The 121,896-nt window shown below is 41.4% G+C and overlaps 3 protein-coding genes, 1 long non-coding RNA gene and 1 pseudogene across 5 annotated transcripts; all 5 read left to right on the top strand.

The window, feature by feature from the left end:
- Nucleotides 1–298: 298 nt before the first annotated feature.
- LOC134644115 (interferon-inducible GTPase 5-like) lies at nt 299–13,662 on the top strand. Its single transcript, XM_063496844.1, has 3 exons — nt 299–367; nt 12,104–12,648; nt 13,040–13,662. The coding sequence occupies exons 2-3, from the start codon at nt 12,111–12,113 to the stop codon at nt 13,660–13,662; spliced, it is 1,161 nt and encodes a 386-aa protein (XP_063352914.1). The 5' UTR covers nt 299–367; nt 12,104–12,110.
- Nucleotides 13,663–20,074: 6,412 nt separating this feature from the next.
- Nucleotides 20,075–117,636, top strand: LOC134644112 (interferon-inducible GTPase 5-like). 2 transcript variants are annotated; one of them, XM_063496841.1, is made up of 3 exons: nt 20,075–20,191; nt 93,120–93,667; nt 116,616–117,636. In XM_063496841.1, exons 2-3 carry the CDS (start codon nt 93,127–93,129, stop codon nt 117,254–117,256), a joined length of 1,182 nt encoding a protein of 393 aa, XP_063352911.1. In that variant the 5' UTR covers nt 20,075–20,191; nt 93,120–93,126; the 3' UTR covers nt 117,257–117,636. The 2 variants fall into 2 exon arrangements, with proteins under 2 accessions (XP_063352911.1, XP_063352910.1); XM_063496840.1 differs by lacking the exon at nt 20,075–20,191 and adding an exon at nt 87,475–87,550.
- LOC134644104 (interferon-inducible GTPase 5-like) lies at nt 23,978–51,852 on the top strand. The gene is made up of 5 exons (XM_063496826.1): nt 23,978–24,024; nt 43,341–43,905; nt 47,583–47,773; nt 48,388–48,958; nt 50,663–51,852. Exons 2-5 carry the CDS (start codon nt 43,356–43,358, stop codon nt 51,283–51,285), a joined length of 1,935 nt encoding a protein of 644 aa, XP_063352896.1. The 5' UTR covers nt 23,978–24,024; nt 43,341–43,355; the 3' UTR covers nt 51,286–51,852.
- Nucleotides 71,161–73,376, top strand: LOC134644750 (ladderlectin-like; annotated as a pseudogene).
- LOC134644132 (uncharacterized) lies at nt 100,783–102,261 on the top strand. Its single transcript, XR_010096460.1, has 3 exons — nt 100,783–100,814; nt 101,708–101,791; nt 101,915–102,261. It is a non-coding gene; the product is annotated as an uncharacterized LOC134644132 (long non-coding RNA).
- Nucleotides 117,637–121,896: the final 4,260 nt, after the last annotated feature.

Raw genomic sequence — 121,896 nt, 5'->3', positions numbered from 1 at the left:
ATCTAAAATATGAAAAGCATCTAAACTGTCTTCATACATCAGGCTGTAGAAACAGGATGTGAGGATTTCATGTAGCTCCTGTAGCACCTCAAACTCACAAGACAATTACTCGTATAGTTCCACTGTTGAGGGGAAACTCCTGTAAACTGATGGCTTTTACAAAAATCAAATGGCTGAACGCCAGTCTGCTAGTTTTATGTCACCAGTTAAAACAGTTTCTCTTGCTGTTTTCAGGGGGAGGGGCTAAAGACATCAAACATTTAAAGAAAGTTTGAGCCAGTACAACAAGGCTCTAGTCTGCGCAGACCGCATCATCAGAATTACTGCTGAATACAGTATTTATCATCTTTCCAGCACCAACACGCAGGTAAACTTCCATGAAATGAAATAATCTATGTCCTGTTTCTTCTTATTTGTTCTTAATCTCAAGAGTACCGAGGAAGTGGGTAGATTTGTCTGTGCGTGTCAATAAAGCAGCTCGAGCAGCAGTAGTTACAACAAAAAGGAAACGGGAAGGGAGAAGCACACGGAAGGGGCGGGGGGGGGGGGGGGGGGTACGTCAGTAGAGGAAAAACAACATCGAAATAAGAGAGAGAGAGAGAAACGATTATTGTTTTGCACTGCAAAATGTAACCGGCCGTCACTGAAGCTAATAGAATCACTTCCTTACATTCAGTTACTGCACTTTCAGAGATCTACCTATCTTACCTTTTTTTTTTTTTTTTTGCTGGGAGTTGGCAACCCTATTAGTTAGGTTGTTTAATATATCTACTAAGTACTGTTTAGAATACCAGAATAGGGAGGATGTGGTAAGTTTAAGTTTATTAGATTGATACATCTACAACAAGACAGTGCACATCACTGTCACAACAGTGTTTCTTTTCATTCAAAGGCTTTATGGTTTTTCCTGTAATACCTGGTGGGCTGGTCTCTAGGCCGATTTATTTGTCCAAGTCCAGCCATGATGTAGATTTAAGTTTATCAGATTCATCAGTTTTGCTGAACTATGAAATATTTTGGGTGCTGTGTATTTTTTGCATACAGGTATAACAGAATAGCTTTAGTGTTTTGTTTTTTTAAAACTTGAGTATCAACTTCTACAAAATGCAGCACGATATTAAAAAAACAAACAGTTTTACTGATTATAAAATACACTATATTGGAGTCATATCAGTATCGGCAGATTTTCAAATTTATGATATCGGTCATATCGGACATAAAGTGGTATCGTGCTCCCACACAGGTGGTTGGTTGTTACACTCTGAATGTGGTGAGTGTCATTAACCCTCTGTGTGCTGCACCTGAAAATCAAATGGCAGACTTTATGATGATGTAACAACAAGCTGCAGCCACGCTGAGTCTCTGCTTCAACTTCTGTTGAAAGTTTGGACTTCACTATATGCTAGTTAAATTTTATTGATAGGCAACTAAAAATAGATTGGAGATTATGTATTGGAATTTAAGGAGCAGGACCACGCCTCCAAACACATTCCTTCCTGGTTGTCGTATATATAGCTTCCCCCCAGTTCTGCAAGCTGTTCATTCTCATTTACGTGCCCCACCTTTCTTCCCTCCTTGTTTTCATTTCTTTAACTTCTTCATTTCTATTTAGTACACGGGGATCTGCCAGGCCCGGGAGCCATCACCTGTCCCCTTCGAGGCCTTCCCCAAACCGCAGCTCAATTCAAGTCAAAGCATTCACCCTTACCTACTAAACGCTGTCAAACCTAAAATGAGGAGGTGGGCCGAGCTAGTGAAATTATGATTAAAACGTTTCGTCACCCGTCCAAGTGACTTCTTCAGTCTCAGCCGACTGCAGGTTTCCCCAATCTTATAAACAGCACATTTGCATAATGACTAAAATCAGCCCACTGGAGGAACAATGGGCTGGGAGGTCATTCTTCTTCCTTCTTCCTCCACTTCCGTACCATTGATTCATTAATGTTGAATTCTGTTACAGCTGCTCTATTCCCATGTTGTTGCAGTATGTTAATGACTAACTTCGTATTGTGGATGGATTATCTCAGTTGTTCTCCTGACTGAAGTTTGGTCCGTTTACAGCATCCTGCCATGAGATTGCATTTGTCTCTAACCATCGGGAACCCTCCTGTTAACGTACCAGCTAGCCCAACTTCAGTAACCCTACAAACATCACTGCTGTTTAGTTTTCTGTCTTCTTTTATGTTGGAAGAGATAGCAGAGCTGTATGTTTTATTTTTTTCAGAAATCTCTCAGTCAGAACATGCTATATCATGTTTAGGTGGAAACTAGCGAGCTAACTTCCTGCTAACTTCTAACTCTGTTAAATTTCATAAATTCTGTTTTCATGGATACCTGGATGTAGCAGCCCTTGGCATCAAGAAGGACAGAAGAGTCTCTAATGGGTGCAGCCATTTATTTCCTCACCAAACACGGCTCATTCTCTGGACATCATTGAGCCCTGTGAAAGCTATAAAATAAGACAAAACTGACACCCGTTCAGTCCCTTTTGTTACCGCGCCAGATTCGCGGCTCCGAACCGTAGTAAGGAAACCTCTGGCAGTTACTTGAAGGTTTCGTAACTGGCTAACTGACTCCGCTAGTAAAAAGATCGAAGGAGGTGTAGGAAAACTGCTTCACCGAACTTTATTTCTTCTCTAAGGCACGAACACCGTGTACAGCGAGCTGAAACAATTTACTCACAGCGAACATCGCCGACACAACTCTGGCTGCCGAGGGCGTTATTATATTCCTTTTACTAATTTCCTTCCCGTCTCTTCTGTCGCTAACCATTACTCTTTTCTTCTTCTCTCTCTCTTTTCACTCTCACACACACACAGGGCAGTCCCGCTACACACATCCCGCATACATTTCCCATCAGGCTTCACCCTTAAAGGGCCATGCCGGTAACACTTTGAACCTTAACAATAAACAATAACAACAAATGAGCTTAAATTAAATCAAGTAAATTCAAAAAACAATTCCGAGATTTACAGTAACTGATTAAATAAAACAAAACAGGCAGTTTTAAACTGTGTCCAGGTTCTCTACAGTTCAATTGAATAAAATCTAAAAACAGACACATGACATCACATACCTCGCTCTGCTTGCCAAGGGTGCAAACTCCTGTGAATACCAGCGCAGTAACATACTTTAGGTTAGAAACAACTTAACACTGAAATTCATCAAAGTATTATTGCAACTTACACAGACTTTATGCAGCTTATTCCTGTGCATGACAGACTGCTCTATACAGGTTACAGAGCACGCCTTTGAGCACATCCGTCATTAATGCTACTGCGCACAGAGCTCCAACCACTCCTGTAATGATAATTTATGGTACAGACCAGCGGTTCAGTACACTGGATGTCAAACTTAATTGTTACACCAGGTAAAGCAGCAACACTGTTTATTTTATTAAAGATGAAAGAATTTACAGTTTTTAAATCCTAGTGATGCTGCAGTGTTCGTTTGACTTTGAGACCTGAAGCGGACGTATCACCTATCACCTCATCACAAACCTTTCTAACATCTTGAGTTATCGGTTTGACCTCAAGAGAATTAAGAAAAGATAACAGTATGTACTTTGATTTGCATAACTCACTGTAAAGAAAAAAAAGAGCAAAAGTTGGATATTATTTTAGGGTTATCAGCAACAATACAATTTCTATTACGTTTTTGAATTGAGTTCAGTTTCCCATGATGATTTTCTAAGCTTTGTTCCTCCAAGTTTTGTTCCCCTTCTTCCATCCATCCTTTCCTGCACCTTACAAAGGCGCCTTTTGCTTTATTTAAATAAAAATATGTGACTTGAGTTTGTTTTAGAACTTAGATTTTATGCTATTTAGGGCTGCCACGATTAGTCGACTAGTCACGATTACGTCGACTATCAAAATCGTCGACGACTGATTTAATAGTCGACGCTTCGTTTGAAGCTTTGTAAGACCACAAAAGATGCAGGAATAAGTAGCAGGATTTAAGAGTGTAATAACGGACTGAAACAGAAGATGGCAGCACTGCATGTACAAGGATGCCAGCTGCCGTTAAACCCCGAAGAAGAAGAAGTAGCTCTGTCCCAGAATTCATAGCGCGGCCCAGCTCAGTTTCCAACAATGGCGGCAGCTAGTTAGTTTTAATATTACTCTTATTATTCTTTCTGGGTCACAAAATAAACGTTTAATATATTTTCAGGCGAGAATGTAGCTGTGTAAACCTCAAGTATCTGCTCAGTTTATCAAGACACCACATATTTTCAAAAGCGCTCCGACGTTTTCGGAGACGTCTGTTACCCACTAGCTCGATAGCTAGCCGGGGTTCAAGGGTCACTAGAGCCGCTGAGAACACCGGACTCCCGGCAAATCGTTTTCAAACCCACCGCCGTCTTTCGCTACTCAGGTTAAACATATATAAGTCACTTAGATAACTTAAAAATATCATTGTTTGGCTTTTTTTTTTGTATTTTATTTGTTCCTGAGTAAATCGGTTTGGCTGAGATTAAAGTTATAGTTTTTACACAGCTGAATAAACGTCAAGCAGACAACTGATTATCAGAAGTGTGAGATGCTCGAGAATATACTCCGGTGTCCTGTTATATTTTAGATAGCAAGGAGCAGACGGCTGAGTTTATTAAACTCCATGGAAACAATCTGCAAATTTCATTAAAATTTAATAAACTATCATCTTGTCTTTATTTTTAGTTAGCACATACCTTAAACACTTAAAGCTGGAAGCTAATGATAGTTATATAAGAGCAGATGCTGCTGGTGCAATAAGCTGTACGTTTTACGTCCAATGGATGATGATCTGATTAGTCGACTAATCGCAAAAAATAATCGGTGACTAGTCGACTATCAAAATAATCGTTTGTGGCAGCCCTAATGCTATTTATGCCTTTTTTTTGCTGCTCTTTTTAAAACTCATTCTTTTAAACTGTATTTATTCTCTTTAAACTGTATTGCTTATTGCACTGTAGAGGCTGGCGAGAAACAGTATTTCGTTTCAGTAACACCATACAAAATGATAATAAACTTCTTGCGCTGAAGTTGTTTAGTCTGTCTTCTTCTGACATCTCTGACAATTTTCTTTGAGGCAAGCTTTTTATTTTGAATATTACCTTCTCCTCTTCCATGCTGCGATTTTTAGTTGAGATACTACCAAAGGTTCTCAGGTACAAGCCAACCTCAAATCCAAGTACTTCCCAGTTGTTGCCAATGATCCCTTATAGTTTCGCTATAAGGGATTCCAAAACTGTTCCAAAACTCCTTGGCTGTATTCTAGACACCACTATACATCAACAAGTGGGCGTGTTCTAAAGAGCTTAGAAAGAAAAGTGTCTGGACTTCTTTAAGTGGCTTGAAGACGTTTCACCTCTCATCCGAGAAGCTTCTTCAGTTCTAAGGTCAAATGGTGGAGAGTCCCAGATTTAAGCCCTGTGGAAGTATCCCCCCCCCAAGAGGGACAAAGGACCCCCTGATGATCCTCTACCTAATCACACGATCCAAGGTGTGAAAGCGGGTGTGGGACCTAATCAGCCAGGGTTTCGGGTGAGCTCATTGTGAAACCTGGCCCCACCTTGTCGTGTGAATTCCTGAGGTCAGATGGCCCAGGATGTGAGTGGGTATTAAGGCGTCTGGGAAGGATCTCAGAACTGGATTATAGATGGCAGACAGTTGGTGTCGTAAACCACCGCCTCTGTTCAAAGATGGTCGCTCACAGTGGACATAGATGGCCTCTTTCACTCCTCTTTCAAACCATCTGTCCAAAATGTGAACATTGGCATCCTCGAAAGAGTGACCTTTGACCTTTAGATGCAGATGGACTGCTGAGTCTTGTCCTGTGGAGGTGGCTCTTCTATGTTGTGCCATGCGCTTGTGAAGTGGCTGTTTGGTCTCTCCAATGTAGAGGTCTGGGCATTCCTCGCTGCACTGTACAGCATACACCACGTTGTTAAGTCTGTGTTTTGGAGTTTTGTCTTTCGGGTGAACCAGTTTCTGTCTGAGTGTGTTGCTGGGTCTGAAGTACACTGGGATGTCGTGCTTGGAGAAAACTCTCCTGAGTTTCTCTGATACACCGGCTACATAGGGGATGACAACGTTGTTGCATCTGTCTTTCTTATCCTCCCTCGCTGGTGTCTGATCTTCTTTATGTGCATCTTTGCTGACTTGATGAAAGCCCAGTTAGGATAACCGCATGTTTTAAGAGCTTCCTTTACATGTGTGTGTTCCTTCTTTTTCCCTTCAGGCTTAGAGGGAAAATGTTCTGCCCGGTGTTTCAGTTTCAGTTTTATTTGTCATATGCAAGGGTCAACATTGCAATGAAATGTGTTTGACGAGCAGCAGTCACTCAGCAGCATGGTACAGTAGAAGAAAATATAATAAAATAAAATAAAAAAACAAAATAAATAGAAAAATAGTAAAGAGCAAAATATTAGAGAGACGTGGTAAAAGAGAAAAGATGACAAAATATATATGTATCTATAAATATAAATATATGTACACTAGTGATTAAAAAAGAAAATCTTGAAAAGAAATATGACGGGGGGGGGCAGATGGGATATTGCACAGGAATGAGCAGCAGAAAATTACAGTATTGCACTTTTTAAAAATAAATATCAATAAAGTGGAGTAACCAGTGCAGATTAAACAGACTACTTGTGAAGCTGCAGGGTAGCTTCTGAGTGCGTCCTGTGGACTGTGTTGTGTGTGTTTAAGTGTTGTGGTTGAGGTGTCGTATGGCTTGGTGGTAAAAACTGTTTTTAAGTCTTGTAGTCCGAGCAGACAGACTCCTGTAACGTCTGCCAGATAGTAATAAGGAGAACAGCTGATGTGCTGGGTGGCTGTGGTCCTTGATGATGCTGTGTGCTTTACGGAGGCATCGCTGAAGATAAATGTCCTGAATGGCAGGAAGCCTCGTGCCAGTGATGTGCTCTGCTGCCTTCACCACCCTCTGTAGTGATTTACGGCTGCTGGCAGAGCAGCTTCTGTACCAAACTGTAATGCAGCTCGTCAGCAAGCTCTCAACTGCACACCTGTAGAAATTTGAGGTGATGTTGGCGTTCATGCCAAACTTCCTCAGCCTCCTCAGGAAGTAAAGCTGCTGGCGAGCTTTCCTGATAGCAGTGTCTGTGTGAAGGGTCCAGGAGAAGTCCTCGGTTATGTTGACTCCAAGGAATTTGAAGCTGCTGACCCTTTCGACCTTGACAGCGTTGATGTTAATGGGCTGGTGTTCACTGACTGGTCGCTTCCGCTAGTCCACTATCATTTCTCTGGTTTTGCTGATGTTGAGAGACAGGTTATTTTCCAGACACCACTCGTACAGCGCCATCACCTCCTCTCTATAGGCCGTCTCATCATTGTCTGTGATGAGGCCTATGATGGTTGTGTCATCCGCAAACTTGATGATGATGTTGGACTCATGTTTAGCAACACAGTTGTGTGTGAACAGGGAATATAGAAGGGGGCTAAGCACACAACCCTGTGGCGTACCTGTGTTTAGGATGAGTGATGAGGAGGTGTGCTTACCAACTCTCACCACCTGGGGCCTGTTTGTGAGGAAGTTTAGAATCCATCTGCAGATTGGTGTTCCAAGCCCCGACGAGCTTCGAGGCAAGTTTTGAGGGGATGATGGTGTTAAAAGCCGAGCTGTAGTCGATGAAGAGCATCCTTGCATATGTATTCCCTTTTTCCAGGTGAGTGAGGGTGGTGTGCGTTGCCAGGGCGATGGCATCCTCTGTGGCTCTGTTTGTTCGATAGGCGAACTGAAGAGGGTCCAGTGTGTCAGGGAGGGAGGAGCAGATGTGACCTCTGACCAGCCGCTCCAGGCACTTCATGATGATGGATGTCAGTGCAACAGGACGGTAGTCATTCAGACAGGAGGCCACTGATTTTTTGGGAACAGGAATGATGGTGGATGCTTTGAGGGACGTGGGGACCACTGACTGCCTCAGGGAGAGGTTGAAGATGTTGGTGAACACCTCTGCCAGCTCGTCTGCACACACTCTGAGTAGCCGGCCTGGGATGCCGTCCGGTCCTGGAGCTTTGTGAGGATTGACCTTTTTAAAGGTCCATCTCACAGCTTCTGTTTCCAGAGTTAAAGTTGCAGCCTCACTGTCCTCCTGAGGGTAGAGGATCTGCTCTTTGTTGTCTGCGTCAAAACGAGCATAGAAGTTGTTAAGCTCGTCTGCGAGAGATACAGTGGGCTGAACACTGACAGTGTTGTCCTTCTTGTAGTCAGTGATGCAGCGCAGTCCATTCCACAGTCGCCTGGTGTCAAAGCTGTGGTAGCTGGACTCCATTTTGTCCCTGTAGTCCTTTCTGGCCTTTTTTATGGACTTTCGGAGGTCGTACCTGCTGCTTTATATGCATCAGCATCCCCGGAGTTAAAGACAGAGGTCCGCACTTTTAGCTTGGCGCGAACGTCTTTATTTACCCAGGATTTCTGATTTGGATATATGCGGACAGTGGTTTTTGTGATGATATCATCCATGCACTTTCCAATATATCAAATGACAGAGTCTGTGAGTTCATTGATGTTGCCATCAGCTGCATCCACAAATATCTGCCAGTCAGTTGTGTCAAAGCAGTCCTGCAGGACCTCCTCAGCCTCACTGTCCCATTTGTAGATGACCCTGGAAGCTGGTTTTTCCTGTTTTAGTCTTTGTCTGTACGCAGGCAGCAGCAGAATGGAACAATGGTCTGCCTTACCAAAAGCTGGGCAGGGGAGGGGTTTGTAGCACTCTTTGAATGGAGTGTACCAGTGTTTGATCACCTCTTGTGGGGAAGGAGATGTGCTGATAGTATTTGGGGAGAACCTTCTTCATGTTGGCTCTGTTGAAGTCTCCCAGCACAATAAAGGCAGCTTCTGGATTTTTGTTCTCGTGTCCAGTAATGATGTCATACAGTTCGTCCATAGCCGTAGCTTTATCAACGTGTGGAGGAATGTAAACAGCTGAGAGGAGAACTGAGCTGAACTCCCTTGGGAGGTAAAAAGGCCTGACTTTAATGGTCAGCAGCTCGAGGCTCTGAGAGCAGTAAGTTTTTAAGATACACACATCTCTAGCCCACAAAGAGTTAACCATAAAGCACACCCCTCCTCCCCTTTTCTTGCCTGAGTCCTTAGTTCGGTCTCCCCGGTAAACAGTGAATCCATCCGGCGTGATGGCGCAGTCGGGGACACTGGGCTCCAGCCATGTCTCTGTGAAGGCCAGAATGCAGCAGTTCCTGATGTCTTGTTGGTGTTTAATCCGTGCACGCAGCTCGTCAAGTTTGTTGTCCAGAGACTGGAGATTCGCAAGCAGGATGCTGGGGAGAGGTGGCTTGCTGTTTCTCTGTCGCGTTCGGCACAAAACTCCGGCGCGTTTCCCCCTCTTTGTTTTCCCTCGACGTCGCGCAAGTTTGTCTGTCATACCGAGTGTATGATCGCGCTGAAAGCAGTACAAAATAAATAATAACATTTTTACTGAGATGACTGGGAGCTCTCATCGGTGCAGCCATCTTACGGCGCAACCGTCCAGCAGAGACTGGTGTAGGGTCCTAATTACTAGGGGTGCAACAATACATGTATCGGTATTGAACCATTCGATACAGTGTCTTCGGTTCGGTACGCATACCGAGCTCAGTGGATCTGCGTTTGACTACTCCACCTACTGCTGCATTGTCGAGCGCAGATCCACTGAGCACAGCGCAAGCTAGCAAGACAGAAGCTAAGCTCGCTGCAACATGGCAACTGCCTCAACGCTACCTGAAACTGAACCTCCCCCACCCTCATTCAGATCTTGCGTTTGGAACTATTTTGGTCTTCATGTGAAGTATGACCCTGAAGGTAAGCGCGTCTTGGACAAAAGTAAAACAGTATGATGTGCCACGCAATGCTCAATTACATTGGTGGGAACTACTGCGTTAGCGCAGTTTGCTCGTTAACATGTTGACGCCGTCCAGCCCCACGCACGGGGCGATCCGCGGTAACTCGTTAACGGAGATTTGCGGCGTTATGGCGTTAACGTCATTTTAACGAGATTAATGCTGACAGCACTAGTGGGAACACAATGAATATTTACGCCGACATCATCCTAGTGCAAAGACAAGTGGAAGCAGACAAAAACAACAAGCACGCATGCTACAAACTTTACCCGAGTCATTTAGACAGCCGTTAGCACATGATTCTCCTTATGGAGACCTGATATGTTTAATATGTTGCTGAGAGTATACCCCAGAAGAAGCTATAGTATAGCTTTTATTTTGGAAAGAGCCATTTCTCTGTAATAAACTCTCTTTTCCAAAGATGAGGGATTTCTCGATCAGATAGATTTATTTTTTTAATTATTTTGTTGTTTCAGCATTAAATTTAAAAACTGTACTTTTGAATTAAAATATATATTTATAATTTTAATAAATGACAAATAAAAAAGGCATGAACATTTTTTTGTATCGAAAAAAGATCGAACCGTGACACCAAAGTATCGAACCGAACCGAACCGTGAATTTTGTGTATCGTTGCACCCCTACTAATTACTCCAAGTTTGTGTTCCAGAGGATGGTGGGAGTCAAAGAGGAGGTACTGGTCCGTCCGTGTGTGTGGGCTTCCGGTTAACTTCAATGTTGAGGATTCCATTTCCTTCAATATGCACGACACAGTCCAGAAAAGGAAAACGGTTATCCTTTGTGTCTTCCCTGAACTTGATGTTTTTATCCACGGTGTTGATGTGCGCAGTGAAGGATTCCACTTCTTGTGTTTTGATTTTGACCCAGGTGTCATCTACATATCTGTACCAGTGGCTGGGTACTCTCCCTTTAAAAGAGCCAAGAGACTTTCTTTCCACTTCCTCCATGTAAAGGTTGGCTACAATAGGTGACACGGGGGAGCCCATGGCACAGCCATGTTTTTGTCTGTAGAAGCCTTCGTTGTATTTGAAATATGTGGTGGTGAGGCAGAGGTCTAACAGTGTGCAGATCTGATCGGGTGTGAAGTTGGATCCAGATGGAATTACAGGATCGACAGCAGGAGCCCAATACCACCCCTGTGGTCATCTTGCACAGGGGCGGACTGCTCACTAGCATTGCCAGGTCAGCTTGCAATGTTAGCAGTGACCACCCCGTTCCCGTTGGATTGCCCAATTGCTCTCCAGCAGGGGACCTTTTGTCTATGATCTTCTTAATGATCATAAACTTGACTTTCTATGTCTAACGGAGACCTGGCAGCATCCAAATGATTTAGTCGAACTCAATTCGACCACTCCACCTGGATTTGTTTACACCTGCCAGCCCCGTGTGTCAGGATATAGGGGTGGCCTTGCAATCCTACACAACAACAGGTATAAGGTATGCCTCAGGTTCCATAGATGACCTGGTATCTCACTATAACAACAGACTTATCAACCTTGGCTCCCCAGAACACTCAAACAGTTTCCTTCTCTCGCTCTGCCCTGTGGTATTCATTTGAACTTCACCAACTTAAAGCTACTGGAGGCCGCCTGGAACGTCTCTTCAGGAAAACAGGACTTAATATTCATAAGGACATGTATCTCAGTCATAAAAAAAGTTATAAAGAAGCTATTTATCATGCTAAATCTGCTTGCTGCACTTATATTATTGAGTCAGCTGAAGGAAACACTCGTACTTTGTTTTCTAGTTTATATAATATTCTTAAACCTTTGCCATTCATACACACTCTGCTGCAGTCTGTAGCAAATTTATGGACTTTTTTTTATACAAAAATTGTTCTTCATCAACTGTTGCCCTCTTCTTGTGATATGGTCAACTGTCCTACTTGCATTTTTTCCCCTCCTACTCAACTGTCATCTTCTTTATCCACTTTTGAACTTCCTACAATAATTCAAATATTTTCTATAATTACTAAGTTAAAGTCGTCTTTGTGTAAACTTGATCCACTGCCCACTAATCTTGTTACACTTTCACTCCCCTCTCCTGGCTTGTTGATCACTAATACCGTACACTCCTCTCTTATATCTGGTTCTGTTCCATCCTCTCTTTAAACTGCTATGATAACTCTAATACTGAAGACATCTGGTTAGTCATTGGCAATATGACTAACCAGATGTCTGCATATTAAGTATTTCCAAATAATGCAGCAGTGATTTTTACACCTTTTTATTTTTCTTCTGTTTCAGGATCAACATGGAGGATCTAATTGCTGGAGTTAAAGAAGCACTGCAGAATAACGACACTGCAGCAGCAGCTGCAAAGATCCAAGAATATTTAGAAGAACAAGAAAATATTCCACTAAATATCGCCATCACAGGAGAATGTGGCTCAGGCAAATCCACCTTTGTTAATGCCTTCAGAGGGATAGATGACAAAGATGAGGGAGCTGCTCCTACTGGTGTTGTAGAAACCACCTCAGAGGGTACACCATATCCCCATCCAAACTATCCCAATGTTACTTTGTGGGATCTTCCTGGAATCGGCACCACCAAGTTTCCAGCTGATAAGTACCTGGAGCTTGTTGGATTTGACAAGTTTGACTTCTTCATCATCATCTCAGACACTCGCTTCAGAGAAAATGATGTGAAACTCGCTCAGGAGATCCAGAGGATGAAGAAAAAGTTCTACTTTGTTCGCTCAAAGATTGACAACGATATAAATGCTGAGAGAAGAAAGAGAGACTTCAGTGCAGAGAGGACTCTGACAAAAATCAGAGACGACTGCATTCAAGGTGAGATTTTTCTTTTACTGTGAAAAATGCAGCTGATTTATATTTTTACTGTTGGAAAATTAATAAAATATATGTATATGCATTTATTTATAATTTTATATTTTTGCATATAACTACAGATTCTGTCTTCTTTATGAGTCAGGTTTTATTGAGCTGCAGAGGAAATTGAGACTGGAAGATCCTCTTTATGTAAAACAGAATAAATAAATAATTAATTTTAATAATAATTAATAAATAATTTTAAAGTCAGTGTTTTTTTTCCTTCTTTCTTTCAAAGTTTACAGTCACATATTTTTCACTGATCTCTTTGCTTTACCAGTGCAAACAGGTGTTATCATTCATCATAATAAAGTTCAACTGTGAATCATGTTTTATCTCTTTTATAACTCAGGTCTTCAGAGACAAGGCGTCGTGTCCCCACAGGTCTTCCTGGTGTCCAGCTTTGAGCTCCACCTGTACGACTTCTCTCTCTTACATCCGACCTTAGAGAGAGAACTTCCTGCACACAAGAGAGATGCTCTGCTGTTCGTCATGCCCAACATCAACCTGGAGATCATCAACAAGAAGAAAAAAGCGTTTCAGTCTAAAATAAAATACTACTCTATTCTGTCTGCAGCTGTAGCAGGGGTTCCAGTTCCTGGACTTTCTGTTGCTGTTGATCTCGGCTTGATGGTTGCAGTTGTTTCAAAATATGTAGCTGGGTTTGGTCTTGATAAGTCATCTCTGGAGAGACTTGCTGCCAGCTCAGGTGTTCCATACACTGATCTGAGTGCTGTCATTAAATCAAAACTGTCTGCAGAGAAAACAACCAAAGATCTCATCCTGAAGTTGTTGGTCTCAGCTGCAAGCATAGTTGCATCAATGGCAGCAGAGGAAGCAGCCAGATTGATTCCAGTATTTGGGATTGTAGCATCAATGAGCCTCTCATTCATCACAACCTACAAAGCTCTGAATTATTTCCTCAGTGAGCTCGCTGCTGATGCTCAGAACGTGTTTAACAAGGCTCTGGGATGAACATGTCAGAGTTCAACTATGACAAACTTCGGTAGAGTTCCTGTAAATCCATGATCCTGTGAAGAAACGCGGGTCCTTCCAGGGATGGAGAATGTTTTTAAACACTGTCTATTGGGTATTTAGCGTTAGCATGTTGAGGGCTTTGCTGTGTGCCAACCTGACAGTTGGTGATACACTCACCTTTTGTATGAACAAGCTTGCAACACTATCTTACTGTGGTATTGAGCATTCTGATTGGCCATGAAAGAAAATTTATCTTTCGACCTCACAAATTTTAGACCCAAGTCAACACCATTAAGCAGAAGTTTGTCTTGAAAATAAAAAATCACTATGTATCGGCGCTATTAACTTACAGTTTGGATGCCCACACCGGGGGTATTTCAATAAATGTGCGTCGCTCTATCGACGTCTGAGTGTAGGGCACGGTGAACACATCCAGATCTGTTTTCAGATATTCTCCTGACTGACTATGGATCAGAGCCAGAGCTCAGAATATGATTTTTGATGAAACCCTGGAACGTCTCTCTCTTGTCCTGCGCTCGTTAGCGGCTGTATTCGTCTGACAGCACTTGTCGCATTGCCTGCATTTTTGACAGACGTTTTACGTTTCTTAGTGGCGCTCATGTGACACGCGTACCCTGGAGGCGGTCTTTTTGCCGTCTGGCAGTGTACACCTTCAGGCTGCTGCCTTCTTGCTTTCCAGTATTACTGTTTCTCAAAATATTTGAAACTACATCACTCACAATGCCCGTGCCAGCGGATTTCAGATGAGGCTTAGCGATGTTAAATTAACAACGGGGGGGGGGGTCTCCTCGCTGATGACACAGGACCAAACCAATAAACTACCCACTAAACTCCATTACAGGTCTATAAACTCAGGGGAGTCACTGAATCAGCTGAATGAGAAAACTAAGTTTCAGAATATTTTATCATTTACATCTAACAGTCACACTGTGTACTCCGTCTTCGACACAGGACTGAAAGATTTATGCATCGAGTCCAACTTTGATCTCCACCTGTACGACTTCTCTCTCTTACGTTAGACCTTAGAGAGCTTCTGCTGTTTTCTGGTTCTGAGTTCTTGGATATTCAGTCTGTGAGTCTTCCACTTCCACTCTTCTCTGTTGCTGATGTGCTGTTGTCTGACTGCACTCATACATAAGCTATATGTGCTACATAAGCACTTGTTTTACTTTATTTTTAATTTTCTGTGCTCAGTTAATTCTTTAATTTACTTTGTATTAGTTGTGTGAAGGGAACTTGCAAAGTAAGAATTTCACTGCTCTGGGTAACACTTGTATTCTGTGGTGTATACGACAATAAACTTGTTAGTTCTTGAATCTGTTGACAGTTGTGCTTTCCCTTTGCCTGGGTGACCTGTTCATTCTCACATTTGCAGATGTTTTATCTTCAGCATCCTTAATGTCACCAAACAAAGGATCTGCAGCTACTTTTGGTTGTCCGTTTATGAATCTGACCAGATCTGAGAACTTTGACATTCAAGAAACAAGTGGAAGGAGAGCAAAGGCAGAAACTCTCCACATTTCTCTCATTTTATATGGCAGTTTAGAGACAATAACTAATAAGTGGGGTTCTCCATTTCTTGCAGTTGACTGATGTCTTGCATTGCATCGTTACAACCTGTGAGAAACGGTGAATAGCTATGAAGAGCCTTCATCACCTGTTTTAATTTGTGGCCAATCGGATGCTCTGCTCATGTAGGCAGTTGCAATTCTCAGTTCATTACCATCATGACAAAACACCAACTTCCTGCCTCATTGTAGCCTTGTTGAGGACTCATGTGCTGACAACTTCTTACTGAATGTCTGGGTTCAGCTCTGGTGAACTGTTCAAGGTAATATAACCTGTCACTGTCAGTCTTGTCATGAATAGTATGGTCAAAAGCTCTTATAAATGGTATAAACATGTCACCTTTCTTAAGACCAAAACACTCTCGTTGTCTTATATTGTAAGAAGTTGAAAAATAATAAAATAAAACCTGAAATAACTATAAATGGCACTTACATTCTTTAAATGATAGGATCACACTGAATCATTTACAGCCTACAGACTCATATTTGGACCATCCTCACGTCACAGAAAAAAGTGTGTGTGAAGAACAACATTTACCGACGTACTTTGGACTGATCAGTGCAGACTCCTGCATCGCTCTTCAGCGTTGTTTGGGTCACCAGGTAACCTCACATGTTCGTGTTTTTCTAAAACAAAGTGTCAGCAGATGTGTTAAAAACAACAAGAGCAGAAATCCATCTTTAAAGACCCAATAATGATTTTGTGGTTTGTCAGTAGCAGCGGCTAAAAAGTAAGTTCATGACTCATTTGAAACGCCAGATAATCTGAAACACCAAATAATCTGAAACACCGGGGGTCAGAGTAAATAAGTTGAAGCTCAGCTGCTGTGTACTGAGTTACTGGGTGGAAGATGGAAACCAGTTGAATCCAGGTGAACAAGCCCCACAGGAACGCTGCAATTCTCATCATAGAGACGTTTCCAGTTCAGGAAGGCAGAACAACAGCAACAGAGAGAAGGCGGACAAAACAAAACTCCGGTAGGCAATGATGGAGTGTAAGTATTTTCTGTTTCTTTTCACTCCGGGACCGTGTGTACGTAATTTTGTTCCACCTCTTATAAACATGTGATGTGAATGACAACAAAGCTCCTTGAATCCTTTAATAACAACCACTGCTAAGTAGACAAAGAGATGCTAAGCTGAGTAATAACTAATAAAAATAAGTCTGCAAAGAATTAAAATAATTACACTAAGAGCAGTGGAGCCAGTGTCCACTGAGCCAGAAGGTTTGTACACTACACAGTTTATACACATATGATGACATTCATATAATGATGTGTTAAAATCTGAGGAACCTGAATTCACTGTCAAGTAAATTATTCCTCGTGCACCTGTGGTGCTCTGTGTATCCTGACCTTTGAACTACAGGAGCTCGTCTGTTGGATCAGACAACAGGACCAGCCTTTGCTCCTCATGTACATCAGTGAGCCCTGACTGCCCATCACCCTGTCACTGGCTCACAGCTGTTCCTTCCTGGACCACCTCTGATAGATACTGACCACTGCAGACTGACAAAGACCCACAGGTGCTGCACTTTTAAAGACGCTTTAACAAAAACACTGATGGCGAGGTGACTGGGTCAAACCCGCTCAAATCATCACACTCACCTATTTTTCCTGCGTAGCTGAACTGTTCTGTCTCCTTCAGCAGAGCCCTCCTCTGTACCTGGTTGGACTGAAACATTTTTAACACTGTTCATAGGAGAGCATCTCTGGGATTTCAGCTGCTTTGTTGAAATCACAATAAGAATCATTTGTCCATAAATAACTTGTGTAGGCAGGATGCATTATGTGCTCACTTTGAGGCTGGATGTTTTATTGACAGGCTATAAAGAGCGTGTTCAGAGTCAGAGCTGTCATTGCAGACTTATCCACACCTGCATCCTGCTCCATCATTCAAACACACGAGGACGCCTTCTCCTCCTGCACGACTTCTATCAGATGCTTTTGATTCCCCACAGAGGACAATAATCCAAAGATGTTAGACTGATATAGAATTTTATTCTCCACATGCACGGATCAAATGAACATGTCACAGGGAGTAATTTGATATTTTCAACAAATGGAGACATTTTTGTGACGGCTTCTGTTACATTTCATAAACATTAGGTCAGAAAATCATCTTATTGTTATAAATAACAATGCCAACAACTTTCATTAGTAATATTTTATCAATAACTGGAATGCTGAAAAACAATAATATAATGTTACAGTTCATGTCTGTATTGTAGTTCCTCATTGTGACCACTGGAGGGCAGTGAACACTCATCACAGTCAACAGCACACAAACACCACAGAGCAAGGGTTTAAAACATGTTAAAGTATTTATTATGCTGAAAGATAAAATGTTCAACCTCTATAATAACTCTGCGTAACAATGATATTAATGATTTCTTTTAATCAAATGTATATTTATTCATTAAAAGGTTTTGTATATTTATCAGAAATCTCATTTAAATGTAATATAAAAACAAAACAACAAATGTAATCACAGTTTATTAGAACACTGAAAAGGCAATATTATAAGTTCAGTAATAATAACTGCTGATGCTAATAACAATGCTATTAATAGCTGCCTTAAGATTACATATTAGCGTGTGATGCTGGGAGAAGTTACTCTGCTGTTTCTGCTCTGATCAGAGGAGATGAGACCTGCTGAGGCCTCGGACACACTGATCAGCTGTGAGGATGCAGTGAGATTATGAATTTTATTATTTTGAAACAAACACTGTCTAATTAGATCAAATTAAAAGCTTGTTTGTAGATCTACGCTAGTTTCAAAAGTGTCACTACTTGACATGTTCAGGCCAGAACTCTTTGAAAGACCCTCTGAGCATCATCAGCCAGTTCTCTGAGGATAGCTTTCTCCATTACCCGATAACATCTGCCCCTTGGGATTGAGCCCCAAAGCGCTTCAACGAAGTTTATCATGCTCAATGCAAAACGTAATTCAGATGTTTCTCCAAGCTGGTTCAACACCTTCAGCAGGAGCGTCTCAGTTATTTTGGCTGCAGCCAGGGGTGACTTGATAACGGCACACAAATCGCTGTATGACAGACCTGTGCTGACAGCAAGTTTCCTCAGAGATGGGATGTCAAGACCAAACTCATGTACCACCATTGCAATAATGCCGTGCAGCCAAGGTAGATTAACAGAAACAGTTAGACCAGGGACAGAAACATTTGGTCTAAAATAACAGGCCACATTAGGAAATCGTAGATCCATAGCTTGTTTCTTCTTCTTGATGATCTCCAGGCTGATGTTGGGCATGGCCAGCACAAAAGCATTCCTCTTGAGCTTAGGAAGTTGTCTCTCTAAGGTCTCGTGTAGGAGAGAGAAATCGTACTTTCGAGGCTTAAAGCTGGACACCAGGAAGACCTTTGAACACTTGATGCCATGTTCCTGAAGACCTGTAATACAGAAGAAATCCATGTGACAGATTATTAAGACAGAGTTTATTAATTTAATTTGCGATGCGAGTAAGAGAATCGGAGATTTAAAGGCATTTGTCTGTCGTAAGTTATTAGTGCACAGCCACCTGATGAGCATGAAACCAAAACAATAAGGAGTACTATGCCAAGGCGCAGACAAGGACGGCCTGCCATACACACCGGCGCCATCTTGAGTCACTGAATTGATATGATTGATAGACGAACACATTGCTGATTTCACTCCGTTAGTAATTAATTACTTTTAGAATCTTGTAACTCAGTTACTAACTCAGTTACTTTTTTGAAGAAGTAACTAGTAACTATAATTAATTACTTCTTCAAAGTAACTTGCCCAGCACTGGTCACAGACTTACTGTTCTGTAAAACACTCAGTAATCTGATGTGACAGTAATCATGGACAGAGTTGGACTCAACCTGAATCGATATCCAGTAAAAGATTTTGTCATGAATTCTTCTAATAATTAGAACGTAATACAAGGAAGTGCTGTTAACTTTATCAAACTTCTACTGGCCTGTATCATTAGGTGCCACAACCGTAATGTCCAAAATAAACGCGCATTCATATTCAAGGTGCTGCCAGCTTGATCGTGTCGTTACAGATGAGGACTTGCATTGAGCTTTTTTTTTTCACTTTTATGAGGCTGCTGATGAAGCTGTGGCTCTGAATTGTCATTAATTTGCTGCTACAGAAACAGGAGGGAACTCTTCTTCCATCTCTGCTCACTTCACTCTCACGTTTTTGTGAAACATTTCCAAGAACATGCACCATCTGCAAGAGAGAGACTTCTTTGCAAAGAGCATCCTCAGGAACAGTTTCTCACCACTGCAGGATCAGCATGGATCAAATAATCCAGTCAGTGAGTCTTCTTATAGACCACAGCAATATCTGTAAAACAGCTGATTTACAAGAAATCCCATGCTCAGAGGTGAGCTGAATATGTTCACTGACAAACAGCACCACCTGCAGGAGAGAGGCGAATTTGCACAGAGCGTGTTCAGTAACCGTTTCTCACAACTGCAGCACAGGAGAGACTTTGTGCTCGTTCATCCTCCTGATGTTCTGTGTAAAGATGCTTCCCTCCTGCAGGTGGTGCAGTTTATCCGTGAACATAATCAGCTCACCTCTGAGCATGGGATTTCTTGTAAATCAGCTGTTTTACAGATATTGCTGTGGTTCATAAAAAGCATCTGGCATATTCTGCTAACATGCAACATGTTTTTATTTTTCAACATTAAAGTAATTCAGACATAACAGCATGAATGAATTGTTTTCACGCTCTGATCATCTCAGCAGCTGCATCACTCACACATTCAGCATTTTAACCAGTTTCACTTTTAATTCTTTCAGGGGGCGGAGCTATAAGACAAATATAGGCGGGGTGACGGAGTCCGAAACAGGAGCAGCAGCTACAAGACTCGACTGTGTGCAGACCAACCTCCTCCTGTCATCACTCCATCACAGCACGCAGATAAACTCCATCATTTGGTGAGTCTTTCCAGTTTCTGTCTCTGTGCAAAACTCAATTTCCTCAAATTCAGTTTCATTCATTTAATTTGGTTACAGTCTCCATCTGTTCTTAATCTGAACACATGGATATTAAGTGGGAAGATTTTTCTTTATATGAACACGCGTTAGACATGTTTATGGACATCTTTCAGAAAAAAGTCAGAGTAAAGCGACAGATTGCAGGCAGGAGCAGAGCAGATGGAAGAGCTTCTCACATGACTCAGCACATGAGTCAGAATTCAGCTGCTTCACTGCTTTATCTACAGTCACATGAGAAATAACAATAATAAAAAACAAAAAAGCTCACCGGTATGTGCTGCAAGCCCTCGAAGACACTTCAAGCCTGTGGCACATTAATTATTGTGGTGCATTAATTCAGGGCATTACATTACAGTCCAGTGCAGGTTCAATAAAGTTAACACTACATCCTCCCTAATATTACTCATACTGTACGCTAACATCAAATTACTGTGTTTTAGAGTAAAAAGTCTCTAATCTAAACAATTTTGATTATTATATTATTGTTTTGAATTGTCATTGGAGAAAATCCTAAATAGGAATAGGTTCTTAATTTCACATGGAAAAATAACAGTGAGATTTTAGCTTGTCAATCACTCTCACACACGTACACACGCAGACAAATAGACAATAAAACACAAAAGCTGGACACAATTAGAAGCTAGGGATTAAAGATGTGATACAGGAGAAAACTGCTCTCTCTTTCTAGCCCCTGTCAGCACTCTTGCTACAGAATTTTGGATTTACTGAAGGCTTTTCTTCTTCTTAAACTTAGTTACAGCACTTTCAGAAAGACATCTACTGTGTTGAAGTTTACTCCCCACTGCTGTGTAATCAGTTATTGTAAATGTAAATGTTATCAGGAAATGATCAGACAGCAGAGGGTTTTCAGGAAACTGTTAAATGTTCAGTTTCTATGCCATATGTTAAAACAGAACGCTTGAACCCTGCTAGCGTAATGGACAGGTTTTTGACGGGGCTCCCACACAAACCCAAAGCACAGGTTGAAGCGTCGCCAAATATGCTTCCAAACCAACTTCCTTCCAAGCCAAAGACTAGACCATATGATGGTGATGAAGCATATCTTGCCTGTGGCTTCACCTGCACAACAGCTGTCGTGCCAAGGTAGGTATCCCCGACAGAATTTGTTTCCCCCGCGTCGGGAGCACACGCTAGGCTGTTCAAATCACGGACAAACAGTGTCCCACATTCTTGATTTTTAGTTCACAAACACTTCTTATAATGACTAAATACTTCTGAAACTTTGGAGGTTTTAGCTCTTTATAGAGTAAAGTTACAGGAGGATAAAAATAATTATCAGGCAAAATATCCTTTGTTTGTTAAAATAATCCTGTCCGATACCACGTGAGAACAATAAATACATAATTTTCTGTTGTAACCCTCAAACTGAACGGTAATGTAACCACACTCATTTTTCACTTTTTCACAAAACTTAAACATCACTACTTCCACGTCTAATTGTCTGTAATGGAGGCGGAGTAAACTGGATCCGCACTCCGTGCCCAGCGAATGCTCGCGATGCAGGGGGAATACATTTTGTCGGTGATACCAAACTTGGCACAACACTGATCCTGCCACAGTTTGTTCCCCCGGTTCAAATCATGAAAAAACAATATCCCACAGCTGTTTGTTTTTAAACCTATTCTGCACAGAGAGACAACAGTAAAAACCAAAAGCAAACAAACAAATATATAAATAAATATATATATATGTAAAATAATTACACCCTAAAGATGTTTTTTATCTGTTATTTAAAAGAGGTAGCGGCTTATTAAATAGCACCCTGTAATTTATTGCAGTTTACTTTTATTTGTTTAATTGTTTACAAAAGGTTTGATGGATGTCTGGCTGGAGGACCTGTGTGTGTGTGTGTGTGTGTGTGTGTGTGTGTGTGTGTGTGTGTGTGTGTGTGTGTGTGTGTGTGTGTGATTTTTTATTATTATTATTATTAAAACAAAGGGGGGTCAAGCCAAAACAGTTCGGGTAACGACTGTGTTAAAACAAGATCTAGAGTGTGATTAAAGTGGTGGGTGGGTTCTTTTACATTTTGACAGAAGCCAATTGAGTCTAATAACAGATTAAATGCCATGTTGAGGCTGTCATTTTTAGCATCTACATGGATGTTAAAATCACCCACAATAATTATTTTATCTGAGCTGAGCACTGAATCAGATAAAAAGTCTGAGAAATCAGAGAGAAACTCTGTGTAAGGCCCAGGTGGACGATAGATGATAACAAGTAAGACTGGTTTCTGAGTTTTACAGCTGGGGTGGACGAGGCTAAGCATCAGGCTTTCAAATGAATTAAAAGTCTGTCTGGGTCTTTGGTTGATTAATAGGCTGGTGTGAAAAATTGCTGCCACACCGCCCCCTCGGCCTGTGCTTCGAGGTTTCTGGTAGTTAGAATGACTCGGGGGTGTTGATTCATTTAAACTAACATAATCATCCTGCTGCAACCAGGTTTCTGTAAGGCAGAGTAAATCGATTTGTTGGTCAATTATTAAGTCATGTACTAACAGAGACTTGGAGGAGAGAGACCTAATATTTAATAATCCACATTTCACTGTTTTACTCTTTGGTTCAGATGTGGATACTGTTTTGTTCTTTCTTTGTGATTTTTTATGTTTAAGTTGTTTGTTGCTGGTTTTTAGTTTGTTCTTTGTCTGTTTGGGAGCTGACACCGTCTCAATGGAGATGGGTTTTTGGGGGGGTAGCAGGAGGAGAGAAGCTGCAGAGAGGCGTGTAAGACTGCAACTCTGCTTCCTGGTCCCAACTCTGGATAGTCATATTTTGGGGGGTTTAATAAATTGGTCCATATTTCTAGAAATGAGAGCTGCTCCATCCAAAGTGGGATGGATGCCGTCTCTCCTAACAAGACCAGGTTTCCTCCAGAAGGTTTGCCAATTATCTATGAAGCCCACATCGTTTCTGGGACACCACTCAGACAGCCAGCAATTTAAGGAGAACATGCGGCTAAACATGTCACTCCTGGTCTGATTGGGGAGGGGACCAGAGAAAACTACAGAGTCCCACAAAGTTACACACCGATTCAATATTGACTTTAGTGACCTCCGATTGGCGTAACCGGGTATCATTACTGCTGACGTGAATTATAATTTGACTGAATTTACGTTTACCCTTAGCCAGCAGTTTTACATTTCCTTCAATGTCGCCTGCTCTGGCCCCTGGAAGACAATTGACTATGGTTGCCGGTGTCTCTAGCTTCACATGTCTGAGAACAGAATCACCAATTACCAGAGTTTGACCCACCTACTATGAAAGAAGAAGAAGATATCTAAAAGTTTTTCATTAAATTGCTATGCAGAAAAACTACACAAAAACACCACTGTGTGTTGGAACCGAAACAGGAAGTGATACTCTACCGCAGAGAGAGCAAACATCAAGTGACCCCACAAACTTGATGTTGTCTGCATGCTTTCCTGCCTCTCCATGTATGAGGAGCGGAGCGTGTTCTGTCTTCCTGGACCTCCTGCAATCCACAATGACTTCTTGGTCTTGCTGGTGTTCAGGACGAGATTGTAAGCGCCTCTGTATAAGCTGTTGGATCTCCTCTCATTGTTAAATATGAAACCCACCACTGTGGTATTGTAAGGTAGTAGCATGAATACATCACAGTGTGTCACTGTTGAGCTGCATATACACTGTAAATTTGAACCATTTCAGGCATTTGTCCTCTACAGGACACCGTAGTTCAAGTTTCTCATTTGCACGAGCACCATCTCGACTCAGTGTTTACTGTGATTGCTTTGCAAGGTAAGCACTGCATCCCGCATGGGTTTCGTTTAAAAATAAGTAAATTTGTAAACTGTCGATTGTCAGGTCCCACTGCGCACCATTTCTGCATAGCGTGTGGTGCATGCACTGTTTCAGGTCATCTCCCGAGTCGGTATCCTGAAAGAGATTCTGACTGCCCAGGGCACGTCAGTCATGTCTCGCACACTAAAAGAATTGTTTGAATTATGTGTATTAAATCTGTTCAGACCAGCATTTACCACCTTCAGACTGAAGGGTTGGTGGAGCGGCTGAATAAGACTTTAAAGTCCATGATTCATAAGTTCATTCACGAGGATGAACACAGTTAGGATCACTGATTAGACCCTCTGTTGTTTCCAGTGCGGGAGGTGCCCCAGGCCTCCATGGGATTTTCTCCCTCTGAGTTACTGTTCAGCAAGAAGCCGCAGTGGGCGTCAGACCTCATTAAAGAAAACTGGGGGGGTTCAAGCCTGGTGAAAGACGAAATTCATTACATCTTGGACCTGAAAGCAATGCTGCACAAGCTGAGGAGGTTGTGACAAGAACATTTGCTCCAGGCCAGGAATGTACAACAGAGGGGCTAGACTCAGGCAAGTGAGTGAGTGGGGGACGTTGACTATGAAGTAGTATCTAGTATTTAAGTAGTGAGGTCAGACAAGGGAGTCACACAGATAATATCACCTCGACCTCCTTAAAGCATGGAGTGAAACTGAAACCTCTTCTCTGGTGAGCCTGGTCAAGGAAAGAGATGAGTTGGGGCTGGAGGTGCAAAATTCCACCATTAACTCCTCCCTCCATTGTGATGACCATCTCACACAAAGAGTGAATGTTGCTGCATTGTAAGAGAGTTTTGCAGATGTGTTCTCCACCCTGCCCAGCTGGATGTCCAGGATGCCTCTCATAATGTGCTCCTGGTTGTCAGCAGGCAAGAACACAGTTCTGTAAAGTTCACAAAATTTAGTCTAAGTAGATACAAGAGGACTGAGAACTCTTAACTACTTCATGGTTCCTTAGCTGAGAAGTTTGGTAGTTTTCTGAGGATCTGGGTGTCTGTTAGGTCTAAGGAGGTTTTATAAGCTTTAACAGACTGTAGCCATATTAATTAGCTCCAGTGAATCTGAAGGGGATTGGGATAGAGCCCTGGCAGACTGAGGGGGCCAGGTGCCGAGATGGATTGATCTGTTTTGTCTGTGAAGGTTCTCAGTCATCCAGGTCATCGTAGTCTAAGGATGACCAGACGCTTTTCTTTCCAAGCTCCTTAGATTGATCTGTTTTCCTGTTAGGTAGACTTGGCACATATGGAGTAGAGGAAGCCTGAGGAAAAGGGTGAGTAACCTGGGCAGCTGGTACTTTTGGGACTGGTCTTTTGTGTTGAACCCACTGCTCCAAAATATTCCTCTGGAGGTCCAAAGATTCATGCAGGCATTGCTGGAGCATATCCACCTCTGCTTGTAGACTTTTCACCTTATGCCCAAGGTCTGCAGTATTGTGTCTGGTAGTATTTTGGTTTGGAAGTAACCTAAACTCTATATCATTACACATATCAGTCAAGTCAGGATGAGAAGTCATAATACACACTTATCAGAACCTAAATCTGTATAATGTAACAGTTATGTTGAAATCAACTTCAGTTCTGGTCACACAAAAATTATCTAAGGAACGTGAGTTCTTAATTTTAGCAGTGAATGTTTTATATCACTTTGAAACTTGGAGGTAGAAGAAGTAAACACCCTGAACCAAAAGTGTTTAGCTGCCAAATAGATGTGAACTTATGAGTAACTTTGCACGAGTAGCACTTTTTCAAGACTAATGCACTTAAAATAGCTTCCTAATGAGAACCATCAAGCCAGTGAAAATCAATAATGAAGTAGTTTGAAATATCCTTTCTTTTCTTTTTGTTTTTTTTAAATCACACTTTATGAATATCTTCCCCTTATTTTGTTGTTATATCAACCCATTCAATCAGAAGCTAAGACTTTTTACATATATATATACAGTGTTGGGGAGTAACGGAGTACATGTACCGCCGTTACGTATTTAGAATACAAAATATGAGTAACTGTATTCCGTTACAGTTACCGTTTAAAAAGGTGGTATTCAGAATACAGTTACTTTGTTGAAATAAATGGATTACACGGCGGTACTTTCCTGTTTCATATTGTCGCGGGTCAGGATTGTTTGGGTTTGTTTGACAGCTACGTTGTTGTTCCAGGCGGCAGCGTTACGGTTGCCATGGTTACAGGGTGACGCTCTCTCTCTGCGTGTTTCCTGGGTGAGAGAGCGCTTTTTTGTTGTTGTTGTTGTGCTAAGCTAAAAGGCAGAATGCTACAGGCATGGCCCTAAAGAATGTAGCCTCATGGGCAGTGTAGTCCGTGCTGCAGCGAGAATGGACTGCCATACACGTTATGTGTCTGTGAGCGAGGGAGGGAGAGAAAGGAAAAGTACGAGCTGTCACGGAGCAAAAACGGGAGCTGGAAGCATGTAAATATAATAATAACCACTGCAGCCAAGAAGAGTGCCTGACGAGCCCATTTGTAAGTAAGCTATTGAGACTCAACTGTACACTGTGTTCGTGTTTTCCTCTGAAACAATAAGTTCCGTTGGAGCAGCCTTTCAACGCCTCTCTCTGTCTCTCGCTAGCAAAGTTGACCCAGACAACAAAGTAAAGCTAGTTTTCAGCTATGAGCCCGACACGAACCCGACGTATTAGCCAGAGGTCCCTTTACTACGGTTCGGAGCCGCGGACCTTCAGTAACAGTAATAAATCACAGCAATAGTACATTCACGTAGTTGTAAACAGCATGATAATATATTAAGTAATCCAAAGTATTCAGAATACGTTACCCTCATTGAGTAACGTAACGGAATACGTTACAGAATACATTTTGGGGCATGTATTCGGTATTCTGTAATGGAATACATTTTAAAAGTAACCTTCCCCACACTGTATATATATATATATATATATATGTATATATATATATATATATATATATATACACTCACAACTTCAATTTGTTTTTTTCTGGTAAACTTCAAACTCGTGTCCTGTGATAAAAGTTCCCACTTGCAGAGATTGTACGGATGAAGAAAAATCCATCATTAGCTGCTTGAAGATACTGCACACGAAGATCCAAGAGAAGTCTTCTCATATATGAAGCAAGCAGTGTTCATTCAACCTGTAAGGTTACTTTGCGTTAGGGAGGTAAAGATAGGAGGTCCATCTCAGTCCATACGTCCATGTGCAAGCACACTTCTCCCACGCTCTACAGAGGGCAGTGGCACATACTTGTGACATCACTAAACATTAACTTAGGCTGTCTTAAAGAGACACCACACAATTGCTACTGTTACAAGTTGTTTCCTTTTTCCATTGAGCTCTGTTGATTTCATTTCATTTAAACTGCTTGATTTTCTGGCACAGAAAACATAGTACAATTTTTTAATAGAGTTGAGAGCATGTTTAAAAGACCAAGACAGAATTTGAATTCATTATGAAAGCCTGATGCTTAGCCTTGTTCACCTTACCTGGGTCATCATCAATCAGGGCCTTACATAGTTTCTGTCTGATTTATCAGAGTCTTTATTTAAAGTAGTGTGCAACTCAGAAATAATTATTGTGGATCATTTTAACATCTATTTAGATACTAAAAATTACAGCCTTAACATGGCTACATAGTGTGTTGTTAGACTCAATTGGCTTACCAAAGTCTCAGAGTGACGCTGAAAAACTAGTTCATGCATTTATTACTTCCAGGCTGGACGACTGTAATTCATTATTATCAGGAAGTCCTAAAAACTCCCTGAAAAGCCTTCAGTTAATCCAAAATGCTGCAGCAAGAGTCCTGACAGGGACTAGAAAGAGAGAGCAGATTTCTCCTGTATTGGCTTCCCTTCATTGGCTTCCTGTTAAATCCAGAATTCAAAATCCTGCTCCTCACATACAAGGTCTTAAATAATCAGGCCCCATCTTATCTTAATGACCTTGTAGTACCATATCACCCTATTAGAGCACTTCGCTCTCACACTGCAGGCCTACTTGTTGTTCCTAGAGTATTTAAAAGTAGAATGGGAGGCAGAGGCTTCAGTTTTCAGGCCCCTCTTCTGTGGAACCAGCTTCCAGTTTGGATTCAGGAGACAGACACTATCTCTACTTTTAAGATTAGGCTTCAAACTTTCCTTTTTGCTAAAGCATATAGTTAGGGCTGGACCAGGTGACCCTGAATCCTCCCTTAGTTATGCTGCAATATTAAATTGCAAGTGGAAAAAGGATTTTGAAATGCAGTTTTCGGAGGATGCAGCCGACGTTTTGGGACACAGCTAGAGGCTGTATCCCAATTCAAGGTCTGCAGCCTTAAAGGCCGCATTTTAAGGCCGATTACGCCACAGCGACGCGATGAAGGCTGTCCCAATTCGTCGACTCCTTCAAATGCGGCCGACAAATGCGTCCTTCATTTCCCCGAATCTGAAGGATGGGTCGGGTGTGTCCTTCGTGGCCCACCATATCCCAGAATTCATACCGCGGCCCAGCCAAATTTCAGCTGCCAACAATGGTGGCCGCTGCTAAGTTTTAAAATTACTCTTATTAATCTTTCTGGGTCACAAAATAAACTTTTAACAGCTCTTTCAGCTCCGAACCGGCTCTTCAGGTTGTTTTGTTGCTTTAATTAATTTATTATTAACAAAAATATAAAATTATGCACAAAAGGAATTACTAATGTAAAAAAAATGTTTATATATAAATATATACGGTGGCCCCTAGAGACAAAACACATACAAACTCCAAAGCACATTTCTAGCGTTAACTGAACTTCCAAAACAGAGCTACCTAGAGCACTTAAATTACACAATTGAAAGTTTGTGTATTTATACACAAGCACTCATATATATTCAAATAATTAAAAAAATGTTCATTTACCTGTTATTACCACACACCAAATCTGGTCGTTGGTACTTCCTGGCTTGTGTAGCCTCCTGGAGCACTTCTGTTGTGTTTTGTACATGTTTTGGAGTTTTTACGTGTTTTGGAGTTTGTACATGCTTTGGGGTTTGTACGTGATTTGTCTCTAGGGGCCACCGTAAATATACTTTTATTTATTCACTCCACATAAAATGTAATAAATAAATCATATAATACAAAAACCAACTATTCACATTTCAACTTTTAACTATTTAAATTTTCAGCTGTTTCCTTTTAAACAAATTTAGAGTGAAACAACACAGAACACTGCAAACCACAACACAATTAAATATAAATTAAAATATGAAAACAAAAAGAAGATGCACATTCTCTGTCATATGGGCCTGCATGAATAAACTTTCTGAATCCTTTATCATCTGCAACTGAAAATAGTTGTGGATGATTACTATACCTTTCTAATGTGACGTTGTTGTCCCTGGCTCTCTTTCTCTCTCTCTCTCCCTCCCGCTCTGTTCCTGTGCTACTGCCAGTGTAACTACCGCCCCTCCCCCCTCTGCCCAGCGCAAAGCACAACGCTCGCGTGCGGAGTGAAGCAGAAAAAAGTGCGAGGGAGAGAGAGAGGGTGAGAGAAAGAAAAAAAACAACAACAACCCACGGCTCTCAATAAGGAGCCGGCTCGCGTTGTTCACTTCAAAGACCCGGCTCTAAGAGCCATTTCGTTCGTGACCGACACATCACTAGTTGCTAAGGGGGTCTGAAAACTCGCTAAATATAGCGGCAAAGTCGCTAATGCTGGGCTTACACTGTGCGATTTTTGGCTCATTTTGAGCCAATTTTTCAGTCGTGCGACCGTTATAGGGATCGGCCCGAGTTTCGCCTTCATCGCTTCGTATACATGGGGTAACGAGAAGCGATTAACACCTCACTACCAGCTCCCGATCATCAATCGTTTGGTCGTAAGAAAATCAAACCTGTTTGAAATCCTGCCGGCCGTCGTTAGGGTGTCACTGCAGCCTCTCACATTGCGCACGCACAAACACAGAAATGAAAGTGAAAAGATGGAGCAGCACGGCAATGCAGCGTGTGATCTGGACACAAGCGATGGAGGCATTGCTGCTCAATCTCAGCTGCCCGGTCAAAGTTCCCTTTCAGTCGATTCACTCGGTACAACACATAAGTATGGGATATCACGCCCTCGCGTGTCTTGGCTGAAGAAACCTTTATTCACGCCTTTAAGGCAGATGACGTGTGATGACATGCGCACAGCCCCGCCTGCACATATAGCCGCTGTCATCACCGTCATCCCTCAGTTCTTACGCTCTTCACCTCGCTGAGAACACCTCTGCTGAGTTGGGCTAACTAGCTGTTGCTAGTTAGCTCCGTTGTCTGCCGACTTGAACTTAGCTTAACTGCCCCTGTTGGTGTTAGCCTCCACCGCGCTGTTGGTGTGTAGGCTGCCCGCGGAGCGCTAATTTCAAGTTTTCCCGTGCAGCGTTTTGCTTCGCGTTTTGGAATGGACTCCAAACCGAAGCGAGCAAAGCAGAAATCTTCTGTTCGCCCCTGTCCTCAGGGATGCGGTTTCTCTTTGCACGACAGCGACCAGCACGATGCCTGCCCTGTCTGCCTGGGGATCGTCCACGCTAGGAGACCGTTGACGGAGCCCGAAGCCTGTGCGTTTTGTCGCCAGCTCCGGCGCTCGACCCTGGAAAGACGGGTGACGTTTGTGGAAAAAGTGCTGGGACGCTCGGCTGTCGCACGGCATGACCCTCTCCTTTCCGAGTCTGGAGCCCCGGCTTCGTCCGACTCCGAAGACGAGGATTTTCCGGTCGATGTCCCCGCAATTAGCTGGGCTGACCACATGGAATATGTTGACGGGTTAGCCGATGACGAGCCGGAACCATGCAGGAGCGCTGACAGGCTTCAGCCTGGGTTGAAGCCCGCCAGCACTCCCCAGGAAGACGATGACGTGCTGGTCATCGGCCTGGACATCCATGGTTTGTCGGAGGATGAGCAGGAGAGCTCATTGTCGGGCCAATGTGCTGCCGCTGCTGCGCCGGTCGGCCACGATGACACCTCTCTTTTCTCCCTGTTTCGCCGTGCTGCTGAGAAGCTGCAGGTGGACTGGCCCTCTCCTCCGCCAGCTCAGAAGCCGTCGCGGTTCGCGGGTTTTTTCCTCCCACCGGAGCCCGCAACGGCCAAAAACTGCCTTCCCATGTTCCCAGACTTTGTCTGCGAGCTAACAACATCATGGGACAAACCTCTGTCTACCCGCGTCACTGTGCCCGGCTATGGACAGTACATGGAATTGGACGGCGCCGAGGGGGCTGGCTTAGCTAACCCACCCCCTATGGAGCCGTCTCTGGCTGCTTATCTGGCCCCGTCCAATAACCATGGTGTCGGCGGCCCCGCAACTCTGGCGTCCAGGCACTGCAGATTCTCTGCTTCGCAGCTAGAGAAGATTTATCGGGCTCAGGCCGGCACTGCTCGCGCCATGAGCTCCGTCACCATGCTCCAGACGTACCTCCGTGCGTCTCGCTGTGCAGCGCTCTCCCTGGGCAGAGGGATGGCTTCGACAGTAGCGGCGCAGAGGCACCTGTGGCTGACCCTCTCTGACGTCCCGGATAGGGACAGAGCTGTATATCTGGAAGCACCAGTGTCTGCGGCTGGGTTATTCGGACATTCACTTGAAGCCATTCAGGCTAGATTCGATCTGAGGAAGAAGCAGACAGAAGCTCTGCGCGACATCATCCCCAGACGTCAGCCGAAACCCAAGCCCACAGCTAGCTCTCACAGGCCCGCCGTTCCTCTGCCGACTGGCAAGAGACCGGCGCCCACTGCTGAAGTGGGTGTGCCGCCAGCGAGAGCACATCCTCCGGCCCGAGCTCCACGCCAGTCGGCCTGGAGCAAAGGCCCACCCTCGGGCCCCCGGCGGGCCCAGGAGGAAGAAGCCTCAGCCCTCCTAGCTGTGGTTTCGAGTGGAGAAGGGGTCCAGCAGCAGGGAGACGCTGTTTTTACCCCTCTGTTGCCGCACAAGAGGTGCCGCTTAAGTTCTGTTCAGGTTGTCAGCCCCAGAAGGCGCTGCACTTTCCTAACACTGTCTCCCAAGCACAAAACCCCTGCAAACAAAATGCCTCAGGTAACTCCCTATTAAGGTGTGTTAAATGTTCAGGTGACCACATCGAGTGTTCCCGCTGTTTTTCATTGTTGTGCCCCAGAAAAGGTGCCTCCAACAAAATGTATGAATGTACATGTTTCCATGTTACAATCAATAAAGAGTGTTGTTTATTCTCAAACAATCACAAATGCTCAGCCTGCGGGCAGAATGAGGCAGGTCAGGCAGGTGATGCAGTTCCCTGCAGACACACTTGGGGGCGACAACGCCCCGCCGACGGTGCTGCAGGTCAGCCGGCTGGCTGCTCACTTCCCTCAGTGGCGCGCTTGCGCCCCCTCTCCGTGGGTGCTGCGAACCATTGCCATGGGTTACCGGTTGCAGTTCCGGGTCAAGCCGCCTCGTTTCCAAAGAGTCGTAAACACGACTGTCAACACCGAGGCGGCCATGATACTCAGAGAGGAAATAAAGGCGCTATTGCAGAAAAGAGCAATACGAGTGGTCCCCGCTTCGGAGACAAACAAAGGTTGGTACAGCCGCTATTTTGTTGTTCCGAAAAGAGGGGGAGGGCTTCGTCCCATCCTCGACCTGCGGGTCTTGAACACGTATCTACGAACGTACAGGTTCAAGATGCTAACACTCAGACAGCTCTTGAATGCAGTCGGCCCGGGAGATTGGTTTGCAACAATCGATCTAACAGATGCTTATTTTCATGTGGCTATACACCCGAAACACAGGCAGTTTCTGAGGTTTGCATTCGAGGGCATAGCCTACGAATACCTAGTGCTGCCGTTCGGGCTGTCGCTCGCTCCTCGCACCTTTACGAAATGTGCCGAGGCAGCGCTAGCGCCCCTCAGAGAGAGAGGCATCCGCATCTTAGCCTACCTGCACGACTGGGCTCTCACAGCTTGCTCCAGAGAGCAGGCGGAGACACAGCTGTCTGTCACACTTTCAGACACTGGGGTTCTCTGTGAACTTTCAAAAGAGCTCGCTAATCCCGAGTCAGCAGATTTCTTTCCTCGGTTTGGAAATATGCTCTCTTTCCAGCCGCACACGTTTGTCGGAGCACAGAGTGGCCGCGTTTCTTCGCTGCCTCGCTCAGTTTCAGCTGGGACCCAGACTGCGTTTCCAGACGATATTAAGCTTGTTGGGTATGATGGCATCTATGATCGCCGTAGTGCCACTTGGACTGTTAAAAATGAGAGCGTTTCAACGCTGGACTCTCTCTCACCGTTTGTGTGCATCGCGTCACCTCTGGAGGAGGCTGCCAGTAACCGCGTCTTGCATGCTAGCTCTCCGTCCTTGGAGGGAGCCCAGGCTGCTGCATCAGGGCTCTCGGATTGGGAGGGTGTTGTTTCGCAAGGTGGTGTCCACAGATGTTTCCCTAAGAGGGTGGGGAGCGCTGTGCGAGGGTGCATCAGTGAGAGGGATCTGGTCCGCAGCCCAGCGCCAGCTGCACATTAACCACTTAGAGCTGTTAGCAGTGTTCTTAGCTCTAAAGCATTTCCGTCCAGTCCTGGAGGGCCAGCATGTCTTAGTCAGGACGGACAATTCAACAGTGGTGTCTTACATAAACAGGCAGGGAGGAACACGCTCTCTTCCCCTGTTGCAGCTGTCTCGCTCTCTGCTGTTATGGTGCAGTGTTCATTTTCTGTCTCTGAGAGCCACCCATGTCCCGGGCCACCTGAACCTGGGGCCGGACCTTCTCTCCAGGGGGGGTCCTCTGGTGAGAGAATGGAGGTTACACCCTTTAATAGTGGCTCAGATTTGGGATCTGTTTGGCGAGGCACAAATAGATCTTTTTGCTTCCAGGGTAAATACTCACTGCCCCCTGTTCTTCTCCATGATCGACCATGATGCACCCTTGGGCTTGGACGCGCTAGCGCACCAATGGCCAGACGTGCTCCTGTATGCATTTCCCCCAGTGGAAATGATATCTCCAGTTCTAGAGCGAGTGCGTCGGCATTCCCTCTCTCTGATTCTAGTGGCCCCTTGGTGGCCCACAAGGTCATGGTATGCAGAGATAATCAGCCTGCTAGCAGCGAGTCCTTGGCAGCTTCCTCTCCGCAGGGATCTCCTCTCTCAGGCGGGAGGAGAAGTGTTTCATCCGCGCCCAGATCTGTGGCGCCTTCATGCTTACCTGCTGAGAGGTTAAACTTGATTGCTAGGGGTCTGCCACCTAGTGTGATAGCGACAATTAAGGTTTATTTAGCAGCTATATCTGCTTGTCATATTGGCTTTGACGGGGTGACACCAGGTGCACATCCCCTCGCCATACGTTTTCTGAAAGGAGTTCGCCGGCTGAGACCCGTGCTTAAGTCCAGTGTCCCTGCTTGGGACTTGTCTTTGGTGCTGGAGGCCCTTTGTAGCCCCCCGTTTGAACCCATTGAGTCTGTGGATATGAAATTTCTTTCATATAGGACTGCATTACTTCTCGCTTTGGCTTCGGCAAAGCGACTGGGTGACCTTCATGCGCTGTCTGTGCATCCCTCCTGCACACAGTTCTCTCCTGATGCCCAAAGGTCGTATTGCGTCCAAATGCTGCCTATTTTCCCAAGATCATGCCTGCATTTTTTAGCTCAATGGAGTTGAGTTGCGGAGCTTTTGCTCCCCTCCTTTTGCATCTGAGGAGCAGAGGAGGATGCATTCTCTTTGTCCAGTGCGTGTGCTACGCACCTACATTGAGCGCACTCAGAATGTGCGTTTATGTGACCAGCTGTTTGTCTGCTTCGCCAATCCGAATAGAGGTAGAGCTCTGTCCAAACAGAGGCTGTCCCACTGGATTATAGAAGCTATCTCACTGGCATACGGCACCAGAGGTCTTGCTTTGCCCCAGGGGGTGAGAGCTCATTCCACCAGGGGGATGGCAACCTCATGGGCTCTTTTTAAAGGTGTGCCTGTAGCTGATATTTGTGCGGCAGCTAGTTGGGCATCGCCGCACACTTTTGTGCAGTTTTATCGGTTGGACGTTACAGCCGCTTCGGTGGCTCATACTGTCCTTTCTGCTGGGTCTACCGCTCACTAAGGAAGTGGTGGTCCGATTCCGGTTCGGTGGCTGCTCTGCGGGGCGTGTATATATGTCCAGGGCTCTAGACTAACTTTTTGACATGGGCGCACCGGTACGCCTAACTTAAAAAATTTAGGCGTACCGGCACAAAAGTTAGGCGTACCGGCACAAAGGTTAGGCGTACCGGCACAAAAGTTAGGCGCACTCAAATTTTTCAACCGCTTCGCTTAACACCGCAGTTTTACATGTGCACCTTCTTTGGGGGGAAGTCCATACAGACAATATTCATTTCTAAATTATTAACTAACAATCGTGTGCTTAAAGTGCTTTGTCAATATTGTAGAAAATGTTAAACTTAATCATCATCTTGGTTCCTCTGACGACCTGTTTGCTGTTGCCTGCTGCTGAAAGGCAGTGGGGAGAGGGGACACGTGGGCAGTGCATTTATTGCAGCATAAAGTGTGTTTTCTGGATACACTGCTGCTTTTTCAGCATTCAAAGATTGATGGCACCATGTCAGAGCTGGCTATGAATTTCAGACGGATCAGGCCTTAACACAAAAGTTATCAACAGTTCTTTTCATCTTTTCTTATTACCCACACCTACATCCACTTCTCTCAGGCCTAGGCTGCTCACTAGGGCTGGATATCATCACTGATTTCTATAATCCATTCGATTCCGGTTCTCAAAGTCCTGATTCGATTCAATTTAGAAATATTATAATTCTGATCATTTATCAGCACTGATACATGTGAGACTTCATCAGAATTGTGAACATCACAGCAGATGCCTTTGTGTCATAGTAACTGAGAATAAAACACAGAAAAACATGAAGGAGATTTTCCTGGTCTGGCTTTTTATAGCAGATAACCTTAAAAATATTCTGCAATATTCTGCAATTTTGCATAATTTTAAGGAGTTTAAATTTCTTCAGTATTAAACAGCAGAAATTAGGCTTTCTTGTCGGACGTCATTTACATGAAAAAAGAAAAGACAGCGCTGTAAACAACGGTAGACTGGTGGGTAATAAGCGAATGAATAATCCAGAAAACAGAGATGGGAAACTGTTCTTGAAGTACACACAGGGAGCTGTGTAGGAAGTGTAATTTTTATCGTGGTGGAAGCAAAACAGCAAAAGTCAGAGGGAATTCATGGCTCGGCGAATTTTGGTTGGAGAGACAAAACCTGCAGCTCAGAATCAGCGCAAAAAGACGGAAACACAGCGCGGACCCGACGCATCAGAATCGCTAAGCTCCGACAGCGTGTCCGTCTGCGGGCCGTCCGGTGAGAAAGCCGAGAAAGACAAAGCTGATTCTGATACGTCGGGTCGCTCTGTGTTTACGTCTTTGTGTGGAATCCGTTAATGAATTGATATCGCCTTATTAAAGCTACTCACCTCCCTCTTCTACCTGCACTTTCCACTGGACCACGGCCAATCAGAGAGGTCCCGCCCCTGACTATCTCTGATTGGTTTAGTCCACGATAGGGGCATAATGTGTGTCTGTTGTTGACCACATGGAGAGTTGCAGAGATTTTTTTTTTGTTACCCAAACAGGTGCGACCAAGTGTTGGTAACAGTTGGTCGCACCAAATGTTTTTTTTTAGTCGCACCACGGAAAAATTTGGTCGCATTTGCGACCAAATTGGTCGCACTCTAGAGCCCTGATGTCCCATACTTATGTGTTGTACCGAGTGAATCGACTGAAAGGGAACGAATAGTTATGTCTATAACTTCTGTTCCCTGAAGGAGAGGAACGAGGTACAAAACAAGGTGGCCCCACTGAGCAGTTTGGCTCGGTGAAGAGCGGCTATCGAACTGAGGGATGACTGTGATGACAGCGGCTATATGTGCAGGCGGGGCCATGCGCGTGTCATCACACGTCATCTGCCTTAAAGGCGTGAATAAAGGTTTCTTCAGCCAGGACACGCGAGGGCGTGATATCCCATACTTATGTGTTGTACCGCGTTCCTCTCCTTCAGGGAACAGAAGTTATAGACATAACTATTCGTTTTTCATTAGCAGTTTAGCAAAGTTGATGGTGGTGATGTGTGTGAGTGAAAGACAGAGAGAGAGAGAGGGACAGATTGTGTATGATAAGCTTCATGTTATGGACGCACAGTGTGAGCACTCAGGTCGCATTAGAGCATCTGGCCGTATAGTGTGAGACCCTGCATTCTGACCTATGAATTTCTAACCCCTGAGAGTCAATCGTACAGTTTGAGCAGAAGCTGAATAACGCGACTGAAAAAAATCGCAAAGTGTATGCCCAGCTTAAGTTGGCAACACTGCTGCTTTGAGCTCAGCTCTCTGTACACTGTTATAAATGTGCCGGAAAACCAACCAATCACAGACTTGGAGGCAAAAATTCTGATGGGCTGTTTTGGTCTCCAATCAGCTCGCTAGCTACTGTAGCGAAACCCAGGCTACAGTTAAACCTGTAGTTAAACCTTTACTTAAAAAGCATCTCTAGACCCAGCTGTCTTAGCTAATTATAGGCCAATCTCCAACCTTCCTTTCATATCAAACATCCTTGAAAGAGTAGTTGTCAAACAACTAACAGATCATCTGCAGAGGAATGGCTTATTTGAAGAGTTTCAGTCAGGTTTCAGAGCTCATCACAGCACAGAAACAGCTTTAGTGAAGGTTACAAATGATCTTCTTATGGCCTCTGACAGTGGACTCATCTCTGCGCTTGTCCTGCTAGACCTCAGTGCAGCGTTTGATACTGTCGACCATAATATCCTATTAGAGCGATTAGAGCACGCTGTAGGTATTACAGGTACTGCACTGCAGTGGTTTGTATCATATCTATCTAATAGACTCCAATTTGTACATGTAAATCACACTGCTTTGGCTCTGTGAAACCTTTATAGAGGTGGGTTTTGATTATTGATTTATTGATTAAAATCGATTCTAGCTCGGATAACATGATATTGATTCATTAAAATCCTGAATCGATTTTTTAATATAAATTTATTTTGCCTGAAACGCCAGAATCTCAGGTTAAACCTCACAACATTTCAACAACCACCAAACAGCTAAGACAGTAAATGAGAGCAGGAACACGGATTCTGCACAAAGACATAAACACAAAGCGCGGAGCCGCCGAAACATCAGAATCAGTGAGATGTCGCCTTTCTCACCGACGGCACGGACACGGTCGGGGCTGAAAGCCGACAGCTCGCTGATTCTGATGTTTCGGCGCGTCCGCGCTTTGTGTTTACGTCCTTTTTGCTCTGATTCAGAAGCTGCAGGTTTTATCTCTCTCCAAACAATAATGACTGAACCTGCAGCAAAAGAAGATCCAAACTACGCTTCACATAAACATCGTCATGAATTCACTCTGAGCTTTGCTGTTTTGCTTCCACCACGATAAAATCACACTTCATGCACAGCTCTCTCTCTCTCTCTCTCTCTCTCTCTCTCTCTGTACTTCAAGAACAGTTTCCCATTTAAAAATCTGTTTTCTTCATTATTCGCTTGCTTGTTACGCACCAGTCTACCGGTCTTTACAGCGCTGTCGGCCGCTGTTTTTTCCTTTTACTTACTTCCGAAATGAAAGCCTCGTTTTTGCTGTTCGATACTGAACAAATTTAAACTTTTTAAAATTATGCAAAATTGCAAAACGCTTGGCTGTGTCTCTAATAAAACCGCTGTAACTTTGCTCTGCTTCACTTCAGCAGCATCAGGTAATGTTCAGATGTTAATGGTTTTCTTTCGTTTTTGATCTACTGTAAAATATTTTTATAAAATCACAGGCCAGGAAAATCACCTTCATATTTTTCTGTTTTATCCTCAGCTACTTTGACACAAAGGCATCTGCTGTGATGCTCACACCTTTGATAAAGTCTCACAAGTGTCAGCTTTCTTTTTATAGATATAAAAATATGGAAATGTACTGATGCATGATCTGAATTATAATATTTCTGACTGTCTGAGGCAAAATTTCCCCGATTCAAATCGAATCAAATCGTAGATTGAATCGATTCTAGAAATCAGTGACGATACCCAGCCCTAAACCTTTGTGTGTGAAGAGAAGTCACCCTGTGGCCTCTGGGAAGTTTTCTAGGAAATTATTAGTGTGCCATATTGACTGTGTGATGTTAAACTCCTTTGTTTCCTTCATAGCTCCTCGGTAGAGCTGGAGGATATAAGATTTTTTCATATCACAATATGTTTTTTTCATTTCAGGCGATAACGATATATATCACGAGATATGCCAAATAACTATGTTTGTAAGATTTAAATGTGCCGTTGCCCACAAGTAAAATGTGAAATAATCAGCAGCTTGTTTTGATTTAAATATTTATTTCCCATAATAGGTTCAACAGGGCAGATGTACTTAAGGAACATGAGACTTTAGTTTCAGCTAAATAAAGGCAAATATTGCAAACTACACAAAAGGCAGCCCATATGACAAAAAAACTAAAAGACATAGAGATTCCAGTCTTGGTCGATATAGTGGGCAGTAAGGCTCAGGTAAGTTTCTGACGTGCGACTTGACCACCTGGGCTTTACACAGAGTTTCTCTCTGATTTCTCAGACTTTTTATCTGATTTAGTGCTCAACTCAGATAAAATAATTATTGTGGGTGATTTTAACATCCATGTAGATGCTAAAAATGACAGCCTCAAAATTGCATTTAATCTGTTATTAGACTCAATTGGCTTCTCTCAAAATGTAAAAGAACCCACCCACCACTTTAATCACACTCTAGATCTTGTTTTAACATATGGCATAGAAACTGAACATTTAACAGTGTTTCCTGAAAACCCTCTGCTGTCTGATCATTTCCTGATAACATTTACATTTACAATAATTGATTACACAGCAGTGGAGAGTAGACTTTATCAAACTAGATGTCTTTCTGATAGTGCTGTAACTAAGTTTAAGAATATAATCCACCCACTGTTATCATCTTCAATGCCCTGTACCAACATAGAGCAGGGCAGCTATCTGAACGCTACTCCAACAGAGGTCGATTATCTTGTTAATAATTTTACCTCCTCACTACGTACGACTCTGGATACTGTAGCTCCAGTGAAAACTAAGGTCTCAAATCAGAAGTACCTGACTCCGTGGTATAATTCTCAAACACGTAGCCTAAAGCAGATAACTCGTAAGCTGGAGAGGAAATGGCGTGTCACAAATTTAGAGGATCATCATTTAGCCTGGAGAAATAGTTTGTTGCTTTATAAGAAAGCCCTCCTCAAAGCCAGAACATCTTACTATTCGTCACTGATTGAAGAAAATAAGAACAACCCCAGGTTTCTCTTCAGCACTGTAGCCAGGCTGACAAAAAGTCAGAGCTCTACTGAGCCAACAATCCCTTTAACGTTAACTAGTAATGACTTCATGAACTTCTTCAGAAATAAAATTTTTATCATTAGAGAAAAAATTACCAATAATCATCCCACAGATGTAATATCGTCTACAGCTACTTTTAGTACCATTGATGTTAAGTTAGACTCTTTTTCTCCAATCGATCTTTCTGAGTTAACTTCAATAATTACTTCCTCCAAACCATCAACGTGTCTTTTAGACCCCATTCCTACAAAACTGCTCAAAGAAGTCCTGCCATTAATTAATTCTTCAATCTTAAATATGATCAATCTATCTCTAATAATTGGCTATGTACCACAGGCCTTCAAGGTGGCTGTAGTTAAACCCTTACTTAAAAAGCAATCTCTAGACCCAGCTGTCTTAGCTAATTATAGGCCAATCTCCAACCTTCCTTTCATATCAAAAATCCTTGAAAGAGTAGTTGTCAAACAGCTAACAGATCATCTGCAGAGGAATGGCTTATTTGAAGAGTTTCAGTCAGGTTTCAGAGCTCATCACAGCACAGAAACAGCTTTAGTGAAGGTTACAAATGATCTTCTTATGGCCTCTGACAGTGGACTCATCTCTGTGCTTGTCCTGCTAGACCTCAGTGCAGCGTTTGATACTGTCGACCATAATATCCTATTAGAGCGATTAGAACATGCTGTAGGTATTACAGGTACTGCACTGCAGTGGTTTGTATCATATCTATCTAATAGACTCCAATTTGTTCAAGTAAATGGAGAGTCTTCTTCACATGCTGAGGTTAATTATGGAGTTCCACAGGGTTCAGTGCTAGGACCAATTCTATTTACATTATACATGCTTCCCCTAGGTAGCATCATTAGAAGACATAGCATAAATTTTCACTGCTATGCAGATGATACGCAGCTCTATCTATCCATGAAGCCAGGTAACACACACCAATTAGTTAAACTGCAGGAATGTCTTAAAGACATAAAGACCTGGATGGCTGCTAACTTCCTGCTTCTTAATTCAGATAAAACTGAGGTTATTGTACTCGGCCCTGAAAATCTTAGAAATATGGTATCTAAGCAGATCCTTACTCTGGATGGCATTACCTTGGCCTCCAGTAATGCTGTGAGGAACCTTGGAGTCATTTTTGACCAGGACATGTCCTTCAAGGCACATATTAAACAAATATGTAAGACTGCTTTCTTCCATTTGCGCAACATCTCTAAAATTAGAAATATCCTGTCTCAGAGTGACGCTGAAAAACTAGTTCATGCCTTCATTACTTCCAGGCTGGACTACTGTAACTCATTATTATCAGGATGTCCTAAAAACTCCCTGAAAAGTCTTCAGTTAATCCAAAATGCTGCAGCAAGAGTACTGACAGGGACTAGAAAGAGAGAGCATATTTCTCCTGTTTTGGCTTCCCTTCATTGGCTTCCTGTTAAATCCAGAATTGAATTCAAAATCCTGCTCCTCACATACAAGGTCTTAAATAATCAGGCCCCATCTTATCTTAATGACCTTGTAGTACCATATCACCCTATTAGAGCACTTCGCTCTCGCTCTGCAGGCTTACTTGTTGTTCCTAGAGTATTTAAAAGTAGAATGGGAGGGAGAGCCTTCAGTTTTCAGGCCCCTCTTCTGTGGAACCAGCTTCCAGTTTGGATTCAGGAGACAGACACTATCTCTACTTTCAAGGTTAGGCTTAAAACTTTCCTTTTTGCTAAAGCATATAGTTAGGGCTGGACCAGGTGACCCTGAATCCTCCCTTAGTTATGCTGCAATAGACGTAGGCTGCCGGGGATTCCCATGATGCATTGAGTTTTTCCTCTCCAGTCACTTTCTCACTCACTATGTGTTAATAGACCTCTCTGCATCGAATCATATCTGTTATTAATCTCTGTCTCTCTTCCACAGCATGTCTTTCATCCTGTTTTCCTTCTTTCACCCCAACCGGTCGCAGCAGATGGCCGCCCCTCCCTGAGCCTGGTTCTGCCGGAGGTTTCTTCCTGTTAAAAGGGAGTTTTTCCTTCCCACTGTCGCCAAAGTGCTTGCTCATAGGGGGTCATATGATATGATTGTTGGGTTTTTCTCTGTATTTATTATTGTGCTATCTACTGTACAATATAAAGCGCCTTGAGGCGACTTTTGTTGTGATTTGGCGCTATATAAATAAAATTGAATTGAATTGAATAGATGTAGTAGCGAAGAACGACACAGTTTGTAGCTCCTTCTCAACAGCCTCATGGTGCTCTCTATATAGCTTTGGAAGCGCTGTCTGAGAGAAATGTTTATGTCCAGGGAGTTGGTAACGAGGATCCATTACCTTAATTAGCTGCTTGAATCCTTCATTTTCGACTGTGTTTATTGGTAGCACGTCTTTAGTAAGACAGTAAGCTATGGCATTCGTTATGTCGCTATGTCTCTTAGCTTTTTTGTCATATGGTAAGACGCTGGAGAAAGCCGACTCAAATGACTGTTGCTGCTTCGCAGGGATTCCCCTGGTTGTTTTCGATGACGAATTAGCGCTTTCAGTCAGAGATTGAGCGTGCTCTAGTGGGTGGCACTGCTTCAGGTGATAAAAAAGGTTTGTTGTATTTCCAGACTTCGTGGGAACATGCTTTCGGCACAATTTACAGTGCACGCTACTCTGTTTTTTGTCAGACTTCAAATAGCCAAAATACCTCCACACTATGCAACTTCTCTGGCCTTCCTTTCCGGCGGCTAGTTTAATTTTTCTATCGAGAAAATGTTATTTCGCAATACATATCGTTATCGTTCTATCGCCCAGCTCTACTCCTCGGATATTATGGCAGTAGACCTGCAAGGAAATTTTAAGAACTTTAAATTTTCTTTTAAGACCATTTCAATACACTGAAATGGTCTTGACATCATACAGTTTTGTATGTTAACTGAAAAAAAAATAGGTATTATTATTTTTCTAATTGTGTAAAAACTTTCAACATCTCTCTTACTGCAGTTATCGAGGATCAGGATGGCTGTTCAAACTGACTGTAAATCAGTTACAAAAGAAATTAAAGCTCTACAACTCCATCACAAACCATCAGCTGTTGGAATGGTCAAGGAGCCACTGGGGATGGATGACATCACACTGAATATCGCCATCACTGGGGAAACTGGTTCTGGCAAATCCACCTTTGTTAATGCCTTCAGAGGAGTGATTGATGATGATGAGGGAGCTGCTCCTACTGGTGTTACAGAATGCACCATGGAGGTTAAAGAGTACTTCCATCCAAACTATCCCAATGTTAAATTCTGGGATCTTCCTGGAGTTGGTACCCCAAATTTTCCAGCTGACACGTACCTGGAACGTGTTGGATTTGAGAAGTTTGACTTCTTCATCATCATCACGGCTGTTCGGTTCAAAGAGAATGATGTGAAACTCGCTCAGGAGATTCAGAGGATGAAGAAAAAGTTCTACTTTGTTCGCTCAAAGATTGATGACGATATAGATGCTGAGAAAAGAAAGAGTGACTTCAGTGAAGAGGAGGCATTGACAAAAATCAGAGACGACTGCGTTCAAGGTGAGTGACCTCATTCAGATGCAAAATAACACAGGTCTAAAAAAAATTTCAGCTGCATGAGATGTCTTTGTTAAATGTTATGTTTTTTATGATGCTGAATCCAAAAATGATCTCCATGTCCCTCCATCACGTACAGTTTCTTTGCAAAACATGAGGAGCTTACATTAAAAAAAGCACAACAGCGATGAAAAAAATCAATGTTTTATTACAATTAACCATGCATAGTTGTTCTGAGATTCATTACCTTTGGCTGTGAACAAAATAAACCTGTTGGGACATGATCATCTGATTTCTTTATACCGCCAAACACAAGAACACCCCCCCCCACCCCCCCACCCCCTAATTTCTATTTGCATTTTGCATTAATTAATGTATGAAATTATTATTGGATATGTTTTTTTGACTCAGGTATAGGATACCAGATTTCAGTTTAAAAAGGGAAATTTTTATGTTTAATAAAAACTAAAAGCATTTTGCAAGAAAACCTGATAAGATGGATTTTTTAAAATATTTTTCCCGGTTTCAGTCAGTAAAATTCTATAAGAAACAACCAAAATTTCTCTTTAGTTTTTTGGTTGTACACCTGTGTGATTTGCACCTGAGGTCAGTTTCTGGATTTAATGATGGTGTTAGTTTCAGCTGCAACTGGACAATAAAATAATTTAAATCTGCTTTGAGGAAGTTTTATTATACTGAACACTAACTGTGTGGCTGGAGGATGTACTGCTTCTGTACCTTGCAGTGTGATATCAAAATTTGTTTACATCACTCAACACAAGCAGAACTGCATTACTGCATGAAGAAGACACATCTCTGTATAGTGACAGTTCTTATGATTTAAACAGGCAAATGTTCAGCATTCAAACTACAGGTGAACAATAGTCAAAGACAGATGTTTCCCCGTTATGTCGATATCAGTACACACCTACACAGCATGTCAACAAACCGTGAAAAAAAGCCACAGGATATTAAAAAATACATGAATGATTACAGGTAAGGGTCTCTATATGTTAGTATTCACAAAGGGTATGTTGTGACTTATCTTTACAATTACAGTGGTCCCTCGCCATAACGCCGTTCACCTTTTGCAGCTTCGCTGTTTCGTGGATTCTTTTAGTGCAATTTTTCATGCTTTTTTTTATTTTTGCCTGTCCCGTTTGGTTCTTTTGCCATCAGAATTATTGTCTAAAGGCGAAGAAAGATGCCCAACGGATTTACTTTACCAAATGGACCATCCCAGCCTTGCCGTAATGGTCTATTTGATTCACCTTTGCTTTTTTTGTTTATTTTATTTTCATTTGCTGAACACGGGATAGACTTGACTGGGGAAAAGAAAAGGGAGAAAGAAAGAGGGAAAGAAAAACAGTGGGGAAGAAGGACGGTGATAAAGGGCAAAAAACAAAAACTAACAAAACAAACAGACAAAAAAATACATATATCAATCACCTGGATCACCTGCTGAGAAAGAATAAAGAGAAAACAAGCAAAGAAAACGAGAGTAATATAATAAACAACATCATCGCAATGATCTATGTGAATATAACAGTAAATACTAAATGTTAAACATTATTGTGCAGCACGTAAGATCGACAGCGCACAGTGTGCTTTGAGGTAGGAGCCAAAAAGGGTGTAGTTTGTGTGTGTGAGCACCTGTGTGTACACCTGTGAGCATGGACGCGCTTGTTTTTGAAAGGTTCCTTCATGTAATGATCTGCTAGAGGGTGTGGGGGGGCCACAGCCCCGTCCTCCAGGGCATGAAGCAGGTATGGAGGAGATCAAAACTCCAGACATCCAGAGGCCCTCAGAACACAAGAGACCAAGGAAGACCAACAGAGGGGCAGCCGCGCCGCTATCCCAGAAAGAGCTGAGGAGAGTCCCAGATGAGGGATCACTCAGCAGCCGCGGAGCAGAAGCCAGGGGGGGTTGCAGTGACGTGCCCGTGAGCTCTGCCGGCAGCCAGCTGTGCCTGAGTGACCGAGCCCCAGGCCGAGAGGCCGAGGGCTCCCCACCCCCGAAGGGGCCCAAGCGAGCCCCAGGCTCCAGGCCCCGACAAGCAGCCACCAGGAGTGAGCCGGTGGGTACCTGGACGCCCATCCCCGGACACAAAGAACCACCAACGCACCGATGTCTGAGGGCGTCTGCCACCGGCAGGGGAAGTGGTGGGGGGAGATAGGCCTCCAAACCTTGGAGGGCCTGAGATGTCCCCAGAGAGGTGGCGTCTGATACCCAACCTGACATATAGACACAGACAAACAGGCACACACAGATACAAACATCCATTCCCACCCTCATGCTCTCATAAGCAATTACTCAACACTCAACCAACGTGGAGACAGACATAAAGAGACGCTGTACACACAATCACACTCCCCAAGCGTACTCTAAGAACCGGGTCTAGGTACCCTTGTGCCCAGACCCAGGTGGTGTTACCCTTTTCCCTGCGGTGGAGAGAAGCAGACTGCCCCGACTCCGCAGCAGCAGGGAGGCCCCACATTCCAGACCCCAATTGGACGGCCAACTCCTCCTCCCAGCCCCCCCGCCCCAACAGGCTGCAGAGAACGGGGGTGTGTGAAGACTCCAAACCTCCCTCCACCCGCTCATATGTAGTGTTGATGCATGTGTGTTCTAAGGTGCATTTAAAACCCAGGAGCGCATGGAGCTACCTGCCAGAGAGCAGCAGGTAAGCGCATAGCCCTCCTGATAGCCCTCAATGTCTACGTGTATTTAAAATTGAGAGGTGGGCAATGACGCCAGGGGTGAGGTTGTACACCCTGATGGTCTTCTGGATGACGTGTAGCGTGCCCACCCCCAAGGTCCTATATGTATGTGTTATTTTATTTTATTTTTTTTACAAAGGTTTGAACTTTGAGAGTTTAAACAAGAGAGAAAAGTGTGAAACTGTTCATGCCTGTCTGAGAAAAGTGTATAAAGTGTGTAGTGATGGGTTTTACAGCCTTAAACCATCTAAAATAATTGTAAAAAAAATAAATAAAGCTGGCTACTTTGCAGATTTCACCTGTCGCTGGTTATTTTTATTTACATAACAGCTGCGATAAATGAGGGACCGCTGTATACAAATACTGAGAAATTTCAATCCTTTCTCGCTTTTGCTCTGAGGCGTGAGGGAAAAATATTGACAAGTCAATGAACATCATCTACAGATATACTCGGTAAATGCCCAAGACATCTTGAGAAATGTAAATCGCCGCTTGATTCGTCGATTTGGTTGACTTTTTTGGAAAACCCGACCGTAAACAAGACAAGAATATCACACCGGAAACGAAGCGCCCTGCAGGAGTTTTCCCACCGGAAGTAGCAAATGCTAAGGTGCACATAGTCTATTAAGGTTCTTCTGCACTGACGTCATCTTTGAGTTCATATATTACTGTTGTCAGACCCCCTCTATTCCCTCAGTCTCCCCTGAAAAATCACACACTCAGCCTTCGTGGGATTGTATATTTTTTCTTGTTGCCTGAAATAAGCTGTTTTGGGGCCTTCCCTTTTAAGGCCACTTCCAACCTCTTTGCTCTGATTGGCTGCCCCTCGTTAACAGAATGTTGGAACAGCAGGTGGGAGCTGAATCAACTGATAATTCTTTGTAACTAATAATAAGAACAGCTAGCGTTTTATATTTTCTATTTATGATCGTCACAACATGTTTTCCTTCTGTGACACAGGAGTCAGAGGACTGGGCATCGAGTCTCCACAGGTCTTCCTGGTGTCCAGCTTTGAGCTCCACCTGTACGACTTCTCGCTCTTACAAGAGACCTTAGAGAGAGAGCTCCCTGAACTCAAGAGAGATGCTCTGCTGTTTGCTACACCCAGTGTCAACCTGGAGATCATCAGCAAGAAGAAAGAAGCTTTCAAGGTAAGATTGTATTGCTGCTGTGTTTAGGATCATTGTCCTGTTGATCAGTTTGCAGTACCTGGCTGCTGCTTACCTTAGTAAATCCTGAGGAAGGAGAACTGAGAAAATGTTTTTCTCATGACTGTAACTGTGGCCTGTGTGAAAACACACTGATCAGATCATTGGCTGCTGCTTTAAATCCAAACTGTGACAGGCATCATAGTTTTAGGTTTCAAACATTTCCTGTAACTTCACACAGCATCTCAACTCAGACTGTTTTTACACACTGTGTGCTGGTCTGAGCTGGGATCATTTTCTTTCCAGCCTAATAAACATTTTGTTTTTTAACTTTTCAATTCAGAGATGAAAATGTCAACCACAGATTTATTTTAAGCCCATTTCAATCCAATACAAATATTTCAGTCCTCTGAGACAGAAAAAAACTAAATATTAAGAAATTAATTGTGAATCTCCATAATTTGGCTCCAGCTTGTATTTAAGATATTTTATTTTTTTGTGTAATTATTTAATTGTTGAATTTTAGGCCAGTTGTATGTATAATGTTAGATTGTGATAGTTGCATCTCATGCCTCTCAAATTACAAAAATAAATTTTGTCCTCTTTTGCTGTTTCAGACTTTAAGTACAAGCACAGACGACCAGTTTGGATTTGCATTAGTTAAAGAAGAAATTAATGAAGCTCTGCTGAAGAATGACACTGCTGCAGCAGCTGCAAAGATCACTGAGTTAATGATGAAGGAGAAAAACATCAGACTAAATATCGCCATCACAGGAGAATCTGGTTCTGGTAAATCCACCTTTGTTAACGCCCTCAGAGGACTATGTGATGATGACGAGGGAGCTGCTCCTACTGGTGTTACAGAAACCACCTCAGAGGTCACACCGTACCCCCATCCAAACTATCCCAATGTTATGTTATGGGATCTTCCTGGAATCGGCACCACCAAGTTTCCAGCTGATAAGTACCTGGAGCTTGTTGGATTTGACAAGTTTGACTTCTTCATCATCATCTCAGCTGATCGCTTCAGAGAAAATGACGTGAAACTCGCTCAGGAGATTCAGAAGATGAAGAAAAAGTTCTACTTTGTTCGTTCAAAGATCGACAACAATATACGAGCTGAGAGAAGAAAGAGAGACTTCAGTGCAGAGAGGACTCTGACAGAGATCAGAGACGACTGTGTTAAAGGTGAGTGTTCAGTGATCATTTATCCCAGTGTGAGATGAATTTCTGGATGTGTTCTTTAAAAATGTTCACTTTGAGGCTGTGTGTGAATGGAATTAACTTTATTTTCTGTTGTTTGCATCATCGCATACTCAGAAAAATTACAAATTAATTTGATTATCAGTAATCACTGAAAGGAAGCCGTATGAACTTTATTTGATGTTTCAAGTGTATAAAGTTATTTAGATCTGTCCTCCTGCAGCTGCTGGAGAGGTCAGGCTTTTATTGGACAGTTGAACTTTATTAGTGATTTTAAATTTGATTCTTTTTAATGAATCGAGTTTGAATGAGTCACTCACCAAAGTGAATCGGGTTTTTTGAGTCATTTGAGTCACTGAGTCAGTTGACCAGAGAGTGCAAAAAATACATTTTCACTCAAACTTAATTTGTTTCTCTTTTCATGTAAATCCTACTGCTAAGATGAGTTATAGAAAAATAAAAACAACTATTTTTATAGAGCTAAAAAGAGCAAAAGAAAAAGATTTCTAAAGGGAACATTTATTTTAATTTTATTTTATTAGTATTTTCCTCAAATGTGTCAAATATGTATTTTCTCATCTAAATGTCCACTGAGCCGTGAGCCAGGGGGCGGTAATGCTCCTTAACATTGGTTGCCAACCAAGAAGAAGAAGAAGAAGCTGTGAGCCAGGAGGGAGGGGGTGAGTGAGTGAGTGAGTGAGTGAGTGAGTGAGTGATTCGCTTACGCTATGATTCAGCACAGGGAGGGAGGGGGTGAGTAACTCAAATGTGCTGTTAGCATGTTAGCAGAGCGATGCTACTGTGAACCGAGGAGCTATTGTTGTGAGCTTCTACTCAGGGTTTTTTCTTCCAGTTCAGAGCAGAAATGTTTTTGTTAAGAAACTAGCTGTTGTTTATTTCCCCACAATTTTAATATATTTGTACTAATGAAATTAGTTTGCTAACAGCAACAGGGATGAGTCAGTGAGTCAGTTGGGCTTGTGAATCATGATTCATGAGTCAGTAAAGTGATTCTCGAGTATTGAACGATTCGTTCATGATTCGTGCATCACTAAACACTACACTGAACACTCATTAAATGCACTGCTCCTGTCTCTTTCAGTCTGACACCAAAATTTAGGATGACAACAGATTTTTAATTTAGTTATTCATTTTTGACTGACAAGGTAAAATTATCAGTCCAATCAAATTCATTTGTTGGGTCAACAATGTATACATATATAAGTCAGTTTTATCTCCAGTTTTTGTCTCCATCAACAAACATTATACTTTAGTTGTTTGATGTTTCTTGAAGAACAGCTGCCTGCTGCTGTTAATCTCTAACTCGATGTTTGTTTGGTATTGTTCAGACTCTCTGGGCTGCAGTTTCTCTTCATATTAATCTTACATTAAAACACACTCTAATCATTCCCATGACAAACAGCAGCAGATCGGATCCAAGATTGTTCTATGGAAATGGCTTTTACACATACAATAATAACAATAATAAACAGTAAGTGCAAATTACATGGCTAATGCAATGTAAGTATCCCAAAAATAATATTCTTTGACCTACACAACTAAACTATAATCCTTCATAACTCTGTAGAGTCAGAGGAGTTAATGAATCCACTGATAGGAAAGCCTAGTTTTAGATGATTTATTATTTCATACTTAATCTTCACACTGTGTGTTTCTTCTGTGACACAGGTCTTCAGAGACAAGGCGTCGAGTCTCCACAGGTCTTCCTGGTGTCCAGCTTTGAGCTCCACCTGTACGACTTCTCTCTCTTACATCAGACCTTAGACAGAGACCTTCCTGCACACAAGAGAGATGCTCTGCTGCGAGCCATGCCCAACTTCAACCCAGAGATCATCAGGAAGAAGAAACAAGCTCTGAAATCCAGAATAAAATATTATGCCCTTGGATCTGCATCTGGAGCAGCTGTTCCAGTTCCTGGTCTTTCTATTCTTGTTGATGCTGCTTTGCTGGTTGGTGCTGTCACAGAATATGTTCATGCGTTTGGTCTCGATATCCCATCTCTGAAGAGACTTTCTGCCAGAACAGGTGTGTCATACGCTGATCTGCGTGCCGTCATCATTTCACCACTGGCTGCAGCAGAAATACGTATACAGCTCTTCCTGAAGGTGATAGTCCAACTTGGGTCCGTGGCTGCATTAATTGTAGCAGAGGAAGTGTCCAGATTTATTCCATTTATTGGAATTCCAGCAGCAGCGGGTCTCTCTTTCACCACAACCTACAGAATTCTGAAACTGATCCTTGATAAGCTCGCTGAAGATGCTCTGAGGGTGTTTGAAAGAGCTTTAGTCTGAACACATCAGTGTGAATTTGAAAGTAAAAGATGAATGAAACTTAAAAGAGTTCAAATTAAATTAGTTTAAATCATTAAATATAAATATACTGAAACCAAATCATGTTGCAGCTGCACATTTGAGCCATTATCCTACTATAGCTGATAAATGTATCAGAGGCCTCAGCAGGTCTCATTTCTTCTCATCACATCAATACAGGAACAAATGTGATGTTATTATCCAGATATAACCTGCTTAGAAGAGCTTTGTTCTAATCCTTTGTCTGATTTGGTGACATCATCACTATCAGGTGATGTGATAGTTACTCCTGAAACATCAGCATCTCAACTTCTTTTGTTTGATTTACTTTGTGATGAAACTCTTTTATTATTATATCATCGCTTACAACTTAATAAATACTTTTAATGCAGAGTGTTTGAGCAGAGGTGTGTAGAGCTGAAACTGCTCTGTGGTGTTTTTGTCCTGTTGACTGTAGATTCTGCTGAGAGTTCACTGCCCTCCAGTGGTCACAGTCAGGAACTACCACACAAATAATACAGATATGAATCCAAATGTTTATCAGTGTTATTCCTGCTTTTCATTAATAAATTATTCTTGATAAACATTTTTACCATTTATGTCTCTATTTAAGAAGTGTTTTAAATGAAATATATTTTAACATAGAGAGATAATCAGCTCTCTCAGCTGCAGGGGCGGATCTAGAAGGGTGGCATGGGGTGGCAAGTGCCACCCTAAAATGATCCCTTGCCACCCCAAGTGCCACCCCAGTTTTGCATATGACAGTGTTGTTTATTAAAATAAGATAGCATTAACAGTTTGAGCGTAGTTACAGTTAGTAGTGAATATAAATGCTAAAACTGAATATATTGTATAGTGTTCCCCCCTCCACCATTAACAAATGGTTCAGCCCAAAGCAGGACCGGCTATTTTCTTGTTTTCAGTCGTAAGCGATGCTTATGATTGTGCCAGAGCACATTTTGAACAACACCATGGGAATTACGGATTTTACACAGGTGTTTGGATGTTACACTCTGGAAATGGAAGGAAGGTGAGTGTTATTAACCCTCTGTGGTCCACGGACACGCTGCACCTCCAAATCACATGACTGATGTAAGCTGACATAGCAACAAGCTGCAGCCACGCCGAGTCTGTATAGTCGTTGTCTTGTTTTGTGTGTCAGTGAGGGCACTAATGAATGTCACAAAGGCACATTTGCAACGTAAACACTGTCACTAAGTAGAAAACCAGCGGAGTGATACACCTCCTGTTGTCAGGCCTGCAGGTTGATCCCTGTGCTGTTCTGTCTTTTGGTGGACAAACGTTTTTTTTACTGGCACACATCATTTGTGGGGCATCTTATTGCAACACCTGATTGTTCTCTCATTTTAGTTTTAGTAATATTTTTAAATGGTTGTACAAAATGAAAAAAACGGCAGGTGTGTTGGCTGCATTTTTAGATAAATAGTTGTATATGTTTACAAAATGTACAATTTATATTTACTCAACATGTCTGTGGGTTTTTTTTACAGTAATAAATACTACTAAGATTTTAAGTTCTTTGTGTGATTTCAGATCAGTAATACTAATGCAGTATGTCAGTGAAAAAAACAACTAAAGTCAGTTGAGCTGAAAAGAATGATACCAAACAAGGCAAGGGGAAAATAAAATGAAACAATCTGAGCGTGAAATACAAACGTAAACTCAAAAGGAGTCAAAAATGGTCGGTTGTATTTCAGACCTCAGTGGGTTAATCCAACAAATCATGAAAAATGAGGTTTAAATTTTTGTTCATGACAGTGCAGATTTCTGACATTTTGTGTAATTTAAGCTGTAACAATGTGATTGTTTTCTAACAAAAAACAGTGTGAAACTTAAGTTAGACTTGTGTTTGTAAATGAACCGCCCGTTGTTGTGTAGTTTTCTGGAGTTTATACTTATTGGGCTACATATTTATTTATTATACAGGCTGTACAGTACATAGAATCAAAACTCACATGTTTTATGTAACTAAAGTGTGTAATTATGTGGGCTACAGACAATAATTAAGTTATAGACTATATTTATATGAAAAACGTGCATACTTACTGCATTTGAATTATTTTAACAATATGTAACCACCTGCATGTGTTAAAAAAATGGCTTTGATTTTGCCACCCCATATGATTTCTTTGCCCCCTTCATGTCACCCTCAGAGCAAACACACAAAACAAGACGGGAAGAAATTTTAGACGCTGGAAACACAAAGAGCACAAGAAGCACAATCTGGTGAAACGTGGATGATGGTGTAGCAGTAGAATAAAATGGATAAAATAAAATAAAATCCAGTTGGTGGTCTGAAATGATGAGAAACTGTGACTGCAGTTTTTAACAATTAGTCTAACAATTAGTTGTGATGCTGTGTGTATTAATAATAGGAAACTGTATGAGGACAATAGATAGAAGAACAATTTACAGGAAAATGAAACATTCCTCATGTTTTCATCTAGTTTTAAAAGTCTGATCTTAAACATCAAGAACCCTGAACAGTTTTTATTCTCCTTCTACAAATTTGGAGGATGTTTTTCATTCTTGTAACACAGTGGTGACAATTACTGAATAGATTATATTAATGGACTAACAGGTTTGATTACAGGAGCACAGTGGTGTGTTTAAATGAGACACAGAGACAGGGATGCAAATTTAAAGAACAAGCCGGCTTTAGTGAACCGAACCACAGATTTGACAACCACAGGTTTATGCTACAACACACAATTATGAAAAAAAAAATACAAAAACATATTAATACATAAAACTACCAACATAAAGACTTGGCCACGTGTTAGTCCTCAGGTCTCAATATCAGGTGCACCCTGATAACCTGACTTTGAAACGATTCTAGAAAAGTCAGATTACACAAGTTGAATTTCCATGAAAATCCCAAACAGCATTCACACGAGGAGAACATCCTACACAGCAGCTTATTGTGCACAGACCCAAATAAAAACTTATCTGAAGGGTAGAGCCAAACATTTCTGGGTTATAAAAGAAAATAAAAATGCAAAAATGTGAGTCAGTGGTTTAAAGCATCACCAGCTGTGTGTGAAAGTGTGGATGAGACAGTGGAAAAGAAGGGAATCAGTGTCTCTGTCTCTGTAAGTAAGGTGGGAAGACTCACCATCTAAATCACAGGAGGAATCCACCTCAGGACCAGAGGAGCTGTCAACAGACAGGGTCAGAGGAATAATACAGATATTAATTATGCTGTTCGAGCTAAAATCCACAACTTAGGTCTTTGCAGGCATCATATTTCACATCAATTTGTAGGTAAAATATTACAATTTGCAAAAATAAACATTTCTCTTGTACAAACTATCCATTACTGCAATATATTTCTGAAATACTTTTTTTGTAAATTGGAAAACAAACACTTTCCAAACACAGTGTTGGAGCCATGTGGACTTTGTGGTGATAAAGTGTTGTGTGTGTGGTGTTGCTTGTCTATTCCAGGGATTACGGTTAGCCTGTGTGTCACGTGGGAGGTGTTCAATGAACGAGTGGGAAATACATTCACCTGGTTACCGGTCGGGCAGCCTGGAGAATGGGTGAGTAGGGACAGTGTGGTTTTTGTTGACAGTGTTCGTTTGTGCGTGTCAGTCGTCTTGTCTTGTCTCGAGCCTTCAAGTAGTTTGCACGTGCTCGGGTTTGACTGTGATGTGGATGAATTGCTGAAACATTTGATAAATGCTCAGTGGAAACTGTTTGGAAAGAACAACAAAGCAGCATTCCCTACTTCATCCTTGGAGAGGATTCATTGTTATCAAGTCACTTCATCTTTTGTGGAAAAAAAGAGAGACACATTGAAATACTGCAGTTATTTGCTTTTCTGGATTTCAAGAGGTCATTGAGAAATGGAATCACTTCAGTGTGAACAGACTCACGCTGCACTGAAACTGTGCAATTGTACACACAGAATCTCAGCTGTGGAAACATAAAGCCAGACATGCAATAAGCGGCTGTGTGTGGAAGAAAAGGCTGATTGCAGCAGTTATTTGTGACGTGTCCACTGGTGAAAAGTCTGCTGAGCTGTTTCTGATGCATTGAAGACGTGTAACATGTTGTGTTCATTATGAATTTGAAATGACTGATTTGTCAAACTGTGGCTTGAATCATCTGTTCTTTGTCTGTGTCTGCTGTAATACATAAGCTGAGCCAGGGATTTTTCTAAAGTCAGAATGAGATAAGCAAATGGAAAAACTTGAAGCGTTTGAGGCTCTGGCTGCAAAACACAATGTCAAACTCACTGCAGAGTCTTTGGGAAATAAAATTGAAAGGTTGCAAAAGGAGCATAAAATAAATGTGAACAAAATTAGAAATCTGATTCCTTCAATGAAGGTCTTGATGCATGCTCAGTCATCCAGGTAAGTAAATCCCAAAAGGTTCACGTTCAGATGAACAGAATCAACCTTTATTTCTGCAGCATTCATCTTTTGTCTTTTTTTGTTGCTGCAGTTCTTTAAAGATTTTTAATCACTGTTTTATTGTCATTTAATGATGTTTCTCATTGGAGGAGGCAGCACTCGAATCATTTCATGCAGAAGTAAATGATTGTAGATTAGACACAGGAGGGGGAGGAGACGCAGGTGAAAGTAATTAACAACAATCAAATCAACAAATCTGAAACAGGAGAATAATAAACACAGAGATAAGAGAACTCACACTACATTCAGCCAAACAGCGAGTCTGATGTTCAGACGTGTGGCGTGTAAGACTGTTTGTGAATGAAGACATTTGACTCAATGAGAAATGAATTTAACTGAAATATTATTTTCATTTAACTAAAATTATATCAGTGCTCTACTTAATATTGTTCTTTTTTCTTTTTTAAATTTTGTATCTGCAGAATTTCACTTCAGTATAGATCAAATGTAATTAAGCTTTGTTTTTCATTTCATTTTTATTAACTTAATTGTGACACATTAAGCAGTTTGCTAAGTTTTAAAATTTTATGATATTCACAGGAATATCATAAAATTTGTTGTGAGTATGCTCACAAGAACAAAGATAAATGTTATCCTCTGTTCCAGTTATCAAAGACAGTTACAGAAGAAATTACAGATGTTCTAAAACTAACAATAACCACTGGCTGCTGCAAATATCAAAGAGTTACCGGACAAGGACAACATAACACCTCTAAATATCACCATCACAGGGGAAACTGATTCTGGTAAATCCACCTTCATTAATGCCTTCAGAGGTGTGAGTGACGATGACGAGGGAGCTGCTCCTACTAGTGTTAGAAACCATCTCAGAGGCCACACCGTACCCCCATCCAAGCTCTTCCAACGTTATATTCTGGTGTCTTCCTGGAATCGTTTCCAGCTGAGACACTTGTTGAATTTGAAAAGTTTGACTTCTTCATCATCATCTCAGCTGATTGCTTCACAGAGAATGATGTGAAACTCTCTCAGGAGATTCAGAGGATGAAGAAAAAGTTCGTTCGCTCAAAGATTGACAACAATATACAAGCTGAGAAAAGAAAGAGAGACTTAAGCAAAGTGGAGACTTCCTATAGGAAGGGGAGTTTCCTATGTGATCATTTATTTCAGCGTGAGACAAATTTTGGGATGTTTTCTGGGACGTGTCCCCCTGGAGGAAAGTTGCCCTCTTCCTAATGATGTCGATGCAGCTTCTTTTTTTCCTCTCTGTGGTTTTTACACTCAACACAAATTAAAATTATTGGTTTGGCTCCTCTTAGCTTGCTGCTCCTTTCTTGATCCTTTCTTGATATATTTTAGGCTGATAACAGCTGATTTTCTTTTTTTTTAATGTATTAAAGTAGCCTTGCATCAGCTTTAGACAAACATTACTGTTTGTTAGACTCCCTCGGTGTCCTTTCTTTAAAGGGTCATTAATGATTCTGTAACCTGATTTCTTGTTACTACTGTTCAGACTCTGGGCTGTGGGTGAAGGCTGAGCTACTAAAACTAACTTTCCATAATAACACCAACACAGCAGACCTCAGCTTTGCTACCTCTGCTCGTCCATGTACCCTAACCTACTCTGATATGGTGAGCTGTATTAAGCGAGTTGTGAGAAGGTGGATGCTCTGAGAACAAGACTGACACACTGTTTAAACCGTATGTCAAAACATTTTTGAAATTCAAGCAGCAGGCATCTGGTTACCCAAGAAATGTGAAAGCAGCTGAGAAACAGCAGAAGTTTGAAGACAAAGGACATCAGACCCCACTAAGATTTGTGTTTAAAGAAAACAAAAAACAATCAGCAGTTGTAATAAACTGCTTCTGAACTCTGCACGGTTCTGCATGCGAGCAAACATGCCATCTTGTGAGCTGATTACAGACCCTGACAGATGATTAGTGATGTTTAGTGACCACTATGACATCAGCTTTGTTTCATCTCTGATGATGTAGCTATGCTCCAATGGTGTCACGCTGATGGTAGAGGGTCGCCGGTGAAGGATGTGAATTTCTTTGTCAGTGCGATGACAACAGCTTATGCAAAGCTCGTGTTGTATGACTTGTTACAGATTCAGTTGTCTTCACCTCTCATCCTGGTGAGTGGGTGCTTCCATTAGGCCCGTATCTCGGCAGGCTGACTGATGAGCTCAGTGATGGCGGGTCTGGAGAGGAGGATGATCACTGTACAGAGTTTGTCTCCGGTGGTCCAAAATCCTATGCTTTAGCAGAAAATAGGGTAAGACTCGGGTTAAGTGTAAAGGTGTAACACTCAATGCTGTTAACTCTAAAGTCGTTACCCCTGAATCATTGAAAGGCTTAGTCCGGGCATTTGTGGCCAACAAGGGATGCACTTGTAGTTGCTGTGTCTGACACCATCAAACGCAATAAAGAGGTTTGACCTTAGGATTGAAACAGCTGTAAAGAAAGGTCAGGTGGTCTATAACAAGGGAAGGTGCTGCCTGATTATACAACGCTCCCTCATGGATACTGAGCAGAATCAAGCCTTTGATGGAACGCTTCAGCATCTGTTTAGTCTGTCTTTAGCAGTGATGGGAATAACGGCGTTACAAGTAACGGCGTTACTAACGGCGTTACTTTTTTCAGTAACGAGTAATCTAACTAATTACTATTCCTATCGTTACAACGCCGTTACAGTTACTAACAAGGAAACGTGGTCCGTTACTGTTTTTCAACAAACAGACGGTTGAAGCTGTGTTCAGCATCTTATATCAGTTGCAGGAAGTAGCTGTAAGTAATCTGGACGCTACAGCTTTAAGCAGCTGCGCGCTCCCGCGGACGGTAATCACGATCACTGTCTAGCACAGTGGTTCCCAAACTTTTTTTGCTGCCCCCCCCCCCGCGCGCGCACGCACGCACACACACATCCTCCAACCACACACTCCCATATTTTGCTCCAGTGCGGTTTATTTCACACCTCAAACATTTAGTAAACAATTAAGCAAATACGAGTAATCTGCAATAAATTACAGGTAGTAATAAAATAAACTCACTCTTTCACGCTGCGTCCACACCTACACGGGGATTTTTGGAAACGCAGCTGTTTCGTCCACGTAAACGGTGTTTCAAATCACCGAAAACTGAGAATTTTTTAAACTCCTTTTTTGCGTTTACGTGTGGACGAGGAATACAGAGTTCATCACGCAACGTCAAAGGTATGTGGCTTTTTTCACGTCACGCTGTGCGCCACATTATTGTTTACATGAGATAAATTGCAGAATGGCAGATAGAGACACAATACTGTTAATCTGACTATCTGCAGGTTTTACACGCTTACATATACACGCAGTTACTGTCCCTCCATTTACAAAGGCAGAGGCGTCACGGTGTGATTATTTTACGTGTAGTTGTTTTTTCCCGGTGTAATAATATTCAACATTGCTATCAATACATTTTTCAAAAAATGTCTCTCTGTGCAAAATGGGTTCAAAAACATAAACAGCTGTGGGATACTGTTTGTCCCTGATTTGAAGAGCCCAGCGCTGCTCCCGACACAGGGGAAACCAATTCTGCAGGGGAGACCTACCTCAGCACTTGTGCAGGTGAAGCCAAAGGGAAGATATGCTTCACCATATTTTCTAGTCTTTGGCTTAGAATGAGGTTCGTTTGGAAACATATTCAGCGATGCTTCATCTCCTGCTTTGCGTTTCTGTGGCCGCCCCGTGCTAGCAGTGTCCAAGCGTTTTGTTTCCCCCCCCTCTTTCATGCCGCGCCCCCCCTGCAATGGCTCTGCGCCCCCCCTAGGGGCGGGCCCCACACTTTGGGAAGGTCTGGTCTAGCACAACACCTGGAGCTAAGGGGCAAAACAATCGCATGAGTGCTGCTGTTTGACTGAGGAAGAATAAAGTAGTCGTGGTAAGTCAATCACATGACCACTTAAAGACAAAGCAACAAGGTGATATATACCAGTTTATAATTGTGTTGATGGGCCACGTAAAACCAGAGTCATGATAAACAATATGTACGTGGCGTTTTTTCCTCAATAGTTCGCCACGTTAGCGCTAGCAAGCACTCTCTGCTTATGAGCAAACCCCCCCCCCACAAAGGACGTTTTAGGAGTGACAGAGAGAGAGAGAGAGAGAGAGAGAGCAGAAAGAGAGAGAGAGAGAGAGCAGAAAGAGAGAGAGAGAGAGAGCAGAAAGAGAGAGAGAGAGAGAGCAGAAAGAGAGAGAGAGAGAGAGCAGAAAGAGAGAGAGAGAGAGCGAGTTTTGAGATGTGAGAGATTTGTGACGTTTAGCGTGTTTGGAGTGTGTACTTAATGTGTTGTCTTGTGTAGTTAGTGTGTAGTGTTGTGGATAGTTTTGTGTTGTGTGTCAGAACAATAAGGCGACTGCTGTCTCCAGGTAGAAACAGGAGTGATACACCTGCTGCTGTCAGACCTGCAGGTATCAGGCTGTGATGTTCTCCTTTATAGTGGACAGAAATTATTTTTTTGGAGTGGCACAAATAATTTGTGCGGCATCTTATTGAAGAACAGCTGATTGTTCTGTAAATAGTTTGAAATGGTTTTTTAAAAAAGGGTAAAAGGTAAATGGATGCAAATAACTTTGTTTGCAAAACTTGTTCATAGGATTTTAAAATTAATAATTAATATTTGCATTTAAAGTTATGAAATATGATTCATTAAACATGTTTGTGGTTGTTACAGTAAAAATAACTTTTTCTACTCTGATTTTATGGTTTTTGTCTGATTTTAGATCAATTGTGTTAATACAGTATGTCAACATGAAAACATGACTGTAAATTCAGACACGTGAGGTTGTGCTGAAAACAATGATACCAAACAAGGCAAAGTAAATAGTTTTTAAAGGTAAAATGTGGAGGGAAAATCAAAAGTAGTTAAAAATGGCCAATTATACCCTGGACCCCAGAGGGTTAAACTTTTTTTTGTTTTTTTGTTTTAAAGTAATGCAATAGTTACTTTTCAAGTAATTAATTACTTTTAGAATATTGTAACTCAGTTACTAACTCAGTTACTTTTTTGAAAAAGTAACTATAATTGAATTACTTTTTCAAAGTAACTTGCCCAACACTGGTCTTTAGTTATTAGTGGGCTGAGTAATTGTAGAAAGACTTTCTTTGTCAAAAGCGTCATTGAAAATGCATCCAGCATTATTTCAACCAAAACTGATAATATTGTTTACATCTCCTCCTGCTGGCAGCCTTTAAACAATCAGCTTCTTCAGATAAGAAAAATCACCTTTGTGACTGGTGTACCAGAATCTCTGCATGACGATGACCTTTTACCTCCAGATAAGAGCAACTTGCTCATCATCAGCGATGTTACAGCTTCTAACAGTGTAGAAGTTCAAAACATGTTCACACAATATGTTCATCAGAGGAATTTGGGCTGCATGTGTTTAGTTCAGAATTGGTTTATGCAGGAAAATCCAGTAGAACAATTTCACTGAACACTAGTTATTTAATTCTATTTAATAACCCTAGAGATCAATACCAAATCTTAATTTTAGGTAGACAGATGTTTCCACGTAGTACAAAATACTACTTAGAAGCTTTTAATGATGACACATCTACCTCATACAGGTATCTTCTAATAGATTATAGATCGAGAATGACTGACTATTTAAGACTTGGAACCAATTTGTTATCAGAGCGTCAAGTTGTTAAAGAGGTAAAAAAGGATGTCGTCTTCACGGATGTGGAGAAACTTTGCACTGCTGGAGGGGTTGTATAAATCCCTGCCTAGTGTATGGAGGAATATTATTAGTAATGCCTAACATGGATTTTATTAATGGGCTGTGTGAGATGGCTCTCAGTGTTTTGAAGGGTAACATCCTGCTGACTGACCAACAGCAGACAGCAAAAAAAAAAGGAGGGGGGGATCAGGCTGGTTGCAGACAAAAAGGACAATTGAAAAAGATGAGATCCATCAACCAATCTGGAGGATTTTTGTTGCCGTTATTAGGAGCTGCCATACCCTTCATCACCAGTCTTACAGCAAATAGGTGAAAATGGAGCACACACACAGAAAATGTTTTTGGTTCCACAGCAGCAGTTGGACATGTTAAACCATCAGCAGCAAAATGCAGCTTCCATCAGACATGTAGTGCAAAATGAGCTCAACAAAGCTATGGCTGAAGTGCTGCAGCTATCAGATTTGGAAGTATATGAGAAGGCTGAAAAGTATTCTGGTATTCTTCAGAGATGCCTTTCACTTGTGAGACAGGGCAAGAGTGGAAAAAATGTACTGACTCTCTTTGCCCGCTGAAGCTAGTCAGGATGTGTCTGAGGTTTTATCATATATGCCAAAAATGCAGAGCTTATTTTAACAGCCCTCACCCGTGCATCGGGTGTTTCGTGAAATAATGGGGCGAGATTATTATTGACAAACAAGTAATCAGAGGTTCTCTTTCATAGCATTAGTTTCGTGTCTCACTATGGGAACGCCTCCTGTGTGACCTCATCAGAAGCTCAAATACCATTACGCCAGCCCTTACAGGCTGACTAAGTGATGCCCATGTCAGGAGGGCTAGTGCTTCCCTATATTGTTAATCCAATAATCACACAACTGGTATGATAACTCCAACTTTAATCGTCGCCTTCTTTCGTTCATCCACACAAGAACAAAACTCCCCGTCCCAGAAACCTCTGCGTCCCCTTCCCGCCCGCGCGTAGCCATGCCCCCCTTCACTGGACACTTGCGCAGTGGGACAGATACATCTTAACAATCTCCCCTTTTTCTTTTAAGGAAAGGAAAACAGATTAGAACATTTTTTTTCCTTTTTGAACAATATAACAGCTAAACATAATATAACACTCCAAACTAGTGTTTAAAAGAAACATTTTTATGAGTGTTAATTTTTATTTTTTTTTGTCATTAGTCCTTTCAGTTTTCCAGCTGCCATTCCCCTTCTCTCAGGGCTCTTAGCAGTCCAAGTGCTGATGTTCCTACTTTTGTCAGGCAGTTAGCAAGCTGCTCTTTGGTAGATGTCCATATGATGTGCTGAATAGTCCCTGTGTGCATAAGTTCTTTGATGCTACTGATGTCGAGCCGAAGCCTCTTCTCAGTTACAGATTTTGTGGACTTGACAGCATCAAGAAGGGAATGGTTGTCTGTTACACAGACGATTGGCAAGATGTTGTGTGTACCATCACCAGTGGTGAGCTCAGAATAGAGTGCAGCCAGAAAAACAGCACTGTAGATCCCATCTGCAAGGGCCAAAGTCTCTCCTGCTAGTGTACTCCGTACCACCCTCCTGATCCGTTTCGACTGCCAACATATGGGCGAAAACTTTCCTCCTTCTCCCATCAACATGATAAAATGTCCACCTTGTGTGCCTCCGTCTGAGAGGTTGCCCATGGAGGAATCACTAAACACCACTAATTTGAGGGGTTTGCTTTCACCCAAGAACTGAAACCTCAGCGTAACCTCCTCTGATTGAAGTTTTCTGATCAGTTTGTTTGTGCAGTGCATTGTCTAAATGGTAGCATGTTTTGTGCTTGATGCCAGGATGGAAATGTCACACATGATGTCGGGTCTGCTCTGTCTTGCTACCCGCAGTATCTGTCCAATCTTGGATTTTAACATGTCCATCTCTGTATCTGTTAAAGGAGCCTCCCGCTGTGGTGCCCTGGTGGGATCAATAGGAACAGGCTGTAGGTTTTTTTTATGTACGTATCTTGTTGTAGTTGTATTTCATTCTGAAGAGAGTGAACCTCCATCCCAATGTAGTTGAAGCTGTTATGTTCTTCTCGTCCAACTTGAAAAGCAGCTTTCAGTTTGGGGATGACTACTGTGGAGAACATGTCAGAACCACCCCACATAAAGTCATCTACATGACTTGCAAGTACTCCTGTCACTTTACAGAGATCGTCTAGCCAGTAGAAGACAGCCGGATCAACTTTTGACACTGTGCCCCCCCAGCTTCTGCATGGTTTCTTTCACCTTGTTGTACCAGAATAATGAAGCATCTGCCAGGCCATAAATACATTTGTTCAACTTCCATATAGATCCTTTGCTCCGTGCTTCTTCAGGTGGTCGGATGTACACGTCTCGGGTTAAATCTTTACCTTGCAGAAAAGCTGCTTTAATGTCCATAGAGTTCAGTTTCCATTGATTTTGACATATGACTGCTATGACCATCTTCAGGGACTCGGAGGAACATGTTGGTGAGTCTTTGGAAAGTTCTTGCGTGTTTATTTCTTCATAGTCTCTTGCAACCAGTCTAGCTTTGGGTAAAATGCCCCCTGGTGTTTCCTTGAGTGTGCACACCCACCTTGTTGAAATACATTTCTGACCTTTATCTTTCTCCACTTCAAACACGTTGTTTCTTTTCCAGTTATCAAGTTCAGTTTGTTTGGCTTGTGAGAAGATGTCTTCCTTCACCACTAATATGTCATCTCTGTTTTTATCTGTGCATGACTTGGCATCTTCAGACCGTGTCACTTGAAGGTTGTTTACTTGCTCCACATTAATGGAACCCATGGATCCAGCAATTTCCTCTGGCTCACTGTACTCCACGTTGTACCACTTTCTATTTTTCTCAGTGGCTTTTCTTGCTCGACTGATTATTTTTCCAGCACATGTTTGACCTGTTTCTTTGTCTGTGTATTTAATTATTTGTCCAACTTTAAGTTTTGATCCTTCTATATCTGTGGTTGAGTGAGACAGTGTGGGATCTCTTTCTCCAGGTTGTATTGGATCAGAGGATTCGCTGTTTTCTGCAGTACCGAGCGGTTCATTTTCTGCACTGCCAAGTGGTTCATCGTTAGTTGGTGCCATCTCCCCATTTTCATTTTCAAAATCGTGTTCCTCACCAAGTACTGCTGCTGGGGTCTTTAAAAAATTTTCATCTGTTTTGCTCTGATTTTCCTCTTCGGTTTCTGCCATGTTCACTTGTGGTTCATCCACTTTTCTGAGCCTAGACTGGTGTACTCTGACATAGGTTCCTCCATGCCTGACAAATATTACTACACCATCTCGGCCAATGACCACCCCTGGACCTTTCCACTCATGACAGTCCGTCCTTTTGTAATAGACTTTGTCCCCCGTTTCATATTTGTCATCAATGGATCGCAGCTGTTTGCGAAGGGCTCTTCGTATCCTCTCAGAGCATTCAGCCTCTGTAAAAGCTCGTTGCAGTATGCTGGGCTATCCATGTACTCATTTCAGTTTCCAGAGCTGGGGGTCTGTCAGTAAGGACTGAAGGCAGATTTGGATTTTGTCCAAAGACAAGTTGGTAGGGACTGTAGCCGTGTACATTGTGCATACAGTTCTTTGCCATCAAAGCCCAGTCCAGAGCAGTTTTCCAGTCACACTCATTGTCTCTCTTTACCTTCAGTAACATTTCAGTAAGGATTTGATTGCCTTTCAAGCAAGCCATTGCTCCACGGACTGTACCCTGCAGTGGTTTTAACCTCAATGTTAAATTTCTCCGCCATGTCTCTTATTTCTTCATTATTAAATTCACCGCCATTGTCACTGAATAGTCTGCGTGGTGGACCGTGGATGCTTATCCAGCAGTGGATAAAGTGCTTCACTATCTCCCTGGGTCTTTTTGTGGTGATGATACTTCCTGCACTGAATCTTGTGAAATGGTCAATGGCATGTAGATACCACAGTCCCGGCTCAAGCTCATGCAGGTCCACTGCAACAGTTTCATTGTATGTTGAAGCCATGGGTAAACCTACTGCAGGCTTATGTTTTGGTTTACCGTATCGGATGCATGTTTCACAGTTTTGTTTTATAATATTCCTCAGGATTGTAGTGCTTTCATCATCACTATTACCTGAGCAAGACAGAAGCTTTTGCAGTCTGTCAACTGATGCATGTCCAAATTGTTTGTGTAGTTTAAGAAGGACTGTCTCTTTATCCTTTGTTGTCATGTTTTCTGTCACAATGAGAATTTCATCTTCATCACTAGGTGTCTCACTTTTCTCTAGCTGATTTTTATTAAGGTTGGTCTCATTTCTCAAGTTTACACAATAGCGTCCAGAAGAAGTCAGTTCAAGTTTTACAGGTTGATCAAACATTGTTGCTTTGTCTTGAGCAATATCCAAGACTGCACTTGCTCTCTTTAATGAAGTCTTGCTTAAAAGCATCGGTATATCTGCTGGAACAACTTCTGTTTCTATCTTGCGTCTAGTTTGTCCTATTTTTGCTGGAATTGTCACTTTCCTTGTGGATTGCACAATTTTTCCATCACCAAAGCGGAACGGCCTTGTGCTCTTTTCATCTTTTATTTTTTGCAACTCTTTCTGAGGTAACTCACTTACATAATCTGCGAGCCATTTTTCTCCACACACAGTTCTTGTACAAGCAGCGTCAATTACGGCAGACCCCAAAGCTTCCATCATGAAGATTTGTGTATCAGAGGGTGATTCGTTTGAAAACAGAGTAATATTACATTCTTCAACATCACTCTTTGATCCCTCAGCTTTTGCTAACTTCACATGTTCTGTTTTGTTAGGGCAATCTTTTACCCAGTGATAAGTGCTTTGGCATACTGCACATCTTGTTCTCCTCCCATACTTGTCAAGCGGATTAGTCCCTGCAGCTATTCTTTGGGGTTGCTCTGAGTTTGAACTACGTTCACGCTTGCCTGTGTACTTTGTGAAGTAAGCGGAATCGCCCTCTTGTGGCGAAGAGATGTTATCGCCGAAAATCCTTTTCAAGGCTGATTTCATGTTATCAAAAGAGATGGTGGAACAAGCGGTAAGTGCTAGCTGTTTGTCTTTTGTATTTAGCCCCGCGGTGTCTAGCAGCTTAAATGCTAACACTGCATCTGGTAATTCCATTTTGAACTTACGTATCTTGTTGTACCGTCGTTCAAATTCGATAATGTAATCCACCATCGACGTGCCACTTTGTCTGTTGATCCGATCAAATTCCGTGTAAGCTTCGTACTGTCGATCTTTTTCTTCTTTTAAAAACACGGAGTCCAGTTTGGTTAGAAGAACATCCATACCCGTATCCGTGTTGAGGTCGTGGGCTGCGATTTCCAGTGCGCTTTCCCTCGCTCTTCCCGATAGCGACAAAGTAATCGCTAGAGCCTGCTTTTTTTTTGTCCAAGTCTGTAACGAGTCTCCAGATTTCAATTTCATTTTTCCAACTTTCATAAGACGTCTTCTCACCGAACGATGGTGGCACTTTGTAATTCCCAGCAGCAACCATCCTCTGCTACCAATGTTAATCCAATAATCACACAACTGGTATGATAACTCCAACTTTAATCGTCGCCTTCTTTCGTTCATCCACACAAGAACAAAACTCCCCATCCCAGAAATCTCTGCGTCCCCTTCCCACCCGCGCGTAGCCATGCCCCCCTTCACTGGACACTTGCGCAGTGGGACAGATACATCTTAACAATATAATAGGCTGACATAGCATCAGATGTCACTGAAAAACCTCTTCTGGCTTCTCACAGACGCCTGTAGACAACTGTGCTATTGGGTGCTAAGCTAAACTGTCCACAGATTTGAGTGAACAACTCGGTCGCCGGGCGTTTTGTTCCCAGCATTTCAGTTGTCCACTAGCATACAAGCAGTAGCAATACTGTTCAGTAGCTAGTGCTGGTGTCAAGTAGCAATACTTTCACCCTGGGAAGTAGTAATATTTTCCTAAAGCGAAGTAGCAACATTAATAAAGGTACCACTAGCTTCACCATCAGGTAGCAATACCCTTTGGCGCTAGCGGTTTCAGATGTTAGGTAGCAATACCTGTAGAAAAGTAGCACTACTTTTCACCCCACGTTAGCTGAGGAATAGCAATATTCTCCACACTCGGTGTCAGTCTCGCTAATGTGCGCAACCCTCTAGCTAGCCATGGCTATGACTGACAACGAAGTTGCAAAACTTTGTCCTTGCAGCAAGAAGATTTCTGCCTGGGATACACACCCCGTGTGTGTGGCATGCCTGGGCTTATCACACGCTCAGGCTGCCTTGACACCCACACACGACTGTGTCCACTGCGCGGCTTTCCCACGCAAACTACTCCGCCGCAGGCTAGCTCGCCAGGCTAACCTGGCGACCCTTTGCTGCGTGAGGCTGCTTCAGCACAAGAAGAAATTGAGATGCCCAATGATTTGGTCACAACGCCAGGGCCGAGCTGGGCAGAGGAAGACCCTCAGCCCATTGCGACTGCTTTCCCGTCGCTGGAGGCACACGGAGAATGTGAGTTTTTTTCCCCCCATGCTGGAGTCACCCGGGGAAGAGATGCTAACAAGGATGGAGATGAGTTGGCTGACTCGGAACTCCTGCTGTCTGACGACGACGAGGAAGATTCCACCCCCTTGGCTAGCATGAGCTGGGCTACAAAGCCCTCTGCTACCGCCGGGGTTGAAAAACCGACACCACCGTCTCCCCTGGATCTCAACCTGCAGGACATGTGCAAGCGCTCAGCTGCTAGGCTCAACATCCTGTTGCCCGACATACAAATTGAGGTTGTAAAATCTCGTTTTGATGGTAAGAAATTGCCGAAGGCGACAAAGACGGGGAAGCATGTGTTGCCTGTTTTCCCGGAACTACTCGATGACATAGCAGCGACGTGGCCGCTATCTCACAGCGAGAAACACCCCATCACGGGGAGCTCTCTGCTGGATTGTGAGGGGATGGAGTCTATCGGCCTCCACCAGATGCCACAAGTGGAGCCGTTGGTAGCGAGCCATCTTCACCCTGTCCTCATGGGCTCCATCCCTTCCCTCCAAAACAGACTGCTTCCAGTCTAGCCTTACAGATAAGTGCTACAAGGCAGCGGCTCTGTCAGTAAAAAAGTCCTGACACGTGCATCCAGGCAGTTTGCCGAGGGCGCTGTCGAGTGTTGTAAAACACATGAAAAAAATCAAACATGGTGAAAAACAGAGCAATGTCTGCCATAACGCAACCCGTGGAGACTCGAATTTCCACGGCTGTGATAATGCAGATGAGCCCGTCACCTCAGCCAGGAAGGTGGTCTCCACAGATGCCTCTCTTTCGGGCTGGGGGGTGTGGGATTGAGGAAATTATTTTATTGCTATGATATAACCTGTAACAATAACTCTGCATTAACTCTGTATTATCAATTTAATCTCCAGCATTCATACTGTATTACGATGCCCATTAATATCTGTTGATTTTACATTAACCTTTTATTACAGGAGCAGCCATAATCATTGTATACACATAACATTAAGGTTAAAACTGCATATAGGTTTATAAAACACATATAGTACAGATAAGTTAGAAACAGGCTGGAGTGAAGGCCTGAATGTAATCAGCTTCTGGTGTAATTTGCTTTACTAAAGTCTGCTTAACAACAGATGATAGGTGATGGGTCAACAGGAGGACAAGTTTACGGGGATATCCAAGGTCTGAGATCATCACCATATTTGGAAAAAGATGCTGGAAAGAGGAACATCTGTGTCTGCAATTAGCTCTAAAAATATTGATTATTGTCTGTACAAGATGCAAATTATGTTCTTAGAATCCAAAATGATGTTCTTAGAACGCGAGAAGGGGCGTTTAACCCTGACATTATAAAAGTGACTGCCTGTGTACTTTTGGGGAAGAACCCCGCAGATGTGATGCTGTGTGCTTCTTCCCACGTGTGTGTTCAATAAACTCATCTGTTTGATTGCATCCTTCTGGGCCTCTGGTATTTTGTTTTGGTTCTCAATATCTCGAATCAGGACAGTAACTTGGGGGACCCCAGACCCCCTCGTCTGTTGATGTAGGCCACAACAGTGGAATTGTCCAACCTCACTAAAACATGATGACCTCTCAGCCAAGGGAGAAAATGTTTTAGCGACAGGTGAACTGCCAGCAGTTCCAGACAGTTTACGTGGGTGGAGTGCATGTGAGGGCCCCATTCCCCATTCACTGTTCTGCCTTCGTGGGTGCCCCCTGTTACCGGATTCAACAATGTGGCACAGGACAAACCAACGGAGGCCGAGTAGAGTGCAATCAGATGAAGAGTTTATTAACAACACACGTGGGAAGAAGCTCACAGCATCACATCTGCGGGGTTCTCCAAAAGTACACAGGCAGTCACTTTTATAATGTCAGGGTTAAACGCCCCTTCTCGCGTTCTAAGAACATCATTTTGGATTCTAAGAACATAATTTGCATCTTGTACAGACAATAATCAATATTTTTAGAGCTAATTGCAGACACAGACGTTCCTCTTTCCAGCATCTTTTTCCAAATATGGTGATGATCTCAGACCTTGGATATCCCCGTAAACTTGTCCTCCTGTTGACCCATCACCTATCATCTGTTGTTAAGCAGACTTTAGTAAAGCAAATTACACCAGAAGCTGATTACATTCAGGCCTTCACTCCAGCCTGTTTCTAACTTATCTGTACTATATGTGTTTTATAAACCTATATGCAGTTTTAACCTTAATGTTATGTGTATACAATGATTATGGCTGCTCCTGTAATAAAAGGTTAATGTAAAATCAACAGATATTAATGGGCATCGTAATACAGTATGAATGCTGGAGATTAAATTGATAATACAGAGTTAATGCAGAGTTATTGTTACAGGTTATATCATAGCAATAAAATAATTTCCTCAGTGAACTGAAATCTATTGAACATTAACAGTGGTCGTCAAAAAATGACACTTCATGGTCTTGAAAATGTATTTTCACCTGTTAGTTTGTACATGATAGGCATGCAACAATACTTGATTCAAACAAGCAAGTAAATGAAAACAAGGACAAAACAATGAATGACGGTTCTTGTGATATATTCAAAATATACACAAGCTATGACATACGAACAGGACTGACTACCAAATAAAAAAATAACATCAGCCAAATAATATTAGCAGAACAATCACAAGGCAAGTGGTATAAATTTAAAAGTTGTCTTTAAAGTTTTAAAACTTGTCTGAGTGTTAATGCTAAAGTTTAGACGTGATACTCAAACATCACGTTTTCTTGAAGCACAACGATTCATTTATGAAACACTGTTTATGGACATTTAAGCAGTAAAACCAGATAAATAAACCGTCTTATTTCCTTATGACTGTATTTAACTGAAGTTTGACGACCACTGTTAATGTTCAATAGATTTCAGTTCACTGCTTTTGTATTGCACCAAGTCTAAACAACATGAGGCCATGTATCACAATACATGTGCCAGATACAATTTACACATCAATAACTTCCTGTTTACCAAACAGATCAGAGTTCAAGTACATACCTTTATGTGCACTCTGCAAATATCTTCCTGGCCTGCATACGCCCACAGGAACGTGACCTGATGTGACTCAGTTTACGTATATAAGACCAGAGAAGTTCCCCGTCATTACTGCATCACTCAGCTGATACTTGAACAACAGCTTTACCTGACAGGTAAGAATCCTACTGCAGAGCTTTTCATTCGCTGGCTTCATGCCTGTGCTCTTTCTGGATATTCATTGGCTGTTTTTGTTTATTTCATAACAGAGGATCAACATGAAGACTGTCCTGCTCCTCTCCGCTCTCCTCTATGCTGCACTGGCAGGTAAGATTCAGCACACACAGACTCAAACAAACCTGCTCATCAGTCAATCAGCCAACCCTGAAGAAATGATGGGAGACTCACTAATGCACCATTTTTACTGACTGTGTCATTTTTCTCTGCAGCTCCAGCTGAAGACAATCAGCAGACTTCAGGTGAGTGTTGAAAGTGTTTCTTTTAAGACGTAAAAAGACAGTGAGAACAGAATCTAAAACCAACACACGTGTGGTCAGTGTCCCCTTCGCTGTTGGCTTTTGTGTCATATTTAGCCTGCACTGTGACAGACAAGAGAACACACAATGTTGTGTGTAGGAACCAATGAGAATATTCTTAAAATGATATATATCTTCCTTTTTATCACTGATTGTGTTAATTTGTTTTTGTGTAGCCCAGGAGTTTGAAGGAGAAGACAAACCTCAATGTAAGACTCTTTCACTTCCCTTTTTGACCTTGTTTAGTTCACTGGTAAATAAGCTTTTAATTAACAGCAACAAATAGTCAAATCAAATTCAAACACCTCTCTCTGCAGGCCACAGTAGAGAAGTTTGGATATGTATGAATGTGTAAGCTTATTAAATAAAGTGGCCATATTTTTGGCACCCCAACTAAGGATTGATTGGAAAGGATGCTGTGGTGAAACTGATGAGCAATAGGAATTTTACCTTTTGTCAAATGTCTTTACTTACTTTACTTTACTTTAAATACATTTTTCTCTCCCATTAAAATGTCATTTTAATATGGTTTTTGAGGCTGTTAAACATGCTATAAAAGCATGATCAAAAGTAAAGAAGCAAAAGTAGACACAATAATGAAGTATTCATCACTGTCTGCCTGCAGCTCGTTTTAGCTTCTGTCCAGATGGCTGGTTCAGCTATGGGTCTCGCTGCTTCAAGTTCATCACTAGTCCCAAGTCCTGGTTCTCTGCTGAGGTACTGTCATTGAGCTCAACTATACATTTACAGCTGAACAATGAGATATTCCATGGTTTTTGAATTAGCTGAGCAAATTTTTAGAAACAGCCTTTCATGGAAATCATAGAAATGGCGGTCTCTGCTTCACCTGACCTAAAGCTTTGGTGATTGTATATATTTGTAGGACAGTCAGTCTCCCACATGACTCGCAGAGCTTTAAGTTCACACTGCAGCTTAATGATACATCTCTTTATGTTCATCTATCCAATAGGAGTACTGCAATAGTCTGGGTGGCAATCTGGCCTCAGTTACCAACCTCAGAGAGTACAGCTTCCTCCAACAGTTGACACAGACAGCGGGTCGGACTACTGCTTGGCTGGGAGGTTTCAGACTGCAGGTAGAGTTTTAGACAAAAAGAAACACCACCTCAGTCGGTCCAGATCAAACTTTGGACCTGGTCAGAAATGGGTCTAGACTTACACAGAATGGATATGAGAATAAATGAAGAGACTAAGTCAACACTCCCTCACACATATGTTCTTTGCATCTCAGAACCAGTGGCTTTGGATTGACCGTGAGGGTTTCTATTACACCAACTGGTACAGCCAGTCCTCTTCCAGCAGCTACCCTTGCGTCTTCCTACGATCCAGCTGTGAGTAATATCAGCATCTGAAAATGTTATATTATTTTCTTTTCTTACATAGAGCATGACCTGTAGAGTTAACCTTAAAATGTCAGTTCAGATCAAATTTGATACACGGCTTCTTTCAAGCTATGAGACTGACACACCCTGTGTTTAAATGTATGCCATTTTGTTAAATCTGATATACAGTGGGTCAGTAAAGTGTATTATTGTGCCCAAACACATAAGGGTTTGCTTGCTGGGAATAACGGTGCAGAATTTGTCAGTCTGCTGCAGAGAATGCCAAACTGCTGGGGCACAGGGTAACTGCAGCTGGGGTGTTAATCTAGGTGAAAAATTTCAACTTGGATGAAATGAATATATTTTTAAATAAGAATCAATAGGTGCTGGCCTCTATTTAAATGCCATTAATTGCTGATAAAAACCACTGCCTTGATGAATTTAATGTTAATTTTGATTTGTCTCTTTCTAATTCCAGATGGTTGGGGTAACACTGTGTACTTCCAGCTATTCTTTCATCTGCTCTAAGAATCCATTTGGTTGTTAACATTTATGCTGAACATCTGAGGCCTGTGGGTGGACCACATTGTATTTTTTTTTCTGTTTAAAAGCATAAACTCTGTTGTATGTGTTAATGAATGGCAGATTTTAATTTCTAAAAATGTATTCTTCAAAGACTTAAATAATGAAGTGCTAGTAAATTTTAAACTTTGTTGGTCAGTGTAACAATTTCTTTTCTATAATAAAGACAATGTGTAATTTCCTATCTTGTACCTCTTGTAAGTCTCCTTTAAATTCTTTCACACCCAAACAACAATAAATAATACCAATACCAGAAATTAAAGGGGCAGTAAAGCCATACATCCCAAACTTAGATTTATGTGATTTGCCTCTGGTCTGTAATGCTCCTTATGAATCTAGGTTGTTTTGTGTGAGAGATTTGGTTAAATTAATAGATGAACACATGCATGCAAGTGCAGAAACGCCATCAGGGATGTTCACTGATAACAAGAAAGAGGATCTGGGTTGAAATACTCAGGCAGGCAGGAACTGTTTAGGAGGTTTATTTAAAGTCTAAAATACAGAGGAAACACAAATGACCATGAACCAGAGCAGAAATCCAGAACAACAGCTAGGCAGCATGACATTGGTGTGCATAAAAGACAATCAGATTATAAGATGGTAATTCATTTCAGTTTTCAGGTTTATTTATTTTGTGCAAAATCACATTAACAAAAACCAAATGAAACCTTTGGAGTGGTCTAGTCAAAGTCCTGACCTGAATTCGTTTAAGATGCTGTGGCATGAACTTATGAAAGCGATTCATGCTCAAAACCCCTCCAAAGACACGTGGGCCAAAATTACTCCAAATGTTTTTCCAATGTGATATCTGTCCTATCAGCATTTTGATTACAGCACATTTTTTGGCCTGTGAAAATTGAATCATTGCGTAATAAAATAATTGTAAAAAAAACAAACAACAACAACAAAAAAGAAAACAACCCCCCCAAAAAACAGAAATGTGCAGTCACTCTAAGAACATCTTTTAGCACCCCTACTAGGTCAGGAATTGTTTATCTGAGTAAATGTCATAATCCTGGGTCTCTGACCCAGTTCTTTTGAGTTCTGTAAAATTTATGGCTGTTTGAGTATTGTATTTTCCATTAACTTTTGAGTTTTCATCATAGGCTATATTTAGGTCCTTGAATTTTCTGTTTATTTGATCTCCCCTGTGTTCCTTAATGTTTGTGTTGTTAAGTTGTTCTAGTAGAGATCACAGTCAGACACTAGTAGGGGTGAGGTACCATGCAAAGCAATCCCAACTCTCTAGTGCCACAGGCCCTTTGCCCCTCAATCCAGTCAGAATAGCCTGATATGACAGTCTCACACATTAGAACTTTCCACTCTTGGACTGTTGGGTTTGTGGGCAATGTCTCAGTATAATTCTGGCTGCAGAGACAAACCTGACTGTGCACCATTTTTGCAGTGGTGGAATTACTGTTTTATCTCGTAGAAGACCTAAACATAGGGACAGTGGCTTAGTCTTACTCATTTCTCTTGGAGCTTTATATTCTATGCCAAAATGGCTTAACATTGGCACATTCCAATATGAAATGCAGAAAGGTGGCAGTTTCCTTTTCACATTTCCAGCAGACATTTTTATTTATAAATCCTGTTCTAAAAAGCCTGCATGATGTCCATGATGTTATGTCTAACATGTCTGTTATTTTTACCATTATCAGCCAAGATATATTCCCAGGTATCTATTTCACAATTCTATTTCTCTCTACTAGATAATTCTTAGATTGTCACATGTGCTGGTGGTCATGTGAATTGAGTTACTGTGGAATAGTAATGCCTTGTGATTAGATGGGGTTGGGCTAACTACTGAATTATCTGCTTTGTTTGGCTGAAACTTTTCTATGCAATGTCTAATCTGCAAATACTTCCAGAAGTCACCCCTATCTCATAGGTTGTACTCTTGAACTAACTCAACAAAAGATTTAAGAATACCATCTTTACAGAGGTCACTAATTGTATGAATTCCATTACCAAGAGTTCTTTTTCAAAATAATATTTGTTTCTCTATTTTTAATTCTGGGCTATACCAAAGTGACGCATATTGCTGTTTGTAATCGGAGAGTTTGTACATTTTGTAGCCTTTGCCCAAACCTCCTGAGAGTGTTCAGTAATTGTGTTTTTCTCTGTCTCTTTACCACTGGATTGTTGTGATGACATCTGTATAGGGTGAAAGGGTGTGACAAGAATCTTTTCTATGGTGGCCCACTTTAGGCTTCCTCCCTGCCCAGAGAAATTCTTTAATGAGATTGTGGTATTGTTTTAGTATACAATCAGGTATGCTGTGTAATGGATACATAGTTAATCTTTAGGGCTTTCATTATTTTTTTAAGATTTACTTTGCCACGGGTCAGATTTTACTTCCCTCGCTTCCCTATGTTCGTCTTAGTTTTTTTTCAGCAGTGGATCAAAGATCAATAAGGGCATTTTGTTTAGGTCTGGGCTCAACTTGATACACAGGTATAGTTTTGAAATATTTCAAAAATGAAGCCATAGTCTATTTCTGACTGATTAGTAGACAGGTTGATCATAAAGGGTTGTAGTCCAATGTGAAGATATTCAAAGTGTGATGTTACACAAATGAATTACAGTTATTTGGATAACCAGTGGTGGTCCTAGCCTGTTTGGCGCCCTGGGCGAGCACTCCCTCTGGCACACACACACACACAGACACTGAGGGCGTTTATCAATATGCGTACTTGTGCGTACTTGCGTTCTCGTGTACTCGTGATACGTCATCAGTCGGAGACCAAGTACTGTTCCAATTCGAAGTACGCATCACACCGAGAACGCGAAAAAGTCCCGGATGTGTTCTCGATCCGCCCATTTTATCGAGCATGCATCGGTGTAGACTTGGGACAGCTATATATCCCAGAATGCATTTCGTCCAAAACTCAACAGCGGACTCCCGGCACATCGCCCCCCCCCCTCCCCTCCCCGCCCGCTCGCGGTCTTCTCACTACTCAGGTTAAAGAAACCCCAGCAGCTGTCTATAGTATTGAGTGTCCACTAGAATAGAAATAAAAGCGTTCTAACATCTCACCTGCTTGTTTGTATTAAGGTATGTACACGTATGTACATGTACACTATTTTTATTAATAGAGGTTTCACTACTGAGGTTAACAATGATATATAAGTCACTTAGATCACTTCTAAATGTTAATGTTTGGTTTATTTCAGTGTTTTATTTGTTCCTGAGTAAACCGGTTTGGCTGTGATTAAAGTTAAGCTTCATAACATGTTACTCACAGTTAAACTAAGAGGGGACGGCAGTAAAAACTCCGGACCTGTGACATCATCACGTACGCTGGTACAAATCACGAGTCCGTGCTCGGGTACTTGAGAATTGAGAAACAGCCCACGAGTCCGTGCTCGCGTTCTCGGCGGGTACGTACTCACCGAGCACGCCAGTACGTACTCGCGTACTTGGGCATTGATAAACGGCCAAGGACAGCTTATAGCTGTGTCCCAAAACGTCGGCTGCATCCTCCGGAGGCTGCATTTGAAGGCCGATTACGTCACAGCCAGGCGACGAAGGCTGTCCCAATTCGTCGACTCCTTCAAATGCGGCCAACAAATGCGTCCTTCATTTCCCCGAATTTGAAGGATGGGTCGGGTGTGTCCTTCTTGGCCCACCATATCCCAGAATTCATAGCGCGGCCCAGCCAAATTTCAGCTGCCAACAATGGCGGCCGCTACTATGTTTTAAAATTAGTCTTATTAATCTTTCTGGGTCGCAAAATAAACTTTTAACATATTTTCAGGCGAGAAAGTAGCCATGTAAACTTTAAATATCTGCTTGGTTTATCAAGACATCATATATTTGCAAAAGTGTGCCGACGTTTTCGGAGACGTCTGTTACCCCCCCCCCCCCCCCCGCTCGATAGCAAGCTGGGGGGTTCAAAGGTCACTCCAGCCGGCGAGAGCAGCGGACTCCCGGCTTCATCGTTTTCAGACCCTCGCTCTTTCTCTACTCAGGTTAAACATGATATATAAGTCACTCGGATAACATAAAAATGTAATTGTTTGCCTTTTTCGGTGTTTTATTTGTTCCGGAGTAAATCGGTTTGGCTGAGATCAAAGTTATTAGATTATTAGATTAAATAAAACTTTATTAATCCATCGGGTGGGTTCCTCCGGGATTTTCACACAGCTGAATAAACGTCAAACAGAAAACTAATTAAACAGAAGTGTGAGACGTTGAGAATTTATGCCTGTTATATTTTAGATAGCAAGGAGCAGACGGCCGAGTTTATTAAACTCCACCAAGACAGCGGTGACGCAAATCTGAAGGCTAGACCGTCCCATTTCACAACCTCGCACTTCCGGCCTTCTTGGTCTGCGGAGGACCCGGCTCACGTATACCGCGAAGCCCGGGTCCTCCGAAGGATGCAGCCGACGTTTTGGGACACAGCTATAAAACATATTAAGGATTGTACATTAACATAAAACTAAAACTGTTGTCGGAACCATACTGAATTTCACCAGAGAAACACACACACACATATGAAGAGAGAGAGAGAGTATGCATTGTATACAAATGGCTACAAAACAGCCATCAAAATACGTCATACAATGAGAACAGGACAAATCAACAATTGACAATGACTAAATAATATTAAAATCTGTAACATAATGTATTGTTTGGAGTTTAGTCTGTTACTATTTTTACCATTTCTTCTTGGAGCAACTGTAACCCACATAATTTCCTTAGGGATTAATAAAGTATTCTGACTCTGATTGTTTCAGGATGACCTGCAATTATCCAATCACACATCTGCTTACCTGTATCTTTTGCTCGTTTGTCCTCCTCTTCTTTTCTCTTTTTTCTAAACTGAGCACCTGATGACTTTGAACTTTTCTTGTCCATCTTCCATTGGTTTTAATTTTGCACTCCAGTATGAACACAAATCCCCCAACTCGAGGATCGCCACAACATAACCTAACAGACCTACACCTTAGTTCACAGTTTCACTTTGTCGAGGGTTTATTTCTGGGATTTCGCAAATCATGAATACATAATGGGCTTGGATTTACAACATTATGAATGAATTGTGCTCTATTTGGAAGCAGCCAGGCCCCCTCCCCTTTCGACAGGTTGTGTGTGAGACTATAAATCACCAAACTGTAAATTATAAATTTTAAATTGTTATTGGTCCCTTTACCCCTGGTCCTAAAGTATATATTTATTTTCTTACTCTTCTTATATTTATTGTTTGTTTACTTGCACTGCTCTAACTGGAGCTTCGTCGTCTTGTCTCTCTATATACTGGACTGTATGTAGCGGAGATGACAATAAAGTTTACTTTCACTTCAGCAGCGAGCAGGCGCACCGAGGGCTCTCGCGCTCACTTTTCGCGTACAGAATTTCGAAAAAACATGGGCGCAAATTATAAGTCTGTATCATAATGTCTGCTGTTTTCGTGTTTGTTGGTTTGTTTTTATTTTGTTTTATTTTGTGAGCTCCAGCCAGCCAGAGAATCCCCCGCCGCCCCGCCCTCTCCTCCCTGTGTCACAAGCAGCAGGCGCACCTCGCAAACAGAGGGCGCCCTTACTCCCAGCAAATGGGCGATAGAAAGCCGATCGGTCCTTATGCCATTCCCAATATGCGCTGGCTGATGTCGGGGCAGCATGAGTACGAGCAATTGTCACGGGTTGCTCTGAGGATCCACACGCAGGACTCCGGAGTTGCGTTTTAACAGAGACGGTTTTATTTACAAGATCTTCACCAAGTGTATTTGCAGACAGTGTGAGGATTGTGCTATATACAAGACGTGAGGGACAGGGCTCCAGGGAAAACAGGGGAATCACACACGTTCACTCCAGCCTCTCTCTCTCTCCGCTAGCGACCAGTCACTCCTTCCACACTCCACACGGGGAAACACGGGGACGGGTCTGGGGAATCTAGGAACACAGAAACACACGTTAACTTCTGAAACGGAGGCACGGGAAACTTGGGCTCGACGTGTACTGACTAGAGTCTTCACAACAATCCAGCGTCAAACAGCTGACCTCCTCCCTCTCAAATACCAACTGGTCTGATGAGGCCCAGGTGTTCCCAATCCAGGAAGGCGTGGGCCGAGGGCGTGAACCCACCATGAGTTCCGCCCCGACAAAACAAGAGAGAGAGGGAGAAAGAGAGAAAGAGAGCCAGGAGTGGGGATATAATGATCAGTGCCTTGCTGATCCTGCAGGTCGTGACAGCAATTTATTTATTTATTTTTTTTGCCGATGGCCGTGATGCCACCCCCACCACGATGCCGCCCCGGGCAACCGCCCGTGTCGCCCGTATCTAAAACCGCTACTGTGTGTATATATATATATATATATGTGTGTGTGTGTATATATATATGTATATATATATGTGTATACACACACACACACCAACAGCCCTTTTGAATGTCTCCCTAATTCTGAGGTCTCATGGTTGGCAAGTATGTGCTAGGCTTTGGCCCACATCAGTCTAAAATTGTATGTAACCATGAATAACATGTTGCCATGTCCACCAGGCGAGACTGGACAGTATAGATGTCAAACAAATATGCCAGCAGTTTATCTCAGCTAACGAGAGGAGAACACATGTGTTTGGCTCCTTCGCATAGTGGACATTGAGTTGTTGTGTGGGGCACCAGTAGTCCATGTCTGTTGGTGTAACAGTAGTTCGTGTTTAGAATAAAAAATCCCATGTCACTGATTTGATAGGGGCAATAGTGTGCCTAAAGTGTTGTATAAATTTGCTGGGGGGTCACATATAAAACTCAGTGATTTTTGAGATAAGGGATAAAACATGTCCACCAGATAAAACCCAATTTTTGGGGTTAAAAATATGAATACAAGTGTTAACCCAACTGACTAAAAGACAAACCAAGGCAATGTTTATACAACAAAAGCATGATTTTGCATTTTCTATACATACATATTTATTTTAAATTGTACAATAGATTACCAGTACCTTAAAAATCCATTGTCCAGAAGCAGGTGTGATAATATTAAAATACAGAAAAAAATTAAAAGTAGTGTAAAATTAAACATCATGGCTGACAGGGGATTTCTTTAAATCACCCTGCCGTTCTTCAGCTGAGATGTCTGAGTTAGAAAACACAAACAACTGCAGTTCTTTCACTCGCGAGGGCAGCCATGGACGCATGACCTGCGTCTCATCACTGCCTGCGTTCTTTATTTATACAAGTCTGTGTGTGTGTGTGTGTGTGTGTGTGTGTGTGTGTGTGTGTGTGTGTGTTTGATACAAAGATAACAACATCATTCAGATCAGCGGGTTTTTCCCTTTCTATATCTGTATGTTCTCGTAAAAGAGCTGAGCTTTCTCTTCTCTACATCTAAATGTTCAGAACAACAGGAAGCGGTTAGTATCTGCATAAGTTCATCACACAAGTTACTAGGTGAAAAGTCATGTTAGACATGTGCTTCACTGATAAATATAAAGAATACATTTCATGTAACTGATCAAAACATAATTATCTTCTGACAATGGCTCTTGTCACTAAGTATTTAAGTCAATACTTTATATAATATCAAAATATGATATTGAAAATGTATTTTTACATATTTTTTAAGTGTCTTGAGTTTTTGTCAACACCATCAGATTTTTTTAAAAGTTCAAAGAAATCAGGAATTATTGTGGGCAGCTTACACTCTGAGGACCCCTTTACCACTTCCTGTTTGATACACATGCCATGAGGTCACTGCTGTGATAGTTTTTTTTTTATTTTGTTTATTGCACACCTTTCTGATAAAACTCTGTGTCACAACCATAGTGCGTCAACACCAAAGTCGATGTAATGCAAGATTTAATTTTTTTTTTGTAAAAAGAGCTTCATTTAGGTAGATTGTAGAAGCCATAAGCAACTGATGAAAAACAAGATGGCTTCTGTCAGAAAAACATATGTTATGAGAGAGTAGGGTATTTTGTCAGCACCATCAGATGTCAACACCATCAGGATTTTTGTCTGACGGTGTTGACCCGTTTTCTAATGGTGTTGACAAATGCCACAAAAGTGTGCTATTCATCACATTACTTCCTGTGTATTTTACTGATATTTCTGCTTTACAGATGTGTCGAAGATTATCAAATTTGCCTTATCTTGAATCTCATTGTTTATGTATACATTATTAATCCTGTAGGAAAAAGCTTAGTCCTCTGCATTTAACCCATTCACTCAGTGATGCAGTGGGCAGCTACAAATCCAGGATAGCCGCTGTTCGTTGGATTTGAACGCCCAACCTTCCGATCATGTGACATCTACTGAGCTATCTCTGCCCCGAGAGCTGTTCTTTAAGTGATGATGTGTGAATCCTGCTTCCAGGCCTAAACTACTCTGTGTTTATTAAGCCTGTTGTGCTGTTAAAATGTTTTAATGCTTTTTATCTTGTTCTGTTTAATCTGAACAAGCCCCTAAAAACAGTCAGTGATCACTGTCGGCCTAACCATCAGAAACCCTGCATTAACTTTTATCAAGCGGAAAAAAGTTAGCATTCATCCTCCAGCTTCACTGTGTTTATGTTATGCTAACATAGCTGTGTCGCTAGCGACCACGTAGCACATCATTATATAGCAGCTAACCCAACTTCAGTAACCCTACAAATGTCACTGCTGTTTAGTTTTCTGTCTTCATTTATGTTGGAATGTAGGTGGAAACCAGCGAGCTAACTTCTAACTCAGCCACACTGATCATTTTATTAAAGATGAAAGAATTTAGACAGTTTGTAACTCTCAGTGATGCTGCACAGTTCCTTTGACTTTGGGATCTGCAGCAGAGTTTGGACCTGGAAACGGCTAATGACAGCGACTTAAGGACCGGATAGCATTTCTGTTGCTTAATACATAATTGTGTTGTGAATATTCATCCTTAATCTGTATAAATTAATATGGTTCCGAAAAATTATAGTAATTACAAAATGGTACATTTCAGGCTAGAATGGCAAAGGGGAACCTGTCAGTAGAGGAACAAAAGAGAAGGAACAGGGAGTGTCAGAGAGAAAAATTAACAGTCAGCCTGAGTTGAAGAAAGAGTTTCTCATAAAGGAAAGGGAAAGATCTAGAAAAATAATGATCTGAAAGAAAGAGAAAAAAGGCAGAAGAGAAGGTTTGCAAATGTGCAAAAACAGAATTGTTATGATGTGTCTTGTGATATTACAAAGGTTGTTAAGGTTTAATTGTCATTTTGAAAGAAATAATATCTTGTTTTCTACCAGTGTGTTAGTCAGATTTGTGTCACCACTGTCAGCATCTTGTCAACTCCATAATATGGAGTTTTTGTTTATTTTTCTCTTTTGAAGAACCATATATTTTCCTCCCTCATGATCTTCCAATAAAAATACATAATTTTCTCAATAAATGTGTAATTTGCATGCTGCTAAATATGATTGTTTCTTATAGAGATTAAATACAAGCTTCTGAAAATATGTATGACTGTAACTCTAATAATAAAAAGCCAAACTATATTACTTTTAAACATGGTATAATTCATTTGAAAATATATGTGCATAAAAAGTAGAACAGAGAAGCTGCTAATAGTCAAAATAGCTGAAACAACTTAATTTAAAATATATATTTTTGCATTTCTTTGTGTCTGACGGTGTTGACAAAAACCTTGCACTTCTCCAGCAAAATCATAAATTATTTAAAAATGTTACACCTGGGAGATTGTACCAAAACATGGTGAGACAGCCAAAACTTTGTGTAACAATTATATGTAAATATGTTTTTGAAAAATCAAAAAATATATTTTAGAAAATTAAAACCTGTTTTGTCCCTAATCTCAGGAATCACTGAACTATGAATTGTGATTTTAAATGGTTTAAAAGCATGTAGAATAGGATATGTAGGCAAGAATATTTCTCCTCTTATTATTAAGTAGCACAGACAAAAAAAAAAAAAAAAAAACAGGGCAGGGTTCAGTGGTTGAATCATCCGTCCCCACCAATGCCAAAACCAAATCTACGCCCTTGCCTTCCAGTTTGCTTTTTCAATGCTTTGTCTCCACATTGACATTACAGTTATGTTGAAACGTTCCATTTCCCCTTTTACACAGTTACATTCATCATGGATACAAATGTCACAGTAATTTTGGGCTTTTAATGACTTCTGGCTGGAATGTTTTTACAGCATCCATCTTTAATGACTTACATAAAAACTGGGTGCACAAGTTTGAATTTATTTTGGATTTTCTAAACCACACAAAATCTAAAATTTACACACAGGCTCAAATACATACATACACTTACTTAAATCTCTTTGTAAGTGGTGCTGGAGGTTCTACAATGTCTTTTAACTTGGAAAGACAAAGGCATGTTAACTTGCTGTTGATATTATTGTTTATGTCTACACAATAATATTTGTGTGCGCGTGAGAGAGACAGACAGAATGTGTGAGATGCTGTTTGCTTATAACATAATGATAATCTAAACTGTGTAGGTCACAGACAGTGATGGGAATAACGGCGTTACAAGTAAAGGCGTTACTTTTTTCAGTAACGAGTAATCTAACTAATTACTATTTCTATCGTTACAACGCCTGCCATAGAGGGGTGGCGTCACCCAGGCTCCAAGATGGATCCGGGCAATGCGAGTAAGAGAATCGGAGATTTAAAGGCATTTGTCTGTCGTAAGTTATTAGTGCACAGCCACCTGATGAGCATGAAACCAAAACAATAAGGAGTACTATGCCAAGGCGCAGATGAGGACGGCCTGCCATACACACCGGCGCCATCTTGAGTCACTGAATTGATATGATTGATAGACGAACACATTGCTGATTTCACTCCGTTAGTAATTAATTACTTTTAGAATCTTGTAACTCAGTTACTAACTCAGTTACTTTTTTGAAGAAGTAACTAGTAACTGTAATTAATTACTTCTTCAAAGTAACTTGCCCAGCACTGGTCACAGACTTACTGTTCTGTAAAACACTCAGTAATCTGATGTGACAGTAATCATGGACAGAGTTGGACTCAACCTGAATCGATATCCAGTAAAAGATTTTGTCATGAATTCTTCTAATAATTATAACGTAATACAAGGAAGTGCTGTTAACTTTATCAAACTTCTACTGGCCTGTATCATTAGGTGCCACAACCGTAATGTCCAAAATAAACGCGCATTCATATTCAAGGTGCTGCCAGCTTGATCGTGTCGTTACAGATGAGGACTTGCATTGAGCTTTTTTTTTCACTTTTATGAGACTGCTGATGAAGCTGTGGCTCTGAATTGTCATTAATTTGCTGCTACAGAAACAGGAGGGAACTCTTCTTCCATCTCTGCTCACTTCACTCTCACGTTTTTGTGAAACATTTCCAAGAACATGCACCATCTGCAAGAGAGAGACTTCTTTGCAAAGAGCATCCTCAGGAACAGTTTCTCACCACTGCAGGATCAGCATGGATCAAATAATCCAGTCAGTGAGTCTTCTTATAGACCACAGCAATATCTGTAAAACAGCTGATTTACAAGAAATCCCATGCTCAGAGGTGAGCTGAATATGTTCACTGACAAACAGCACCACCTGCAGGAGAGAGGCGAATTTGCACAGAGCGTGTTCAGTAACCGTTTCTCACAACTGCAGCACAGGAGAGACTTTGTGCTCGTTCATCCTCCTGATCAGGGGCGATCTTAGCCCATTTTGGGGGTGCTGAAGCACCCCCAAAATGAATCAAAGCACCCCCAAAGATTTCTTACTTTTTTTGACAATATTTGCTGTTTTTGTGACACACTACTAAAAATATAAAAAGCATACAGTACTTGGTTGAGACGTAACATTTTAACAACAAAAGTTGTTAAAATGTGAACAAACCATTGTGAACAAACCACAATGGTTTGTTCCAGCTCGCCCCCACTCTGGCTGTAGGGTCGTTGCTGCCACAGCGATGGTAGCTGAGACGCAGCGGAGCGGAGGTGGAGTGGCTGGATTAAAACAGGACATATTAGCAGCATTTAACCTTCAGTTACTCTTTATGTAGTTAGATAGGAGTCATGTTTCTTTTTAGCTGAAAAACCTTACACCAGGTAACCTGCAGTGTTGAAAACGTGTTTTCCGACAATGTTTGCTACCCTACAATCCGTCCTACTCTGTAGTAAAATCACCGACATTTGACCATCCTGTTGCTCCCATTGAAATGTATATAGCCTATTTAAAATCAAAAACTTAAAATTGTCCGTAGCCTGCTGCTGTTACCACTGTCCTGTTTGAAATGGATACTAACTAGCTAACTGACTGGATGCCCATTAACCTTATAACTCCTGTTGTGTGTGTGTGTTTGTGTGCAGAGAGACAGCCAGGTTCATAATGGATATGAGGAAGTTTTTTCAAAAACAGGAGCCACATTCAGGTAAAAGTGTAAAATCAAATGATCCATCAATAAAGGATAATGTTGGATCAGTGTTTCAATATTTTATGTCTTTTATTAGATGTTCATGTGGTTTGGTTATTTGCCTTTTGGTTGAAAGTACACTGAGAGAGGACTTTTTATTAGTGATCTTAATAAATTTTTTTCATATTAATGTAATTTTTTCATCTAATTGAATACAATCTATTTGTGTATGATTGTCAGTCCAAAGAGGGAGAGAGGAAAGAGGGGAACGTGAGGAGAAAGTACAAGGTCAGGAAGAACCAGGTAAGAAAACAGACAGGGAACAGTGACAGGCAGAACAGAAACTGTTAAACTGACGAAGAGAAAAAACCTGATTTTACTCATACAGTCTGGAAGTTGTGTTCTCCCTATATTAAAGCTGCTATACAGAATCTGCAAAACAAACTGGATTGAAACATTTTTGACCGTCTTTAACAACATTCCAACATAACATTATCATTGATTGGGGAGATTAAAATTAATGATATATTTTTATGTGGTTCAGCAACAACTCTACTAAAACCTCAGCCAGTAATAGGTAGGCCAACTTTTGGACCGTCCAGTTGTCTGTATGACTGCCACATACAGACTTATGCGGCAGAGAAACACTTATCAGTGTTTCTCAAACTTTTTACAGTGTGTGCCACCTGAGAAAAATGTCAAGCTCTCCCAAGTACCACTATGAAAGCATGAAACTCATAAATCTTACAACACAAAATTAGTATTATTAAATTAGTTAAATTAGTATCTGCAGTAAAGATTTTTTCACACATTGTATACATTCTACCACAGGCAAAGTTGCCTCCATTTTTATAGTTTTTTATTAATATTTTGTAATAATTTATTCTGTTTTGGGAGTGTTTTTTATGTATCTGTATTATATTATACATACACATTAAAAGTGAATCTCTGTCCAAAACATGCACTCAGTTTACTTCTTACTCACTATGAGCATCATTTAAATAACCTTTATCAGATTTGATGGTTTTGTTACAGACTTCTCAAAAAAGTGTTTTGCTTTTCTTTCACAAATGTGGGGGTTGTGTTAAAATGTACAAAACGGTGATGTCATGTTTTGTGATGAGGACCCAGGCAGAGAGAGACTTGATGAATTTAAGAATCTTATGATTTAATAAAGAAATTTGCAGACTTGCACAGAGATGGTAAAATTATGATGACTGATAGCGGAGATGAAGACAACAGACGATGAGGACAGGGAGGAACAGGGGTTTAAATGCACCAAGGCGACAGTCAGAGGGAACTTGGGACAACTGGAGACATTTAAGGATGCATGGACGCACAGAGACAGGGAAGAAGTCTCATCGTGACGTGTAAAGTTTATCTTGCCTGGCTGGGCAGCTCTCTGGGTGCTCAGCACCCCCAAAGCTCTGATCCTAGAATCGCCCCTGCTCCTGATGTTCTGTGTAAAGATGCTTCCCTCCTGCAGGTGGTGCAGTTTATCCGTGAACATAATCAGCTCACCTCTGAGCATGGGATTTCTTGTAAATCAGCTGTTTTACAGATATTGCTGTGGTTCATAAAAAGCATCTGGCATATTCTGCTAACATGCAACATGTTTTTATTTTTCAACATTAAAGTAATTCAGACATAACAGCATGAATGAATTGTTTTCACGCTCTGATCATCTCAGCAGCTGCATCACTCACACATTCAGCATTTTAACCAGTTTCACTTTTAATTCTTTCAGGGGGCGGAGCTATAAGACAAATATAGGCGGGGTGACGGAGTCCGAAACAGGAGCAGCAGCTACAAGACTCGACTGTGTGCAGACCAACCTCCTCCTGTCGTCACTCCATCACAGCACGCAGATAAACTTCATCATTTGGTGAGTCTTTCCAGTTTCTGTCTCTGTGCAAAACTCAATTTCCTCAAATTCAATTTCATTCATTTATTTTGGTTACAGTCTCCATCTGTTCTTAATCTGAACACATGGATATTAAGTGGGAAGATTTTTCTTTATATGAACACGCGTTAGACATGTTTATGGACATCTTTCAGAAAAAAGTCAGAGTAAAGCGACAGATTGCAGGCAGGAGCAGAGCAGATGGAAGAGCTTCTCACATGACTCAGCACATGAGTCAGAATTCAGCTGCTTCACTGCTTTATCTACAGTCACATGAGAAATAACAATAATAAAAAACAAAAAAGCTCACCGGTATGTGCTGCAAGCCCTCGAAGACACGTTCACGCAGTGGCAGTCCTAGCCTGTTTGGCGCCCTGGGCGAACACTCCCTCTGCCCCCCCCCACACACACACACACACATATGAAGAGAGAGAGAGTATGCATAGTATGCAAACGGCTACTAAACAGACATCATAATTCGTCATACAATGAGAACAGGACAAATCAACAATCAACAAACTGACTAATTAATATTATATTATTGTATATATTGTTTGGAGTTTAGTCTCTTACTGTTACTATTTTTACCATTTCTTCTTGGAGGAACTGTAACCCACATAATTTCCTTAGGGATTAAGAAAGTATTCTGATTCTTAATGTTTTAGGATACATGACCTGCCATTATCCAATGACACATCTGCTTACCTGTATCTTTTGCTCGTTTCTCCTTGTAGGAGCCATAATTAAATGTATTGAATTTTAATGATCACTGGGTTTTCATTTGTTTGGTTGCTATGGTGATGTGTAACGGGAGTCACGTGGGTGCTAGCGGTGACATTAAGAGGGCGTTGTCAGTCTGTCTTTCACTGGTTTGATTTTGACAGAGAGGAGGGCTGGGTAGCCGTAGTTTTTGTTGACCGCAGCATAACGAGTTTCCCCTTGTTGCATTAGAGCTGTGATGTTTTAAGAGTTTGAATCGCGAGCCGATCACATTGCTCTGTAAACTTTTCAAGCACTTTAATAAACAAGCAAAAAATTCCACCTCTCGCATTATTGCGTAAAGTTGACAGCGCGTCAGGCAAATAGGCAGGCTCCATCCCCGGCCTCTAGCGACTGTGGAAGTCGCTACACTCCTCCTCTTCTTTCTCTTTTTTTAAACTTTGAAAAACGGGTTGTGTGAGACTTTGAAGCAAAAAAATATAAAATATACATTTTAAATTGTTATTGATCCCTTTACCCCTGGTCCTAAAGTGTATATTTATTTTCTTACTCTTAAATATTTATTATTCGTTTACTTGCACTGCTGTAACTGGAGCCTCGTCTCGTCTCTCTATATACTGGACTGTATGTAGCGGAGATGACAATAAAGTTTACTTTGACTTCAGCAGCGAGCAGGCGCACCGAGGGCTCTCGCGCTCTCGCGCTCACTTTTCGTGTATAGAAAAACATGGGCGCAAATTATAAGTCTGTATCATAATGTCTGCTGTTTTCGTGTTGTTGGTTTGTTTTTATTTTGTTTTATTTTGCGAGTTGGTTATTAGATGCTGCTCCAGCCAGCCAGAGAATCCCCCGCCGCCCCGCCCTCTCCTCCCTGTGCCGCAAGCAGCAGGCGCACCTCGCAAACGGAGGGCGCCCTTACTCCCAGCAAATGGGCGATAGAAAACCGATCGGTGCCTATGCCATTCCCAATATGCACTGGCATGATGTCGGGGCAGCAATTTTATTTATTTATTTTTGCCGATGCCCGTGATGCCGCCCTGGGCAACCGCCCGTGTCGCCCGTATCTAAAACCGCTACTGCGTTCACGCCTGTGGCACATTAATTATTATGGTGCATTAATTCAGGGCATTACATTCCAGTCCAGTGCAGGTTCGATAAAGTTAACACTACATCCTCCCTAATATTTCTCATACTGTACGCTAACATCAAATTACTGTGTTTTAGAGTAAAAAAGTCTCTAATCTAAACAATTTCGATTATTATATTATTGTTTTGAATTGTCATTGGAGAAAATCCTAAATAGGAATAGGTTCTTAATTTCACGTGGAAAAATAACAGTGAGATTTTAGCTTGTCAATCACTCTCACACACGTACACACGCAGGCAAATAGACAATAAAACACAAAAGCTGGACAACTCAGTCACATTAGAAGCTAGGGATTAAAGATGTGATACAGGAGAAAACTGCTCTCTCTTTCTAGCCCCTGTCAGCACTCTTGCTACAGAATTTTGGATTTACTGAAGGCTTTTCTTCTTCTTAAACTTAGTTACAGCACTTTCAGAAAGACATCTACTGTGTTGAATGTAACCACACTCATTTTTCACTTTTTCACAAAACTTAAACATCACTACTTCCACGTCTAATTGTCTGTAATGGAGGCGGAGTAAACTGGATCCGCACTCCGTGCCCAGCGAATGCTCGCGATGCAGGGGGAATACATTTTGTCGGTGATACCAAACTTGGCACAACACTGATCCTGCCACAGTTTGTTCCCCCGGTTCAAATCATGAAAAAACTGTATCCCACAGCTGTTTATGTTTTTAAACCTATTCTGCACAGAGAGACAACAGTAAAAACCAAAAATAAACAAACAAACAAAAAAATATATATATATGTAAAATAATTACACCCTAAAGATGTTTTTTATCTGTTATTTAAAAGAGGTAGCGGCTTATTTAATAGCACCCTGTAATTTATTGCAGTTTACTTTTATTTGTTTAATTGTTTACAAAAGGTTTGATGGATGTCTGGCTGAAGGACGTGTGTGTGTGTGTGTGTGTGTGTGTGTGTGTGTGTGTGTGTGTGTGTGTGTGTGTGTGATTTATTATTATTATTATTATTATTATTATTATTATTAAAACAAAGGGGGGTCAAGCCAAAACAGTTCGGGTAACGACTGTGTTAAAACAAGATCTAGAGTGTGATTAAAGTGGTGGGTGGGTTCTTTTACATTTTGAGAGAAGCCAATTGAGTCTAATAACAGATTAAATGCAATGTTGAGGCTGTCATTTTTAGCATCTACATGGATGTTAAAATCACCCACAATAATTATTTTATCAGAGCTGAGCACTGAATCAGATAAAAAGTCTGAGAAATCAGAGAGAAACTCTGTGTAAGGCCCAGGTGGACGATAGATGATAACAAGTAAGACTGGTTTCTGAGTTTTACAGCTGGGGTGGACGAGGCTAAGCATCAGGCTTTCAAATGAATTAAAAGTCTGTCTGGGTCTTTGGTTGATTAATAGGCTGGTGTGAAAAATTGCTGCCACACCGCCCCCTCGGCCTGTGCTTCGAGGTTTCTGGTAGTTAGAATGACTCGGGGGTGTTGATTCATTTAAACTAACATAATCATCCTGCTGCAACCAGGTTTCTGTAAGGCAGAGTAAATCGATTTGTTGGTCAATTATTAAGTCATGTACTAACAGAGACTTGGAGGAGAGAGACCTAATATTTAATAATCCACATTTCACTGTTTTACTCTTTGGTTCAGATGTGGATACTGTATTGTTCTTTCTTTGTGATTTTTTTTTAATGTTTAAGTCATTTTTTGCTGGTTTGGGGAGATGCCGTCTCTCCTAACAAGACCAGGTTTCCTCCAGAAGGTTTGCCAATTATCTATGAAGCCCACATCATTTCTGGGACACCACTCAGACAGCCAGCAATTTAAGGAGAACATGCGGCTAAACATGTCACTCCTGGTCTGATTGGTTAGGGGACCAGAGAAAACTACAGAGTCCGACATTGTTTTGGCAAAGTTGCACACCGATTCAATATTGATTTTAGTGACCTCTGATTGGCGTAACCGGGTGTCATTACTGCCGACGTGAATTATGATTTTACTGAATTCACGTTTACCCTTAGCCAGCAGTTTTACATTTCCCTCAATGTCGCCTGCTCTGGCCCCTGGAAGACAATTGACTATGGTTGCCGGTGTCTCTAGCTTCACATGTCTCAGAACAGAATCACCAATTACTACATCTTGGACCTGAGAGCAATGCTGCACAAGCTGGAGAGGTTGTGACAGGAAAATTTGCTCCAGGCCAGGAACGTACACCAGAGGGGCTAGACTCAGGCAAGTGAGGCAAGTGGGGAACGTCGACTATGAAGTAGTATCTAGTATTTAAGTAGTGAGGTCAGACAAGGGAGTCACACAGATATATCACCTCGACCTCCTTAAAGCATGGAGTGAAACCTCTTCTCTGGTGAGCCTGGTCAAGGAAAGAGATGAGTTTGGGCTGGAGGTGCAAAATTCCACCATTAACTCCTCCCTCCATTGTGATGACCATCTCACACAAAGAGTGAATGTTGCTGCATTGTTCTCCACCCTGCCCAGCTGGATGTCCAGGATGCTTCTCATAATGTGCTCCTGGTTGTCAGCAGGCAAGAACACAGTTCTGTAAAGTTTCAAAATTTAGTCCAAGTAGATACAAGAGGACTGAGAACACTTAACCACTTCCGTGGTTCCTTAGCTGGGAAGTTTGGTAGTTTTCTGAGGATCTGCGTGTCTGTTAGGTCTAAGGAGGTTTTATAAGCTTTAACAGACTGTAGCCATTCTTCTGGGTAAAGACTGCCATAATTAGCAAATACACTGGGTTCTAATTTAGCTTGTATTAATTAGCTGCCGGGGATTCCCATGATGCACTGGGTGTTTCTTCAATCACTCACTATGTGTTAATAGACCTCTCTGCTTTTAATCATTAGTTATTTTTAATCTCTGACTTTCTTGCACAGCATGTCTTTTATCCCGTCTTTCTTCCCTCATCGCGGTCCTTCCACTGTCACTGAAGTGTTTGCTCATAGAGGGGGTTTTCTTTGGGGTTTTCTTTGTCTTACTGTAGGGGCTACAATATAAAGCGCCTTTGAGGGAACTGTTTAAAATTGAATGGAGTTGTAAGCGAACACATTTATGCTCATGTTTGTACACTGAATCGTTCTGCGGTCAGCTGACATTAATGATTATTATCTGTAAGTCTCTTCTGTCCAATCTAAAAGTCTTAAATTACAGTCTAAGTTATCATGAAATTACTGAAAGCACAATGTAGAAAAAAAATTATAAACTAAAAATAATTAATTTTCATCAAAATATAACAATAAGTATTAGTGTGAGACTGATGATTAGGATGAACTGTAAAAAAAGAAAAGAAAAATGCGCAGGCCTTCTTAAGTGAAAATAACTTCGAGCATACCCACAGAGTGAGGAAGGAAGCAAGTCAGACAGATGAACAGCACAACAAAAAAATCAAAATAAAAGACCCTGTGAAATTCTCTGAAATGCTGCTACTGACTTGTGGTTTTTATGAATTCAATAAATTTATACCACTGTTAACCTACACTCAGCATTCACAGTGGTGATGCAACTAAAGCCTCTGTCTTTTCTGCTCTGAGTGCAGGTATACAAGGTATATGTGACCTTATATGGTAAAAATTAACTCTGTAGACAGAACCTTCCAGTTGTACCTCAGGGCTTTCTTCTATTTCTGCACACTGTGTTGTCTACTCAGTTTGATGTCTTCGAAAACTGCTACAATAACATCTTCTGTTTCTAATCAAGGACAAGCATGGAAGATCTGATTGCTGGAGTTAAGGAGATAATGAAGAACAATGACGTTACTGCAGCAGCTGCAAAGATTAAAGAATATTTAGAGAAGGAAAGGAATACCCCACTAAACATCGCCATCACAGGAGAAAGTGGTGCTGGTAAATCCAGCTTTGTTAATGCCTTCAGAGGTATAACAGATGAAGATGATGAGAGAGCTGCTCCTACTGGTGTTACAGAAACCACGTCAGAGGTTACAGCGTACCCCCATCAAAACTATCCTAATGTTACTTTATGGGATCTTCCTGGAATCGGCACCACCAAGTTTCCAGCTAAGGAGTACCTGGAGCTTGTTGGATTTGAGAAGTTTGACTTCTTCATCATCATCTCAGACACTCGCTTCAGAGAAAATGATGTCAAACTCGCTCAGGAGATTCAGAGGATGGAGAAGAAGTTCTACTTTGTTCGCTCAAAGATTGACAACGATATAAATGCTGAGAGAAGAAAGAGAGACTTCAGTAAGGAGGGAGTTCTTACAAAAATCAAGGAAAACTGCATCCACGGTAAGTTTATGTGATCATTTATCACAGAGAGAGCGTCATTATCATTCTGGGTTCTTGGCTAGCTTAGCATTGGCATGCTATCTGTTCAAATATCTGCACAGAGCCAAAGTTGTTAGCAGTTAACAGCTGTTTATGTCCTGGATGCAGTTTGCACTTTACCATCCACATGTTGCTCTTTTGTGCAATGTAAATAAAAACAATGTCTCCACTCCATAAAAGCTGTTGTACCAACGCAATGTTTTGTAACCATAATGTAATTATTGAAGTTAGTACAGTAACACATGAGATAAGTGTGTTACTGAAAAATGAAATGTGATTACAGTAATGCATTACAGCCAACCCTGGTAATCATGAAGGGGAAGCTGCTTAAATTTTACATACCTGGAATTACAATGTTCAATTTTATTTGCACTACCAGTTAAAAGTTTGGACACAGCTTCTCATTTAATGGTTTTTCTTTATTTTCATGACTATTTACATTGTAGATTCTCACTGAAGGCATCAAAACTATAAATGAACACATATTGAATTATGTAGTAAACAAGAACGTGTGAAATTACTCAAAACATGTTTTATATTTTAGATTCTTCAAAATAGCCCCCCTTTGTTTGATTACTGCTTTGCTCACTCTTGGCATTCTCTCGGTGAGCTTGATGTGGTCACCTGAAATGGTTTTCCAACAGTATTGAAGGAGTTCCCAGACATGGTGAGCACTTGATGGCCCTTTGGCCCTCACTCTGCGCTCCATCTCACCTTAAACCATCTCCATTGTGTTTAGGTCAGGTGACTGTGGAGGCCAGGCCATCTGGCACAGCACTGCATCACTCTCCATCTTGGTCAAGTAGCCCTTACACAACCTGGCAGTGTATTTGGGGTCATTGTCCTGTTGAAAAATAAATGATCATTGAATAAGAGCCTCAGCTTTGCACCCTTGAAAACCCCGTAGCTAGCCAGGCCCCTGTAGCCGGTGCAGCTGAAGGTAGTGTAGGCCCTTCCAGCTGTCTCCCTGCAGACTGTCCCAAGCAGCTGGGCAAAGAAGGCGGCTGGGTGATGGTGAGGAGGAAGGATACTCTAAAACAGAAGCCCCAGGTACACCACCAACCTATTCTATTAGGAGTTGGTGAGGTTTCTCTGGTGTGGTGTCATGGGTTTGCTTCCTTTTTCACCACAGGTAGGCGGGGTGGTGTGTCACGGGATGTTGGCACACAGGCGGTACATCAGACGTCATTTGATGGAGCGTTATTTAGGAGCTGCACGACAGACGTCTGGTGTCGGAGTATTGTCGCCTCCCTGAGTGGTAACGCGTTTGTTAACCTCCGCGGTGTGCACTACGGCCAACCCGTGTTTTGGATTTTGTCTGCTTACCTGTTGTCCTGTATCCTTAGCCGGATCCATCACCCGTGCGCCGATTACCCCTTCCCCTCCGGGTGTTTGTCAGCCCCCTTCCCTGGTTTACCTCCGTTTATTTATCATTCTACATAATCTCCCACCCTGTGTAAATAATCCAGACACTGTAAATAAAGAGCACTTTCTGCCTCCCTGCGCTTCTGTGTGTTCTGCCATTGAGTCCATTTGTTCAGCCTTACATGTTCATGTGTCTAACCATTTTTCCCCACTCAGCGACACACCCGCTGAGGGTCAAACTCTGGTAATCGCTGATTCTGTTCTGAGACATGTGAAGCTGGAGACAACCACAACCATAGTCAATTGTCTTCCAGGGGCCAAAGCAGGCGACATTGGGGGAAATGTAAAACTGCTGGCTGGGCGTCGGTTTAGCTCACTGCATTAAGCAGGTTTGAGTCTGACCCGCCACCCTTTGGTGCATGTCTTCTTCTCTCTATCTTGCTCTGCTTTCCTGTTGATTCGTCACTGTCCCTATTAATAAAGAAGGCAAAAAAGAAACAAAAAAATTGATGGCTAAGGGTAATTGTAAATTCAAGAAATTTATAATATTTTTATTTTTATGTATTTATTTTTCTGTATGTCCTGTCCAGCACTGTAGCAATCAAAATTATTGTCTGAAGGTCAAGAAGAATGCCAACAGATTTACTTTCCGAAGTGGATCATTACGGCTTTTTCCATGCTGGTCCACTTGATTTGCATAGTTTGTTCAATCTTTGTTATTTATTTTTTTTTTTACTTTAACGTTATTACAGTCTAAACCAGGGGTGGGCAATCTCAGTCCACGAGGGCCGGTGTCCCTGCAGGTTTTAGATGTGTCCTCGAACCAACACAGCTGATTTAAATGGCTAAATTAGCTCCTCAGCATGTCCTGAAGTTCTCCAGAGGCCTGGTAATGAACTAATCATGTGATTCAGGTGTGTTGACCCAAGGTGAGATCTAAAACCTGCAGGACACCGGCCCTCGTGGACTGAGATTGCCCACCCCTGGTCTAAACAGACAGGACAGATAGGAAAGGGAAAGACAAAAAAGAGAAGATGGGAAGAGGCTGAAGAAAAGGAGAGGGAAAGAAAAACAGAACAAAAAAAGACAGAGCTGCTGCTGGGGAAAAAAAAAACAAGCAAAAAGGGCTCTCCACAGCCCAGAAGGGGCCCGACTGAGCCACGGGGGCCAGGCCCCAACAAGCAGCTGCTGGGAGTGAGCCAGTACACACCCAAACACCCGAGCATCCAGCCTTGGATACAGAGAACCACCAATGCACCGACGGGTGGGGGCATCAGCCACCAGCAGGGAGTGTGGTGGGGGGAGTTGTGCATTTCTAGAAATATGGACAAATGTATTAAACCCCCCAAAATATGACTATCCAGAGTTGGGACCAGGAAGCAGAGTTGCACTCTTACACGCCTCTCTGCAGCTTCTCTCCTCCTGCTACCCCCCAAAAACCAATCCCCATTGAGACTGTGTCAGCTCCCAAACAGACAAAGAACAAACTAAAAACCAGCAACAAACAACTTAAACATCAATCACAAAGAAAGAACAATACAGTATCCACATCTGAACCAAAGAGTAAAACAGTGAAATGTGGATTATTAAATATTAGGTCTCTCTCCTCCAAGTCTCTGTTAGTACATGACTTAATAATTGACCAACAAATCGATTTCCTCTGCCTTACAGAAACCTGGTTGCAGCAGGATGATTATGTTAGTTTAAATGAATCAACACCCCCGAGTCATTCTAACTACCAGAAACCTCGAAGCACAGGCCGAGGGGGCGGTGTGGCAGCAATTTTTCACACCAGTCTATTAATCAACCAAAGACCCAGACAGACTTTTAATTCATTTGAAAGCCTGATGCTTAGCCTCGTCCACCCCAGCTGTAAAACTCAGAAACCAGTCTTACTTGTTATCATCTATCATCCACCTGGGCCTTACACAGAGTTTCTCTCTGATTTCTCAGACTTTTTATCTGATTTAGTGCTCAGCTCTGATAAAATAATTATTGTGGGTGATTTTAACATCCATGTAGATGCTAAAAATGACAGCCTCAACATCGCATTTAATCTGTTATTAGACTCAATTGGCTTCTCTCAAAATGTAAAAGAACCCACCCACCACTTTAATCACACTCTAGATCTTGTTTTAACATATGGCATAGAAACTGAACATTTAACAGTGTTTCCTGAAAACCCTCTGCTGTCTGATCATTTCCTGATAACATTTACATTTACAATAATTGATTACACAGCAGTGGAGAGTAGACTTTATCACAGTAGATGTCTTTCTGAAAGTGCTGTAACTAAGTTTAAGAATATAATCCACCCACTGTTATCATCTTCAATGCCCTGTACCAACACAGAGCAGAGCAGCTACCTGAACTCTACTCCAACAGAGGTCGATCATCTTGTTAATAATTTTACCTCGTCGATACGTACGACTCTGGATACTGTAGCTCCTGTGAAAACTAAGGCCTCAAATCAGAAGTCCCTGACTCCGTGGTATAATTTTCAAACATGTAGCCTAAAGCAGATAACTCGTAAGCTGGAGAGGAAATGGCGTGTCACAAATTTAGAGGATCATCATTTAGCCTGGAGAAATAGTTTGTTGCTTTATAAGAAAGCCCTCCGCAAAGCCAGAACATCTTACTATTCGTCACTGATTGAAGAAAATAAAAACAACCCCAGGTTTCTCTTCAGCACTGTAGCCAGGCTGACAAACAGTCAGAGCTCTGTCGAGCCAACCATCCCTTTAACGTTAACTATCACTTCACCTACGGGACAGGAAAATCGTTTCACCGACCCAGCGGCTGCAATAGACTTTATCAAAAAAGACTTACTACGGCCGTGAGAGGTACAGGCGAGTGAGAAGAAATAAGTTGGACTTCACATGTGTGATTGTTTGAACTCAAGGGGGACATTGTTATGCGTCGGTGTTGGGGAGAAGTCAAGTAATTAATTGGGCCATATTCATAAAAGGCCGGAAGGTATAATAATTTTGATTTAATTTATTATGAATACTCTGCCTTCCTACTTTGTTCCGATTTTTGATATGTTCGAGATATTGCTGTTATTCTGGGGCATTTGATTAGAATAAACACGGGGAAAGTGGAAAATATAAGTTTTGGAGTTTAGTTTAGTTATTAAATGTTATATATTTGCCCAGTTGAGGGGCTGTTTGATGGTTAACAGGATGTCTAGTCACTGTGCTATCCTAGCCTGGAGGGTTGCGATCTCAGGGATAATAGTAGATCAGCATGGGGTTTTGAGGCTCGTTTTATTTACTTATTTATTTTTCCTTCTTTTCTTTTTTTTCTTCTCCCCCTCCTTTTTTTTGGGGGGGGGGGGGGGGGGGGTTTCAGAGGTTGGGACACATTTTTTCTACACTTACATTTTGGTACCTGAATGGCAAGTTCGCAAAGTCATCTGCCTCTTCGTTTTATAAGCTGGAATGTTAAAGGTATAAATAATCCGGTTAAACGCACAAGGGTTTTTACTCATTTAAAATCATTGAGATCCGATGTTGTATATCTGCAGGAAACACACCTCCGATCAAGTGAACAAATTAAACTTAAAAAAAACATGGATAAGCCAAATATTTAGCTCAAAATTTGAGGACAGATCACGGGGTGTTGCTATTCTAATTAGGAAGGGGATTCCATTTATTCCAACATCAACTGTGGTGGATACCAGAGGGAGATATATTATTATACAGGGCAGTTTGTATGGGAAACAAGTAATTCTTGCAAATGTATACGGACCAAACTGGGACGACCCAAATTTTTATTGTACTTTTTTAAAACACCTGCCAGATTTAACAGTGTCCCATTTGATACTGGGTGGTGACTTTAACTGTGTGCTTAATCCTCAACTTGATAGATCAAATCCAAAACCTGATAGCAGAATTTCAAAAGCGGGTAAAGTTCTAAAATCCTTTATGCAATCTTATGCTTTTTTTGACCCTTGGAGGAACAAAAATCCTACATCTAAACAATTCTCATTTTTCTCACCAGTGCACCGGTCATACTCACGGATAGATTTTTTTGTTGTAGATAATAGAATTCTTCCCAAGGTTTTAGATTGCCAATATAACTCTATCGTTATCTCAGACCATAGTCCAGTGCAATTAGATGTTAATTTTTATGAACACTCAAGTCAAAAACTGGCCTGGCGACTTGATCCTTTACTCCTAACTAAAGACTCATTTAAAAAAATGGTCTCTGAGCAAATACAGTATTTCTTAGAGACAAATCAAACCCAAGGGATGAAAATGACTGTTGTATGGGAGGCATTAAAGGCCTATCTTAGAGGCCAGATAATTTCATATGTATCATTTCAAAAAAAGAAATACTTACAACAAATGAATAACCTAGCCAACAGTATAAAAGAGATTGATTGCTTATATGCAGAAAACCCAACACCAGACCTCTACAAGAGAAAATTATTACTAAATTCAGAGTACAAAATTTTGTCCATTAAGCAAACAGAACGTTTATTTTTCAAATCAAGACAAAAGTTCTATGAGCATGGGGAAAGAGCCGGAAAACTTTTGGCACATCAAATTAAGCAATCCATATCAGCTAATACGATTTCCGAAATCTGTAAAACCTCTGGAGAAAAGACATCCGATCCAAAAACCATTAATGACCAGTTTAAAATGTTCTATTCCAATCTTTACACTTCAGATCCGGTTGATGAAAAAAAGGTTGCTGAAATGCTTGATAGATTACCGATTCCACAAATATCTGTAAATGATAGAACAGAAATGGATAGAGACATAACCATTAGTGAAATTGTTGAAGCAATTAAATCAATGCAAAGTAACAAGTAGTGATGTTTGATTCGTGAACAAATCGTTCAATACTCGAGAATCACTTTACTGACTCGTGAATCATGATTCACAAGCGCAACTGACTCACTGACTCATCCCTGTTGCTGTTAGCAAACTACTTCCATTAGTAGAAATATATCTAGCTTATAATTAAAATTGTGGGGAAATAAACAACAGCCAGTTTCTTAACAAAAACATTCCTGCTCTGAACTGGAAGAAAAAACCCTGAGTAGAAGCTCACATCAAGACAATAGCTCCTTGGTTCACAGTAGCATCGCTCAGCTAGCATGCTAACAGCACATTTGAGGTACTTGCCCCCTCCCTTGCTGTGCTGAATCATAGCATAAGCGAATCACTCAGGACTCACTAACCCCCTTCCTCCTGGCTCACAGCTCAAACGAGTTGAACGAATCACTCACCCCCTCGCTGTGCTGAATCATAGCTTAAGGCGAATCACTCACCCCCTCCCTTCTGGCTCACAGCTCAAACGAGTTGAACGACTCACTGACTCACTGGCTGTGTCCGAATTCAGGGGAAGGATGCTTAAAATGCCATATTTGGAGGCAATGACGTCACAGCGACGCGACGAGGACTGTCCGAATTCAAAGAGTGCTCAAAATGTGGCGACAAATGTGTCCTACTTTTCCGTGAATTTGAGGGTTAGTCGTGTCCGAATTCAGAGGAAGGACGCTTCAATGCCATATTTGGAGGCAATGACGTCACGGCGACGAGACGAAGGCTGTCCGAATTCAAAGAGTACTCAAAATGTGGCGACAAATGTGTCCTACTTTGCCCTGAATTCTAAGGATGGTCCGATGTATCCTTCATGTCCTACTATATCCCAGGATTCATTGCGGGTCATAGAGGAGATTTGTTTCTGATAACGATGGTGATCGAAGCGGGAGAGGAAAACACTTTCAAATGTAAGTATATGAAAATCTGGTTGTACAAAAGTTAAATTGTTATAGTGGTCGTTTTGTTAAGCTTTGGGCATCTGCATAGACATGTTTCTTTTCTTTAAAATAACCGTAAACCAGTTTGTATGGGGGGTCCCGCGATTTTTCATGTATTGCTGCTTACATACAGCTAATTTAGATTTTTTCGAATTGGTGATATGTTGTGGGGAACAAAGACCAAACGGCTTAATTTATTAAAACGAGGAGAAAACGATCACCTCTTCACTGGGTGAAGAATTGAGCCGCTACGGCGTGGAGGTACAAGAATAAATCAGTTTACACATCATATTCATATGAGTACGGTCCTATTAACCCTCATGCTACAGCAGCGGTCCCCAACCTTTTTTACGCCACAGACCGGTTTATGTCAGACACGGAGCGGCCTTTAAGGTATCGCGGATAAATACAACCACATAAAATGATCCGACCAAGACAAAAACTGTGGTATTTTGTAAATATAATAATAAACGTGAATGTGCTGTGTAATTGTGTAACTTTATTAGCAGCGTCCTCCTGAAAATGCGCCAATATTGAGAGTAACATCCTCCTCTCTGCCTCTTAATGCTCTCTGGTCGCTATGGTAATGTGTAAATATTTCTTTCAAAATAAGACACGAAACTACAACAAGGGAAAGACGCAGGGAAACAGAGTTAATGATAAAACCCCTGAAAACCATAAATTTCACAGCGGAGCCTCAACTCTCGTGGCCCGGTACCAAACGACTCACGGACCGCTGCTGTACAGAACCTGTGATGTCCAGACGGTGTTCCTCTGGTGTTCTGCTGTGAAAAATTTTGGGTTTAGGGATTAACATAGTTGCCATGGTTTCCTTTCTTCTCTTATTTGTTGTGTGTGATCAGGACAATTCTGGAGAAGATGGGCCTGCAGGGGAAAGTCACCCCCTTGCAGGCCAGAAGACATGAGATAACTTTAAAGAATACAAAGTACGTATGTGTGTTATCAAGAAGATAATTCTTAGGAACACAAGTTAATAAATGTGCAATTACTAAGAGTTGTTGTGGTGTTTTTATTTGCCTGCTGTCATTTTTGATTTCCTCTGCCTTTAGGATTGCAAGTATCCAGGCTCAGGAGAGGGGGTCAGTGGGAAGCCCACTGCTGCTACTTGGCCCTGGTTTGCCCTCATGGATGAGGTGATAGGACAGAGGCCTTCCATTAAGCCTCTTGTCCAAATGTCCTCTCTCCCTGAGGACACTCCAGGGCCGAGCACAGCAGTGGGTGACCAAAACGACAGCGATGACGAAGCGGCTCAGCCACCTACGACAGGGAGAAAGAGGGAAAGAGATGATGAGCTGCTAGACCTCATCAGAGAGGACATGAGGCAGCAAAGAGAGGCTGAGGAGAGGAGAGCAGGGAGAGGATGGACAGACTGTTTTCACTTCTAGAAAGATTAGTTCCAAAATGAGTTATGCATTGAGAAATTTATTTATTTGAATATATTTGTTACATTGTTATATGTGTTGCATTAGTTTAAAGGTTTTATGTTATTAATAAATTGATTCGAACAAACAGTAATTGTCACTGAACTCAATTTGATTTACAGGCATTTGTAACATGTATGAACATAACGCTAACTTTGAACAATATTACTTGGATATTTATTTGATAGCAATAAAGTAAATAACAATAACAATTAAACAAGAATATTTCAAATACACAGTATGCAAAGATGGAAAAACAATATTTTCAGTTGTTCACAAAGGATTAACCTGAGTGACTGTTCCTGGACCGTTTCTTTAACAACTGTAATAGATTACAGGAAGTCTCTGGCAGTGTTGCTGAATCTGCCGGAGCAAGATCAGATGTGGATGGGGTGCTGCAACTGAGGTTTGTCTTTTCTGGTCGGGGAGTGGAGAATCACACAGGGTGGTCTGCAAAGAGCTTTAGGATGCTTCCTCCCACTGTCCACTGCATCGTCCATCCACAGGGTTTGCAGGGCTGGCTCAATCAACGGCTGCCACAGCACTAAGATGTTTTCAGAAATATGCAAGCAGGAGATGGTGGATGCTATATTATTAGTATAATACTTGTAACTCTGTAGCAGACAACAGTTTGATAAAGTGCTTTGTAAAAAAAAAAAACAAAAGATTAGATTCTATACGTTTCAAAGATATTTAGTTTATATATTTTATATGATACAGTACATGTGTAAGAATGACCGATGTTGTGCCAAAAAATGATCGTCTGCCAAAAACTGATTTCCGGTTTTTGCCCAAAACTGATTGCTCGTATTTAACCTGCTATGAATAACTTGTTGGTCTAAAATACGTGAAACATGTCAAATGTTTCCCTCATTAATGATATCAAGTCACTTTGAGCCACCAGCAACATTCCTGTAACAAGGTAGAAGCTGCAATCAGTTTTTGGCAGTGACTTTTATATATCCTTTATTTATCCAGTTCACAAACAATCTTGTTGACATTAGAAAATTATTTTTTAAGAGTAATCTGGCCAAGAGGACAGCAGACATCGCAACAAATATATCAATTGTACCTACATTATAACCAGAGTTATAAAGATACTTGAACAACAGGTAATTATTGTATATATAAAACCCCTTAGTAAACCATGTTCACCGAAGTCTATTTACCAACATACATAAAGATATTACACATATTACACACAGAAACATTGGAAATCAGTTTTGCCAGGCGAACACTTTTTTTGGCACAACGCCGGCAATATTTCAATTATCCGTGTAAATATCTCAGTAATTCCTAAATGCGTGTAGATTAAAGGAAATTATTTTACCTGGATATGATTGTCTCTGATGAGCCTAAGGTACAAAACGTGCGGCCAACGCTGTGGCGCTAGTGACCGGAAAAACACGCAAGTAAGGGCGGAGTTGAAGGCTAGGCGGCTGTCCACAGCCCATCTGTTATGTTTGAATACTCATTGTTTGTTCAATAAAGTTTCTATTTTGAAAAAAAGGGGGCTGTCCACAGCCGCTCACTTCCTGACTACCCGTCTGTCTAAGGACACTACCTTGTGACGTAGGTAGGTAGTGTCCTTATGAGCATCCTTCCCCTGAATTCGGACACAGCCACTGACTCACCCCCTCCCTTCCTGTTACGAATCACTCACTGGCCGTTTATCAATGCCCAAGTACGCGAGTACGTACTCGCGTTCTCGGTGAGTACGTACTCGCCGAGAACGCACGGGAGTACGTACCCGCCGAGAACGCGAGCACGGACTCGCGATGTGTACAATTGGAACACCTGTGTACGTGATGATGTCACAGGTCCGGAGTTTTTACTGCTGTCCCCTCTTAACATGTTACTCACAGTTAAATTATGAAGCTTAACTTTAATCACAGCCAAACCGGTTTACTCAGGCCTTCAAAACACTGAAATAAACCAAACATTAACATTTAAAAGTGATCTAAGTGACTTATATATCATTTTTAACCTCAGTAGTGAAACCTCTATTAATAAAAATAGTGTACATGTACATACGTGCACATACCTTAATAAAAACAAGCAGGTGAGATGTTAGAACGCTTTTATTTCAGTGGACACTCAATACTATAGACAGCTGCTGGAGTTTCTTTAACCTGAGTAGTGAGAAGTCCGCGAGCGGTGGGGGGGGGTTGAAAACGATGTGCCGGGAGTCCGCTGTTGAGTTTTGGACGAAATGCATTCTGGGATATATAGCTGTCCCAAGTCTACACCGATGCATGCTCGATAAAACGGGCGGATCGAGAACACATCCGGGACTTTTTCGCGTTCTCGGCCTGATGCGTACTTCGAATTGGAACAGTACTTGGTCTCCGACTGATGACGTATCACGAGTACACGAGAACGCAAGTACGCACAAGTACGCATATTGATAAACGCCCACTGACTCACCCCCTCCCTCCTGGCTCACAGCTTCTTCTTCTTCTTGGTTGGCAACCAATGTTAAGGCACTTTATCGCCCCCTGGCTCACAGCTCAGTGGACATTTAGATGAGAAAATATATATTTGACACATTTAAGGAAAATACAAATAAAATAAAAATTAATAAATGTTCCCTTTAGAATTTTTTTGTTCTTTTTTGCTCTAAAGAAAATAGTTGTTTTCTTTTACAATCATTCATCTTAGCAGTAGGATTTACATTAAAAAAGAAACAAATTAAGTTTGAGTGAAAATATACATTTTTGCACTCTCTGGTCAACTGACTCAGTGACTCAAATGACTCAAGAAACCTGATTCACTTTGGTGAGTGACTCATTAAAACTCGATTCAGTAAAAAGAATCGAATTTACCATCACTAGTAACAAGGCACCGGGACCTGACGGTTTCCCTATTGAACTATATAAAATGTTTATAGACAAACTAGCACCAATACTCAAAGATGTATACCGGGAAATATTCTTTTAAGAGAAATTACCAGATACTATGAAACAAGCCATAATTTCTGTGCTGTACAAAAAAGGTAAAGATCCCTTACAATGCAGCTCCAACAGACCGGTGAGCCTCTTAAATTGTGATTACAAAATTCTCACAAAAATCTTAGCTAATAGAATCGATCTTATACTGCCAAAAATTATTAATCCTGATCAAACCGGCTTTATACCAGGGCGACAGTCATTTTATAATATGCGCCGCCTATTTAATATTTTATATGCATCAGAACCAAAAGAAGAGTCCGAAATAATAATTTCTCTTGATGCAGAAAAGGCCTTCGACCGTGTAGAATGGCCATACCTTCATGCGGTCCTAAATAAATTTGAATTTGGCCCATTGTTTCGAAAATGGATTCAAATACTGTATTCCTCTCCAGTTGCGGCAGTGAGGACAAATAATGTAACCTCTGACATTTTTCAGCTTAGTAGAGGCTGCAGGCAAGGCTGTAGTTTATCTCCCTATCTTTTTAATTTAGTAATTGAACCTTTAGCTATCGCTCTTAGGGAGGACAGTCAGGTTGCCGGAATTTCTAGGGACGGGACAGTGCACAAAGTATCACTGTATGCAGATGATTTATTGCTGTATTTATCTAACCCAACGGCATCAATTCCTAAATTGCTCAAGGTATTAGACCACTTCGGATGCATATCTGGATACAAATTGAACTATTCGAAAAGCCTACTGTTCCCTATTAATAACATAGAGCAAGATTTCTCTGCCTTCCCCTTTAAATTAGAAAAAGAAACGTTTAAATATTTGGGAATAAATATAACCCGCACAATGAACGAGTTGCGGATTAATAACTTTGACACTTTGTTAGAACAAACATCACAAGATTTTAAAAAATGGGCAACACTTCCAATCTCATTAGCAGGCAGAATAAATATAGTTAAAATGGCAGTCTTACCAAAATTTCTCTATATTTTCCAAATGGTTCCTGTTTTTATAACCAAATCAAGTTTCAAAGATTTAGACAGACTAATAGCAACATTTATTTGGAAAAATTCAAATCCCAGAATAGAAAAAATATATTTGGAAGTACCAAAGGAGGCTGGTGGGCTAGGGTTGCCAAATTTTATCTTCTACTACTGGGCGGCTAATATCACCAAATTATTGCACTGGAAATATGTTTATGAAAATAGCGAGGGTGAGGCTTGGGTAAAAATGGAACTGATGTCCAATCCACTTCCCCTCCTAACCTCATCTTTAGCTCTAAATCAAAAACAGAAAATAACAAATCCAGTTGTAAGAACATCTATTAAAATATGGCTTCAATTCAGAAGGCATTTCTGTTTGCAACAGGTAAGTAATTTTTTCCCTGTTGCCTGTAATCCTTTTTTTTTGCCATCCATTTCAGATAAAGCATTCCAAATTTGGCACAATAATGGTTTGAAGTTTTTTTACAATTTATTTTCAGGAGAAACTTTTAACACCTTTGACGCTCTGATGAGAGATTACAACATACCAACCTCACATATGTTTAGATACCTGCAAATACGAAGTTTTGCAAAAACATTGTTTCCTTCTTTCCCCTACCTACCCCCTAAAAATCAAGTGGATACCATTTTGGAAATGGATCCTTTTGGCAAAAGGAGAATCTCCGTTATATACAAACTGATACAGAGCTTAAGGCCTATTACTTGGGAAAAAACTAAAAATAATTGGGAAAAATACATTGGGGTGGATTTATCTGATGATGAATGGAGATCTTGTTTGAATCGTATACATACTTCCTCCCTTTGCATTCGCCATGGTTTAATTCAGTTCAAAATTCTTCATCGTCTTCATCTTCAAGAGAAAGGCTTTCAAAAATTTTCCCGGAAGCCGATCCTGCCTGCCCCAGGTGTGGACATAATCCAGCAAATGAGGGTCATATGATGTGGTCTTGTCCGAACCTGGATAATTACTGGGGAAATATATTTAAAGTAAATTATCTCATATCAGTGCGCAGAATTTAGTGCCTGATTTCCGCATTGGCATTTTTGGAGTTATGCCATTTCAATACAAAATTAGTAAATCTCAGGAAAATGCCATAGCATTTGCTACATTGCTTGCCCTTAGACTTATTTTATTCCACTGGAAGTCTGATAAGGCTCCTTCATACATACAATGGTTAAAGGAGGTGCTTTATTTTACCACTGGAAAAACTTAGATACAGAGTTCTCTCATCACAACAAAAATTCTCTGCGACTTGGAACCCATTTATTGACTATATAAAAACGCATTTTCCAGATGTGTGACATACATTTTTTGTTTGTTTTGTTTTGTTTTTCTTTACATGAGCCTCTGGTGGGGAGGGAAGGGGGGGTTTCTTTTTTGTGTTTTTTTTTTGTTGTTGTTTTTTGTTTTGTTTTGTCAGGAGTTTTCCTGTAATTCAACTCAGATTGGAATAAATGACACTCAGACAGGTTTTATAAATTAACGTGCACGGGAGAGAACTGGACAGGGGCTGTTCCTTCGCTTGACCTCAGTTGCTCTCGTCCGCTCTCCCGTAACACTGCTCTTTTATTGTGGTTACATGAATATGCATAGGTTCATTAACATATGACATCTTATAGGTATACATGTGAACAAAGAATACCTTGTGTGTGTGTGTGTGTGTGTGTGTGCTCATAAAATGACTTCCTAACCCTGCTGGCCTGGAAGTCCAGCAGTTCATCTAAACAAAATGCACTTAGAGTAAAACAGACATAGATACGTTTATCCTACCATAAAACAATAAGACAAGGTACGACCTCTCCCATGCTCCCAGGATGTGGGTGTGAAAGCCAGAGTGCTCTGGAATGCACACAAGCTTCCTAGGATGAGACATCCTTTCAGGATACTATCAACTACATACTTCTAAACACAAATGATTACATGCAGCATTCTACCATAAGTAAACCTATATAATTAAAAGGTAATACTGACATTATATTTAACATTCTATTAACATTCCCTCCTGTTGTCAGTTTAACTTTTAAATGAGATATCATTATGTAACATCTTGTTGTACATTTCTGTCACTTCCTCATTAATCACACAAAATCTTCACGTTCCAACAGGACAGAGTCATTATCATCATTTGTCACAACTATGTATGTAGTAACACTGGAAAATATTATACGGTTAATCATGAGTTTTAGACATGGCAGGATACATGTTACAAAGTCACAAAATAAAAGTAAAAAATAGTCCAACTCCAATAAGTAGTCTTTCTAGCACCTGGCTTCAACCTTAAGTATTGTGTTTTTGGCAGGTCATAGATGTTCTCACATATTCTTTTGCTGAAGTTTCAAAATTAAAATTAAAAAAATAAAAAATAAAATTAAAAAATAAAGTGTAAAATTGTTGATTTATTATAGAGATCATCTTCCCTCCTGTCGAGACATGATTTAAAGCATGGCTCACTAGAGTGGCTGTTTTGTGTAATGATTTGGGAAGAATGGGAATTCCTGCTATTTCATATGTCATCAGTGTCTAATAATGCTCCGTGTTTTAGCCATTGCGTTTGTTCTTTTAATTGTGCTGCTTCTTGTTCATCCTTCTAATGTGTGGTCCGCCACATATTTCTGCAGAACAGTTAAGTTCTGCAGTGCCGCATATATGTCTCTTCCAGTTGTTCCCATCACTGTCCATAGGATCAGAGTCCAAATGTATGTAGAATAAACATTCAAACATACCAGTTGAGTTTGTTGTTTGTCAACATGGGTCTCAGCTATCTTGAAAACTGCAGACCTCGCTCGAGTTTTACGGCCTCTGCCAACCCCCATCACCTCACTTCAGGCCTCCTTGTCCCGTGGGGGATATTTATGACTCCTCCATTGTCCATTCTCTGCAGGAAAAACTCTGTGGAAAGGATGCTGGATCCAGTTATCTTACTGCTGTTGTGATCCCAGCAGTCTTCAGTGTGCCATCGTATGCACAGTATAGTGACACAGCATTAGGTGATGTTCATAGGAAACTGCTGTCATCACCACCATCGCTTCTGGTTCCGTGCTGTTCACAGAATCATGATGCCATCCTCGAAATCTGCCTGCGCTGTCGATTGGAGCTTGGCACGCTCCCCTCATCCTTCAGGTGCCCGTCTGTCGTCCACAATCTCCTCTGTTGGTCTCTGGAAAGACCCCCTTGGCACAGCTCTCATTCCAACGCAGCTTCGTGGTCCTTGCTGTGGCTCCAAAGTCTGATCTCATGATGGGCCCCAAACAGCTCGACCTTTGACCTCAACCACTGCCTTGGCTGTCAGCTATGCCTGGAATGGGTTCGCTTCTCACTGGGCCTCAGAAGATTTCTCAAGAGATTCCTTTCAGCAAGACTGCTGCACCTGTATTTCCTTGCTAGGAGGAAAAACTTCTATCTGGAAAGCATGTCAATCATCATCGAACCACATTCTTTAGTTCAGTGAGCTCCATCTATGGACCATCAAAGCCTCATCTGAACATGGATGCACCACTTTGCATAGGTTTAATACCTGTAAATAAACTGTTAATCACACAAAAATCACTGCAAAAATCATAAAAACATAGTTTAGAAAACATAAAAAGATAGTTTCATGTAACTCTGTAATTCTGGACCCCTCCTCTTGACGCATGGACACTCCCATGAGTCAACTCATCAAACCTAGATTCCTGTCTGAAATAAAAAGTTAGCGAGATCATGTCCCAGGCAACATCAGGGTGTCTCCCCCTCTGGAGCAGCACCACCCCGGACCTATAACCCTGCAATAAAAGATGTTAGTGTGTTTTGCATATTAGGTTTGCTTAAAACCCCGCTCCGCCAGGAGCCTGCATACACACCATCATGGCCTGGAAAACAAGATCTAGAAGTAAAATCAACCTTCACACTTATAAACAATTGTATAATACGAGTATGAAAACATTCAGCATCAACAGGACAAGTATCATGTGCAGGTTTTCTCAAATCAGTAAACTGCAATTATTGGCATAATTCGCCTCAGACATGGATCATCCCATGTACTCAGTTAACATTAATGTAATCGGTGACTTCCCTTAAGCAAAGTCACTCCACTTAGCTATCACTAGGAGCTCAGTAGTGGCCAGCTAATGAGCCCCATATTAAACTATTCCATAAACACTGTATCTCTCATTTGCTTTCTCATGTTACTTGTCCGTCTCTGCTGAATCCTCTACATGCAAACTTAGAAAAACAAACATTTAGCAACACACATGGACAATCCTGGAGGTCAGGCACAAATTGACAGGGTCCAGAGGTGCTGTAAAAAGACCATAAAATTAGCCAACCATAACTGTGGACACAAGTGACACTAGTTTCAACACAGGAAATGTTTCACATGTTATTCACATCGTCAAAATAACCTTCACATTTCCCCAACAACACAGTGTAACTGCATCACCAACTCATAACCTGTAAACACAGTTTTCTTCACACATGAACCCAGAAATCCTGTCGTAGAAAAACATCAACCAGCTATCCTGGTATAAATCACATGATCAACTGACATGAAGAACTGTAATGTTGTAGAAATGTTAGCACTGCGCAGGTGTATACACACTTTCTCACAGTTACCTCTGTGAGCAACACAAGGTAGTGAATAACACCCTTGGTAGATGCAAACACAGAAAGTGGCATTTAAAAGGCTAAATCGTCATGCAACCTCGGATGGTGCTGTCATCTTCCTGCTCCTTGTAAGAAGAAACACACATATTTATCTGCACCTTTGTCAGGTGGGGGTTAACTTTGCACAGTCGTGTTACATCAGTAAAATTGTGTCAGCTTTTGTCAATCAGTCAGTTTTATTTCTCTTACTCATTTGTCATTCACTCATTCATGCATTCATTCATTCTTTGCTAAAAGTGGAACCCATCAACGCATTCAGTTTCCACACTCAGCAAAATGACGTCATTTTAAAAAGAAAAAGAAAGAAGAAAATTTCAAAAGAAGAATTTAGGCTGGATTATCTCGCTGAATCCTTTTTAACAGGGACTTTCATTCAAATTATCCCAGATAAGTGACTTTCTCCTGAGCCCATTTCAATATTTTGGAGAAAGTCAACGGTTTGCAACGGTTTTCTCGACATGTCGTTTAGCGCTTTTGTTCCAATCATGCAGATCTGCTCAAACAGAGATTATCAAACAAAACTTTCAGTGCACTGTGAAAGTATCAAAATAAAAAGGCCTTGTTAAATCATGACACACACTCCTCATCTCAGGAGGGTAAATCATACCATTAGCATGATTTATCAAACCATCATACTAATTGGCAGGCTCAACTTCACAACAAAAGAAAAATCATCAGCTAGATAAACACCAAACCAACCATCAGCCGCACGACACACAACATGAGCCTAATGTCTTATTAGCTATGAATTTAATCTGTACTTTTTTACTCATTTAGGTCAAAGATCTCATTTAGTTTTCCTTTTTTCCCCGTCATCATAAAACATGTGACATGTCATCAGATATTTCACAAAAGAAGTTCGTTCTTATGTATTCAGAGTTGTGTATCTGGGTGCAGGATTCACTCACACATCACAACAGGAAACTCAGTGTTTTAGAGTCTCCACTCCAACAAACTCCAACACATCCCATTCACTCGTGCTAGAATTCAGTCACCTTGCATTGATCTAAGAACGATCAACTAATTTGCATATCAGCTATTAACCCACTAAGATGACAGGACAACAGAAATGCATGTTCAAAATATTATCACAACAATAGAATTTCCCTCATACAGTAAAATATTTTGTGCTGCATCAATCAGGCAGAAAGCATCTCCCAATTTACTATATTAACAACTAAATTTATTGTCTGATCACTGGTTGTTCAAACCAGAATCTTTTTTCCCACAAAAATTAAACTGTTGTCCTGCAACCTAGAGAGTTAACTGTCAGCATTGGATAAATTCAGCATTTAATAACAAGTCTGTTAAATTGACACGATTTTAACACTGATGAGAGATAACAAGCTGATTTTCATTGCATGTATGTTTGTGTTATTAGGCAGGTTTAATCAATGTGTCTGGAGCTGCATCTCCAGCAGGGCATGTTCTTAAAGCTGCCTTTCCTACACACTTCTCTGCTATTAATTGATCATTTTTTAACTAATGTGCTATGAGTCCACTGGTCTTTGCATCACACGAGGTGACTTGGACAAGATGATAAACAGACTCACATGCTCAAGATGCTGTCTAACCTTCATGAGCTCTCTTGTGTTTGTGTTAGTAGGGTTAACGCATATTCTGCTTGTGTGTGTGATTTTGTATATGTTTCTTTTTGCAGTGTTTCAGACTCTTTCACAATTTTCCACTTAAAACAGTCAGTATTATTTTGCCCAGATTTGCTAACCCAAAATTTTGATTTCCCACATTAAACAACAGCATTCCTCTGTGTTCTCACCTGCTGCTCTCACTCTGTTGTCCTCTCCCACTTCAACAGTCCAATAGCCGGCAGTTCTTCTTCAGCTTTGTCCTGTGTTCCACTGTTTCTTCTTGCCATTTTCTCCAAAGGTGGCAAATGTCAAACTCCAGACAGTCTCCTCAGTTCTCCTCAAACGTTCTTTTCACAAGCACAGTGAAGTTGCAGCTTGTTGGAAACACAGTGCCATTCATCAATCAATCAGGATGATGGGTTTGCTTTTCTTCTCTGATGCTGTTTGTCCACACTGCTGCTGCTTGCTGGGTCTCTTTGCTCAGGACTTTGCTGTCTCTTTATCTGCCTCGTTATTGCTCTTTGGAACTGCATTCCTTGTCTTCAGGGAGGAGTGAGAGCTCGTTTGTGAGGTTGAGGGACACATGGAGCTGTAGATAAGTTAGCCAGAAGCCTGGCCTGAATGTTTCCAATGATCTTAAACTATAACTTTATTCCGACCGCTGCATGTGGAAAATTGGTCCAGGTCTGCTTTTCATCTGAAAGTGACAAAACTAAGACATTTTCATTATTATCATCACTGCTTAACGAACACACAGAACTCTCCTTTCTTAAAAGCAGAAAATGAGATTGCAGTGGTTCTTGGCTAATAAACACATAACCTTTTTCCTATGATTTTTCATCTACAATGTAGATTCTGTCTCTTTTTACTCTTTTTTCTTTACACTAGCTGGTGACCTGCAGAATCACCGCTCTCATAATTTGTGACAATTACGTTTACACAACACACGCACACACTGCGACGTCAGGCACATTCACACTCACTTTTTTTTTCATCTGCATAAATAATCATATGGCTGATGACATGTGCCATGGTGATCCATAAGTATGATCACAAGTTTATTTAATTATTTTTCAACCCAACAAAGCAAATAAACAAAAACATGATGCTGATGCTATGAACACTCTACACACGAGTCAAGATCCAGGAAAACTGCTGCGCATCTGAAAGAAGAAGCTGAACTCACGGATACGCTACATACTCGAGTTATCATAGTTCTCTTCCCCTCTCTTTGATGAGTTCTCAGCCAGCTCCTGATCTGATAATGTGTAGCTTGCTCATCAGCTCAGAAGAGACAGCAACGCAACCTCACACAGTGGTTGCGTGCTTTTGCCCACAGTGGCAAAGACTTACACATATTAATTTCAGCTTCTCCATCATGTAGTTTTAGCTGTTTTATACAGGGTTCAGCTTATTAGTTGTTTTCATAGGTGTGCTCTATATCTCAACAATGGCTCATATTAGAATGACAGTTTTTAAACAGGTCAAGTGCCTCTATGCACGTAATTAGGTAAAATATTTGCCTATTTTACTTCATCTCATATGTCATTGTACTGTATTTGAGCAACCTTAAGCTTAATGCAGATTACTTTTAACACTTATCCACCTCAATCAAATCTGTGGTCTGGAGCACAGGCTGTTGTTGATCAGGGCAAGCTAAAGAATCATCTAAATATTTTGTGTCAGCAAGGGGTGGGGGAAGCCATTCACCAGAGCATAGTTTAAAGGCTGCTGATGTGGGCTGGCCTTCTCCACACGCTCTTCGAGGCTGCTGTGTTTTCTGACAACTTTTAACATGTGACATTCTCCAACCACTGGTTTACGGTGATTACAGTTATGAGCATATAAATACCTCGCACTGCCGGGAGTAAATCCTTACATGAATGTGTCGTCTCCCTGTGAGACAGTCTTACTTGCTCGGGAACCCATGATAACAACAACAACCGTGTCACAGACCTCGCCTGCTCCGCAGTCATTCACACAACAACAACAACAACACAAAATAGGCCTTTTCAACGCGTACTACGTTTTACGGACAAGGTTTATCTAAAAATGCTTCCAGCCCTCTTTCAGGCGAGCCTAAACGTTTTACGCGAGGTGTCTCAGAGTGTCAATATTCACCTGGTTGCTGATTCACTGCCGGTCTCTCAGGTCCGCCTCATCAACCCCCAACGCCGTGTACCACTTGTAATAACGCCAGCCAGAACCCGAATTCACGTCTCTGGTCTTTTATACTGTACCTAGACAGTAGCTGTCGACAGACTTCAGCGCGGGCTTCTCACGACGTCAGGACTCGATGAGGTTTTCCCGTAGGAGCACACAAAACGTTATGTCCTAAATCCGGCTCGGAGGACCAAATAAATGTCAGGAGTTTTCCTGTAATTCAACTCAGATTGGAATAAATGACACTCAGACAGGTTTTATAAATTAACGTGCACGGGAGAGAACTGGACAGGCGCTGTTCCTTCGCTTGACCTCAGTTGCTCTCGTCCGCTCTCCCGTAACACTGCTCTTTTATTGTGGTTACATGAATATGCATAGGTTCATTAACATATGACATCTTATAGGTATACATGTGAACAAAGAATACCTTGTGTGTGTGTGTGTGTGTGTGTGTGCTCATAAAATGACTTCCTAACCCTGCTGGCCTGGAAGTCCAGCAGTTCATCTAAACAAAATGCACTTAGAGTAAAACAGACATAGATACGTTTATCCTACCATAAAACAATAAGACAAGGTACGACCTCTCCCATGCTCCCAGGATGTGGGTGTGAAAGCCAGAGTGCTCTGGAATGCACACAAGCTTCCTAGGATGAGACATCCTTTCAGGATACTATCAACTACATACTTCTAAACACAAATGATTACATGCAGCATTCTACCATAAGTAAACCTATATAATTAAAAGGTAATACTGACATTATATTTAACATTCTATTAACATGTTTTATTTTGTTTTTTTCTTTTCTGTGTGAATAATCGCAATGTTTTCATTATGTATTGTGATCATGATTTGTGAAAAAGAAAAAAATAATAATAATTAATAATGTATCTGTTGAAAAAAGATCAAAGACAAAATAAATCTTTAAAAAAAAAAAAAAGTAATGACTTCATGAACTTCTTCACAAATAACATTTTTATCATTAGAGAAAAAATTACCAATAATCATCCCACAGATGTAATATTATCTACAGCTACTGTCAGTACCATTGATATTCATTTAGACTCTTTTGTTGTTCCTAGAGTATTTAAAAGTAGAATGGGAGGCAGAGCCTTCAGTTTTCAGGCCCCTCTTCTGTGGAACCAGCTTCCAGTTTGGATTCAGGAGACAGACACGATCTCTACTTTTAAGATTAGGCTTCAAACTTTTCTTTTTGCTAAAGCATATAGTTAGGGCTGGATCAGGTGACTTTGAATCCTCTCTTAGTTACGCTGCAATAGGTCTAGGATGCTGCCGGATTCCCATGATGCACTGCATTTAATTGTTAGTTGTTTTTAATCACTGACTCTTCTCCACAGCGAGTCTTTGGTCTGTCTTCCTCCCCTTACCACTAACTGGTTGCAGCGGATGGACAGGCTGGTGCAGTCCCATCTCACTTTGTCTGAAATTATAAACTAGGCTGATGGTGCACAACAGTTTTACAAATGGCCAAAAAACATCCTTTTAAGTGAACAGTAGATGGATCAGCTGAAGGTTCAGATGAACTCTCAGGTCCTGTGTCAGGTCTTTGCTGGATTTTCCCGTTTCTTGAGGACATGACTTCAGATCCTGTTCATCAGTGGTCGATAGATTTTTGGGCATCACTTCTTCTGTCCAGTTTCCTCAAATTCTTTTAGGACACCCTGCACACCATGCCAAGTTTTCAGCTAATAGCTCTTTGGGAATCACTGTTTTGGTACAAAAATACTATTTTACATCAAACTGTGTTTGCGATGAGGCGACTGATGTGAGGCTTTTGCACAGCTGTGCATTGGGGCCATTTTCCTTGCTGAAACAGCTGAAAGTTCTGTGTAATCAATGCAATCATCAAAATGAACAAAACCTCAGTTGTTATTATTATATACCTCAATTTAGTTTATACAAGGTAACTTATATACTGCCAATTAACAATAACAATCACCATCACAAGTACCGTATTAATGGTATACTTTTTTTAACCTCATACAATGTGTTCTTTTTTTTCTTGTCACAGGTCTTACACAATTAGGCATCAAGTCTCCACAGGTCTTCCTGGTGTCCACCTTTGAGCTCCACCTGTGCGACTTCTATCTCTTACATGAGACCTTAGAGAGAGATCTCGATGAACTCAAGAAGTATGCTCTTCTTTCAGCCATGCCCAACATTGACCTGGAAATCATCAGTAAGAAGAAAGAAGCTTTCAAACACAGAATACCTCTCTTTGCCACTCTGTGTGCAGCTGGAGCAGCTGTTCCATTTCCCGGACTTTCTAGTGATACTGATTTAGCAGTGCTGGCTGTTGCTGTCAAAGATTATGTACTCGGGTTTGGTCTTGATATCCCGTCTCTGAAGAGACTTTCCAGTAGCACAGGTGTGCCTTACAATGATCTATGTGCTGTCATCAATTCACCCCTGGCTGCAGCAGAAATAACCTCAGAGCTCCTCCTGAAGGTGATAATAGCCCAATCTAGTGACACAACTGAATTAACGACAGCTGAGGAAGTATTCACATTGATCCCAATAATTGGAATGCCAGTAGCCATGGGCATCTCTTTCACAAGAATCTACAAGTTTCTGAATGTTAACCTCAGCCAGCTCACTGAAGATGCTCGGAGAGTCTTTCGTAGGGCTGTGGGTATCAACACATCAGTGTGATATTGTAAAGTTTAAAATAATCATTCACTCATTTAGTGAAAAAGTTAAAACTGCAGTGTAGGCAAACAAGCTTTTTTCCTTTATAATTACTATAAATAAAAATAAATAATCCAAATCATAATAGCTGCACATTTGAACCAGTATCCTTGTACAGCTGATCAGTGTGTCTGAGGCCTCAGCAGGTCTCATCTCCTCTGATAGATCAGAAACAGAGTAACTTCTCCCACCGTCACACACTCAAACTTTCCTCTTCATCACATCGATACAGGAACAAATGTGTTCTTATTATTAAGATATGAACTGTGTACAATCTAGAAAAACAGATTTGTTTTAACTTGTAAATTATTTCATTGTCAATGTTAAAACTTTGGTTTTCTGTTCCAGAAAGCAACTAAACTGAACTCTATGAACTTAAACTCCTGCTGCACCTGAACCAGCTGATTGACACTCATTCATATAGTTGCTGTCAAAGTGCTGAGTGGAACAAATTAATCTGTAGAAGTTTATTATTTATTGTCAGCCCAGAATAAAATCCCTACTATGTGACTCTGTGGACAGTAATGGAGCTGTCACACTGTTAAACAGTTTCATTGTACTGGAAGCATTTACTGTATGTTACTGTAAATCACTGCTTAAGAGCAACACACTGATCAATGATCAGTCATTTGCCATGGGGACAATGTGAATATTTGAGTGAAGATGAGGCTGAAACAACTAAGACTAAGAAATGATGAAAAATATATATATATTATTTTAAAGTGACTTCTGCAGACAGTTGGATTGTAAAATTAAAGGATTATTCTATTCTATTCTATTCTATTCTTCTAATCTCATTACGTTTCAAGTTAATGTTCACAGATTGAGATGATGGAATGGATTAAAACCAGACCAAAATCTGGCCACTGAGCAGTCAGACAGCTCTATAAAAGGTGAGACATCTAACATGTGTGTCTTATGAGAGCTGCCCTCGATTTATTTAGTTAAATGTGAAACAATAATTAACTCTTTCTGTTAACAGAAGTTAGTAAAACTGCTCTCTGCTATGGCTGTAAGAGAGAATTCTATCAATAAAGTAAAATATTAGGTCTGTTACTAAAAATGTTTTTATTTATTTAAAAACTGACTCTGAGTCTCTTGCTGGTTGGGTAACTAATGTCTCTGTTTCTCCACATTTTTATCTTCAGTCTCCTATATTGTGTCCCTGTCAAGTCACAGCTAATAATTTATTATCAAATACAAAATTAGGATTCTGGGGTTGCCAGAGCCAGTTCCCTCCTGTTATGTTTTTCCCTCTCAGTGAAACATCGCGGCCATGACTGGCACATGCTCATATCTGGATTAAAAAGGCCTCTGCTCTCTGATGCTGACTCAGCTGATTGAGTTAACTCTGACCAGCTGTTCTGGAACAGGAAACTCAGAGTTTAAATATAAACTCTGAGTTTGTTAACATGCTTTCTGGAATATGGTCCTAGTTTCTCTGACTCTGTTTATGAACGTTTGTCGCCCTTTGCACTTTAGGGGTTTTTTGTGCTTTTTAAAAAAACTTTTCTAATGTTATTTTTCCTCCTGCTTTTAGGTTTCTACTCCATATCTTCATATGTGGTCTAAATATTGAATATTTTCTCTGTAATGTAGTAATAAAATGTATAAACTATGTCTAAGGGAGAGGCCAGCCACCCTTCGGAGGAAGCCCATTTCCGCTGCTTGTATTCGCAATCTTGTTCTTTCAGTCACTACCCACAGCTCGTGACCATAAGTGAGGGTAGGGACGTAGATCGACCGGTAAATTAAGAGCTTCACTTTTACATTCTTCACCACAACAGACCGGTACAGCATCCGCATCACTCTAGCCACTGTACCAACCCGTCTGTTTATCTCCCGCTCTCTTCTCCCTTCACTCGTGAACAAGACCCCAAGATACTTCCTCCACTTGGGGCAGGAACTCGTCCGGTCAGAAAACTAAGTAAGCTGGAAATTTTGTTTCCCAGTGCGGAAGGACAAAATGATATGGTTTGAAAATGCCATGTCACTGCTTTCCTCCTCCCCGGCACAGATCAGTCCACATGTTCATGGCGCCCACATTTTATTTCTGGAACATGATGAGCAAACCTGGAGAAGCTTCAGCTCAAGACATTATTGTTGGCATTGCTGTGATTCTTTATGTGATACACTGATTTGGTGAGTAAATGTTCTTATTCAAACTGTTTTTGTGCCTTTTTTTAGTTTAGCACCAGGTTTATGAACTTGCTAGCTAGCTAGTGTTAGCCTGGCGTTGCTGTTGCCTCTCGGCTCATGTTGCTTAAAAATTAACCCCACAGCTTTAAAAACCTTATATATAAAAATCTCTCACTGAAATTTTCTGTTGATTGTTTGAAATAGAAAACTGAGCAGCTACTAGATAAGAGCCCAGACAAAACTTTTCTAGAAGGTGCAGCCATTAGGGGTGGGGGCAGTGTTCCCTCTAAGCTGCGCGTGTGCGCACTGCTGGCACGGTCTCTGCGCACAGAAAATCTGTGTTGTGCACAAAAAAATCTAACCTGAATTGAAATTGAAATAAATACGTTAACAATTCTGTTTTGCAGTGTTAGTCAGTAAGTGACTGGCTGCTCCCGTATGGGATTAGAACGGTGCCGCCTCATCCCATAGTCCAGCTAATGATGCGATTCACATTCGTATATACTGTAACAGTCACAATGGTGTGGTGTCTCTTTAAGACAACCCAAGTCGAGGGTTAATGTTGTCATCAGTATGCGCCACTGCCCTCTCTCTGTGATTGTGTGGACATGTGCTTGCACGCAAGTGCATGAGGAGGGATGGATTTTATGTTTACCTCTCCAGACACCTTTCTTTTGCAACGTTGTGGGTTGTACGAACACTGTGCGCTATGTTTGTTAAGCTGCAGCCGTTCAACCGGGCTTATATGGTTGACGAAGAGAACGTGTATTAAAGAACACACTGTGGAATTCCCAATGCCAGCGTGAGTGTGTATTCTTTTGACTAGCCTACCAAGTGTTTTGCCGCCTCCTCTCAACCACTAAACACAACCCGACGTTACAATATGCAGCTAATCAACGTGGTTGACAGGCTATGACAGCGTCCTTATGTGCCGACACCGGTGTTTTAGCTAGCAAAGCGGCGTGGCTGATGTGGAGTGAAGCCACGTAAATGACAACGTGTACAACCATTGGAGATGTGAGCAGGACAGACAGAACAATGACGGGAAAAAGTGTGGACTTTATACCAGTTTTTAAATTGTGTTGATAGGCCACGTAAAACCAGAGTTATGGTAAAAATATCTGCAATGTTTGGTTTTCTTCCTGAATACTATCGTTGTTTATATTTACTGCGGGAAGAAACGGTAAAAACGGCGTTTTATAAGGAAAACGCTCGAAAGCCTGTGAGCAAAAACAGCCCCCCTCCCCCAGCCTTTCCTATTGGTCGAAAAATGTACCATGTCGACCAATCAAAAAATGATATGGCAACAGTTGTTTAGGAAGGGGGAAGTTTTAGGAGTGACGGCGGTGTTTTGAGATGTGAGAGATTTGCAACGTTTACTGCAAATCTTGTGTAGTTAGTGTGTAGTTAGTGTGTAGTGTAGTCAATAGTTTTGTTGTGTGTGTCAGAACAATGAGGCGACTGCTGAATGTTACAGGTGTTACAGGAGTGATACGTCTCCTGTTGTCAGGCCTGCAGGTATCAGGCTGTTGTTCTCCTTTATCTCATAGTGGACACAAATTATTTTTTGGAGTGGCACAAATAATTTGTGTGGCATCAAATTTGATGCAGAACAGCTGATTGTTCTGTAAATAGTTTGAAATGTTTATTTAAAAAACGCCTTGGCTGCATTTTTAGGTAAACAGCTGCAAAAAACTGTTGTTTGCAAAACTCAGTTACTTTTTTGAAGAAGTAACTATATAATTAATTGCCCAACATTGGTCATTATATCCTGTATTTTGCAGACAGAGAGTTACAGGACTCTGTCCCAGACCACAGACTCACACTCATGATACAAGTCAGAGCAACAACAAAATAATAATAATAATAATAATAATAATAATAATAATAAAAAGAAAGAAAGTTGTGTTTTCAAAATTGGAGTTCAAGTTATTTTTACTTCCAATACTGTTAACATACTACACAGGTCATGAACAAGATTTATTTCAATTTTCATTGTAAGTGGGCTAAAGCAGTTAATTAAAAGTAGTCTAACATAAATGTAAATGCTGTAATTTGATTAGTTTAATAAACCATGTAACTTGGATGGATTAGATGCTGGCGTGACCACAGTGCACACGTCTGCTGTTGCTCACAGTGGTCCAAGGGACCGCTCAGGGAGTTTGTGTGTTCGCTCAGACACATGAAAAATTAGAGGGAACATTGGGTGTGGGCTTGTTTTCAATCCATATAAACTTTTATAACATATATATTCTTAACCACTGTATTTATTTTAATGCTTTGTGTTTGCTTATGAACATCTGTGGCATCTGTTGATGTCAAATCTAGCCTTTATTTAACAACATACGCAAACTGCTTTAAAATATAACAAACATTTCTGATTAATTACAATTTAAATAATAGTGATAATAATAATAACAGTATTTGTTTTGTTAAAAAATGTGTTTAGACACAAGTTTTGTTGT

This window comes from Pelmatolapia mariae, linkage group LG16_19 (genome assembly GCF_036321145.2).
Source record: "Pelmatolapia mariae isolate MD_Pm_ZW linkage group LG16_19, Pm_UMD_F_2, whole genome shotgun sequence".
Classification (NCBI taxonomy): Eukaryota; Metazoa; Chordata; class Actinopteri; order Cichliformes; family Cichlidae; genus Pelmatolapia; species Pelmatolapia mariae.
This window is presented reverse-complemented; position numbering and strand designations above follow the sequence as displayed.

Coding starts and splice junctions, on each gene's coding strand:
- LOC134644115 (XM_063496844.1), top strand. CDS start 12,111: ATGGAGGATCTAATTGCTGGAGTTAAAGAAGCACTGCAGAATAACGAC. Junction 12,649..13,039: donor CAGAGACGACTGCATTCAAG/GTGAGATTTTTC, acceptor TTTATAACTCAG/GTCTTCAGAGACAAGGCGTC.
- LOC134644104 (XM_063496826.1), top strand. CDS start 43,356: ATGGCTGTTCAAACTGACTGTAAATCAGTTACAAAAGAAATTAAAGCT. Junction 43,906..47,582: donor CAGAGACGACTGCGTTCAAG/GTGAGTGACCTC, acceptor TCTGTGACACAG/GAGTCAGAGGACTGGGCATC. Junction 48,959..50,662: donor CAGAGACGACTGTGTTAAAG/GTGAGTGTTCAG, acceptor TCTGTGACACAG/GTCTTCAGAGACAAGGCGTC.
- LOC134644112 (XM_063496841.1), top strand. CDS start 93,127: ATGGAAGATCTGATTGCTGGAGTTAAGGAGATAATGAAGAACAATGAC. Junction 93,668..116,615: donor CAAGGAAAACTGCATCCACG/GTAAGTTTATGT, acceptor TTCTTGTCACAG/GTCTTACACAATTAGGCATC.